The 121,386-nt window shown below is 49.6% G+C and overlaps 3 protein-coding genes and 5 long non-coding RNA genes across 12 annotated transcripts; 5 read left to right on the forward strand and 3 right to left on the reverse strand.

Moving 5' to 3' along the window:
- Positions 1-2,815: 2,815 nt before the first annotated feature.
- Positions 2,816-26,055, forward strand: CR1 (complement C3b/C4b receptor 1 (Knops blood group)). Its single transcript, XM_075115970.1, has 39 exons — positions 2,816-2,963; positions 3,091-3,273; positions 4,372-4,554; positions 4,726-4,905; positions 5,094-5,276; positions 5,560-5,784; positions 6,083-6,274; positions 6,530-6,629; positions 7,892-7,977; positions 8,526-8,720; positions 9,114-9,293; positions 9,400-9,591; positions 9,745-9,844; positions 10,021-10,106; positions 11,125-11,307; positions 11,655-11,834; positions 12,270-12,452; positions 12,604-12,786; positions 12,976-13,158; positions 13,777-13,968; positions 14,145-14,244; positions 14,943-15,034; positions 15,266-15,460; positions 15,876-16,058; positions 16,252-16,434; positions 16,586-16,768; positions 17,404-17,586; positions 17,809-18,000; positions 18,252-18,351; positions 18,921-19,006; positions 19,759-19,938; positions 20,345-20,392; positions 20,556-20,738; positions 21,687-21,869; positions 22,160-22,342; positions 23,699-23,878; positions 24,132-24,161; positions 24,328-24,403; positions 24,676-26,055. Exons 1-39 carry the CDS (start codon positions 2,816-2,818, stop codon positions 24,755-24,757), a joined length of 5,979 nt encoding a protein of 1,992 aa, XP_074972071.1. The 3' UTR covers positions 24,758-26,055.
- Positions 26,056-26,405: 350 nt separating this feature from the next.
- On the forward strand, positions 26,406-39,601 carry LOC142067317 (membrane cofactor protein-like). 2 transcript variants are annotated; one of them, XM_075115841.1, is made up of 12 exons: positions 26,406-26,727; positions 27,893-28,084; positions 28,283-28,379; positions 29,098-29,183; positions 29,584-29,790; positions 30,558-30,740; positions 31,736-31,924; positions 32,543-32,734; positions 33,067-33,093; positions 33,746-33,812; positions 35,634-35,739; positions 37,664-39,601. In XM_075115841.1, exons 1-11 carry the CDS (start codon positions 26,457-26,459, stop codon positions 35,722-35,724), a joined length of 1,602 nt encoding a protein of 533 aa, XP_074971942.1. In that variant the 5' UTR covers positions 26,406-26,456; the 3' UTR covers positions 35,725-35,739; positions 37,664-39,601. The 2 variants fall into 2 exon arrangements, with proteins under 2 accessions (XP_074971942.1, XP_074971943.1); XM_075115842.1 differs by lacking the exon at positions 35,634-35,739 and having other exon boundaries at positions 26,408-26,727.
- A 7,151-nt stretch (positions 39,602-46,752) lies between these two features.
- LOC142067323 (uncharacterized) lies at positions 46,753-55,323 on the forward strand. The gene is made up of 4 exons (XR_012663989.1): positions 46,753-49,294; positions 50,237-50,343; positions 50,673-50,796; positions 54,188-55,323. It is a non-coding gene; the product is annotated as an uncharacterized LOC142067323 (long non-coding RNA).
- Positions 55,324-55,430: 107 nt separating this feature from the next.
- Positions 55,431-61,516, reverse strand: LOC142067326 (uncharacterized). Of its 2 annotated transcripts, none has more exons than XR_012663993.1 (3): positions 61,418-61,516; positions 61,047-61,214; positions 55,431-57,437 (listed from the first exon to the last, which is right to left on the reverse strand). It is a non-coding gene; the product is annotated as an uncharacterized LOC142067326 (long non-coding RNA). The 2 variants fall into 2 exon arrangements; XR_012663992.1 differs by having other exon boundaries at positions 61,321-61,425.
- Positions 58,498-61,260, forward strand: LOC142067324 (uncharacterized). The gene is made up of 2 exons (XR_012663990.1): positions 58,498-58,795; positions 59,616-61,260. It is a non-coding gene; the product is annotated as an uncharacterized LOC142067324 (long non-coding RNA).
- A 1,896-nt stretch (positions 61,517-63,412) lies between the features above and the next one.
- Positions 63,413-70,395, reverse strand: LOC142067325 (uncharacterized). The gene is made up of 3 exons (XR_012663991.1): positions 70,062-70,395; positions 68,551-68,721; positions 63,413-64,395 (listed from the first exon to the last, which is right to left on the reverse strand). It is a non-coding gene; the product is annotated as an uncharacterized LOC142067325 (long non-coding RNA).
- On the forward strand, positions 66,911-69,437 carry LOC142067322 (uncharacterized). Of its 2 annotated transcripts, none has more exons than XR_012663987.1 (4): positions 66,911-67,040; positions 67,285-67,571; positions 67,725-68,254; positions 68,999-69,437. It is a non-coding gene; the product is annotated as an uncharacterized LOC142067322 (long non-coding RNA). The 2 variants fall into 2 exon arrangements; XR_012663988.1 differs by having other exon boundaries at positions 66,948-67,040; positions 67,318-67,571.
- A 6,686-nt stretch (positions 70,396-77,081) lies between the features above and the next one.
- CD34 (CD34 molecule) lies at positions 77,082-91,095 on the reverse strand. Of its 2 annotated transcripts, none has more exons than XM_075115846.1 (8): positions 90,809-91,095; positions 85,617-85,775; positions 84,618-84,901; positions 84,431-84,508; positions 81,831-81,978; positions 81,499-81,539; positions 80,583-80,747; positions 77,082-78,865 (listed from the first exon to the last, which is right to left on the reverse strand). In XM_075115846.1, exons 1-8 carry the CDS (start codon positions 90,885-90,887, stop codon positions 78,674-78,676), a joined length of 1,146 nt encoding a protein of 381 aa, XP_074971947.1. In that variant the 5' UTR covers positions 90,888-91,095; the 3' UTR covers positions 77,082-78,673. The 2 variants fall into 2 exon arrangements, with proteins under 2 accessions (XP_074971947.1, XP_074971948.1); XM_075115847.1 differs by lacking the exon at positions 77,082-78,865 and adding an exon at positions 80,158-80,238 and having other exon boundaries at positions 90,809-91,062.
- Positions 91,096-121,386: the final 30,291 nt, after the last annotated feature.

Raw genomic sequence — 121,386 nt, forward strand, 5'->3', positions numbered from 1 at the left:
GCCTGCCTCTCCACATGTCTGCCACTCCATCTCTCTCCTCCTCTCTCCAGGGGTTTGATGCAAACAACCCCCAGGTGCCCCTGGAAGCACACCAGCAGCTTCACAGGCCGGTCCCTTGTAAGGTGCCGCAGAGGCTTTGCCCTCGCTGGCGCGGGTCCGTCCTTGCACCGTCACAGTGGTGCCGTGGCAGCGTGGCATGGCACCCCCAGCCCACGCCATGCACCCCGTGCCCGGCGCTCTCTGCATGCCCCTGGTAGGACAGACCCCTGGATGGTCCTGCCAGCATTTCCCTGGGTCAGATTGGACCCATGGGGTGCGCTTCCCAGCCTGTGGGTTAGAAATATACAGAAAAGCCATGAAAGGCTTCGACCTCACCAGGTGATTGACGTGAAATCCTGGACACCCAGTTCTTGCCGGCTAAGCAAACAGGGAGGAGCCCCGCAGCCCTGGGGGCGCTTGCCCTGGCTGCAGCCTCTGCTGCGTCCCATCACTCGGGGATCAACAGGCTGCACGGACACTATCGACGCGGCAGCCATCACAGGTTGAGAGTTGTGCAAGCAAACAATATGTTATTTCTCTTCCTTTTCCAGCTACCCAGTGCCCATTGCCACGCATCCAGAATGGGAAGAGAGAACACATTACTCGCTATTCCTACAGACCCGGGGACACCGTAAGCTTTGTGTGTAACACAGGATATATGTTGCAGGGCTCCCGCACAAGCATGTGCCGAGCTGACTTCAGATGGAGCCCACCTCTGCCAGTGTGCAAAAAGGGCAAGTGTCCCAGCGTGCGATGCGAGTGGTGACGGCCACGGGGGAAAGCTCCCTCTTGTGTCCTCACAAATTCACTGAGAAAGTAAAGCCAGGTTGCGTCTGTCCTCCTTGCTTCGCTTCTCAAACCAAAGCGCTGCCAGCTTGGCTCTGAGACAGACAGAAACAGCTCAGAAGAAAGGAGCTGGGGTGGGACAAGGGGCTGGCTGCAGCCTCCCCTGTCTTGGGCTCTGAGAGGGATGGGAAGGAGTCAACCCTGGGGCCGAGCTGCTGTAACCTCCCCAGCAGGCTGAGGAGCCATAGGAGAGCTGTGGGGGCGCCAGTATCTGCTGCCCCGGGGGGATTTCTGTGATGCTGTTTCTGGTCAGATGTGGGATGTTTTTATCTTCCTCCTGGAAAGGGAAGTAATCAGAACTTCCCGCTGCTCTTGCTGCTTCCAAGTCCACGTGCATCTTCTGCCACATCCCATGAAACGCCTGTGAGTTCTCCTGTCAGGACTGTTATTATCAGTACTAATTTCTTCCAGCTGCAATGCAATTGTAATCTTGGTGCTGCTATATCTTTTGTTAACTAATACCTTCGTCCAGCAAATGGCATAAAGACTGGGCAGAATTCAGGATACTAACCTGATATTACCCAAAAATTCCTAAGAGGCACAAAATGGCAAACAGCTGACCCTCAGGGCGATTTCTTTTTCCGCTGAGAGGTGATGTGCCCTCGGCGACCAAACATCTCTCGTTGACTTAGACTTTGTCTGCCTCTTGCAGTCCGACCATGTCCCATGCCTCCAAAGGTCCACAATGGAAATCACGATGGCCAGGGCAAAGGATATTTTACCATGGGAACGCCTGTAACATACACCTGCGATCCCGGCTACTACCTGGTTGGAAATCCTGTTGTGACTTGCAGAGCATCGGGGAACTGGAGCCAGCCCAGCCCTCGCTGTGAAGGTGCGTCTGTGGTCTGTCCCTTTGGGCAAGAAGCTCGTAGTGGGGCTCTGAGCACAGGGCAGACCCTGCCTGTTGTCACTGAGACCTTCACTGAAGGATTCAATTCCCCTTTACGGAAATATACAGCTTTACAACATGTAAAGAGCAAGGTTACACCCCTGAGTCTGGAGCTCGGTACTTCCATAACCGAGGCTGCACGTGCCGTCCCTCTCGCGCTGGGGCTGGGGGCTGGTGACCCCGCAGTGTATGTCCAGGAACTGGCATATCACTTAATGGGAGACCAAGTGCAAGGGGGTCTCCAGAGCCAGCACCCTCCTCCCGGTGCTCCTGCTGCAACACACCCACGGAGAGCCGGCTGGCGACGGTGCTGGGGGCCAGGCATGGGTGTGGGGCACAGCACAGCCTTTGGGGGGGAGCAGATGGATTTTTATGAATCAAGTCCACCTTCTTTGTCCAGAAAAGGCAGAAGAGAGACAGGGCACGCAAGGGCTCACTGTCAGGACAGATCTGGCAGCACTTGGAGTGGGAGCTATCTCCTATCTCCCTTCTCCTTCCCCTGTGTCTGCTGGGCTGGAGGTTTGAGCTGAGCTGTCTCTAAGGCCTGGCCTCTCCCAGACGCTCTCACGGGCTTCTCCCCTCCCTCTCCAGAGGTGATGTGTCCTCAGCCACCAAACATCGCCAACGGGCTGCACAGCGGACAGTCCTTGGACAAGTTTTCCCGGGGAGTGACCGTGTACTACGGCTGCAAGGACGGCTACGAGCTGGTCGGGAACCTGTCCATCAACTGCACCGAGGCCGGGCTGTGGAGCAGGCCCCTGCCCCGCTGCAAAGGTGGGTGGAAGCTTCACTGCTAGGTGTGGGCTGGCAGAAAGCATGCTGGCTGTGCTGGTTGGGGGAGCAGTGCAGACGGGCTTATGGCAGTGCTGGGAAGGGAGGGGGCTGTGCGTGCAGGATCTGGCCCACGCACTGAAGTTTAAAGGATGCCGTCCATGTTCCCTGCAGCAATCGGCTGCAATACACCCGAGGTGCAGAACGGGAAGGTCCATGAGCTGCAAAGGACCTTCGCAGCTGGAGAGACCATTCACTTCGACTGCGATGCCGGTTATGCCGCAGAGGACGCCTACGAGAGTCAGTGCCAGCCGGGGGGCACCTGGGATCCGCCGACGCTCACCTGCGAGAGGGGTGAGTGCGGGTGCCCGCTGCTTCCCCGAGGGCAGCCCTGCCCAGCGGCTGCTCCCTGCAGGTGAACAGCATGTGCCGGCTGAGCTGTTCCTGCGACGGGCTTTAACCCACCAGCGCAGCGTCATGCCGACCCCCTTCCCCTTGCATGCTGACCTCTCGCTGACTTAGACTTTGTCTGCCTCTTGCAGTCCGACCATGTCCCATGCCTCCAAAGGTCCACAATGGAAATCACGATGGCCAGGGCAAAGGATATTTTACCATGGGAACGCCTGTAACATACACCTGCGATCCCGGCTACTACCTGGTTGGAAATCCTGTTGTGACTTGCAGAGCATCGGGGAACTGGAGCCAGCCCAGCCCTCGCTGTGAAGGTGCGTCTGTGGTCTGTCCCTTTGGGCAAGAAGCTCGTAGTGGGGCTCTGAGCACAGGGCAGACCCTGCCTGTTGTCACTGAGACCTTCACTGAAGGATTAAATTCCCCTTTACGGAAATATACAGCTTTACAACATGTAAAGAGCAAGGTTACACCCCTGAGTCTGGAGCTCGGTACTTCCATAACCGAGGCTGCACGTGCCGTCCCTCTCGCGCTGGGGCTGGGGGCTGGTGACCCCGCAGTGTATGTCCAGGAACTGGCACATCACTTAATGGGAGACCAAGTGCAAAGGGGTCTCCAGAGCCAGCACCCTCCTCCCGGTGCTCCTGCTGCAACACACCCACGGAGAGCCGGCTGGCGACGGTGCTGGGGGCCAGGCATGGGTGTGGGGCACAGCACAGCCTTTGGGGGGGAGCAGATGGATTTTTATGAATCAAGTCCACCTTCTTTGTCCAGAAAAGGCAGAAGAGAGACAGGGCATGCAAGGGCTCACTGTCAGGACAGATCTGGCAGCACTTGGAGTAGGAGCTATCTCCTATCTCCCTTCTCATGTGGCCAGGCTGGAAGGGGTCCAGAGAAGGGCCACCAAGGACTGGGAAGCTGCCGTACGAGGATAGGCTGGGAGAGCTGGGTTTGTTCAGCCTTGAGAAAAGGAGGCTCAGAGGGGATCTCATCACCATGTACCAGGACTTAAGGGGCAGCTACAAAGAAGATGGAGGTTCCCTTTTTATACGGAGTCCCATGGAGAGGACAAGGGGGGCTGGACACAAGTTGCCCTTGGGGAGATTCCCATTGGACACGAGAGGGAAGTGTTTCACAGCGAGGACAGTCACCACTGGAATAATCTCCCCAGGGAAGGGGTTGACTTGGCCACGTTGGACACCTTCAAGAGTCGTCTGGACAGGGTGCTGGGCCATCTTGTCTAGCCTGTGCTCTTCCCAGAAAGGTTGGACTAGATGATTCCTGAGGTCCCTTCTAAGCTGACATTCTTTAATTCTCCTTCCCCTGTGTCTGCTGGGCTGGAGGTTTGAGCTGAGCTGTCTCTAAGGCCTGGCCTCTCCCAGACGCTCTCACGGGCTTCTCCCCTCCCTCTCCAGAGGTGATGTGTCCTCAGCCACCAAACATCGCCAACGGGCTGCACAGCGGACAGTCCTTGGACAAGTTTTCCCGGGGAGTGACCGTGTACTACGGCTGCAAGGACGGCTACGAGCTGGTCGGGAACCTGTCCATCAACTGCACCGAGGCCGGGCTGTGGAGCAGGCCCCTGCCCCGCTGCAAAGGTGGGTGGAAGCTTCACTGCTAGGTGTAGGCTGGCAGAAAGCATGCTGGCTGTGCTGGTTGGGGGAGCAGTGCAGACGGGCTTATGGCAGTGCTGGGAAGGGAGGGGGCTGTGCGTGCAGGATCTGGCCCACGCACTGAAGTTTAAAGGATGCCGTCCATGTTCCCTGCAGCAATCGGCTGCAATACACCCGAGGTGCAGAACGGGAAGGTCCATGAGCTGCAAAGGACCTTCGCAGCTGGAGAGACCATTCACTTTGACTGCGATGCCGGTTATGCCGCAGAGGACGCCTACGAGAGTCAGTGCCAGCCGGGGGGCACCTGGGATCCGCCGACGCTCACCTGCGAGAGGGGTGAGTGCGGGTGCCCGCTGCTTCCCCGAGGGCAGCCCTGCCCGGCGGCTGCTCCCTGCAGGTGAACAGCATGTGCCGGCTGAGCTGTTCCTGCGACGGGCTTTAACCCACCAGCGCAGCGTCATGCCGACCCCCTTCCCCTTGCATGCTGACCTCTCGCTGACTTAGACTTTGTCTGCCTCTTGCAGTCCGACCATGTCCCATGCCTCCAAAGGTCCACAATGGAAATCACGATGGCCAGGGCACAGGATTTTTTACCATGGGAACGCCTGTAACATACACCTGCGATCCCGGCTACTACCTGGTTGGAAATCCTGTTGTGACTTGCAGAGCATCGGGGAACTGGAGCCAGCCCAGCCCTCGCTGTGAAGGTGCGTCTGTGGTCTGTCCCTTTGGACGAGAAGCTCGTAGTGGGGCTCTGCACACAGGGCAGACCCTGACCATTGCAACCAGATTGTCAGAGAAGGTTGATCCCATGTGAAGTGTTGCATGGTAAAAATTAATTTCAAGCTCTTCTATGGTGAAGGTGGGGCTGGGTAGTTTATGTAGGTGTCACAGAGGTTTTGTTGTTGCAATATTAACAGCCTGTGTGTGTTTTGTTTTGTTTTGTTCCAACTCCTTTTGCATATCACTTCCGTATATCACCATTTCCAGTGACTGTCTGCATAAATCCAGATATAGACAACGGAGGGCAAGTTGGTGGTCAAGGCCTTATCTCTGCACCTGGGCAAATCTTGACATTTCAGTGTCACTATGGTTACAGACTGCAAGGCACTGCTAAAATCTTTTGCCAGGAGGATGGCAGCTGGCACCCTTCTGTTCCTGTCTGTGAGAGACTTTACCATAACCAGGAGGTCTCAAACAGGCCTCACCTTCCAGGTAAATGATGACACAGCTGCCTTGGGGTACACTATTGTTTCATGTCCCCTAGTCCCGTTAAAAAAATGTGGTTAAATACTGTGAGTGGAAGTTTTCTGTATATCCTAGGAATAAGAACCTGATCCTCTGGAATCCATTGGGAAAATATGTTGTGTTGGTTTAATAATGGCTATATTAATCAAAATAAACAATTTTGCAAGGCAAACCAAACTCCTTTCCTCAAAACAGTGTTCTTTCTGTGCTTGTACCCTGCATACCCGTCCTGCCCCATTCTCATGTCTGTTTTCTTTCTCAATAGGTGGTTGTGGTGCTCCTACGAGGTTACGCTTTGCTGAGCTAAATGAGGAGCATAAAAATGAGATTGATTTTTCTGTTGGGAAGACTGTGCAATACACTTGCCGACCTGGATATGCTAAACAGCCAGGAATGTCACCTACTATTACATGCCTTGAGAGCGGAGTGTGGTCAGAAGCACTAGAGTTCTGTAAAAGTGAATAGCTCCTTGATTTGGTGTTCGTTGTTGAAGAAGGAATAGGTGCTAGGTTCTGTCCATGCTGCAAAAACCTTTGTTATTCTGGTGTTCAAATAGTATGTGACTAGTAAAGCCATGTAACTTTATGCTATTCGAAACCCGTTTTGGGGTAACTGGAAATGTGGACAGATTACTAGATTAATAGTTGCATCTGTTGTACCCTGGAATAGATAGACAGAAGCCTAAAATGAGTGTTTTTTTTCTCCCCCCCAGGGAAACAATGCGGTCATCCTGGTGAACCTGTAAATGGGAAAATTATTTTCCTAACAGATCTCCTGTATGGGTCAACAGTGCTCTACAGCTGTGAAGAAGGGTAAGCCCTGGTTTTGGCTACTGCTTAAAATAGCAATGAGAGATGTATTAGGTAAGTCTCCCCTTTTTCCTCCTATTCATTAATTCTCAATAAATGGGTTGTATAAAGGAGCCACTCTATAGAGTTCTGCACCTATATGAACACATGTGGTGTTCCCTATCTTATACATGTATAATACTGTGAAATCAGTAAGGTGGTGCTAAGCGAGGAATCATAGCATCATAGAAACATTAAGGTTGGAAAAGACATCTAAGACCAAGTCCAACTGCCAACCCAACACCCCCAGGCCTCCTAAACCATGTCCCCACGTGCCAGGTCTGCATGGTTTGAACCCCCCCAGGGATGGTGACTCCCCCACCTCTCCGGGCAGCCTCTTCCAATGCCTGACCACTCTGTCAGTAATGACGTTTTCCCTAATCTCCAACCTAAACCTCCCCTGACACAGCTTGAGGCGGTTTCCCCTCGTCCCATCACCAGTTACTTGACAGAAGAGGCCAACCCCCCCCTCACTCCAGCCCCTCTCAGGCAGCTGCAGAGAGCGAGAAGGGCTCCCCTCAGCCCCCTCTTCTCCAGGCTAGACCCCCCCAACCCCACCAGCCGCCCCCAGCACACTTGTGCTCCAGACCCTGCCCCAGCCCCGCTGCCCTTCTCTGGACACGCTCCAGCCCCTCAAGGCCCTTCTTGTCCCGAGGGGCCCAAACCTGAGCCCAGCATTCGAGGTGGGGCCTCCCCAGGGCCGAGCACAGGGGCCCCATCCCTGCCCGGCTCCTGCTGGCCACACCAGTGCTGACACAAGCCCGGGGGCTGGTGGCCTCCTTGGCCACCCGGGCACTGCTGGCTCATGCCCAGCCGTCTGTCAGCCAGCAGCCCCAGGGCCTTCTCCGCCGGGCACTTCCCAGCCCCTCTGCCCCAGGCCTGGGGCGCTGCCTGGGGTTGGTGCGACCCAAGGGCAGGACCCGGCACTTGGCCTTGTTAAACCTCACGCAATTGGCCTCGGCCAATCGATCCAGCCTGTCCAGGTCCCTCTGCAGAGCCTTCCTGCCCTTGAGCAGATCAACACTCCTGCCCAATTTGGTGTCATCTCTAAACTTACTGAGGGTGCCCTCAATTCCCTCATCCAGGTCGTTGATAAAAGGAACTTCTCCTTCAGGGCCACAGCTTTGCTGTCAGTGGGGCTGATCATGCCTTCCAGCGTGGTGAGGAAGAGGTAGTAACTTACACTGAAATGACTTGGGATGAATGTTCAATCCTTTTAACACCAGGCACAGGTTAATTGGACAATCCAGCAGACGATGTGAGGTTTCCGGTGGACGTGTTGAATGGAGTGGCGCCGTTCCCACTTGTCAGCGTAAGTAGCTTACAGCTCCGGGGGCGTCGCAGGGATCTGGTAAATATTTTCCAGCAGAGATTGCCAAATCTTTCCAATCAAAGCTTTCACAGGGAATTTCTCTCCTCTGTGAGCATGAAAAGTGTTGGAAGGTTTTAAATGTCATAAGAAAATGTTCTGGGAAAAGGTACACGATCTCAAAGCTATAGAAAGCAATGCCTCAGCTGGAGCTTTTGCAGCAGTACTTGGATATACTGGCTCTGACTAACATCACAAGCCCGTTACAAGAGAGGAAGAGAAGATATTATCTTAAGGTGAAGGGTTGTTATTGTTAGACACAGAGGGGCAAGGCACAACCCTAAGAAGAGGCAGAGTGCTGTGGGAGGGCCACAAGTGGAATCCCAAAGTCCCAAACCGCAGGCTCTCTCTTTCACTGCGTCTCAACTAGAAGGTCACTTCACTGCAGTTACTCCATCTCTCGGACGAGTGTTTATGCCCCACAGACTGAGGGATTTAAAGTACTTTGGTGCTGCTGTTGAATTTAGAAGCCTTGTTCTGCACCTCTGCAGGTATCCCTTGTGAGCCACCTCCGGACATTCCCAATGGGAAGCACACGGGCAAGCTGCTGGATGAATTCCACTTCGGCATATCTGTAACATACACCTGCGATCGCGGGTACCCACTCCACGGAGAGCCCTCCATCTACTGCACCACTCGGGATGGGAAAAACGGCGTGTGGAGCGGGCCCCCACCGTGGTGCGGAGGTAGGGTTGTGTGCGCATGTCCTAATACTCGGGTGCAAACCTCCCGGCTTCATATTCTGAAAGCCTAGGAAACCTCCGGACAATTGCACTTCTTCCCGAGTGCCTGCTAGGGCAGGATTTGCACGGTCAGGATTTGCACAGGCCGATTTGCAGCCGTGGCCAGGCAGAGGGGAGGAGGCTGGAGGACCACCCCACTGTCCAGCATCCCCAGCCTCGCCTTTCGGTCTGGGTGTCTCCCTCAATGTTTGACACCACTGGATGCAGGCAGTACATCACCTATGGGAAAATTATTTTCAGAATTAAAAGAGATTGCGCTTCTTGAGTGGCTTTGGAGCTGCACAGCTCTGCACACTGCGGATGTGCCTGTTCTGAGGACCTGCACTTCTTTTCTAGAGGCAAGTTGTCCTGTCCCGCGGGTCCAGAATGGGAGAATAGTGTCTCCTAAGGCTGCCTACACACAGAAGGACACCATTGCCTTTGAGTGTGAGCCAGGCTATGTTCTACGTGGCCACAAAGTGGTACAATGCCAACTAAATAACACCTGGGAGCCACCCGTGCCAGCCTGCGAGCAGGGCAAGTGTTCAAACAGTGCTCTGAATGTTACCCTCCCCCCTGCTCTCCCAAATCTGCTGTTTCTTGACTCTCTTTGACAACTGGGCTGGCTTATCTTTCTTTGTAGCTGGCTGTAATGCACCTACCAGACTGGTGTTTGCGGAGCTGAAGGAGCCGCACAGGAACCAGACTGTCTTTCCCGTGGGGGGGACAGTGGAATACGTGTGCCGGCCTGGGTACACCCAGCACCTGGGGATGCCGACAGCCATCAAATGCCTCAGGAATTCGACGTGGTCTGTGGCGCTGGAGTTCTGTAAAAGTATGTCCTGCAAGTGCTGAAAGGCCTAAAGGGTCAGGCTTGGCTGGATTTTCACATTTTTCTGGCTTTATGGGTCTGCTCTCTGTGTCAGCACCCCTGGGTGGGATGGGAGTGAGCAGCTGAGGGCTAACGGTGGCTGATGTTCGCTTCCAGGGAAACAATGTGCTGACCCAGGGGATCCGGAAAATGGCAGAGCTGTTGTCCTGACGGACCTCCTCTTTGGGTCCAAAGTGAATTACACTTGTGACGAAGGGTGAGTCTTGTGACTAGCTGAATTCAGCTGCCAAGTGAGAGTAAAGCAGATTTTTTTAGCTTTACGTGAAGGAACATAGTTCCCAAGTCAAAAGTCTTGGCTGCCACTTTACAAGGGTTGTAAAGAAATCTCAAGTCTCCTAATGTAAATTAATAAATCCTTCTCTGTGACTCCAGGTACAAGTTGGTTGGAGGCTCTCAGAGAACGTGCGAGGTCTCTGGCACACATGTCTCATGGAGTGGAGATGCTCCTGTCTGCCAGCGTAAGTACGGCACAACAAAAGGCCCTTGGAGATGGCTTGCAAGAGACAGTGGCACATCTTTCAAGACAAAGATTTTTTTGCAAAAGATTTCTCAAGTCACTGCATGTGTAAAATCTTTCATTTTTCTTTTTATTTTGTTTTGGTTTGGATGTTTCTGGAAATGTTTCCAAAGGGCTTTTTTTTATCCTGGTCCAAACTGGGAAAACCATTAATACTTTAAACTCCCTGTTACTGGGGTAAGTATTTCTCACTGGTCATGTGTAGGAGTGGTGTGGCCGGTCTCTCTCTGCATGTATCAGTGGTTTTGGAAAGGGAAGTAAGAATTGTCCCACCACCTCCGGACATAAGCAGCAAGGAAGCGACTCAGAGGAGGGCACAGGTTTTCCTCCTCACATGTGATTTTTTTTCCATGCAAAGTTTGTCTCTGGATAATTTGGGTCATTGTATCCAGAGAGCATCACCGCTGAGACGGGCTCATCCCCAGCGGCTCCCCTCCTGGCGAGCGTGTCTGCCCTGCAGCCCCCGGGCGCTGCTGCAGCACTGACGATAAAGGCACCTTGTACACGCCCGCAGGTATCACCTGCGATCCGCCGCCGGACATCCCCCACGGCAGACACAGCGGGCACTCGACGGGGACCTTCTCCTATGCCGACGTGGTCACCTACACCTGTGACCCCGGCCACCCGCTGGCGGGAGAGCCCTCCATCTTCTGCACCACGGCGGACGGGGAGCACGGCGTGTGGAGCGGGCCGCCGCCACAGTGCGGAGGTAGGGCTCTGCGGTGCGCCAGCGTCCGTCCCCGCCAGCGAGGGTCGGTTATGGGTGGCAGAAGGAATGACAGTGGCTGTGGTGGGGGCTGCACCCCCTGACAGGAAGACAGCTAACATGACAGATATTTGTTCAAAGGAGTTAACGGGATGAATTTTCTTCCTCTTTTTGGTTTTTGAAGGTTGGATTTTAAAATTTTTTTTCCTTGTCTTGTCCATATTTCTTATCTGCCTTTCCTTCTCCTCCACAGAGGTGAAGTGTCCTCCCCCTCCAGGCATTGCCAACGGGAAGCACAGCGGCCAGCCCTCGGACACCCACCTCCCAGGCTCGGCTGTGCAGTACACCTGCAGGGATGGCTACTCCCTCATCGGGGATGCCTCCATCACCTGTACTGCTGGGGGAACGTGGAGCCGGCCCCGGCCCCGATGTGAAGGTGTGCTTGTGTTGGCTTCTTTTACCTTTCCCCAGGCCCTTTCTTCCTCCTTGGCTCTCAGTCTAATCACTGCAGACCAAATCGCTAGTGAGAGGCAGAGGCCAAAGCTCCCACAGGCAGGAGCAGCTCCACCTGCCTCTGTGGATTTCCCTTTCTGCCCCCCAGTAAGGACAGACTACAAGTGCGGTTGAATAGTGATATTTTGTGTAAGAATGAGAGTCAGTAACGTTGACGCGCCCATGACAGGGAGGGCAATGTTCAGCAGGAGGCTCTGCCCTGGTCAGTGCCCCTTCACACCTGGGATAAGCTTCACATCCCCAGTGGTGACTCGTGCTCTTCACTTCCAGCAATCGGCTGCAAAAGACCCGAGATTGAGAATGGAAGAACGATTGGGCTGGAGACCATGTACAGACTCGCAGACATCGTTGTCTTCGAATGCGATTTTGGTTATGCTTTGAAGGGCTCCCAGGAGTCTCAATGCCATTTTGGGGGAATATGGGACCCTCCTCTACCCATCTGTGAAAAGAGTAAGTGTAAATGAGGACTGGAAAGAAAAAACATGCAAATATCTGTCCTCCCATCTTCACAATCCCCATTCAGACACTTGTTACATACAGCTGTAATCTCCTTAAATGACTCCAGAATGAGAGTGAGCCAGGCTGGTGTCTGATTTGTTCCCAGCCAAGGAAAGGCCAGACCAAGCTGTTGAGGCCACAAATAGAAACTACCAACTGCAAACGCCTAAATAGTGAGAAAAGATAGTTCTTGATGCCAATAAACTAAAAAAACATGAAGGGTGGAAAATAGGTGAGGGTAGGATGGAAACATAATTCATACACTGACGCTCCTAAAATTTGGGAAAAGTTAATGGGACAGAAAGAAGTGAAAAGGCTGTCTTACACTACAGTGGGTGTTGCTGGTTCCTGCTCTTCATCAGTTACGATTATTTCCCCTCCTTGTAGTGCTACAGTGTCCTCCCCCTCCAACTATCAAAAATGGCCAGCATGAGAGCAAGACCCTGAAATTGTTCATACCTGGCATTTCAGTGAAGTACTACTGTGACCCAGGTTATGTCCTCACCGGGAGAACAACAGTTTCTTGTTTGACAACTGGAACCTGGAGCATCCCTTACCCCCGCTGTGAAGGTGAGCTGTGAATGCTCTTCCCCGTAGCGAAATGGGAGCCCCTCGCGGTCGCACGGCCTCCCCTGCGTTCTGACCTCGCAAAACCAAAGCAGGATCCCTCAGCTCCGGCAGCCGCTTCCCCAGCCCATGCTCTGCTGCTTTTCCCTTCCAGTGATCACCTGCACGAGCCCCAGCGTCCACAATGGAGAGGTGGCTGAAGGACAGAGCGCCGTGTACCATCCCGGGGCCAACGTCACCTTCCAGTGCCGCCCGGGCTACGTGCTGTGGGGCAGCCGTGAAGCCAAGTGCCGGCCCGATGGCCGCTGGGCGCCTGCTGTCCCCACCTGCGAGCCAGGTGAGCGCGGCCACACGGGGGGTTGCAGAGAGGGTGCTCAGGGCCAGCCCTGTGCTGGAGGATGAGCGCCCCGGGTCGTGCTGCCTGCCTCGCTCCATCGCTTCGGCTCTGACGCGGTTGGCCGTGTTACGTGTGCTCCTCCGTCAGGCAAAATCACTGAAACGCCTCTCTCTGCTCCTGCCCCCTTAGCGCTGCCTTGTCCTCCACCTCCCGTCGTCGCCAACGCCACGCACAGCGCACAGCTCGGGGCAAACTTCACCAGCGGCATGTCCGTGAGCTACAGCTGCCAGCCCGGCTTCTCCCTCCTCGGAGACCCCACCATCCTGTGCACGGCCTCGGGGAACTGGAGCCTCCCGTACCCGCGCTGCGCAGGTGGGGCCGGCTGCTGCCGCGGCTCCCCGTGCACCCGCGCCTGGCTGAGCATCCGCCCCGTGCTCGGCTGATCCTGGAGCAGGCAAACCTGCCCCCCCGGCAGAGCTGGCGTGGGGAGGGGGGAACTGCATGGCCAGTGACACCCGCGGGTCTAGGCGTGCTTCCAGCACCTGCAGGACTCTCTCTTTGTTGTGGGGCCCTGGCAACAGGCTGGTGGCACTGCCAAAGCCCAAGGCTTCCACAGGGACACAGTCTTGGCCGGTCTAGTTTCTGAAATTGCCGATCCTGGCACCCTGTGGCCCAAGGACAACACGCTCTCTGGTGGCAATGCTGCCCTGCAGGCTGTGCAGAGTGTGGGAACGCCAAGCTGGCCAAACTGCTGGGGTGGTTTTGCGGGGGTGGAGGCTCTTTTGATTCATTTTTTTGAGAACATATAAATCGGGTGCATGCGTCCTTCCATGCTAAGTAAGCGTTGATTTAGGCGGATAAACGTCGGAATACACAGAGGAGGTACCAATACCTTGGGGTTTGTAACAGCGCCTCCCAATGCGCTTGATGCTCCTTAGCTGCGTTCCACACCCCGCGCGTGTTCCTCACATGCATTTTGTTTCCTGGCAGCTGGCTGTGGCACACCAACCACCTTACTGTTTGCTGAGCTAAACAAGGAGTATAAAAATCAGAGCGACTATCCCGTTGGGAAGACTGTGAAGTACACTTGTCGGCCTGGATACGCAAAACATCCACAGATAGCACCAACGATTACGTGTCTAGAAAATCAAACGTGGTCTGAAGCCCCGGAGTTTTGCAAACGTATGTTTTGCAGATGCTTCTAGTTTGTTGAAAGCGCAGCCTAACGACTGGAGCCTTGTCGTTTCTCCCTTTCAGCTTCCTCCTCCGTGGGGTCTGGGCAGACGCCCACCATTAGCGACCCTTTTCCTGCGGCACCGAGTTAAAGCACCTTTAAAACCAGGTCTTCTTCTGCCCAGGGAGAAAGTGCGATCATCCCAGAGAACCGGAGAACGGCAGAGTCATCGTTACAACAGATGTCTTCTTTGGGTCCACGGTGAATTACACCTGCAACGAAGGGTGAGTCCCAGCCAGGCTCCTTCCCCACATCGAGATGAAACCAGCAATGCTTCTGCTCTCCCGGCCGCTCGCAGGCACCGCGTGTCCTCCCACAAGAGACCACTGCTGTGTCTCTGAGCTCAGAGCACCCCGCTGTTGCCTGCTCAAGGCGATGCTGGAGCAGAAAGCGGAGCTCTCAGCTGCCGAGAGAACAGAAATCCTCCACACGGTCAGGGAAAACCTCAGAATCTCCTGCGTGGCTTAAAACAGTTTTGGCACTAAAGCAATTCTGGTCCTCGCAACGGTCTGGTTCTAGTCTCGATTCTAGTCCAAACGGCAACAGGAATTGGAGAAGGGGATTTACTGATCGATTGTTAAGCGCCCGTTAGCAGGCACGACCGCCTGAGTCTGGTTGTGCAGAGCATACGAGGGGAAAAGGGGGTTTTATTTTGGAAGCCTTGCCTTAAAGCAGAAGTCCTTAGCGTGGACTTCTCTAGAGGACAGAAGGAAGAGGAGAGGGCATGGCAGCTCCCTCAGCCCCCGGGATGTCCTGCCTGTGCTGACCGAGGGGACCTGGGGGGCGGACCCCAGACAAGCCGAGGTTCATTCCTTTAGACTGGCAGGATTAGATGGCAACGAAGGCAATACTTGTTGCCCATGGGAGACGCGACCTCCAAAGACAGTCCCGTAGTGACAGGAGTGCCTTTGTCTGACCCCAGGCACAGGCTGGTTGGAGCGGCCCAGCGACACTGTGTGCTTTCCAGCTCTGGGACGCGGGTGAGGTGGAGCGGTGATGTTCCCGCCTGCCAGAGTAAGTACGCTGCGGCCGGAGCTGAGCAGAGGCCGATGAGAGCCAAACGCAGCACAAAGAGGTTCAGATCGGTGCTTTCCTTGGGAAAGATCTTCCAAGGCAAAGACAGGGAGCATCACCGCTGAGACGGGCTCATCCCCAGCGGCTCCCCTCCTGGCGAGCGTGTCTGTCCTGCAGCCCCCGGGCGCTGCTGCAGCACTGACGCTAAAGGCACCTTGTACATGCCCGCAGGTATCACCTGCGATCCGCCGCCGGACATCCCCCACGGCAGACACAGCGGGCACTCGACGGGCACCTTCTCCTACGCCGACGTGGTCACCTACGCCTGCGACCCCGGCCACCCGCTGGCGGGAGAGCCCTCCATCTTCTGCACCACGGCGGACGGGGAGCACGGCGTGTGGAGCGGGCCGCCGCCACAGTGCGGAGGTAGGGCTCTGTGGTGCACCAGCATCTGTCCACGCTGGCGAGGCTGCGGGCAGGGCAGGCCGTGCATGGGGATGTGTGGTGGAGCTGTGGCTGTTCTCGGGACACGAGGGGCCGGGGGAGGATGGCGGGCTGGGATCTGTTAGTGCCCACACTGCCCCTGCTCCACTCACTGACAGCCCTTTGGCACTCACCGGGGACAGGGGCACAGAAATACGTCCCAGGTGGTCCAGAGAGCTGAAGCATCTCAATGGACTCTGGCCACGAGCAGCAGCCAAGAGATACCTGTCCGAGACAGCCCTGCCTCTTACAGCGTGGCAGCTCAGCGCAACGTTCCTCTGCACCAACGCACTCATTTTTCCATATTCCTCCTTTTTCTCACTGCGGACACCAATGCGGTTTTGCCCTCTCTCCCCAGCGTCGCAGTGCTCTCGCCCTCCAGCCATCGCCAACGGGGAGCACAGCGGCCAAGCCACGGCACTCTTCACCAGCGGCATGTCCGTGAGCTACGCCTGCGACCCTGGCTACGTCCTTGTTGGAGAGGCACAGCTCACTTGTACCGCTTCTGGAGCTTGGAGCGTCCCTGCCCCTCGGTGTGAAGGTGCGTTCACCTGCCTCTTTCACCTGTGGATATGCCAGCGCTACCAAGGGATCACGGGAGGAAAGAAGGGGACAAAAGTCCAAATCCACAAACTTGTACTTACCGAGACTCAGGTCTCTGGTGCTGAGCGGGAAGCCAAGACACAAAACCCAAAAGCCCATCCTGTTCTCACTGAAGATTCCCGTCCCCGCAGGGCGGCTGTGTCCCTCCCCGATGGCGATTGACCATGGCCAGCACGACGGCGAGGACGTGGAAGCCTTCGTCCCTGGCAGGTCTGTAAATTACAGCTGTGACCCCGGCTATTCCCTTGTTGGAAAGATGACTCTGTACTGTACGGTCAACGGAACCTGGAGCATCCCTTACCCCCGCTGTGAAGGTGAGCTGTGAATGCTCTTCCCCGTAGCGAAATGGGAGCCCCTCGCGGTCGCACGGCCTCCCCTGCGTTCTGACCTCGCAAAACCAAAGCAGGATCCCTCAGCTCCGGCAGCCGCTTCCCCAGCCCATGCTCTGCTGCTTTTCCCTTCCAGTGATCACCTGCACGAGCCCCAGCGTCCACAATGGAGAGGTGGCTGAAGGACAGAGCGCCGTGTACCATCCCGGGGCCAACGTCACCTTCCAGTGCCGCCCGGGCTACGTGCTGTGGGGCAGCCGTGAAGCCAAGTGCCGGCCCGATGGCCGCTGGGCGCCTGCTGTCCCCACCTGCGAGCCAGGTGAGCACGGCCACACGGGGGGTTGCAGAGAGGGTGCTCAGGGCCAGCCCTGTGCTGGAGGATGAGCGCCCCGGGTCGTGCTGCCTGCCTCGCTCCATCGCTTCGGCTCTGACGCGGTTGGCCGTGTTACGTGTGCTCCTCCGTCAGGCAAAATCACTGAAACGCCTCTCTCTGCTCCTGCCCCCTTAGCGCTGCCTTGTCCTCCACCTCCCGTCGTCGCCAACGCCACGCACAGCGCACAGCTCGGGGCAAACTTCACCAGCGGCATGTCCGTGAGCTACAGCTGCCAGCCCGGCTTCTCCCTCCTCGGAGACCCCACCATCCTGTGCACGGCCTCGGGGAACTGGAGCCTCCCGTACCCGCGCTGCGCAGGTGGGGCCGGCTGCTGCCGCGGCTCCCCGTGCACCCGCGCCTGGCTGAGCATCCGCCCCGTGCTCGGCTGATCCTGGAGCAGGCAAACCTGCCCCCCCGGCAGAGCTGGCGTGGGGAGGGGGGAACTGCATGGCCAGTGACACCCGCGGGTCTAGGCGTGCTTCCAGCACCTGCAGGACTCTCTCTTTGTTGTGGTGGCTTTGTCTTGCATCCTTCTTGCATGTTACCTTGGCCAAGGCTTTTTTTCTTTTTGTACTGTCTAGTGCTACAATGTCCTTCGCCTCCGAATATTGACAATGGAAATCACAACAGCCAGGACTTGGAAGTTTTCACTCTTGGGATGGTTGTAAAGTACAGCTGTGACCCTGGCTACAGCCTCCTGGGAGAGGCATTGATTTACTGCACCGACTCTGGGAACTGGAGCGACCCCCCTCCTCAGTGTGCAGGTACACAGTGGCTCGGAGATAACGGCTGGAGTAATGGGTAGTCTGGGAATTTCTGCCTTCGAAAGCCTGTAGGACTCTTGCCATAATGTTGAATCCTTCAGTCCTCCCTTTTTTTTCTCGGTTTTGCTTGTAAGCTTTTATCTATGCATGCTCAATATACATTTTAAAACAACTTTGTGTTGCTGATATCCTTTTTTTCCCCTGCGCTTTCTCTCCTCCTAGGTGGCTGTGGACCACCTCCAAACTTAACCTTTGCTGAGCTAACTGAGGAATACAAATATGTGACCGAATTTCCCGTTGGGGACAGCGTGCGATACAACTGCCAGCCAGGATACACGAGACACCCCAGAGTACCCTCAACTCTGACATGCCTCAAAAACCACACGTGGTCTGAAGCGCTAGCGTTCTGTAAAAGTGAATAGCTCAATCAGTTTGGTGTTTGTTGTTGAAAATTGTCTAAGCTACATTTGTGGGTTTCTTAAAGCAGTTCTTTAAAAATTGATTCATACATGGCTTCACTAGTCACATAGTTTGGGCAGCTATTGGCCTTTTACAAATCAAGTCTTTATTGGTGTCTGAACATGGACAGATCCTTAAGGAACCTTCACATAGCGCATTACAAAACTGCGAGAGAGGAGTTTAAACTCAGGCTTGTTCTTTCCCAGGGAAGCAATGTAAATACCCAGAAACACCAAAGAATGGCAGAGTTGTTGTTCTGACAGATCTCCTTTTTGGGTCAACCGTGAAGTACGCGTGTGAAGAAGGGTGAGTCCTGCGCTGCCTTTGCTGACTCCATTTCTGAGCTCGGTGTCGGGCAACTTACACTAAAGGCTCAGAGCCCACTCCTCTGCGCAGGCCGTTCTCCTGCAGCAAGCTAGAATTTGTGTTTTGGTTCCAGTTATGCCACAGTTGCCTGCTCAGGAAAGGGAGGAGTGTCTCTCAGTATTCCCTGCCCGTGCACAATAGATTACCTGGCAAACTTCAGTTTCAGTCTGCCTTCTCAGATGGCCACCCAGCAGGAGCTGAGAGTGCAAGCGAGCAGGCGCTGCAAGGAGGCTCCAGCGGTTTGGAACTCACTTGGGTCTGAGTCCTGATTTAGCACCCAACCAATCTAACCCAGAGTAATTTGGGATCATTGCTGCTCCTCTCCGATCTGGGAAGAAGGAACTTGGTGTCCTTCATTCCCATGGGTCAAACCAAGAGAAACATCTTGGTGACCAGCCAGAATCAGGATGCTGCAGAAGAAAACCTCTGGGGGCAGTGTCAGAGTGGGAACGCAAAATCCAAGCGGAATGACTTGGTATCAGCTGATATTTCTTCCTCTGTAACTGCAGGCACCAACTGGTTGGACAGTCTCATAGGCGATGTGAGATATTTGGACCAGATGTCGCATGGGGTGGTGTTCTTCCCCTCTGTCAGGGTAAGTACGACACCATTAGATATGGCCCAGAATTGCCAAACTAAGTCCTTAAAATTAAAAAGTGGCATTTACTTAAAATAAACACAGCTTTGAGGAATAAGACTTTTTAAGCACAATATTCCACTAGGAGTGTGTTTTCTATGTGTTTGCTTGTTTGGTTTCTTCTAAGAGTCTTCTGGATGCTAGCTTTTGATCTTTCAGGGTTATGTAGAATGAAGAGTTGTGAGATGCCAGCAGGGATTTGTCCCTTTTGTTTCACAAACATAAATAACAAATTAAGGAAGAAACATGCCTTGCAGTAACGAGTGGGATATTGAGTAAAACCAAACAAGGATCTTCCAAATACTGTACTGTTACCCAAACCACAGGCTGATTTGCCTTGTGGGGCTGATCACTGCAACTAGGCTTTCCTTCAGATGGAATTGCTTTGGAAGGCATGAGCTTGGTACAGGAAGGCAGTCATAAGAATGACTAACATTTATGGATTTCTACACCTTTTAACATATTTATTGGAATGTATTCGCGTTATTCTGCTCATAGGCACAAAGCTGTGATTATATGTATATGTGGTAAACTGAGGGTACCTAAAAGAACTAAAAAGCCCTCAATTGTTGAAATTATTCTTCTATGAGTCTCCAAGTGCTACCTGTGAAACTCCTCTGAGCTGCGGCACGTTAAGGATGGACTTTATATATGCATCAATCACAGCACACACACAGCTCCCTCTTTGAGATACTGAATTTATTTTTCAGAGGTGGTATGTCCAGTCCCACAAATCCAGAATGGGGGAGTAGCTGTTCTTAAATATCACTACACATACAAAGATACTGTTACCTTTAAGTGCCATAAAGGTTTCACCTTGCGAGGCCATCGCACAGCCCAGTGCCAAGCTGATAAAACGTGGAATCCACCCGTACCAGTCTGTGAGCAGGGTAAGTATCAGCATTGCAGGTTCCTCCCCCGCTGCTCCTACCCCCTCACCGAAGCCAAAGTTGGCTTCGTCTTTCCCGTTTGCTCCAACTACTTTAAGGAGAAACCAGAAATTTTTCTTTTTATTTATGCCTCTCTTCTCACACAGGAGGTAAGCCAGGTTTTGGGTAATGTTGTAAGTATGAGCATGATTTGCACTTCTCTCACCCTGCTTGTTGCAATCCATAATCTGTGTTCTCCTTGCTTCCTGAAAGCAAGAAATTTGGTAGCTTCATGGCAGGACACTATCAGAGGGGCGTGTAACTTTTGCTGGAAAAATAAAGGCAGGATGATGGAAAATGAAAGTAAATTTGTGCTTTGTATTTGCTCAACCAAATGTGTATTTTAAACTCTTAATCCTGCGTCTAGATGGAGTGGCAGAGCACTATCATCATCCTGATACCACAACAAAGCCAGGTAGGTCTATTATAAGAAGAGGCAAGATTTACTAAATGCTAACTCCTCCTCCCAACCTCTCCTGCTTTTTGCAGTGAAGAGGGTTAATTGCACTTTTTCACCCTCTTGTTATCACTTTTTTTACAATTTCATGTCACCTTCTCACCTCCCTCCCCTCTTTCAGTAGTGAAGTGTCTGCCTCCTCCAAGGATTGATAATGGGGAACACAGCAGTCAGTTCTCAGACACTTTTGATGTGGGAGCACTTGTGCACTACCGCTGCAAACACAGCTTCTCCCTCATTGGGAATAAGTCCATTCACTGTACAACAAACGGAGTCTGGAGCCGCCCCCTTCCTCGGTGCGAAGGTCTGTGTTTGTGCTCTTTCCACTGATTCTTCTCTCAACTTTCTAAATGTGTTAAACATGTAGCGATATTTGGCTAAGGACCTGCTGAAATGAGCTGTTGCTTCAATGAACTCCACCACTAAAGAAAGAATGAGGTCTCTGTGGCCAAGAATGGGGTCTCCGAGGACTCTGTGGTCTCTATTCCACCCAAGTTTCATAGTCTAAAGGGTTCTTTATAGCCTCGCTGTCCACAGTTGGCTGTGAGCCCGAGAGTTGGGAATGGAAAAGCAATCAGACTGGAGTCCTTCTACAGGCCTGGAGACATGATTACAGTTGAACGCAAACACTGTTAATGTCCCCAAAGACCTCCCCAAGTTCCAGTGCCCACCCTGGGGGCACATGGGATCCTCCACTCCCAATCTGTGAAAGAGGAAAGCATGTGTTATCTGTCCTTAGATGGCTATCCTTTCTGACCTTATCACTCTTGGTAGTGTGCTGCAACATGTTGAGGAGGCGAGAGGAATCCCGAGTCTAGTGTTCAGGGCTGAAGATCCATCTACCCTGATTTTTCCCATTCTTATTGCTGCAGTATCTGGTGCCTCAGTTTCTCAGTATGAACGGCTTAAAAATGAGCTTAAGCCAGCTTTGCCAGCTGTAAGGAACCTGTGTGGATGTTGTAATAAGATGGTCTTACAAGCATGGAATTCCCACTATATATATTAACTAATCATTCTTCTTATCTGATATACCAGGAAAGATGATGCTGGGCAATGCTCCTTTGTGTAAGTGTGTGTGTGATGCCATATGCTTTATAGATGATTTAGGGTGAAGCGAGTGCAGAGGGCTGGGCAGGGCTGGCTCTGTGCGTTGGATTCAGTGCTGTGGGAGTGAGTGTACAGCCCTCCAGAGGTGCTCAGAAGTTCTTGCCTGGCTGAGCTCTGTTTTGATCTGCACTTTCTCTCCTTTTAGCACTGCACTGTTCCAAGCCTGCAGATATTGCCCACGGGTCTCTAAGCGGCCCAGCAAACGTATTTTTCACTCCTGGAACGTCTATAAGATACATCTGCGAGTCAGGCTTCTCTCTCATTGGGACAGCATCCATTTATTGCACAGAGGCTGGAGCCTGGAGCCATCCTCCTCCAGTCTGCAAAGGTGTGTTTGTTGCAGAGAGCTAAGGAAGGACATGTAACATGATTTGCCTTAGGGAAAGGTTTGTATAAGGACTAAATCTGAGTCCTCCACTATAGAATGAGTGATAAGATCAAGTTTATACCCATTTCCAAAGCCTGATGGAGTTACAGGGTTACAGAATCAGTTTATTTAGCATAGGTGAAGAAAGTAAAAGGGAACAATCAAGGCTGCAAAGGTACCTCAGCTACTCTCTGGCAGTCCATCAAGATCCTCGAGTCAATGCTGTCGTTTGTCTCTCCCTGACTTTCCAGTTGTGAAGTGTCTCCATCCTCCAAACATCACCAACGGGAAGCTCAAAGGCAACATCTCTGACACTTTTTCCTATGGAGCATCTGTATCCTACGGCTGTGATCCTGGTTATTCACTTGTCGGGAACACTTTCATCAACTGCACAGCGTCAGGAACCTGGAGCCAGCCACTTCCTCAGTGCAAAGGTGTGTTAGTGCTTAGTTCACTCATGTTGGTTGGAATTCATGGTGGCAGAACCATGAGTTCTGGAAGGCGATTTCAATTCTTGCATGTTTTCCACCTCTGCTTTTGTTGCTATGAATGAGTTGTATAGTCACTTTCCTTCGTTAAAACCTTTTTACTTTTAGTAGAAGAGTAGAAACTTTTCTCCTTCCCTTTCCTTCCCTTTTTATGTCTGTCGCTGCCCAGTTATCACGAACAGGAAACAAAGGAAACTATTATGTCAGAGGATTTGTCTCTGATGGAGAGTCAGTAGATTACACGTGAGCCCGATTATTCCCTTCTTGGAAAATGCCTCTATACCTGTGACTTGGCACTTCAGTGTAGCTCACTGTGAAGGTCACTCATCGCACAAACTTGCCCACAGGCAATTTCATGAATGTCACACGATTCCTGATGTGGGTGTTCCTGCATGGAAAACTGCATGTGTATCAGAATGGAATCGTTGCCCACACAGGGTGCTTTCTTGGTGGAGCTGCACCCACCCCAATGACTCAAGAGTTGAAAAGTGCTTGGATAACAATGAGAGGAAATAACTTAAGTGCTTATACGTCAGAGGCTCTTTAAGGGAAGCAGTCTCACAGAAAAATTCTCCCTCCCGTTCCACATTCTTGTGGTTTTAAAGTGCCCTCAGTAACTAGTGTCTGTGAAAGTAAAAATAAATATAAAAAGATGTGAAAGAAAGGTTAAAAGTTACATGTTGGTGTTACCCCTTTGGTCTCCACCGACAACCTTCTTAGGCTCGGACTGCCAACGGCGGTTAGACACTTAAATTGAAGCAACTAACTCACTTCATGGAAATCAGTGCTATAAATAGCTTAGATGGATGGACTAAATAATAAATTATTGATAAATGGTACAGCTGGTGACATCTTTTAAGGGCAAGGGACTTCTACAGACTGGAAGTGGGTTACAGGCAGTTGGCTCTAAAGCTCCCACAGATCTCTTCCCTGCTACACCTTTCTTCTCCAAATGTTTTGGTAGCCCAATATCAGAAACACGTCTTTTTCTGGCCGGCTTCTCCCAGGGTGCCCCTACTGCACACGGCTTTCCACGTGCAGTATCAGTGTGGAATAGCTGATCTGTACAAACATTCATGTGTGGGCATGAGACACCTACCCTCTTCTGCAGCCACAAAGGAATTACCCTGTGGAATAAGAATTAATTCCTGGTTACGTTCAGAAAGAAATCAAAAACAATGTCTTCAATAACCCAGTTTTATTTCTGTATTTTACAAGATTTACAAGAATAACACAGTTTTATTTCTTGTGTTTTACGTTCCTTCTCATTAAACAGCCTTTTTTTGTTATTTCTAATTTCAGAGATCAGGTGCATATTCCCAGACGTTCAAGGCGTTAAGAAAGCCATAAAAGGAAATACTTATCGCTCTGGGATGAACATCACTCTGGAATGTGATGATGGTTACACGTTGGATGGCATCAGTCAGATTCAGTGCCAAGAGGACTTCAGCTGGGACCCTCCTGTACCAGCCTGCAAACTGAGTGAGTGAAACGTAAACAAAGCAAAGACCAAACAGAAATGTGCAAATGCATTGAAACAAGCAAATGTCTTTCTGTATAGAAAAAAAAAGTATATAATGGTGTGGTTTTTAAGAAATCCTGTGTTATAGGCCTTAGCAGGTCTATAATAAAAAAAGCAAGCCTCAGCTTTATTCATAAAGTGATTAACTAGAGTTGAGAAACACCTTATTTTGTTAGAATAATTAGCTGATTTTTCTTTTTCTCTTCCCCTCAGTATCACGCAAGTCTGGTTCAGTAGGCCTAGGTAAGCAGCTTAGAAACATTTCTGTGGCCAGATCTTTAGCTTTACGCGGTGGCCTCTGCAGCACCGGTGCCCCCTCTGCTTACTTGGACGATGTGCCTCGTTGCGTCTTTTGTGCCAACGTGCTTTAAAACATACAGTGAGAATAATATGCACTCTTCTCTCTCAGGGGTTGCAGCTGCAGGAGTCCTGCTTCTCCTGGGGGCAGGCATTGTCTGGAAAATTATTTCTAAGCAGAAGGAAGGGTAAGGCGGTCTTCTGGATGTTCACTCACGTCCTTTGTTGCCAAGTCCCAAGTTTTATACACTTTATGCACTTGAAATATTTGCCTGAGTGTGCCTGGGCCTTGTAATTTTGCGCCTTTGGCTCACGCTTGCGAACTGTACAAGGCATGGCAACCTGGAATCGATGGTGTGGTTATGTTGTTTTATTTCAAGACTCTTTCCCTAAGTGGAAACCAACCCGAGTGTTCTTTCACAAACCAATACAGTTCACTGTTTTCTTCTTTTTCACTTAGCTATTATCATACATATGAAAACTACAGTTACCAAACCCCTCTGAACCATATAACTGAACAGAAGTGTTCATGTGTTCCATAGAAGGTAAGGATTTATATTCCTCAACATAAAATACCAGCTATAGCTACAAAGTTGAGTTGTTCCCAAATAGTCATTCAAGTTGAAAACTCTTTCCCCTCAATCCTCTGGTAAGATGCTTCCTTTTGCTGAATAAGAGAGACTATTTCAAACATACTGGGTTTTTTTTAAACATCCTATTTTTCTTTCTGACACCACCCTTGATACATGTGTTTCCTTTTCCTGAATCTGAATTAATGGGGCAGACTTTCAGGCTATGCCTTGCTTCTGCCATAAACCTGCTTTTGTTTGCAAGGATTACCCATAATTTTAAAGGGCTTGCTCTCTAAAAAACTACCTTAACAGCACTCCATCAGAGAAGGACACTGAAGTGGGCCTTTGGGGGTTTTTGCTTGCTTCTTACACTTTTTGTAATGCCATTTTTACTTACAGATGAATCTACTTTCTATGATGAATCTATTGCAGATAACAATTATTTTTTAGCTAGCAGCACTCTGAACATGATCAGCTTTCACTACAAAATGGCACCTGTTAACATTAGCTCTTGTATTTTCTTTTTAAGGCTAATTTGAGATAATTCCACAGTTGAAACAATGCATTTCCCAGAAATTCTCTCCTCGCTCATGAGCTATGATGTAATCTCTAGGCATCAGTGTGAAAATAGGAAAAGTCTAATTTTAACAGCAGAATGTAATCTTTTTCCTAGGCTGGGCATCCATGCTGCCGCTAAGCAGGCATTGGACTCGTTCTCCGTACAGAGAGCGGCTGTAGGTAGCGTAGAAGCGTCGCTCATGTTGCGACTGAAATTCTGTAGCAAAAAAAGGCACTTTACCGTACACTCGGTTAACGCTCCTTCTGCTCCCATTAATTACTGTAAGGATCTAACAAAGTTCAAACGGCACACAGCACAGCTGCTGTTTCAGAGGAACTCGTGCGTCCTGCTGCCGCCCGATAAACGTTTCTCCATTCGCAAACCCTGTGATAAGCACGATCCACACAAGCGCTCCTGGGTCTGTCTCAAAGTCACAACTTCAAAATCAGAACCCGCCTGGACGTGGCCGCGTGCCCCCTGCTCTCCGTGCGCCTGCTCAGGCAGGGGGCTTGGGTGACACGATGCCCAGAGGTCCCTTCCAGCCCCCACCGCTCAGAGATTCTGTGATTTGTTACACCAAAGACTGTCTTAATCGCAACTGTATTCATGTCTGTTGCAGTACTGGACGCTGCTCTGTGTTTTCTTCCAGGAATGCTTATTTGCAGTGTTCCTCATAAATGCTTAACCTAATAAAAGCTGAACGTGGGACAACAATTGCTTTCGGTTTTGTCTCTCCTTTGACTTCTAGCTAGAGTTTTAAGCCTTCATTATTTTCTTTCTAATACCGCTCCGCAGCACGCACGGTTTGCCTTTCACAGGAGAAGCAGCCCTACGCAGGGTTGCTCATTCTGGGCTGGCACACAGGCGCCTTTAGTTTAAACTGGGCTTTGCTGGCGTTCAAAGCGCAGGAACCGCACAGCTAAACACGACTTTCAGCTCTTCCTCTGGGCCGCAGGCGCGGGCGGCTCTGTGGGGACCCCGCCGGGGGAAGGGCGCGGCCTCCTCAGGCCGGGGGCGGCGTGGGGTCTCACCACACGCCGCTTCCTCAGGCCGGGGTGAGGTAAGCCAAGCCCGGCTCGGGCCGGCGAGAGGCAGCGGCCTGTCCCCGCCATGTCGCTGGCCGCTCTCCTGCCCTCCCCCAGGCGCTGGGAGGCCGCGCCATGGCGACGGCCGCCGCTGAGGGAGGGGGCGGGCCGCGCCTGCGCCCCAGCGCCGCGCTGCGTCGGGGCCGTGGCCGGAGCGAGGGACGCGGAGCGGCCGCTGCCGCCGCGGGGGATGAGGCCGCCGTGGAGTGTGGGGCCGCCGCGCCGCCCGCCCCTTCGCCGCCCGGGCCTGCTGCTGGCGCTGGCGCTGTCGTGGCTCGGTGGAACGCGGGCTCAGGGTGAGCAGCGGGCGGTCTCGCTCCGCCCCGGCCCGCCATGGTGGGGGAGCGGAGCTGAGGGGTCGGGGGGGGGTTGGCACGCCGGGCCCTGCGGCCTCCCGGCTCGGAGAGGGGCCGGGAGCTCGTCCTCCGCTCCCCGAGGGTGCCGGCGGGCTGAGGGGGGGCTCCCGGGGCCTGCTGGGCCGCTCGGAGGCGGTGGGGGAAGGAGGAGGGAAGGGCTCCAGGCGATGGCGGGGACGGGGAGCTCCGGGCGGCTTCGGCGGGGTCTGGGGCGGGAGGGTGAAGGGAAGCTGGTCTTGCAGAACCGGGCGTGCAGGCTTTGATGCTCGTGGATGCTGATTCTGAGCCTGAGTTAGAGGTTTAAATTTCTTTCATGGTTTGGTAACGCTCTAAACCATATTATAAACAGGTTGGGAAAGAAATCAATAGGTATCGTCAGAGAGGTGATGGCCTCTGTCGTGTCCTGCAGAGATTGGGTGGGTCTGACATTTGTGGCTGGGTTGCAGGGTCTTGAATGTGTTTTTCTGAGTCCTCTAGCATGGAGGAGTTTTATGTCTAGAGCATTAACCGCACCTTAAAATGTCCCTGGGTCTGTAGGTTGGACTGGATGATCCCTGAGGTCCCTTCCAACCTGTGATTCTGTCTCTGTTGGATTGGGTTTTAAACTCCCCTGACCTGCCTGGCCTTTTGCCTTAGGGAAGGAGATGAAGTGTGTGGGTACGGTTGGTTGGCTGTTTCTCCTGCAGCAAGCTAAACAGGCATTTTACTGCTGATGGGTATACAGTGAATTAAGCCACGTATTTAACTACAAGAATAAGGCAAACAGACCCCCCCCCCCCCCCCCCCCCAAAAAAAAAAAAAAAAGGCCGGGAAGGAAATGCATTGTCTGGGACAAATGCTAGAGAAGAAGCTGAGGAAACAAAGAAGTAAGGAACCTGTACTAGTGTAGAGTTGGGCATTGGATGCAATTAAATTATAAGTTAAAAAATTAGACCCTAGTTCAATATACAGATAGCTCTGGCACTTAAGAATGTCACCTCTTTGATTTACCGGAGTCCTTAAAACCTCCTGAAGTAGCCTGGCTTCTATGCCTTTATGTCTCAGCTTGTGTCTCTTCTTGTTGACAAGATTGTGTATTGATTTTTCCTTCCTCTTACTCTGCCAGACGCGTGTGAGCCTCCAGATAGGCTGCAGTATGCAGAGCTCGAGGACAGTTTCAAAACAACAAAGAGCTTTCCTGTCGGAACCACAGTTTCGTACAAGTGCCGGCCGGGGTATATGGCGATCCCTGGAAAATCACTTACTCGCACGTGTGATAAAGACTTGCAGTGGTCATCCACAGAGCAGTTCTGTAGGGGTAATGTGTGCTTTTTCCCTTTGATATTTAACAGTTGTAGTTGTTTTTCAAGTGGGAATTCATGTTCTGTAATATTTTAAACAAAGCTTGAAAAATGCTAATGATGGTAAGCACGGTATTTGCCAAGGACTTAGTCTTTGTGTAGGACTACAAAAGATTTAGATTTTTTTTTTTTCTTTTCTTTCCAACTCCCCCTAGAGAGAACATGTAACCATCCGGGAGAATTAGAACATGGTTTTGTTGATGTGACAGATCTTACATTTGGTTCAAAAGCTACTTTTTCTTGTGCAAGTGGGTAAGTATTTTGGTGAAGTTAATGAATGTTTTTTGTTTTTTTTTTTTTCTTTAGACCAATTTGACCAAATCCAAATTTTCTTATGCAGGTTCCATTCCAATTCTCCCTTGAAATGACTCCTAAATTCTACCTGGAGCAAATCAAATTGCAGTTAAATTTGATTTGATCCCCTGGTATTACTTGCTGTTTGCATCAACCAACACTTAAGCTTTTTAGTGAGATTCTGCAGAGTGAATACTAGAGTGTTACCTCTAATGACTTCTTTTAATACTCCTGTGGCAGAGGGAATATAATAATATGTATAAAAATATATTTTTTTTTTGTATCGAATAACGGCCCTTTTGTCTGTGTATAGCAAATGAAGTCAAAAGCACTAACCTCTTGCAAGGTTTTTTTTTCTTCCCTTTCCTTTTAACAGCTTATTTCTTTAGTATTGGTAACTTTAGGGCATTAGTATTAGAGGGTGCGCATCTTAAAATGGCAAGGGTTCCATTGGTTCCTTTAGTGATGTCTCATTTGCTTCTCTGCTGTGGTCAAAGTTGAGGCGGTTAGCAAAATTAGAAAAAAATTAGGATGCCATTCTCATGACAACAAAAACTTGGTACTTTATGTTCTCATAATCACAGAACAGCATTATATAAATAAAGTTTCTAGGTGCTTGTCAGAGAAATGAGAGATTTCTTGCGTTCAACCTCTTTAAAAATTTTTACGTGTGTAGATATAGATTACGTGGTTCTGCTGAAATTTCCTGTACAATTGCGGGTGCAAGTGTTGCCTGGAGTGGGCCTCTTCCTCTCTGTGAAGGTAAGTAAATTACTGCTGTGTTTAAGCTTGTATTCAGATGGTGGTAGTTCATTTAAAAACAGCTGTGCCATAAACTTCCCAGGATAAGAAATGATGGTAAAAAAGGACGAGTTTTTTTTTTTTTATTTTAAACTACTTGGGTTGTGCCTGAGGAATGACCACTGAAAAACTTCAGTTGTCATGGTAATTAGCTCAGATTAGTTGAAGTCAACCTCTTCTTGAAATTGAGACTCCCTATAATAAATGACCATCAGTAACCCTCAGTTATAACTGTGGCTTGTCTTAGAAATAGCTGTTTCAGATTTTAAATCGAATTACATTCAAATCAAGGCTCACTATTTCTGAGATGAACAAGGTAACGGCAAAATTCTGTTGACTAATTTGTGTGATTTATTTCTAGCGATCCCTTGTGAACCACCTCCAAGCATAGCCAACGGGCACCACACGGAAGCAGACAGCTATGTTTATGAAACAGCAGTAACCTATAAGTGTGACAATGTACCGAAAGGCGCGGATCCCTTCTCGCTGATCGGGGAAGCTACTATTGTCTGCACATACGATGCACAGTCCAATGGAGTTTGGAGTGGACCACCTCCAGAATGTAGAGGTTGTTGGGGTTTTTGATATACTTATTTATTATAGCCTGTGTGACTCCAAAACTTCAGTATCTGTCCCTCTTTTTTTGGCGGGGGGACAGGCTTCCCTATAGAAAAGAAGAAACAGATCCTCTGGTACTAGATTTCATGCGGTTCTGGTGGAGATCATATTGGTATTGATTGATTATGACACAGAATCTGACTAAAATTTGACTTAAACTTTAAAAATATATGTGTGAGCATCCTGTTGGTAGAAGTGACAAGGACAAAGTGAAGGAACTGAGAGACTGTAAAGCCTGGGTGGCTAAAGAAAAATTGTGTAAGGAGTAAGAATGTGGAAGCTAGATTATGAGCAGTAAAAAGGAAAAAAAGAGTTCTTTGTTATCTAAACACAGCTACTGTGCAAGTGCAGACACAAATGCAAAGCCCAGCATGCAGTCTTGCTTTGCAGACGTAGGGAGAAATACCAGATGGTTGTGTGTTGTCATTTCAACCCTAATCAATACCACTTTGTTTTCTGAAATTCTGCCCCTATACAGGAGTATGTCTTTTAGAAGTGGAACGTGATTATATCAATTATTACAATTTCTTACTTGACTCGGTACTGCTACAACCCAACAGCCTAAAACAAGGACCTTCTCTAGTTTTTTACAAAGCCCCTCCAAAACAATTTGAGGAGTTAGATAAGGAAACCTAGAAGTAGTAAAAAAACGCTGCCTCTGCTGCAAAGATACTGTTAACAAATGTTTCAGAGGTGTTTTTCTTCTACCTGTTTCAGTGGTCAAATGTGAAAACCCGAAAGTTGAAAACGGAAGGAAAAAATCTGGATTTGCATCTTCCTACAGCTATAAGGACTCAGTCATGTTTGAGTGTGATCCAGGCTATTACATGACCGGAGCAAACATAATTACCTGTGAAGCAAATAGCGTCTGGTCTCCTCCAAAACCAACTTGTGAAAAAAGTAAGTCTCTAAATAAGAATCCAGCTTCTCCTGTATGTTGAGAATGTTGTATGTCTGTCTCAACTAAAATTTAAAATCGTAACGCTGCAGTTGGAAATCAGAAGCTGAGGAGGTTGACATGGAGCCTCATCTATGGGCAGCCATTTTGGGTGTTGAGTGACTCTTAACTGAAGAGTTTTTGGATGAGAGTGAGTTGAGTTGCAGACACGCCTATAGAAGTCATGGCGTGATGCTGCTGCATTGTAATAGCACCACAGTGTTTGTTCTGGTGGTTTCCTGTGTAAATACAGGAGAAAAGATGTGTTTCTGAATACTGATAGAAAGAACTAGGAGTATGAGTAACCTAGTAACCTAATGAGGAAGCCTATAGTGTCCTTGTAGAGTAATCAGAATCATTACGTGTCTCTGATCTCTTCTGCAGCTCTTCAACTCTTACTTTCCAGGAATCTTGTATGGTGTGTAGTATGTTGTTAGATTTTGACCAGGCAAATTGCCAAGTCAGGACTAATTTGCAGGGCTGGGGACATTGCAGAGGTCTTTCTGTAGGCATTCTCCATCCTCTTTGTGCTAGAGGAAAAGGGAATGTTGTTGTAGAGTACAGGGAGAGAATTCCTTACAGGCATACTCTAATAACGAGTTCCCAGGAATGAGAACCGCTTCTGCAAAGGGTACGTTTGGGTGTTCCATAACAAATGAGTCTGATAAAGAACCTGGAAATTCATCTGGAGCTTACAAAAATAATTAACCAACAAATAGGAATTTCTTAGCTAGCACATCATAAGATCATATTACCTTAATGAATACCTATGGTGATGTTTCTTTTAAGTCTTCTAAGGGAAACATTTGTACTTAAAATTGTGGTAAAGCTAAACTATTCAGATACGCTGATCTGTTTTTCTCACGCAAAGGCAATGTATGTTTGTGGAGTGAGTTAATGAATTATGAAATATTTAAAGTTTATTATCACTAAACTTACTTTTAAATTCATGTATTAGTTACTCAAGCTGTATGTGGTGCCCCAAAGATTGCACATGGAGTAGCGATTCCAGCGAAATCTACATATCAAATAGAGGAGTCTGTTCGGCTGAAGTGCAATGCTGGCTGTACTTTTCCTGATGGCACTGAAGAGATGACAGTAACTTGTCAAGGCCAGGATACATGGAGTTCTTCACAAAACTGTGCATGTGAGTAAAACTCATAACTGGTAGCATCAAGGGCAGAGTGGCAAGTTCCAAACATCTGACGTAGTAATGTCCGGATCCTGAAGTCAGAGGTCTGTCAGCTGGCCACCAGCAGGTTACGTTGGTAGGGCTGAGTGTTGTGGGGTGGAGTTTCAGCAGCTGAGGAAAGTTTTGAGCAGACTTGCGAGTCCCTGTTTGGTCTTATTTTTGTTCATGGAGATTGGTAAAGTTCAAAAACCAGTGTGAAAGATCTGGTCTGGGAGTGTTTTCTGAAGATGCTTCCTTTGATGACGGCAGACTTTATTCTTGCCTCATTTGCACCATATGATCACTTATTATAATATAAACAGAGGTGGTCATTTCTGTGATGCAACAGTTTGTCCTAATGAAGCCAAGATGTGTATTTCCCTTAATGTGTCTGAAGCATGTCCATCAGCAGGAGTATCTCAGCCTCTAGGAAGCAGAAGTCTTTGCATGTAACATGTCCTGAGGATTGACTGAGCTGCTGATATTTACACGAATGTCGGGCCTTTTTGATGGCAATTTCTTGAATCTGCTTTATGCATCAGCTCTATTCTTGGACTTTATTTCATTTTCTCTCCCCTCGCCTCCTCTTTCCAGGTGAGCCTGAAAGTTCTGGTTTTGCTCCATACATAAAATATGGTAGAGTAATTGATGGCCAGAACCGTTCATATTCTGTCGGGGATTTTATTACAATTGAATGTTATGCAGGCTACACATTACATGGTGAAGCTCGTATTCAGTATATTGGACACAACCAATGGAATCCTGGAGTGCCAACTTGCCAGTTAAGTAAGTGTGAACTGCAAGAATTTCCACTAGAATGAAAATACATGTGACAAAAGCTTTACTACTTGGGGACGTTCTTTGGTATTCAGGAAAAATAATTTAATGCAAACTTCCTGCTTTATTTTGCCATAAGAAAACCAGGTTTTGGTAAAAGCCATTTAAAAATAGGAATATTTTAAATTAAGTAACTGTTGCAATATAAACTGTCCTGCCACAAGGACTGTGTTGGCAGAAGTGCTTGATCTATTTGAAATAACTTTGTGGATATTTTTATAATAATGTTTGAATAAGAAGCCACGGATTCCTCTTGTGATACTGATTTACTCTGTTTTTAGGTCCGTATATTACAGCCATCATCTGTGGTAAGTATCTTATAAAACCTGAACAAGATATGTTGCGGATTGTATTTTTTTATGTGGGACTGATACTCTGGTCATCACCTGTAGTAATACAACGTGATTTTGGAGGTTTGGTTATTTTAAAAATGCTTGCCTACTCTTAAAGTTCAAGAAGAGTTAAGACTGCTCAGCAGTTTACAGATTAATTTCATGTGTGTGAGGTATCAGGTTCCAAAGGCAGTCTGTCACAACATAACCATCTTCATAAACTCTTCAGAGCTTGGGTTTGCTGGAAGCATGAATAAATAACTGTGCCGGTGAACAAAAGTGCTTTGTCCCTCTTCTGTCCTGGCATTTGTTACCCGCCTCTGTAAGCCTACCACTTGCTTACAAACTTGTAAAAAGTAATGTTAGGATGTGTGTTATTGTTACTGAGCCGGTGGGGTTTGGCCACCTTGGTGGTCGCTGTTCTTGGAGAGTCTTGAGTAAAGCATCAAATACGTATTTGTGAAAGAAGCCATGCAAATTTTAAGGGGTGGTTTTTTGGGTGGGGGGAGGTTGTCTAAGACTGTGGGATGAAGACAGTGCTATTTCTGCTAAAAACTTCTGAGTTTTTTTTTGTGAGCTAGAGATGATCTTTATCGCTCTAAGGCTTTTTTTTTAATTCTTCCTAAAGTGAGTGTGATAATTGTGGTGTTCCTGGCAGCCTTCTGGGTCTATAAGAAATTCTTTTCACAAAATGGGTGAGTAAGCCTACTTTTTTTTATTGCTGTCGTTGCAAATTTCTAAATGACTGAGCAAAAGCAGTGCTAACGCATCCGTAAGTTTCTTGAGCTTTATCTGCCCTTTCTTTTCAAATGCCTGATGATTATTTGTGAGCTTACCACAGCAGCTGATGGGAAGCTAAAGTGCCTACCAATATATTTCACTTTGGTTTTGTATCTGCTATTCAGATAAGCTGCTAATTAACACTTGCACTATTTTCAAGGAAGGAAAAACCCAGTTCTTAAGCTTGTATTTGGCATCGGTATGCTTGCCGAGGAAAGTACTGTTCACATCTGCTCTAAAAGGTGCCAGTTTACTTCTTAAAACCAGTGGCAGTATTGGCTTGTGTGGGCTTGTGTTATTTTATTGCTTGGATACCCTCTGGCATCACTAGATCTCATGGGCTTTAAGAGCCAGAGTGGTTTTTATGAACTGGAAGCCTTGGAGGTGAACTAAGGAGCTTCCTCTCTCCTACATAAGGTATACCAGTGGTAGTGCAGAGTAACTGGAGGACCACTGTGTTTTGTCTTTTGGACCAGAAGTGCCTCGAATAAAATAATACAGGCTTAGTTACAAGGAAAACGCAAAACCAACAAAAGAAGACCTGAACTGGTGCTCCTCTGCTGTTTGAAAAAGCAAATAGGTAGCTCTGCTGCTAGAACGTTTAGTGTGTGGATCCACTTCAGTCTTTTCTCCTGCACCAGCAGGGATTGGTGTCCCTATGTTAAAGACTTGCAAAATCAACTGTAAAATATTACATGAATAAGTAGTAGTGTTCTTCTGTTTTTAATGAGACATATAGGGCCTTTTGAACTTTATCTTCTGAACAACTGGTTATTAGGTATGCTTTTTCGTGGAGGGGTGGCAGGAGATTTAAATGCCTCTTCATGCATTTCCTCTTGCAGTGGTGTCTTAGTTTCTTGAAAAAGGCCTGTTTTGGTGGAGAAGTAGTTTGTAACATGCAAAATACTGCAAATTCAGAGCAAGTTAGGTGGTACACGTAGAGCATTATGATAAGCATCTCATCAACACTGACTTGCCTTTCAACAAAATCTGTTGGAATTTATCTGGGGTACGCGATGCAAAGGAAGGGATGCTAGAAATAAAGCAAACCAGAGGAAATAGTCCTGCGGTTCGTACTTGTAATGAAGTACACACAGCACTACTTTGGAGAACCCTGAAACTAGCTTATATCCAGTGAGCATTCAGCCGTAGTATCTTCCACACAGGCAGTACAGTATCATTACAAGGGCCAGAGTGGCTGTCTACCTGCATGCTGCTAAGGAGTTCAGTGCTTTTGAGCAACTGCTTTCATCCATGCCTTGGATAATCTACAATCTGGATGGCCCAAATAAGTTAATAGTATTAGGGCAGCACTTTCTGCCTTCGTCTCTGGAGAGACTTCTGAGGGCGTAGGAAGGAAGAGGGCAGGATCTAAAGCAAGACCATAAAAAATAAAGAATGTTATATTCCTGAAAGTTTTACAAGATGAAAAGTGTTATTGCACCCAGTGCTTTCCTTAAGCTTCCTTGCTGTCAACATCTGACTATTAAACCTCTTTCTTGTCTGAAAACCCTGATCTAATCTGCTTTTATCAAGGCCTAGATCTCTCTATTTAGTTTGCTGGGTTCCTGATGTAGCTAAGCCTTTGTGAACTGTTGTGCTTCCAATACTTCATACTTGCTGAGTTGTCATCTTCAGATTGCAGCAAAAATCTTTTCTTGCCCTCTTTCTTGTGTGTTTAATCTGTCAGTTTTATAGGACGTTCAATTAGACTTTTTTCCCCTTCTGCTGTTCAGCTCGTATGCAGTTGATGAGAGCTGCAAGCAAGCATGTATTTTAAAAACTAATGTAGCAGCTGAGATGGAAGAAACTGCACAAATAAATTAATTGAATCTGAAAAAGGTATCCACTTTCCACTTAATTTAGACTCTTGCAATGAAGCTTAAGTGTTCTTTTTTTATTAAGGTTTACTTAGAATTTCAGGAGTGTAGAATCTGGCTAGCTGTGAACCTCAGTTTCCTATAGGAAAGACTATAATAACCATTTCTTCATTTGGGGAGAGCAGGCTATATTCCATAAAGAATTATCATTCCGTGTCGTAAATGATAGCTTCCATGGTTGCATATCACATACCTTGGGTTTGGGTTGTCTTTAAAGAACAAGTAACGTATTTTTCGGTAAGATAGAAACCATATACATACTCAGTAGAATGCTGCATCTGTTTCAGTAGCGTGAAATGGATTTCAGGGGCGTGTTACTTTCGTTAGCTAATAGTATAATAGTATAATTCCCTAATAATTAGAAGGCTGTTGGAGTTGGAAACCACCTTTGCTGCATTACACCAACACTAGTATTACAAAGGTAGTGTGCATCCCTGGAGAGAAAACCAGATAATGTGTGCCTCAGAATTGCTGATTCATCTGCGTTTTCAGCTTTCTACAACAAAAATTAAATAAATGAAGGTGCAAACAAGGTCATCTTTTTAAACCTTTTTATGGAAAGACTTCTTTTTCAGATTCTGAGTTCTCTAGCCCTTGAAAGGGTCAGAATACAGTTGCTTGTTTGGAACAGATTTCCCCTCCTATAATTTAAACTAGTGCTTAGTCCAGTAGTCAGATGCATGTGATGATAGTTAACAATTGCTCCTGCACTTGTGTCATGTCAAATTAGCTCTTTCAAAAACCTGACTCTTCAAATCTTGTTACAACAGGACAGATTTAAGATAGGATGGCTTAGTTTGACTCTTCCTTGTCAGTATTTGTCATTACTACCTTAACGGTTAGAGTTTACACTACAAATACTTTTGTAGACTACTGTCTTCATTGGTGTTGCTTTTCTGCATTTTGCAGATTCCAAGAAGGTAACGATCAAAACATTGTCTCTTATTCTAATGTAACACAAAGGTCTCTTCAAATGCAGAGTCTTGATTTCATTTACTTTTAAAGAACAAGTGACTTAGTACTTTTTGATAAGTTTGAGATGGCATATATGAAAATTAATCTTGGAGTTTCCTCCAAAATAATGTGTGGTTTAAGGAATATCATCTCTACCTCTGAATAAAGATGTTTCTAATTGAGATAGGATTAGTTTTCTGGGTTAGTTGGACTAATATTTGGAGAGAGGGAAAAAAGGAATCACAAGTTCTTATGTCCAGTTTTGCCTTTCACACATGATAATGATAAGAGAAATTCATGGTCTGGTATGTGTAGGTGCTATTAACCCCTGAGTTAATCTTACAGTATCTAGAACTCTGTAGAGACCCAGAGTAATAGTGCAGAGGTTTGGTCTGGCTTTTTTTTTTCTGTAAAGCAAAATGACTTGTTCAAGAACTTGAAAATGCATATATATGGATATAATTATAAATTTTAATCCGTGTATGTTTAAGTATTTTAAATTTGCTGAGCAGACTACAAAATCAAAATTCTTACAAACTAATATTCAGGTTATAAATATGGTATGTTGTTTAGTACGTATTTTAAAATAAATTATAAGGGATGCTCCTGATGTAGACTCCAGAGGAGTTGGGAATCCTGTAGCTGTTTTCGGGTTTTGATAATACTTGGGCACGGTCTGTTCATCACTTGAAATGATCCATTTGGATCAAATGCTCTTGCACCCTGTGGGTCACTCTTAGAAGTCTAGTGGATGAAGCGAAGCAAAAATCTCCTCAGTCTAGCAGTTGCTTAGTAAGAAGAGGACAAATAATTACTTAGTTTCATGACTTTACCTGTTGATTTAATGGTAAAACTAAGGATGTGCTTTCAGAATAAATGTAAAAACTATTTAAATGTAAAATCTCTGATTTGACTTGTTTTTTTGTTTGTAGGAAACGTGACAGCACTCCATGTACTGCCGAATATAAGATCTGTAAAGCATGAATGACATTTTTGGGGGTGGGAGGGAATTTGCAGTTGAACATACCTATCAGAAATGGAAAATGATTGCACTTGCATTGAGTTTCTGTAGATTAATATCTTGTACTATGTTTTATATTACTGGTTAACTATAGTATGAGATCACTGATAGGGTAAAAAGAATATATATATATATATGCTTTTCCTTATGGGCCACTCATTGTCTTTTCTGTGCGTGTGAAATGGTCTTAAAGGCACATACCTGTAGCGTGCAAGAGTGTCAGTGTCGGCGGGAGTACTGGACGTATCACTGTCGTAGTACCAGCTGCTGCCGCCTGCTGCCTTCAGTGCTACCTGTTTTCTTACAGAAGACTATCCAGTATTAGCTCTGCTCACTAAAATCCAAATGTGCTTCTCGTGCATTTTTGTGGTTGAGGCGGTATAAATGATTATGTTGTCTCTTGTATTCTGAAATGTTTTATTATTGATTTCCTTAAGAGATTGGTGCCTTTTAAGGCTATGTCTTTTTTAAACTATCAGAGTTTAGATCTTCCATACGCTACCTCTTTGTTTGCCAAGGCTGGTTTCTGTATATATCTAATTAATTAAAAAGTGCCTTTAAATAAGATTTTTATAGCTTTTCTGTTGCTTTTAAGAAGGAAAAAAGCCATATATTTCTGGCTCTTTGGTATGGTCCCAGAAAGACTGCAGTGGATTTGTTGGAATGGAAAACGGCAGGTTTCTATAGCAAAGGTATCCCCTGCCTTTGAATTTGTTGGCCTGTTGACAGAAGTTACCTAATTAAAGGAACTGCTGAGAAATCGAGGGTAGCCGTCTCCATCAGGAGCATGGTATAAGTTCCTTAGGCCACTTGATTTTTCTTGAGCCTTGATGTCAGTTTCAGAGATAATCTGGTTGCTTTTCAGGATAGAAAGTGTGCTATAAAGATCTGGCTTCCTTGCTTTTTCTACTTGAAATCATATATTCCACATAGAGCATTTCAAATCTCTGTATACAGACTACGATGCTAAATCTAGCTCTGTAACGCTAGATGTAGCATCAGCTCTCTGTTGAGAAACAGAAGTCTTTCCCTGTCTGACTCCCTTCTCTTCTCATGTGAAAGGAAGATCAAACCAGCTTAGCTGGGGGGATGAAGGAATGGGTGTGCTGGCAGAGGCAGTAGATGCGGTCTCTCTTTAGATAGCTGCACGTTTCATGAAGTGTTTCAGTCAAGACTGTCTCCAGGAGCTCCCGTCGCAGCACTTGCCACCAGTTGACTCGGATGTGCATTGGTAGCTGTTACTTTAAATGCATACTTGCTATTTCTAATTTCCTTATTAAAACTAAAAGCTTAATTAGGACAGGTTTTGGCTTTGTGAATCTGAGTTTGCTGTCAACATATAGGCAGCTTACACGAACCAATTTTCCCAGAAAAACCAAATCGCCTCACTTCAGGTGGCTGAGGCAGCATTTAACTAGTCTTGCTTGTCGCTGGTAGATAGGCACTGCTCCATGGTCGTGAACAGGTTGCTTGAATAACACAGAACTATTTAGGGCTTTATAGGGCTTTTTGGGACAATCACAGCAGTTGTACTGTCAGAGTTCGTAATAGTCTCTGGTTATTGAAAAGGGGTTTTGGCTACACAGAACTACTTGCTGTTCATTGCCTAGCTGATACCTAGTTGGATAATTGTTTGTAAATGCTATGATACTGTACTGGGAGTAGAGTGTGTTGGTCACTAGCTAGCTTGATTATGGCTTCTTCAATGTTTTAAACTATTCTGAAATGCACTAAATGCTGAAGTGAAATAACTGTAAAAAAAAATGGCCTCATATTTACACTTTTTTCCAGATGTAAAGATTAGTGATGACTTGTAATATTACAAATAAAAATGTTAAATTATTTAGCAGTAAGTGTTTGTCTTTCATTCGTCATGGGGTAAGCAGCTATTTTCCAATTATTCTGAAGATGATTTTTCATGTACCAAACTTGCATTAGGTGGTAACTGTCGAGATTGAAGTTTGTGGTTTGTGCACAGAATTACTTAATGGTCGGGTAGAGAATATGTTTTAATTTGCTGAGCAGTCTCAGAGCCTTTTGGTTTTCTTTTGGAAGTGCAGAGAATTTCCCAGAACCTCCAAAACCTTACAGTGTTCACTTCTGAAAAACCTAGTTAAAAACTTGATGGAGAAAAGGCAGATTATTATCATGGGGCTGTTCTGCTGTAACACCAAGTCCAGAGCAGAGTCCAGAGAGTGTTCTGGCACTTTTGTCCAGTGTGTGACAGATGTAATCCTTAGGGGATATAGCTTAGCCGTTTTTAAGTAAAATGTTAACTAGAATGTGATTATTTTTAATTGTATGAGGTTCACACTCAAAATGTACCTGACTTTCTTTGCAAAGAAATGTGTGGGGTTGGCTGCCTTATAGAGTGAAGCCTTTCAGAGGAGGGTGGAGTCGAAAAATAATGAATATGCCATACTCTTTTAAATTCGTGGTTGCAATACTCAAAATCAGTTGGCGTGGACCGCAAATGAGGACAGTACGTAGACTACACATCTTCACAGTCCACGAAGGTTTGGGATTGCAGTCAGCATTGATGGGATAGGCAGCTACTAGGCAATTTGACTTAAACGCTACAAATTAACTTGTCCTAATTGTCACGAATTCTGCACCATTTTTCTAGAACTCAGTCCCACGTGAATTATTTCGTTTTAGAATCTGGAGCTGATAATTAAGAGATGTGAACACATGAACTTTGTGCTGAGAGAAAGGCTGCATGTAATAAAAATGCATTGTTGCCATCTACTGGTAAAACAAGCTATTGTCTCGCAGTGGGAGTAGCAAAACCTAGGTCCAGTATTACCGGGTTTAATGTTCAGTAGCGTGAAGTGTTAGTGGTGGGTAGGCTTCTCGGTGGTACACTTAAAATGAGTGTAAATGCTCACTTTTGAGCGTGGTTCAGATGGGGTGGTGAAAATGGAGCTGGGGACTGAAATGAAGAGACTTGCAGTAATTAGATATTGTCCAGCAGGGAAACATGTAATCTGTCTACCTGAGACAGAGCCCAATACCAAGTAGCACACAATTTTATTTAAAAGGAAAAAAAATATCTGAGTAAATAACAGGTTAAGGCAAACAAATAGCACATGGAGTATAAGTGGCCGGAAGGTTAGGTGGCTGTGCTCTCACACATGGGCCCTGGCTTGCTTGAGCTGAAGAATCTTTAGTTAGGTGTTTGAAGAGATGCTTCGCTCTCTCTGTAAGCATCCCTCCTAGTTGAACGTGATGCTGACTGTCCTCCTTTTGTGCAGGATGTTCAGCCTGTAGGTGTAACTTCAGGTCGGAGAACAGAAGAGCATACCATACGTGTTTGTGAAGCAAGATCATGCTTTGATGGTGTTTATTTATAAGGACTTTGGGGGGCGGGGGAATGAAGTTTTCCTTTACTGTTGCTTTTCCCCCTACATCATAACCGATTTCAAATGGTGCTAGACAAAAACTGAGACTCTGAACACCAAGAGAAATCGGTCAGCCTGTGTAAGAGACATTTTCCTGGCTCAGAGAAGAATCCTCTTGTAGATGACAGCTAGGCACTCTTTAAAGACGACTATTCAGTGGTCTGATCAAATGCTTCATCCACACAGCCATCGCCTTTTCTGTGTATAACATGTTTGACAACAGCGAGGTCAAGCAAAAATAGTTTAGCTTCATTTTAGTGGTTTGGATGCAAGGGTATAGAAGTCGTTGGAAACATTACTAGAAGTTACCAGCAATAAACTTAAGAAATAATTCTAGAAAAAGGAGCGGATTCTGTGTGCCCCAGCGTGACATCATCACAATTGCTGAAGGCACTTTTGTGTTTAACTGCTGAGATCAAATTGTTAGAGGGAATTTCTGTGTTTGCAGAGCAAGTCTCTGGGAGCTATGGAGTGATAATTCTGTGGCGCTAGAGTCCCCGAGCACAGAGCGGAAACACGTTTGCTCTAAGTTAGTAAATTAAACGTTAGGGTTCTAGTGGTTGTATAAGAAAGGAAATGTACTCTGCCTGTCAAGATGCAAGAAGTACTATGTTGGTTTTCATGCAGCTTTCGGATCACTTTACTCTGGACAACTTTAACTCAATATCCATTGTTTATTAAGTAGAAATACATTTGAAGGAAGCTGTTCCTGTTGTGGCCCTAGCTTGAGAGGGTGTATACAGTGGTTGCATAAGTGTCTAGAAATCAGATGATGTTACAAAGTGGATGGCTGGCAAAAAATAACCATTGGAAAAAGCGCTGTTTTAAGGAGTAGAGGCCGTCGCTCAAGTTAGCTGCTTGATCTCCTCCCACGCTGTAATTCTTGCTCCTAGAACACTGATTTCAAATGGTGCTAGATACAAAGTGGGAAAATCTAAGCCACCATGTGAAACCAGCTTCCAGAGGAAGACACATCTTGTGCATGGCTGCAGGCTGAGAGGGAAAATCCTTCATCTCCACCGTACCTAGAGAAAAATTCATTTATTTAATTTTATTAGAAAGTAAGACAGTGAACTGTGGGATAGTTATTTTATTGACACTTTTGTTTTGGCATCTTGTGAATAACTGAGGCTGATGCAGGAGAAATTAAATAATGTGACAAAGAAACCACCACTCTGGCAATGACTGTGATTTCCTTTCATAGCCAGGTGCAATATACCAAACCTCTTACCAGCAAGTAGTGAAAAAGGTCTGACTTCTTTGCAGCGCAGAGTGCGCTGCTGATGGGGGGAGTTTGCATTGTACAGGAACACTTTTTTCATGCCTTTGCAGAGAGAACCAGGCTATAAACCTCATTCTGTCCAAGGCGGAGAGTGTTCTGCCTTGCTGCCACTTACTGACCTCAGCATCAGCACAGAGGACAGATCAGGTGCTTTTTGTGACGGGGGAAATGAAATGTGACTATCGTGATGGAACTTCCTTTGTCAGCTGTATCCCAGGGCCTGCAAGCTCTTCATAAGCAAGGAGTTGCGGAGTTTTGTAAGACAAGTTTTAAATTCTGTAGGGACAATGAAAATAAATTGCATGGAAACTACTCTGAGTGTGGGTCAGAACGAAACCTAAAAAGGGAGCGTTTGCAAATCTAACTGTAAATGGTTCAACGAAAGTTGTCAAGGAAGTAGGAGAGTGTGAAAATGAGTGGCTGACGGTTACTGGAAATGGAATAGGCCTGAGCCGTGCTGTAGCACAGCACAGCCGTGGTAGTTAACCTGCAGCGTACGTGTCTCGGTACAGCAGGAATAGATGGGGCGTCCTGAAGCCTGTGAACGACTACACACATGTGTAATTCAGGAACTGTCAAACTGGCCACTGTGGCCAGCCTGTGCCGACACAGAAGCTGATGTACAATGGAATAAAGTGCGGCAGAAGTGGAGTTGGGAGTTTCACGTATTGATGCCCGGGGTTTTTGGCAACTCTTTGCATTAGTTTTGTAACCAGATCCAAGAATCTGCTTCAGTGCCTACATCCTAATGCACACCCACAGGCAGCAGAGGAAAAACTCAGAGAAAAGAGCACGTCCTTCCAAGAAAGGGGAGTGGAGGAAGGGGAAAGAACTGTACTAGATTGCTGTATCTGGATATTTACTGTAGTTTCTAAATCCATTAACTGGGGCAACAGGGTGAAAGACAAGTGGAAAGCAGGTTCCCTCCCCAGCGTCTGTCTTGCTGGCACAGTTATTTATGAGGCACCCTGTATTATCGGCATGAAGATTTACTACTGAAAAGCTGGACCGAGAGTTACTGCTGACTGGAGGTCAGCTGCAGCTCAGATGAAGTACCACTGCAGCACCTTTCAGAAACAGGCTCAAAGTGAGGGTCGCTTTGGTGTTTTTCTTGTCTCGGTAGGAAGCATGTGCCTTAACAGTAAAAAGAAGTCTTTATTAGGGTTTTCAAAAACGGTGGAAATGTCACTTACATTTGTGCTGCTGAAAATGAGAGCTTCTGTAGAGGTAGGAGACTTCCAGGGTCTGAGCACCTATGCATACCTTCCCCTCCCCTCTCCAAAGCTCCCTAAGCCTTCCACAATATCATGCAGCAGTTGAAGACCAATGACTCCTTCATTATTTGTAGTTTGATAAAACCAGGTTTCACTTCAGCATAATTAAGATGCTGCTGCCCCTCGTCCAGGCTACCTGAAGATTGTTCTATTGCCTTAACAAGCTCCCCTTCCCTCCAAGCAGCCAGAAGGTGTCAGCCCTTTCTGCCAAACTGTAGGTACACCTTTTATGAAGGATATGTCTGTGACGGTGTATGCTGATCTTTCCAAACCTAACAGCATGCTTGGGCAGGCAGCATGCAGAGGGGAGGAGGAAAAAAGGGAGCCGTTCACGATGCTGTGATACACAGCCCTCAACTACTAATATCCACACGTGCAGACAAATAAACCAGTGCTTGTCTCAAGCATTTGCTGGGTGTGCGTTGAATGTGTGCGTATGGACACACATGTAGACACACGTGTGGAGACAAGCAAGTACTATCAGCTATAGCTGGCTTTGTCAAAGTGTTCTGGAGGCTTCAGTAAATAATAGCAGGGAAAGTACAACATTATCATTCTGGTTTTCTCCTTTTTCAGATGTGTTTTAGTAGCAGTACAGTTCTGTGGCTTCTTTCAGAGGAACATCTCAAACCCTTTCACGGGCTTCATGCTGATTTATACTTTCTACATGAGACAGAGGCAAAAAGGGAAGAAATCCCTGCCTCCCCCATGAAAGGGAACTTCCTCCCTAGCTGAAGACCTTTAATCTAGTCTGCAGGAACAAGGCAAACCTGGATGTCACAGACCTGACTTTTCGCAACCTCCAGCTCATAAATTAAGGCCCTTCTGGGGCTTCCACAGTAAGCAAAACAGATCTGTGCATGACCCCGTGTGCGTGGTAATTTTTTTTCCCTCCATTTTCAAATCATGGAGTGAAACTCATGGTTCGTCACACTCGGGTCTCCCCTGGAGAAAACATGGAGAAAATCTGAGCTTGATGCATCATCCCCACAGTGAAGGAATGAGTCAGACCAGCGCCAGGTGCAGGACAGAGGGGTGTGACAGTACAAGTGGTGACCTGTACGGGGAATTGAAATGAGTGAACTTCTAAGGTTTCAAAAAAGCTTCTTCAGCCCGGCGGAGCGTGAAACTGCATCTGTTTGTTGTGCGGTTCTGTTACTGTGTGGTGTTGTGTGGGTCAGGTACGGACAAATGTGCCCTAACTTGCAGCCTGAGCCAGTCGTCAGTGTGTAACGCTCTGTGTCAGCAGTAGCACTGACCTAGGCTGCGTGAGGGTAGGGTAGGTGCTGCATTGCTTAGTGGAGTTGATGCTTGTGACTACAAGATGGCTCTAGAGAGGCTACTGCTATTATGGGCAGCAAAACCATGTACCTCCCTCATGAGCTTAAAGCACAACGGAGATTTTTTTTTTTTTCCCCTTGATTAGGACCAGAATAAAACCTCCAGATCACATTCCTGAGTGAACACGGTCGATTCCATTAGTCCTACTGCTGTGGCCTCACAATGGCAGTAGAAATAGTGAAGTTAAAAGCCAGGCGCTCTGGGTCTGCAAACCTTGTGCTATCTGCCCCCCCACCCCCAAAACCCAAAGGCAGCCTGAACGCGGGACTGTGGCATGCTGTGGGTAAAAGCCTGTAGAGCCTTTTGTCCCATTTAGCTCTATTTAAGCAATGGGACAGTCAGGCCTGCTTGACGTTTGAGTCACTAATTTCAATTCCTATTAAGGGTAATCTGTCAGAGCACTCACTAGCATTTGTCTAACTGTGCTGAACTGTCAACAAGCTGCCGATCACGCTAATCCGTTTTTTTAAAATGGTCCAAGGGTTTGGGGGTGAGAGGAAGGCCGGGTTTTTGTTCGCTCGTTTGCTGAACGTAGGGAGAAGCAGCTCTTTTCCAGATAATTTAGGGCAGGCCAGGTGATAGGCAGTGTCAGCGATGACCGAAATTTGGCTTGTGATGAGGTCTGAGGTGTGCATCTTAGCCTTTTCTCCTTGCGTGGTGGCCTCAGGGAAGGCACACCAGTGTGTGGTTAACTCTTGCTGCTTTGAGTGAATTTTGATAGAGCTCGTTCCCAGCACGGGTTTGGTGCCAGCTGGGATTCTCCTGCACAGTGCTGCACCACGGTCTGGCAGTCAGCACTGGCAAACAGGTATTGATGGTTTGGATGCGGCAAACCTAATTTTGAGGGCAAGATAGTTCAACACTAGCGTTGACCCAGGCACGCTGGGCGACGTGATGGGCCATACCAGCCTTCGTTTTATGGGTCTGCCATACTGATCTACATTTGCTGTGGTGTTTGGCTCTAACAAAGTAGGCTAAAAAAAAAAGTGCAAGAGACCTTTAATTTGCAGATTACAGATTGTTTGGAGAAACTTGGAGGTAGTTCATAACAGCACAACATCACTAAAATAATTAGGATTTATTCAGAAAACCTGTTCTTTTTAAATCCAGATTTTTGTTTCAGACTGTTAAGTAAAATATAACATTTATTTGCTGTTGCTTGCCCCAAAGCTATTTTGAGCTGAAGGGAGCTATTTTAGCACAGTGACCATTAGAGGAGTGCTAGATATTAGGGCTACAATTTCTAATCTTCTGCTTCCCGTCTGCTCATCTGAAATTGCTTTGCCTTGCCTGGAGTCATACAGTTTTCTTCCACCTTTGCTTTCATGAGCGTTCCTAGGCAAAACCACAGCCTGTTTGGAGGGCACAGGAACTACTCAACCACTGAATCCTATTGAGGATTTCAGATTTCACAAGGAACGATGAGGTGAAAGCAGGCAAACGTACACAGGGGAAGAAAAGCATCGCACTTACATGACCCAGGTCATGGAAGAGCAGTCGGAAGGTGCAGCACTGAAAACTCATGAAATTTAGCCATGCGCGGCTTGACTGAACAGCGCATTACAGAACTAACTATGCTAAAAAAAACTGTATCCACAAAAGTGGCTGAAACCAGAAAAGTAATTTTCTGTTCCTAGCTTCTGCACCTAAGCATCACCTTAGAATATGAAGTATTGATTGCAGGTCTTGAAGGCAGTCACAGGGAGATTATTGTTGTGATTTGTATAGTCAGTTCAGGAACATGGTGTTCCCCCAACACCACCGTTCCCGATACTTAGGTAACGTCAAGGGAAGTCGTATTTTTCTTTGTGTCATTCAGGAGACAAAAGACTATCCTGTGCTGGTGAAGAGCATAAGGAAACAAATACTGCCAGATGTTCACTGAAGTATAACCTGCCCTTAAACCGGACAGCTGAAAGTATGCCTTCAGTACCCTGCGTATCCTAACGCTATCCGCAGTGGAAGGACCTGGCAAAAAAGCTGGAGAAAAGCACTGACCAAACTCCTGGCTGAGTCCCCTGAGCACATGAGCTGTTTGGTTTGTACCTGTTCCCAGGATTTCCATCGTTCTGTCTATCACTGGAACTTCACTGTGTGTTTGAGAGCCATCGTCAATGTTTAAGAAGCATTTGAGCTGTATATCCAAATAAAAAACCAGCGGCTGCTGTTGGACAACTACTATGCACCATTTGCACTGGATAAAGAGTGTTTGTGTGGGGAGCTGAAGAGATGCACTTAACTCAGAAATAGCTCTCTTCCTTGGAAAGCTTAAGGTCTGAATCACACTGTGTTGGCTCAGTTTTTAGCAGACAAGCTATCACATAGGCCTCCCTGTAGGCGAAGAGTCGTCACTGGCATCAGGATTAGCAGCCAGGTTCTTTCCCTTTGAAAAGTAGGGAATAATGATACTGAAGGCTAAGGCTGACTTTAAGCACGGTCAAGACAGGAGGATGCCCAGGGCTGGAGGCCTGGGGAGGTGGGCTAGCAAAACTGGGAGCAGGAAGGGTCCACGCGCATCCATGCTTGGCCTACGCTGGCCCAGCGTTCCTCACTGTTCAAAAGGAGCCAGATAACAGGTCCCCAAATTGAACTTTGTTATTGCAAAGATGGGGACAAAAGTTATTTTGCTCAAGATCCTTGAGGCATTAACCACTCCACTGCTGCCTATGAAGAGGAGAAGCCAGCCCTAACACATCCATGGTCGATGCTGCCCTGAGTCAACTGAAAATACTAGTGATGTGGGCAAATAGGAATACCGGAGGGAAATGTGGAAACCTGGGAGGGGACAAGACAGCTACGGAGCTGAGGTTCCTGAAACAGCAAGCTCGTGACAGACAACACTAGCTTCACAGACACTGGGGAACGTAGAGCAGCCTCTGGAGCCCACCTGATAACAACCACAGGAACAGAAATGCAAATATATGCAGATGCTTTTTTTTTTCTTTCCTGGAACACAGTGTAAGTTGATGCCTAGTCCTTAAATACCTGCCACTTCTGATTCCCAGCAGCCCCGAGGAAGTCTTGAGGGGAAAAAGGGGATGAGGGAACTAGTGCAAAGTTTTTGTAGTTAGCTCAAGATACAAATTACAGATAGGGATTTGAAAACACTTCAGAGATGTAGGATTTTTTGGATCTACACTTTTGGTCTCAGTGGCCTGCCACTGCAGTAGCGTTAATTTTCAAGGCTCGCCTCTAGGTTCAGGACGCAGGCACCACCACAGTGGTAAGAAATGTGGATTGGGAGCTCCTGAACCAACTGGTCGCTGACTATGAGTCAGGGGAATGACCTTGCAGCAGGCAGCTCACGGTACCTTTCTCGGAGCCATGCCAGTATAAACGGCGCTGGCATCTCTGAATGCTGTTGAAACCATTTTGTGAGATTCCTGTGTTGGCCACTTCTACTGCTGCCTTTGCACCAAAACTTTTGGGTGGGTGGGAACAGAAAGAGACTACTCCCTTCTTGTCCCATAGCAAGGGCATCTTTGCAACCTACTCTTGGGACTGTCTATATCTATATACAGATATACAGAGGATATGGACAACTCATATCTCTTGCCTACATCTCTGTCCATTAGCATCAACGATACACATACTTAACCGACTTAAATCTCACCCTTCCCTCCCAGCCCCACCCATACTGAACTGTAAGAAAACACCGTGAACAAGTTTTAGAAAAAATACGTGGCAGCGGTGAATTTTCTGGATAGGTCTGGAAGTGATTTGTAAGAGGAGTGAGGGTAGAATACTTGGCATTTGGACATTTTAATGAATCTTCCCAAATAAGAAAAGAAAAACATTTACTTATAGACTTTAAGCTTCTCAGAGCATCAGTAAAGCTCCTGACACAGAGCCCAATGCTGTATTTATATGACATGGAAATTAACAGCAGCAGAAGCAGCGCTGCAGGCTTGGAGCCTACTCTGAGAGCAACAAAATGGCTAGGGGTGCTCTTGTGTTCATTCGAATTCCTTCACCGTTCCTGGGTGGTGAAATAGGTGGATGCCGACACCTGCCACTTCAGGTATGGTTGCGAACTTTAACATCAATATGAAATCAGCGTTTCTAACCGTATTCAAGCTTGTGCCCTCATCAGCTCAACTCCGTGCAGCACAGACAGGAACCAAGAGCAAAATCGGACTGCGTCACAGATGTAACATGACCATCGGCAAAACAAGTGCAGAAAGAGATCATGGCTGTCTCGTCAGTCAGAGAGCCTTCCTTCGATATCAAAGGAGAATAAGATGGTAATGCTTTTAAATTTACGTCCTGAGCATTTGCAATCCTTAACTTCCTTTACCAAATTTTGTGGTCCTTAAACAGTCAGAACTCCCAAGAAAATTGCACGTATTTTGCCAACAGACCCAAAGCATTAATGAACACTGCGTCATAATGCCGCACCAAGGCTGAGAGATATAATAAACCCCACTTTACAAAGGAAGGAAACCAAAATACAGAAAAATGAATCAGCTTACACAATGTCACACACACTAGTGTCAGAGGGAGGAAGAAATCACAGCTTTCCCAAGCCCTTTTGCGGCAATACGCAGAAAACCATTATGGAACAGTTAGCCATGTACAGCTAACGTATGGTAACGATACCATCCCTATGCGCAAAATCGCTGCCGCCCTACAGAAATACGCCGTGTCCCCTTCTTAGCCTTGTTTCTTGCCAGTCCCACAGATTTACCTGCTGCCAGTAACCTCAATTCCTGAGTAATGAGATTTACGGCCAAAGTTTCACATGGAAATAACTCCTCTCTTATCTCTGCCTCCTTACCCTCCCTGCATTTAGTCACAATTCACCTCTCACTGTGGCAAAAAGATGGTAGCAAAAGGAATAAAAACTAACGGGTCCCTACACTGAACGTAGATACCAAAACCTCAGGCGTATGCCTGAGGAAGTATACTGGCTGCCAGTTACACCTCCTTCAACAGACTGAGAAATGCCATTAAGAAGCACTAGCTTTGGAAATTAATGGGGTCCTCCACCCCACAACTGCGGTGGGGAAAGATGCAAAGGGTTGTCCGTTCAGACAGCACTCAGTAAAACAGACTCAACCCACCCATCTCCCACGCAACCAAGCATCGCTCCTTAGTCCAGCTCCTGGCTGTACAGGTTTACCTCTGCGGCTGCCTTGTACTGTTCCTATATGTGTGTGTATTTACACCTGTCTGTCTTGCTGCAGGGACCACCGTTGTTGCTGCTATTCCTGTTGTTCCCCTGCTCTGCGGAACTGGCGCTGCAGGAGGCAAGGATGCTCCAAGGGAGCCAGCTACAGCCAGCGAAGGCTCAGTGAGTCAGGAGGGGTTGTGACGACTGCAGTAAGACTCTGAAATTCCCTACGGAATCTGGCAGGAAAGGAGGGGAGGCAAGAAAGGTGGAGATGGGAAAGAGGATAAAAAAGTGGGGAGTGGCACGTACTGTCTGTTTACTTCTTCCCTCCCCGTTCTTACCACCGCACTGCCGTTGGAAACGGCATCCTCCCCTCTACGGTACTGCGCAAAATAATGGAGTCGGATAAAACCGCAGTGCGTACGGCCTTTGTAACCGAACAACCGAAATTCAGTCGGGGTGGGTGTATGCGTGTAAATACAGCCCTTCTCTCTCTCCCTCTCTCTCAGACTGCCGTTCAGAGGACAGGCTGCTGCTGAAGTAATGGAGACGGCGGACGCAGTATGTTTGAGGCGGTTCTGAACCCAGCGGTTGTTGCTAAACAACCGGACCTGACGCTTGAGATGTCAGCGAGTGAGTAATATAGATTAAATGCTTATGCTACCGTATCCTTAAACTTGTTTAAGCCTCGATATGATGAAAAGCTATGGAATAATGTTCCCTGCCATATGAGAAAGCAAAGTTACCACTCCACTGCATAATCAGGAGACTTCCTCGGCCAGAAGGACCAAGCCCAAAGCCGGTTGTGTCCTCAGCACTTCCAGGCAGAGTTGCCATCTTCTTTGCTGGTTGCTTTAAGAAGAGAGGTGAAAAAATAGTATAGTAAATGGTTAAGAGAGAAAAATGCTCTCCCCTTCATTTCCTCATCCTCTCTCTGGAGCTGCTTTCTGCCCTCAGTCTCCCATTCATCCTTACCCAGCCCTTCCCAATCCTCCTGCAATCCCTGCTTTCTAATGCTGCTATTTCCTTTGCAAACCTTTACAGTGCCGTCACTTAGGGCTGCCTTCAGCTCTCTCTGGTGTTGCCGAGCCCATGGCAAACTCACACTTATGCAAATGAAAGCTGAGTTTGGGCAAGAGTCTTTTTCACTTCTTTAATTATTCCCACAACCTAATTTCCAGGTCCAATCCCTGCCCCGAGCAGTTTACAGTCCTGCTAACACTTAATCACCTTATAAGGGAGAAGGAGGACAGCAAGCGAGCGAGGAGAAAAGCCCCAAACCCCATTACTTTCCCCTTCCCCGCGGTTTGCAGCTCTGACACGTCATCGTCGCAACTGCACGGCGAAACGAAACCTCCCCGGCCCCCGCGCGGGGCACCCACGGGTGCGGGGATCAGGCTCCCGCTGCAGCGAGGAGTTAACTGCTGCCTTCCTGCCCGCCGCCCCTGCCCGAGGGGCGCCCAGCAGCCCCGGGAGCCGCGGCGGGCAGGGAGCGGGCAGGGAGCGGGCAGGGAGCTGCCGGCACTTTGAAGCAAGTGAAATCAACGTTGAGATTTGACACCCAGTCCTCGACCAATCCGGGAGGGCTTTTCACCTGCCATCACCTCCTCCGCCAATCGGACGGCGCCTTTGGGCTGAGAGCCCTCCCCGGCCAATGGGGAGCCAGCTCTGCCACTTAGTTAATGATGCAGCAGTACAGGGAAGACTATCACATGTGAGCTGGAAGGCTGCCAACATGGAGACACGGAGAGAGCAAGGTAAACAACTTTCCAACGCCAAAATGATGACATTTAATCCCTAAATGCTAGCTTCCCGTCTCGACTCATCCTTAACCCCTTTCAGCTGGTGTGGAAGCGTCTGGAAGGCACCGTCTACCTGTCCCCAGTGCTTTTAAAAACTGGACGACATGCCCTGCAATGATCACTGCGTCACCGTTTACCACTTTCCGAACTACGCAGTGACAAACCTCCAAGCACTGAAACGCAGAGCGCCTGTTAACCCCTCCACCGAACCCTCGCCAACATGCCAGCCTTTAGAGAGACCGGGGGGGAATAAAAAGCCCAAACAAAACATGAAAACAGCAGTCTTTGCAAAGTTGTCATCTCTCCCCCACGACTACTACCCTCCTCTGCAGTACAGCAATGCCGGCAAGAGTGACATTAGTACAACCTGTGCCGTCGTTCCATTGAGAAAACAGCTCTGACGCAGAACAGAGCAATCATACCCAGCCAAAATAATAATAAAGGCACTCTGGGATCCGAACTTAGGGACGCCGGGGGAAAGGGATGCCCTGCAAATAATTAAAATACGTAGATGCAGCTCAAGCCCCATCCTGATCAAAGGGTACGTACGTGGGAAAGACGAACTGGACCGAAGAGCTCTGCCCGTGCACCATCTGCGCAGTCCTCAGCCCTCCGCTCGCTGTGTAGCGCCGCAGAATAGAAGGTTCCAGAAATTTCCTTTCCGTTAACCCTTTCGGTGTCTGCCCACTCTCCCTCCCCGCGGGATTAAGCGCGCCGGGTCTCCAGCATCGTCAATGGGCGAAGCCTCCTACGCCAACCGAGCCCAAATCCGATCTTTAAATGACACTGGATGGTGGCAGGAGCCCAGTCCCTGGTGTTGGTGTTACTTCTCTTTCTGGAGCCCTCTCTGCCTCTCTTGCTGCCTCTCTCCCCTCTTGCTGCAGCAGGGCTGTTGCTGGTAGACCTATCGACGGAGCTTGCTCTCTCACTCTCTCGCTGAGCTCTGTGACGCAGCTCTAAATTCTCCAGCCTGCTCCCTGTGTTATAAGAGCGGAACTGCAGCTTTCCAGGGAGCCCGTGCCAGCGGTGCCAGGGCCAGGCAAACCGAGGGGAACGTCGCTCCTGGACTCTGCACCTTTTTTTGGTAATTATTATGTTCCTCACCTCTGTTTCTGTGCTTCCTCCGAGGCTCTCAGCCTCACATCTCCTTCGCTGCTTCTGAGTCATACTTACTAGGTTAACTCTTTTAGGATTGGTAGTCAGCAATACAAATCTCGAACAAGCGCAGCTGAAACCACAGCCAACTTTGTGGTGGTTTCTGCTTTAAAAAAACCAAAGCAAATCTTCTTGGCTCTAAAAAACAAAAACACACACGCACACACACACACGTTCCAGTAGAGAGTTAGTGCTTTTTGATTAACTGTTTCGGTGACAGGAACCACTGCTTGACTTCCTAAAATAAAATATTTTAGGCCCACATCTTGCAAATACTTCGCAGGCAGCTACCCTGAAGCACAAGGCAACTTAAAAGGAACTGCTCCTGTGAACGAACGCAGGTCTCCTGGGCATAAAAGCAGGAGGCTACTGCTGGGCCCACAAGACCCTGCTATGCTGGCCACAAGACATTGATCCGACTGTGGTTCAGCCGCTGGGCAGATGCACGGTGTAAGGTGACGTACTGAAAGTGCTAGAAAGCTACAGGCTCTTCTTAATCTGAACGGCATTAATAAGTGTTATCACACACACAGATTCAGAATGCTCAGCGTAGGCAGGGGAACTAATAACTGCGTTCCTGGAGTCACCAGGCTCCAATAATCTCTGTCAAAGAAAGTCCACAAACAGCTATGGATTTCAGCACAGCAGGCATCAGCAGGCAAGGGAAATTTTGCAGGCAGACGCTGTCTCCTTGCCCCTGCCCCCTTGCACGAACTCTGGTGCCTTCAGCCGACTTCAGCACCGGGCAGGGGAAGCACTGCTCTCCTGTCTTGGAGCCTTAAAACCGGAAAATGTGGAGGAGGATCAGTGGTAGATGCAGCATCTGGGAATCAAAGGGAAGCTAATGGAAAGCCAGCACTGTATGAGGGAGTTCATGCGTCAGGCTGCATATACAAAAGAGTGAGCGAGAGAGCCAGCAGTCCATTTGAAAAACACAGAATCAAGAGGGAGATCACTACTACACAGCTACATCTGCCATTTTAATTCCGGACTTCAGAGCTGGCTGCAAGCTTTGGGTTTTTCACTACAACCAAAGCTGAAGTAACCACTATTTTTTCTCTTCACAGCGTCTGAAGAGCCTGAGCTATTTTGGGATTTGTCTGTACTACACTGAAAATGACACCTGTTACGCACAGGCACAAATGAGAAGAATTGCAAGCTCCCGGTTTCTCAGATATGATTCTACAAAAAAAGGAAAAGGATCCTGTCAGCTAGGGACCTGGGAGAGCAGGGCAGGCTCTCGGCAGGGGGATGAAGGGGATGACCCTCGCGATTTGAACAGTCAGGCACCAGGACAGAAAATGTAAAAGGTCTGTTGTAGCTGATGCAAGCGGAAATCAAACCTCCGTGTGACCAAAAGAAGTAGTGCTTGATCAACTAAATGCCACAAGACATGGTTTTTTATGCAATCAAACCCCTGGGACTTCAAGCCTTACATATACGCCTTGTGGCCAAAGCTGCAAGCATTAACTGCTTCAGTTAATGAAGGTAAAATTGTAAGAGCGCTGCGGCTACTTAAATGAGTCACCCAGCAGTGATACTCGCTAAAGTAGGCCAGTGTTGTATGCGATGTTCAGCTGTCTGTGCTGGTTTTAGTTACCCCTGAGTTATCTCAGCAGCTCCACCAACACGCAGGGTCAGAGCGGATTTTCCGCATTCCCCGTTTTCCCCGTCAGCGTGTGGCTGATTTACAACGCACCGCTTCTGTGCAGACGAGACAGAGGCCATCTCGCTGGACCTGCGAGACCCAGCGAAGCTCTGAACGTGATTGCGTACGGCACTGGAGCAAGATAAAAGACTCGGAGGCTCAGAAATGGAACAGTTGACTAGTGCTTTTAGCTCACAGCGATTTTGTCAGTCTCGTGGTACATTAAGAAAGTAAAATGGAGCTTTGATTTATTTCAAATTATATCTTTTTGGCTGCTTTTAGGGGAAAGGCAGCATTTATTTTATGGTTTACTTTCATTTGAAAATGACCAGCCATGGAACATTTCTACCTTTACTGGACTGTAAGTATTTACTTTACGGTGGTACTGACTCCCAAGAAGACTCAAAGCCACGCCGCACTGCGAAACACTCAAGTGCGCAACTAATAAAACATGGCACGATGGAAAGTTTCAGCACTTGGAACTGAATAATGAGGCCCCAAAAAATAGTGTCTTCTCGCACAGTTGAGTCAGTTAAATGTTGGACAGGCTTTGGCATTTTCTGTGAGCTGAAGCAAGGAAACAGAGGCCGTGATTCCATGGTAGAAATCTGTGCTGCTTTTCTGGTTTAAGTGGAGCCCACGAACATGTTTTGTTACTACTATTTTTATTTTTTTTTTACCCCCTCCAAACTCTTGTCTAAAAGCAGGAAGCAGAACCTTGGTTTTGTAAAAACTGACTATGAGGAAGCAAAGTCCCAGCCTAGAAAGCAAGCTTGGTAAATGGAACTAATCCACGGCCGCGGTGGGAGGCAGGGGAGATCAGTCTCACCGAGCAAACGTAGTGTAAGTATCCGTTCCGAAGCGAGGGGTGACCTAATGGCTGACTACAGCTGTGCCTTGGGTGCTTGCAATGCTGATTAAAACCCAAAAAAGTTTCGATAGTGCTAGACGATGTAATAAGGTGTCAGGACTTACAGCTTGACTGGTTCAGGCTGGGTGTTAGGGGACAAATAAATCTCTTCAGGAGGGTGGGAGGGATTGAACCCCCAAGACTACTGTCAATTGACAGTTTCCCTCGGCATCATGAAAGGATCAGGGAACAGAGGAAGCGTGGCCTTGCTACAGCTTGTGTTCCAAAGTGTATGTAAAGGTGCATCCTCGGTTCTCTGGCATCTCCCACGCTATTTTCTGCTGTCATGCTACAATGACCTTAATAGCAATACCATATGGAGGCTGACGTTACAAAACTCTAACCCTCATGCACGTCATCTAATACCTTATCGGTGCTGTGGGTGATAAAATAGCCTCGGCCATCCACGGAGGAAGGTCCTCGGTCTTTTTAATGAGGAATGAAACCCTCGTGGTACCACCCGCACTTTCAGCTTCCTGGTGGTGAAGCCTTGGCTCAGGTTTCAGTTTAAATGCCATCGGCCACACCTTCCTCCGACTACAGGAAACTGTGATTGTTAAAATCAGGGCATGTTCCTATTTAACTAAAAGGCTGAGCTCAAATAATCCAAAGGCCTCGAATATGCCAAACAAATTCCTGCCCAAGACACAGCAAGTCTGTGCAGCTGTAAATTTATAACCCCTCGACCTCAATATCCATGTAAATGACATCTCGGCACATCACCTCGGGGAGCGGTTGGTAATAAAGAGAAGGAGCAAAGAATCAGGCAAGGGCCACAGGGGAAGGTAAAAGTTAACAGTAATAATGCTTAGCAGCGTGTTCTTCAGTTTACCACCCAAAAGTCCTGAAAGTTCCTTTAAAATGCAAAATAGTACATTTTTCAAACGATGACGTGGGATAGCTCTTTTGCAGAAGGTGGGATTTGTCAGCGCTACCTCTTCCTCTCCGAACACTCACAACCCCAGCGAAACAGTGTTTTCCAACAACAGTCTGTCCCAGCCAGCTCCGTTCAAGGAGTATCAGCAGAAACACTAAGATGATGGCCCATCCGTCAGGACTGTTTCCCCTAACCCTGACCAGGCAGAGGGTGACTAATTTTTAAAATTGTCTTTTAATCTGAATTTTGTACTAGTAAATGGTCCTTAAAAAAGAATCCTTACTTAATTCTTTGCTAAAGTAAAACAATTGTCTACATTGACTGCAAATAAAGATGTAGTGTTAGTTGTAACCTTCGGGAACTGGTAAGTTTTTAATGTTTGCTTATTTAAAATTAATACAATTTTGCATAGAGGAAGACTGAATTAAAAAAGGGTTAAATAATTTGACCCACATTGTATGTGGAATCAGCATCAGTGCTGCTATGGAAGTTTGGGAGTTCCTTGCTCCCAGATTTTACTTAAGTTGGGCCTCTTGCTTAATTATAGACCTTATTGCCCAGACGGCCCCCAGTCATTAGTGAGCCGTAAGCGACATCTCGAACAGAAGCTGCCGAAACAGTGTGGCTTTTAGAGGAAATTGATAGGAAATTACTTCGAGGAGGTACTTTCATTTTTCAGAGAAAAGCAGAAATAAGACTTCGAAGCCTTCCATCTGTTTTCACATGTGCAGGGACAATCCGTGGTTTTACAGGGCCATCCTAACAGTCGCCAGGACGTGCAGGTTTCCAGGAAACTGGAGACTGGCAACTCCAGAATAGGAGTATTTGCTAACACGGCTTCCAAAGTCCATGACGGTGTGCCACGCATCAGGCTTTGTTCCACTGTGACAATAGAAAAGTTACAGATTCACAACAAACATTTAGGTTTAAGGGTTTTTTTTTCCCGAAAGGTTTATTGTTTTCCAGCCGAGTTTCATTAGTGAATGCCAGAGAAATGGCTTTGCAATATTTTCAGCACTGCCTGTTCATTGCTAGCCCAGTGCATATGCATGCTATTAAACTCACTGGGGTCCCAACCAACAGGAGGAAGAGCAGGCAGGTGTATAGCAAAAAAAACCAAAACCCTTCTGAAACAGTTTTAAAGTTGATTCTGTGCACCTGCTTGGGCTTGCACAGCTGACTGCGCAAAGGTCGGGCTGGGGATTTTCATAGTGCTCTTTGCGGGGTGGTTCAAGGGAATTAGATGGAATAGCTGGTGCTGAGATCAAAAGGCTGCAAAGCCAGAGGTGTGGGTTCGTTCCCAAGAGCTGCCGGGGTTGTGCTGGCATTGGGTAGTGGCATTTGCATAAAGCACTTGCATTCTTTGTGCAAGCCTAGCCCACGCAATACAGCAAGTACTGAAATGGAAACCTGCAGGTGAAAACCTGGCCCTCCCTTTGAAAAGATGGAGTCCTGGAATTTACCCTGTGAAGTCTAAGAAAATCCCAGCTGGAATTGCTGAGCTCCTTCCCAAAGGGGTGGCACCGCATCAACATATGAGCTGCTTCAAAGCAGAGCTTACGCCCTGGGTTGAAGCTGGGTTCGAGGTATTTAGCACCCTCGACCGACAGCTCTGCTCGCTCTGCCTGCTGGCTCGCAGCGTTCCTGGTCAGCACGGTGACAGAAGCGCTGCCCGGAGGTCGGCGTGGCGGCTCCGCAGACCCCGGCCGCTCTGCCCGCCGTGGGAGAGGGAGCAGGGGCAGCCAGGCTCCCCCAGCTGCAGGTCTTGCTCGGTTCCAAATCTAAGGAGCCAACAGCGCTGAGACAAAAGTAATTATTTCAGCTATTAGCTGCTAAGAATAGAGCCGGCGGGGGTGCTGTGCATGGCTGAGGTGCACTGACAGCACAGTCGGAGGTAGCAGGGATTGCAGTGGAAGCACAGAAATAGCCGTTCTCCGCGCTCAGCACTTTGAAGCTTCATGAGTCACCAAAATACACGGTGGGGGGGGGAGAACGGGGACAGGTGGGGTGTAGCAGAAAATACACCCTGCCCCTACATGTAAAGCAGAACATGCCCCGGGGCCGATTGCTGTATTTCTGGGAGAGACCAGCATTTTGCTGAAGAGCCTTTTTTTTTCCCTAAGGAGAGCATCTTCCCAGTCACGAGGCAGCGGACCACCCTCACACTTCCCACCCGTCAGAGAGCACGGCTGTCACAAGGAAAACTTCAGCTAGACCCGGTGCCCCTACGCTGCTCAAAGGTACTGTTCCTTTGCCCGGGAAGGGACGCGGCCCTCGGGGAGGCACCGAGCCCGCTCCTGCCTCCCAGCGCCCTGCTTGCCGGCCCTCCGGCCGGGCTCACGCGGGGCACGAGTATTTGCAAAAGCCAAACATTACCAGGGGTGGGGGGGGGGAGCAGGACGGAGGAATCGATTGATCTCCAGCCAACTGTGTGTCGCGGTGTTTTCCTAACTGCTAATCTTACTTGAAGTTCCCTTTACAAATACATTATAAGGTTACGCATGAACAGCGGGTATTTAAATATGGGATCGGTAAATGACCAGGTGCTCAGCTGGCCGTTCGTCGACATCTTTAACATCTTCCCCTGATGCTATTTAGCAAAAATCATACTGGTATCCCTGCGTGTTTTCACTCCCTGTAGCTTGGAAGAGGCAATTTTCTTTCCGTGCTGTTTGTGCAGCCCAGGGTACAACACATTCCTGATCTATGACTAGGTTTCCAAACTACATAGTAAAATGAATAATAATGATAGTAAAAGTTGTACAACTTCTTTTATACGGCAACCTTTCTGTTACTTTAGTAATGGAAATTCCAGCTGTTGTTCATGGAGGAAAAAAAGGTTTGTTTTTTGTGAAAACCACCTACACCCAACTGAAACAAAACCAAAAAACCAACAGATTGAAGGTGTAAAAGAAAAATTTTATATCAATCCTGGGTGCAACTGCAGAAAGAGTTCAGCTAGATAGAATTAAACATCTCAGCTGGAGCACGGACAGGGCACCAGACAGCTTGCTAAAAATAGATTAATCCTAATTACAGCCACACTTCTGCTTTTTCAAGGCTTCCCGTTTCACGTGGGGACGCAGAGGCTGTGAACGGCGAGGGGGATCGGTGCCCGGCGCGGCAGCAGAGGGGACGGGGGGTACATGCCGCCGGTATTGCATAACCCCGGGAACACGCCGTCCTCCGGCAGGAGCGACAGCAGCGTCCAGCCTTCGGCTGCAGGCTTAGCCCAGCGCCCGGCCCTGCGAATCCCCTCTCCCCGGTTAGCAAAACCAGACTAAACCCCTGGAAAACAGGGTTTCAGGTAACGTGTGCTTTGGTGGTTGAAGATTTAAACATCTCCACCTTCTGTGAGCTCCCCGAACCACCGGCAGCCCCGGGGGAGCTCGGTCCTGTGCCTGAGCTGCCGGTGCGGGTAAAACCCCCCCGGAGCGGTCCCGTGCGCCGGTATGTCCCGTAGGAGCTGCCATAAACCCCTCTTGGATTTATTTCCTCCTGGACAACACTGACACAGAGAGCTGACTTAGTATCTCGTAAGCAGAATTACAAAACGTTTAGTATGAAAAAAAGGTATATAAGCCTCTGCTTTCCAAATTATGGTAGCTTATTTCTCCCGTAAAGCCTATGAAACTATGGAAAACAACTATTTTCCCACCTTAAAGAATGTGTATTAATCGCCGACTTAAATATTTAACCAGCAAAATATACTGCTTCAGCTAGAATAACTTAGCTTTGTTTTATCAGAAGTAGGAGCTTCTGATGTCAGAAGCAGGAGTCACTGCTATGGTTTTCTCGTTTCTGTACCAGTAATAGCCAGGTAAGCACGAGGGCCCCTCTGCTTGAGGTGGGTCTCGCCCTGCACACATCGCTGCTGCTGCGAACAACAGCCAGCGACTGAAAGACCTTCTAGCCGGTAAAACAAAGGAAAAATTCATCAACCGCTCCTTCAGTATCTTGGATTCAAGTAACTGAGGAATAACTCTCCCACAAAAACAGGGGGAACAGCGTTGAGTTTCATTTAAAGTGTCCAACTGAGCCTGTTTGGATGTTTTGGAAAAAAATAAGTCCTGCCACCTCTAGGACCATCGCAGCCATCACCAAGGGCAGGATCTGAAATGCCGGCAGCCCTGCGTGCAGGGCTGTCAGCCCTGGACTGGGACTTGGACTCGGTGGCACGGTGCTGGTCGGCTGCCTCCCCCGCAGGAACAGCGGCGCTTACGGCCCGGCCGGGCGGCTCTCGGAGGAAAGGGGAGCTACAAAGAGGGTGTCTGGAACATCCCCTGTCAGTTTTGAGCAGGACTGTCACTTCAGGAAATGGTACTTTTGCTTACAGCTCATCAGAAAAGATTTCATTTTGCACTTTTGAGATCCACTTGCCCTCTGCACTGAAACGCAGATCCAGGATTTGGGGCTTGCTCTTTGTGTTTTTAATTAAATAAGAAAGATGTGCTGCAGAACAGCCGTACCTTTGGGCTGATGGGTGCTCACCTGGGCTGGGAGAAATCCGCCTGCACATCCCTGCTTTGATCTCCACGGAAGTTGGTCTTGCAGCTCCAGTCTCCGGTATCCCAGCTGAGTTTGTAGCAGGGTTCTTGGCTGTCCCGCAGTCCGGGATGTCAGTCCTGCTGTCACCTCCCAGCTCCCTGGAGTTACACCCTGGGGACAAGAAAAATCTCCCATTAAGAAGTTTTGCCAACCTTAATATGACAAAGCAATATTTTCCAATCGGGAAATGAATAAACAGGGAAAAATGTGTTTAGACATTCCTAAGCAGCTTCCTTAGCGTCACTGTGCCGCCAGCAGACTGTGTCTGCCAGCAGACCTCCTCCTGTCCCCGCTGCTTTACGGGATGCACCTACCGAAGGGCGGTGGTGCTGTGTGTGTGCAGAGAGGCTTGGCCGTGACTTGGAAGCACCTATGGGTACGAGGGCACATCTCGCTGAACGCCTGTGTCTGCCACCCCTGCCTGGAGTGACTGCTTTCATAAGCATAGCGAGAGATTGGGAAATCTGCTGTGATTCATGCGAATCGCTCCAGTCCCCGCGCCCACCCCCGGCACAGCACCCACGAGCGCCCAGGAGCTGCCAGACGCACGCAGAGCGAGCACCACGCCTGCCTGCAGCTCGTCAGCAACCACCGGCTGCCAAGTCACTCCCAGAGTATTTAAAACTCGATGCCACAAATTATTTGTCCTTATCTGAAAAATTCCTGAAATGCTTTTTATTTTTGTTACTGAAAATTATCATATTCCGAGCTCAGCTGAATAAACCGACCCTGTCGCCAGCTGCGGGGCTTTGCTGTCCGTGCTGGGTTTGGTGCTGGCAGGTACTGCCTGAATTTTATCTCTGTCTCTTGTTTCAGCCTTGAAACTGGGATTGTAAATTATTTTGGCCAAGGATAAACTGTCTTTGCTTGTACAGCACTGAGCCACACCGGCCTCTGGGTCTCAGCTGAGGCTTCTAGACGGTTCTAAAAATAAGTAATTATGAGGTATTATCTTTTAAAAATACTTGTAAAAAAGAGGGAACAGAAAGAGACTCCTTTCCCAGCTGTTTTCTCCTCAAACTGCCAAGATTATTTTTTTTTTAAACTGTGTCTTTTTGGTCAGTTCTCTTCTGCAGCCGTTCATAAAACAAGGGTACACGACAGTTTAGATGTTAGGACAGGTATTCTGCACTTGCATAGCAGTAATCATTTGAAAACCACCAGTAAGTTCTAAAATCCAAGCAATTAACAAAATAAAAATTAATTAAACTCAAAAAATTCTTTTATGCACAAGTTGATTACTCTTCCCAGCAAGAAATTATTTTGCTAATAAATCTCAATTAGAGGTTGAGGTTTTCCTTTCTTTTTTTTTTTTAAGAAAAAATAGATATTGTCATTTTTCAAGGTATTTTGGATTATTTTTCTTACGTGGCCAATTCTGAATAGTCACATTAGTTGCACTGCAGATTTTTTTTTCTCTTTCCAGAATGGGAGACCTTTGGAGTGATTCCTTTGTATAATTCGTAAGTAGAAAACAAAACATTAAACATTACAAAACAAAACAGATGAAAACACTTTCAGCTTTGCTCATGTTCCTGCCAACTATTTTCCTTTTAAAAAAAAAAACCCACACAAACCAGCTCTTCTCAGCCCGTACGTGACTGTATCGGTTTACTCCTTTAAAGGGGAAGGGAGAGCTGAGGATTAGTGCTCAGTCTGCTGGGAGGGCCAGCGCCTAAGAAATGGCAAGGACTGGTTTTAAGCCTCCAAGCCAGCTTCTATTCTCCTATATACTATTTCTCCTCCAGAAAACCAAGGCAATAAGAATACATTGTGATGAAGGTGCAAACTTATAAGACGACTTTGAATACATACTTTGAACACCAAAGGTCAGCCGTATTATTAAGAGATTCACAGTGTGAATGCCATTCATCTGCCCACCGACACGAGCCTTGCTCTTCCGATCTGTTCCCACGCATCACTTTTCCTTCCTTAGAGCTGGACCAACAAAACGACGGGTGCAATACTTCAAAAGCCAAGAGTGTATTGTGTTTCCAGTATTAGGATGGAATATCTATATGAAAATATATTTCCAAGTATTTCCAGCAGGCCCTTTACCTCCTCTTCGTCGATACCTGCAGTTTCTTTCTTTGGGAGACAGCAACAGCTTGTGCTGGGCAGCGCGCAGAAATGAGCCTGGCAGAACTGTCCTCCCCAGGCTTCGGTACGGCCGTCCCGTGCTGCAGGTTACTGCGGAAGAGAAATAGCAGCATCCCAAAGCGGTTTCGTGGAGCTTCCAAACCCACCTGTGAGTAACGGCTGTGCTCGGGGTAGAAGCTTCTTTTTTTTTTTTTCCCTCTTTTTTTTTTCCACTCCAGGCTTCACTTGTCCCTTGTTGGCCTGGGAGGTTTTCACCTAGTCCTGAAGATGATCGTGCTCTGGGGACACTCAGAACTGCCAGAAATGTTGCATCAGAGTCTGTATCAGCTCCAGCCCTCCGGTCCAGCTGAAGGCATCTGCTTCGCCTCCGAGATGCAACCATGGTCGAGAGGTGAGGTGTGTGCCAGCCTCTGGGAATTCCTCTTACGTATTCAGTGCGTGAAAATGAAAACTCAGAAAATCAGAGCTTACGTAAGGCCTTAAAATTTGGGGCGCAGCAGTAAGTAATAAATAACAGGTCACAGGGCTGAGGCGGGCTCCTTCTGCCGCAGCCTTGCAGGAGGCTGCTTTACCCCCACCCCAGTTCCATCCGTGAGGCTGTTGCGCACAGTGATTTCTCTTTGGGAAGTTTTGGGAAGTTTAACCTACGCAGTCGGGGCTGGGTGGGGATGCGGGGGGTTTGTGGTGGCCGCCACTCCGGCCGTCGCTCCCTCAGGTGTGTGCAAAGTGACGTGGGATGTTGTGCTTCATGTGACAGTGGCCCGAGTTAACCCGAAGCCCTATTTTCCATCCGTAACCATGGCAACCTGAGTTATCTTGCAGAGGTGCCTGTCACCCCGTGCTAGTAACACCCTGCTTGTCACAGCCGAACCTACAGTCCCGCTGCTGGGCTTGTCCACGTGCACATCCCAGTTGCCTGAAACGGCAAAAAAAGCCCTGCTGAGCTCAGGGTGGTGTTTGCAGGACCACTGTTTCCAACGCAGTTCTGGCGGAGGCTGAGTGGGAGGTGGGGAGAAGGCAGAGGAAGAGCAGGATACCGGAGCAGTTCAGGCACAATCCCGGCTCTCAGCAGCACGATCAGCTCCTTGGCAACAGGAGGAAGGTGTGTCAGGGTGGGTTCCGGCTCCAGCACCAGCTCCAGGAGAGAGGAGCATCACCGCTAACGGGGCTTGTCTAATTTTGCCGTGGAGCACTTGAAAAGAGAGAATAAAGTAACAGCCTCTTACTGAGTGCATTACGCGGCAGCATGAGGTCCTTTGCTGTCCGTTTTTATGAAACAGCTTTCATACAACAGCACTGAGTTTAATTGTGTTCAAGAGAAAGTAAGTTGCCTTTACCGACCCTGAGCCTGCACAGGAATTTCTCGTGTGGAGAGGGAAGATGGCCGGTACCATGAACGGAGAGAACAGATTTGGGGTTGGGCTAGATGATCTTTGAAGGCCCCTTCCAACCCAAACCATTCTCTGATTCCTTGATTCGAAATGCCTCGGCCTTTTAGACTATCTCGTGGTATTTCGCAGTTGTCACTCTTTAGGAGGTACTGTCCATCTACTTGATCAGAGCAACTGTTATTCCTCAAAAGAGGAGTAGGCCTTGAAACCTCCCAAAACCTAAATCATTAGAAAGGTTTTACAAGACTTTGCCGTCTTTTATACAAGACTTTGCTGCACTTGTACACTAAACTATCGGTAATGAGAAGCTAAAGAGTTAAATCAAAATCGGAGCGATCCAACAGAGTCTCATAAAGTCTTTAAAACCAAGGTAAAGGGAAGAGATTAATGTATCTTAAATAATGAAAAATACATGGATTCTAAAATTATTATTGAATGGATTCTTAGTAGTAATATTAGAAGAAAAGTCATTTCTAAGCAGTCAAAGACTGCTGATCTGGCAGTCCTACGCTGTAACTATGATAATCCTGGTTGCATGGAGGCTCCAAGACACTAATTCCAGTTAGTTCTACATTGGGTGTGTCACCTCACACACAGAGGAGGACAGAGAACACATCTATATCATTTCGTAAACAGACAAACATGGTTTCCACACTCCTTTTGGTGTTGCACAATAGTACCGAAGGGGTTAGGTTCATCTCTGAAGTGAAGAATTGCACAAAAAAGTAAAGGCTGCTGTAAATGAGCCATCAAGAATCATCCCCACATGAACAGAGTTGCCCAGGAGATGTGATGGGCACCCAGCGACGGGCTGTGAACTGTCAGGGACCAGCAGCCAAAGCAGAGCATGGGGGAACAGTGTGCATGAGGAACAAAACTGTGAGATGTCGGCAGACGGTGGTAATTCTGCGTCCCCATGCAAAGACACAAAGAATTGCTGCGTGGCTCGGGGCGGGAAGGGAAGCTGTGATCCCAACTGCAGCACATGCGCCGACCTTGCTGCTCTGGGCTGATCCGTTTGCCTACAGTCCCCAACCGATGATAACCCAGTAATAGAGCTTTTCTCCTTTTGAAAACGCTGTCCGGCGTGTCTGCCCGCATCTGTAGGACGTTCAGCTTTCGAAGAGGTATATCTATGGCAGGGTAAAAAGTCCAGGGTATTCATCAGAATTCAGGAGTCTCTGAAATGGGAGCTTGTGCAAGGAAGTGTCTTCTGGCATTTAGGGTACCCCATTTCGGTCATCAACAGGGCGAGAAGAGAGGTGCTTGAGGGGGAATATAAGGAAGCAGACCGGCTATGACAGGTGAAAATAAGGCCATCATAAGTGCCCGTCAATGAGCCAAGAATGACTGAGCCCTAAATCCCAGTCTTCCCTCTAACACATACTCTTTCATCAGGGCTACCTCCCGGGAGCTCCAGCATCCCCAAGGGGTTCGCTTTTCAGCCTCTCTCGTTAGCATCTCCCTTGTGAGATGTAACAGACGCATTCTGTAACGTCGTCCTGGAGTTCTGCAGCTCCTTTGCTGGAGACGGAGCATTTCTTCACCTCTCAACTGCAGCTAAAGGTGAAATGTGGAGGAGGTCACTGGCAGGAGAGCCCAGGACGCCCCAGCTTTTGCAGGTGAGCATTTGGTTCTGCACAGCCTCGACACCAATCCCGCCACCCCCGGGATATGAAATCTGGGTTATATAAAGCCATTCCTGCCTCAAAACGGTGAGGTTAAAATAAGGTTGTCCAAGATGAGAGCTGCCTCGGGAGGACGATTCACTGCCTGCGCCAAACGTTGGATACAGGTGGAAACTCAGTGCCCAGTGCTCCAAAGTACAGAAACACACAGGCCGGAACGATGGGAGCTTCTTGAGCGTTCAGGGTGTTTGCAGATGTTCTGGAAAGTGAGTATGTAGTGAGCTGGCAACAGCTGGAGATGATACAAAATCAGCAAGGTGCATCCATGGTAAACTAATGAGGAGTAAAGGAAGGATCTCATGATGTGTACTGGCTGGGGAAAAAAATTGATTAAATTCAGAATTTGTAGGTTCAGAGTGATAGATTAAAGAGAAAAAAAAACGCAAACCGTTACTGAACATGATTCAAGTTTCTCAGAAGTTCACGGAGAGCTGGCTGCAGGGTGTGGGAAGGAGCGCGGCTACCTGCCACAACCGTGTGCTCCTTCCCTGGGTGCTCCCTACCAGGCGCCGTGAAAGGCAGGCTCCTGGTGTGATGGATTTGCGCAGTCCCAGCAGGGCAGGGCTAATTCTTATATTTGCATCATTCCATTTAAGTGGCAAACTGTACCGAGCAGGCAGCGTGACAGTCCCCAGTCACAGAGCACTGCGAAGCCGGAGAATGCCAGATAAACACACCAGAGAGAGTTTTATACTGTATCTAACCACGGTTCCTACTCATCTCACAGCCCAGGAGAGCCAGCGCTGAAAACTGCACAGGTAAAACATTTTTAAAGGGTGCAAAGCCCACATTATTCCTCCTGTCAGTGCTTTATGACAACAGCCAGCTGACAGGTGTGCCGTGGAAGGCCCACCACGTGAAAGTGGACCCAGGTAAGAAAGTATAGGACTGTAAGAGAAATGCTAAATTGTACTTTAAAGGCAGATATTTCTTTCCCAGAACACTGATGTAATTCCTACAGCCCAAAGAACAAAAGCTTCCCTCTGTAAATCCATTTCACAGAGAGCACTAGATGGGGAAATCTGTCACGCTTAGGTAACCGGCATTGGAAGGGAGCTGCTCTGAGTGGCCCAGGGTTAATGTATCAGCAAGTTTCGATGCTGGAGATGTAGTAGTTCAGTGACTGGAGAGAATGGCAGTGATGGAAACCACTGAAACCAACACGCAGACGCCTTGCAAAGACAGACAGACGGAAGTCGTGTTATCAAGACCACACGAGTTTGTTTGAGAAGGACCTACTGCCTTCTAATAGCATGGAAAAAAAACCCGCCTGACTTTCCATCTCCATGGTAACTCCTTCCTCCAAAGCACTGTGAATGCAGTTTGTTTCCTGTTCCTCTAACTTCTTTGATGGCTCTAGAACAGAGCAGTCAAGGCTGAAGTGCTGGTAACGCACCTGCAGCAGGCCAGTAGATGAAGAACCATGTCTTTGCCTTTGACAGCAAGCAGCGAGTTGAGCTTCTGTCCCCCGCAGGGAGATACCTGTGTTACCATCACTCGGCTGAATACGTGCGGAACGATGATGGACTGCAGAAAAAAGCCACAGGCAAACTCTCCGCCGAAGAGGATCCACACTGCTCCAGCCTCTCCTCTTGCAGGAGTTAGTACACGAGTTGCACGAGTTGCTTCTAGCAGAGGTCCCATCTCGGGAGGGATCCCTCTGTCTGTATCCCAAAGGGCCTTTGGAGGGGTTAGTGACGGTACAATAACAGTATTACTGTAGGTAACTACCCACGCTGGCCTTCGCTGCCCTGAGCATCCGCACGCCCTTTCGTGTCACTTGTCTCCCCTGTTCACCTTAGAGGACAGCCACGGTGAGGCCTCAGAAGGGCCAGGCAGGGCGATGCTGCCGTACAGAACCCTGCGCCAGTCTGACAGAGCGAGACAACGAAAGGGAATGATCCTGACTACCAATACACAAACGGACCGCGAACACGGCTGCAGGACGCTTTGTCAGCAACCGATAATGTAGGTAAGAAGCATTTTGTCCCGTGGGCAGTGTACGAGAACATGTCTGAGTGAAAGAAACTTCAGCGTCTTAGATATTAAAGTTCCAAAATTAAACCCTTGTTTATATAACGACGGGGTCACTGCTGCAGAACACGGGAGTTTGCAGCATGGTACCAAAAAAGGCCCTGCGAAGCGCAGACCTTCCTACGGGGCACCGAGCCTCCTGCAGAAGCAGGCTCCGGGCTGTGCTGCCGCTTGCCCGGGGGGCTTTCTGCTCGCCGCTGTGTCTCCCAGGCCTCCCCCCACTCATGGCCCTACCTGATCCACCCGCTCAGCCGGCACCGCTCCATCTTGTGCGGCAACCGGGCGAGCTCCCGTCCTCCGGCCGGGCTCTGCGCAGGCAGTGGGGCCGCACCGGGAGCCCCGGGAAGCGAAGATGCTTGCGGGTCACTGGTGTCATTTGCTTCTGGAGGGAGAGGGATCCTGGACCTGAAAGCAAAGGGCTGCTTTAGACTTAACCCCGGTGTTCAGATCCTCATCCTTGCTGCTCAGTAAACCTCCCCGGGGGTGGCTGGGGTGGAAGAGCAGGGGTGCTGCTGCTGGCTCCTCGCTAAGCATGTTACATGAAGTCATCTCAGCATGTTTTCGAAACCTGTCCTTCCTTTGCCCTGTCCTCTTACACTGAACAGAGTCAATTTGCAGGCCACGAGCTGGATATTGTGGATTTAAACAAAGATGCAAACTGTATTTTTTTTTTTCTCCCCAGAATAAGAAATGAAACTGGTAACGAAGACGTCTGCAGTCACTCCAGAAAACAGTCAAATATCCTGGCTGCTTTGGGTTGGCTAATTACAAATACCAGCACAGCAAACTACAAGTAAGAAGATTTACACACAAAATATAGAAAACAACTTTATGGAGCTTCCCTACTGCAGAGTATCTTTAGAAAGCCTTCTAGAAAGCCTTTTACCACATTACTAAACACACCTTTATTTATTATTTTTTAAGAAAAGAGCAGAAAAGAACTTAATCCAAACTAAATATTTAACCAATTATTAACTAACAGTGATGGATGGTAAACAGTCCTAGTCCCACGCTAAACCAGGACTTTAAAGCCCATTTATCTAAGCTAAAGCTGCTCAAGGGGAAAGGCAAGTTTATTGAGTAAACTTTGTCTCGGCCACCTCGCTATTAAAACAGTCTACAAACAGAAACTACATCGTATATTCCGTGAGAGAAAGAAACAAAAGGAGCAAGAACCCAACAAACCGTCGCGTGGAGGTGACGGTGCCGCATGGAGCAATTATCCGGCAGTATAAAAGCAGGGGAAGCACGAAGCTGCAAAGCAGCCACTTTCAGCCCCTCGTGGCCTTGTGTGAAAACAGGAACGAGGGAGGGACCCCCCTCAATTGCACCCGTTGTTCCCTTTTGGCCTGGGACAGTCAGTCCCACTTGGCCACGAGGAAGGCGTGAGCCTGGGCAGAGTTCGCCAAGGTTTTATGCATGTGGAGCCCTCGCTAAGTGCAGCAGAATTAGCCGCTGCTGCTGCTGGTGATGATTATTATTATCATGATCACTCTGAGGAAGCAGAGCAGCCCTCAGCTCCCACCCCCGCACCCCCCAGCGTGGGACCCCCCCCCAAGCCCAGGGTGCCTTTGGCGGGGTGGGGGGGGGGGCTGCTGGAGCCTGGCTTGCCTCCCCCCATCGCGGTGGAGTGCAGCACCCCAAGGTGGGGGTCAGCCTCCCCCACCACCACCCCTGGAGTGGGCAGGTGGGCAGCGGCAGGCGAAGGGTGCAGGCAGGGACGAAGATTTGCATGGGATACTCACGGAGTGTGTTTGGGGTCCTCCCGGGGTGCGGCTGGGGTGCTCCTGGAATGAGGCTGGGGTGCTCCCGGACTGTGGCTGGGGTACTCCGGGGAGGCTGGGGTGCTCCCGGGACGAGGCTGGGGTGCTCCGGGGACGAGGCTGAGGTGCTTCCGCGGAGGCTGGGGTACTCCGGGGAGGCTGGGGTGCTCCCGGGACGAGGCTGGGGTGCAACCGGGGTGCGGCTGGGGGGCTCCGGGGACGAGGCTGGGTGCAACCGGGGTGCGGCTGGGGTGCTCCCGGGACGAGGCTGGGGTGCTCCCGGGGACGAGGCTGGGGTGCTCCGGGGACGAGGCTGGGGTGCTCCCGGGGACGAGGCTGGGGTGCTCCGGGGACGAGGCTGGGGGGCTCCCGGGGTACGGCTGGGGTGCTCCCGGGACGAGGCTGGGGGGCTCCGGGGACGAGGCTGGGGGGCTCCCGGGGAGGCTGGGGTGCTCCGGGGACGAGGCTGGGTGCAACCGGGGTGCGGCTGGGGTGCTCCCGGGACGAGGCTGGGGTGCTCCGGGGACGTGCCCGGCCCCGCTGGCCCCAGCCCCGGGCGGCCCCGCCCGCAGCGCCGCATCCCCGCGGCTCCCGGGACCCGCACGGGGGGGGCCGCAGCTGCTGCCATCGGCTGGGGCGGAGCGGGAGCGGCGGCGGGGGGGTCCCCGGCCCCCTCCCCGGGCCGTCCCCACCCCCGAACCCCCCGGCCCCCCCCGCCGCAGCGCCGCGGAGCCGAGGCCCCCCCGCGCCGACTACAACTCCCAGAAGGCAGCGAACGTCCCCAAGGTGGGGGCCCGGCGGGGGCGGGGGGGCCGGCTGAGGGGTTCCCTCGGGGGGGACTCCCCCGAAGTGCCTTCTCCGGCACATCCCAGCGTTTCCTTCCTTCCTCCCACCGGCCCTGGGGAACGGGCAGAGAAATCTTTTAAAAATCCTGCACGGGAGAGACAAATCTATTTCGGGATTTTCTTCAATAAAAAAGCAGCAGGAGGAGAAATTAATTTCTAAAGCTTGGTTTTAAAGTGCTGCGGGTTCCTTCCAGGTCTGCAGCTGCTACGTGTGTCACTGCGCATCTCCGTGGCCACCTTCCAGTACCTCCACAATCATTAGCGGGTATTATTCTCGCTCCCTCTTAGGAAGTAGGGGGATAATCATTCCCCATTTAACGGATGGGAAACTTGGCACAGCACAGATTAAGTGATTTGCTGACAGGCGCATAAGAAAATTGCGCCAGTCAAGCATTCTCTCAATTATGCCATCCTTGTAACTGCATAATTTCCCTGGGTGATTCCAAACACGGCGCATACTCCCTGCGCAGGGCTTCGGCGCTGCAAAGCGTGCGGCCAGCACCCACCCGCACCCACACGTGGGTTACACCGGTCCGTGCCCTTGGCATGGGGGTCCGCAGGGCACAGAACAGCTCTGGTCCCACAGACACGTACCACCCAAGGGCTGCCGGATCCAAGCGAACAGGAGCCCGGGATGTGCAGGTATGAACTGGGGGACACGAGAGGTTTGGGAGCCCGAGGGGTGCTCAGCTGCACGCGGGTGCTGCACCGACACCCGCTCCAGCATGCAGCGCTGCAGCCAAACGCTGCTTCGTCCTTGCAGCCCGCCCAGAGGCCAGCGGCTCCTTCTGCAGCCCAGTGGAAATTCCCCAGCAGCACCAGCACCGGGGCCTCCAGAGACCAGCAAACCTCCCTGGAGTTTGCTCCCGGCAGGAGTTGGGGCGCTGCCACGCCGGTGCAGCATTCCCACCGCAGCGAGCCTCCCCGGACGGATGATGCGGAGCAGAGAGGCTGGTGGGGAGCTGAGCTGGGGCTGCACCTGCCCGCTCGCAGCTCGCTGCCCTCGCCTCCCTGCCTGCGTCATCCCTCGCGTGGTTTTTCAGGCTCCCCTGCCCTCATTTGAATGGGCCCTGCCTGCCCAGCCTCCTAATCTGCCACTAAGTGGGACTGCCGATGAACGCCGTGATAAATTTAGAAAGAAATCTTTGTGTGGGTCAGAGGAAAAACACGGCGGCCTGGGGAATCCGAGCTGCAGCGAAGTGGTTTGATTTCCCGGCGCCGGCTCTGCTCTCTGCCTGCGCAGCAGGATTTAACGCTGAGATTCTTAGTGGTAAAAGCAAGAGGGATCCACAGGGTTTCTAGGTGGTCCTTACTCTGCTGGAGTTTATAAGATGAGGATGCCTTCATATAAAAATGACCGGTTCTAACCAATATTAGTGAAAAAGGAGCGGGGAGGGTTGTAGCCCGCGAGCGGCTGAGCTGCTCCAGCTCGGAGCGTGACCTGACATTTCAGCTGGAGCCTCTTAAAGAGCAAGTTTACCTTCCCCCAGGATTTGTTTATATGCACAAGTAGGGAAGGCGCTTTTAATTCCACTTTCAGGCTCCCGCCTGCCACACCACAGCGACATTGTTCCTTCGCGATTGCTTTTGTTAATCTGTTAAATTGTTTTTAAACAACAACAAAAATATAATAGTGTTAGCGGTGCAAAATCCCCCCGTGAAATCGCGAATCGAGCGCCATTTTCCTTACTAAAAGTCTGAACGCTGTTCAAAACTGGTTTATCATTTGCTGGTAAATTATATTGTACCAATGCAATACGAGGAAAAGAATTTTCTGAATGTGTTTCCTTTAATAAGCTATTAAGACCTTGTACTGCTAATTATACTATTAATTAGACGTCTTATCGTTCCTAAACACGTTAGCATGTTGCCGAAGCAGCAATAAGCCTCTGGGGCAGGCAGAAGATAAGAAAAGAAGGAAGATGCAAACGTCAAGATTACAAAAATGAAGGACAAAAAAAATCTCAAGTATAAGTACCAGAAATGGCAAATAAATAACCAAAGGCTGGCGGCATAATGCATTGTTTAATTTACAGGAATAAAAAAAATACGTATGCTGAAAGTGAACTTTCTAGGTGGAGGCCCTGGGACTCTGTCGTATGCAAGACAAAAAGAGATGTAACTCATTTCAAACCTTTTTTTTCTACAGTTGAGGTGGGAACCTGGAGCTAGTTGCCTTCTTCCCCCAACAAAATAACCTTCCGTTAGAAAACTAACAGAAAAACTGTTCAAAAATGTATTTTTTTTTCCTCCAGAAGCAAAACATGGACGATTTGCAATAGGAAAACCTTAACCCGACGCAATTCCCACACCTGATTCCACAGCCGCCCCCCCCAACCCCGCCCTCCTCTCCAGAAACAGCATCCCAGGCTTACCCATTCTCGCCTGGTTGCTTTAAGGTTAAAAAAGTAAACCTCGAAGCCTCGCAGCACTCGGCGCGCTTTCCTCGCACGCTGCGGAGGTGTTTCCTCCAGCCCTCGCGGGTCCGTCAGAAGCGACAAGAGGGGGCTGAGCCTGCGAGCACGGGACCGGCTCCGCGCACCAGCCCGAAGGCCCTTCTCACGCGGCGTGTTGTGCCTGAGACCTGGGTCCCGGCTCACGCTGTCCTACGTTCATCTCTGGCTCCATCCCAGGGTCTGCAACACAAGCATATTAAAATATTTTTAGAGCCCAGTTCTTCAGCATTTGCAGCTTTTCTCAGGAGAGCGATAATCTCATTTACATCTGTTACTACAAATCAAAAAACCCAGCAAATTAAATGGCTCTGAAGGCTAAGATTAGAGACTTAGATTTAAGACTCCTGTGAAGTGCCCGTGATGCAAATAGTTGTAAATATCATTTTTTTCTAGGGGGATGGAAAAGCCCTGCACAGATGCTGTTCCCTTTACCTTGAAGGCAAAGGCAGAAACACCGCATTGATGCAGCCGGACTGTGTTACGTGATGCCGGTTTCTCTTCTATGCTTAGAAAAGGAGAGAAAAGGAAATGAGCTTGAACATCACCCTTCACCAGCGCTGGGAGACGCCTTTACGGCCATCAGATGACGACCGAGCTTTTGGCTGACTCCAGACCGGTACAACACACGAATGCAGCGGGACTGGCTGGAGGAAGCCGAGGGCGCTGCCGGGTCCCCGGCGGCAGGGATGTGCCCTGGCTCCACCGGCGCTGCTTCGCCTCCTTCCTCTCCCTCAGGCATCCGAAGCGTAGCACACGGCGGTATCGAAGCCCGCCTGAGTTTCTGCGTTCCCCGTGCTTGGATCGAAAAGCCTGCCGTGGCCTCGCAGCAGATGGTGCCGCAAATATTGTAGAACTCCCACACGAGTTTTGCAGGATCAGGCGTCGAACAAGGAGGTGGGAAGTGGATTGATGGTAAATTTGTTTTAGAAATTTCATTTTAGATGTTCCCCGTTTCTGAAATATGAGCTTCAAAACCCACTGTATGTATTACTGCTTTCATAATGTCATAATGTTAATTAATTTGCCAGCCTCTTGGCTTTATTGCCGCCACCCTGGGGTGCCGCAGGGGGTTGTGGCAGAAGCAGGACTCTTCTTCAGGTGCTGCTTCTGACTGGGCACCGTTACCTAAGTACCAGCTTCCCTCTAGAGCAAAGGATTAAATGTTTTAGCAAAGCACAGCCAGCAGATAGCAGCATTGTTATATATAATATACCCTAGACTATTTCTGCTGTGGTTTCAAAGTCGTGCAGAAACCTTGGTGCATTTAAGCCTGAGGCCGTGACCCCCCGTTTCTGGGCAGCGGGGCGGTGGGTACGCCGGGCACCCCTCAGCTGGGCAGCAGCCTGGGCCGCCCAGGTAAATGCTTACGCTTGAAGAGAAGTAGTATTTCTGTAGCCTCTAAACTAAATTGCATTGATCAAAATTTCACGGCGCAACAAGGCCGTGTAAACTGGAATTTTAGCAAAATACTCAAGGAAATCTGTCCTGGCAGACCTGGAGCGTGGAGAGCACCAGGAGAGCTCATCTTTTTCCAGGGGCCTCCAAGGCACAACACGAGGCAAAACCCTGGTATCTTTGAGGGGCCATGAGTAGGACTGGGGCATCTTGCTGCTTGTGCAAGACTGATGCCACTGCTGAGGGGTCTCGGGCAGGGGGGCAGCTCTTCCCAGCGCTACACCAACGAAATGGGAATTAACACGCAGCAAACAGAGAAAGGAGCTGCTTTTCTCTGATCTGGGATGTCCTGGCCTACTGTGAAGGGCCTGTGATATTGAAGGGCAGGAGTTTTCTTAGCTAGGAGGGTTGTGCTGGTTTTGTTACGAAAGGGATGGAAGATCCACTGAGGGACAGAGTTAATAAGACTTAATTAAAACTTGTTTGCTCTGATAAATTTGATCCGTTTCAGCAATACACAGAGCAAGCCACCTTAAACTCACAGTAGCATTTTATGGCAGTTCAGATAGGAAGGTATTTCTTCATTTCTGAAAAAGTATTTGATTTCAACCTGCAGAAGGACTCGGGGGCTGCCTGGACGGGTGTCAGAGCTCCTGCTTCTGTTTCAGGCTGGGACATTAGGGACAGAGGTTGGACTTGATGATCCATGTAGGTCCCTTCCAACTCAGGACATTCTACGACATGAGCATGTCCTTTAATGGCTGTGTCACATTTATATTCATATTTAACACCTTGTATTTGTATCTCCCACCATTGCTCCCCAGAGAGTCCTTTCATGCTGATTATTCTCATCAGGGCATTTCACACCAATATAAGAATCCCCACCAGCCAAACAGCCTATACATGCACTGTCTGCGAGCAGGACGTGAGAGCATGAACGAGGCAAGAGCCCTTGCATCAGCCTTGAACCATGTTTATGGGAAAGCAGGTTGCTGGTGGAAGCTGAGACGGATTTAGCCTCCCAAAAGTCCCCCAAAGCGGCCCAAAAGCAGCTGCGAGCCTGTGGGCAGTGTGGGATGGTGAGAGGAGGAGGCTGCCCTGCAGATGGTGGGACCAGCGAGGAAGGAATGCAAGGGGTTTGATAAGGAAGGAATAATAATAATAACCTTTTCGGCAGGGCCAGAGCTGAGCCTGCCAGTGTTTACACACAGGCAAAAAACTTCCTGAGCTGGAAGCGCAGCTTTTTCCGCTGGCTCGGCTCCGTCCCTGCTCAGCCACCGCCGCGCTCGGCCTTTCCCTCAATCTGGATGTTTTAGAGAAAGCTTTTGTTTTGCCAAAGCAATTGACTGTAACTTTATTGTCTCAGCTTGGCTCTAGGACATACCCTGAGCTGTGAAAAATGCACCTGACTTTTGATTAGATCTCCCCCTTTCGATACAGCGAGTAGTGCTGATTAGATAAACGATTGCCAAAAAAGAAGCCAAGCCAACCCCAGCTCCCTAGCCCACCCCGCAGAGCAAGCCACGCTTCCACCAGCGCTTCCCCCGCGCCCTGCGGCAGCCAGGCCTCTCAGGAGAGAAAGTAAATTCGTTTTCCTTCATCTGTTCCCCTTGCAGCCGGGCTGTGGAGGTCAGAGCACCCTGAACTATAACCAAAACTGTCAGCGGTGGTGCCTAGCCATAGTCAGTACCCCCAGGAAGTACCCGGCGTGCCTCTGTCCGTGAGCCCCTGCTTAGGAGAAAAGCACTAGGAAGGCTCGGGCATCCCAGAGGGGAGAAGGCCGGGTCAGTAAAGATACCCAGCCCCAAACCTCCTGCTTTTATGGAGCTCGAGCATCTCTGCAAGAGCAGGCGCTAAGGGACTGCTGTGCATCGCCCTGCAAATTCTTTGAGGCAGAAACCATTGCTGGTTATTGCAGAGTGAGGAAGCCTTCATCTCCATCTTCATCCATGCACACACGCGTGTGCACACACCCCCCGCCCCGATGTCAGGTCAGACCCCAGCCCTGCAGATCACTCCATGAGACTGGAGTCTCATTTATTTATCCAGGAATTAGCTGGGTTTCTTAAACATCAGCAAATCAAACAACCGAGGCTTAATAAAGTGCTGCATGTCACTTGTCCTGCAAATGTGTTTGTTGAAAGACAGGGAAAATGTGCACAGAACAAGCCACAGCCTTTAGTCATAGTATTTCTGCTGGGAAACAACCCCTCCGCAAGGCGTTGTCCTCCCATCGCGCTGGCGCACGGCGCAGCCAGAGCCGCATCCCATCCCGGTGGGATAAAGAAACTGTTGTTCCAAGGACACAACGGAATAGCTGATTTTTAATACTCCATTTTTTTTTTTCAACTGGGATTATTTACAATGAGATTTGGGAGAAGCGATTCACACCCAAACAAACAAAACCTGAAACATTTTAAACCATGTTTAAATGACTCTTGCACCCACGCAAACAGCCCCAGATAATGATCGACGTTGCTGTCATTCCTTTAAGCGCTGTACCAAAAAAAAAAAAAAGCCTTCCTCTCAGGTGCTCAGCATTGAGAAAAATTGCGATAAATTCAGTATCAAGGGAGTAGCTCAGCTTCAAGGGCCATTCGTGTCCTTATTTTGGACGTGGCCGTCACTGCCGGTGCCAGCAGAGATTCTGCTCTGAACTGCAGCCTCTCGCGGGCTCGCACCAACACGGGGCTTGCACGACGACACCTGCGGCTCCCTGCAAATGAGCTGCCCTTGCTTGGGACCGAGCTCAAACCTGCCCCTGGTCCCTGGCTCTCCCCGAGCTGCGCATAGCTCAGCCCTGGGATGCGGCGTGCAGCACCGCTTGCCTCGGGAGCGGGATCAGTGCAGAGCTAGGTAGGACCTGCTCCCGCTGCTGGGGTTTTGGTGTTGGCCTTCCCTTACCAAAGCGAAAATACTTCTTTTTTGTCCATGTACCCCCTGCTGATGCAGAGGGAGAAACACCCACCATGGAGCCACGTTTCTGTCTAGCGCTCGTCCCACTGGGAGCCCTTTGGCATCTCTCGTTCCCCAAGTCCTACCCTCGGCACAATCGCCGCGTGTCGGGGGGCTGTGACGGGGCTGCCAGCCCCAGGGGTGCGCAGCGCCCTCCGCGCCCGTACCCAGTGTCCTCCACCGCACTTGAGAGAGATGGCCTCGTCGAACGCCGTCTCCAGTCCCTGGCATGAAGAGACCGGGGAAAATTTTACTCTACAACAACTACCTGCGTACTGGTAGGGTTAAAAAAGAAACAAGTTTGAGGTCTGTTCACATTTAAACCTTCAGTTCCACATGGAAAGTTTTACACAGGGCTTCAGCAAATTCTGCTGTAGTAGGAAACGCTAAAGAAGACATAAAGCACAAGAAGGGGGATTAAATGCCTGATGTTCTTAAAGGAGGAAGAAATCCTGCACTTAAACATAAAGATGAGATAAAAAACAACTCTGTTAACCAAAATGATCTGAAACCTGAGAGGTTTTTGTCACTGAAATCCCAATTTAACTATTTTAATCAGCCTAACACTCTGCCACCAGAAATTCTGCCTGTTTGGGGTCTGGCTCAAGGCTTCTGTAGCTTCAATCTGCCTCTGCTTAAAAGCTGTTTCAGGGCTAAGGGCACTTGCATTTCTCATTATGTTCTTCTAACCACAAAAGCAGAAAACAGCTGTGAAAAAGTGGCTTGTGTGGTCAGCGGGAGCAATAGGAGGAGGCAGAGAAGCAGGTCTTTGGCAGCTCTGGTGCTTGACGTGCTTTAGGCTGATTTCGAAGTTTTTCACAGAAATAATAATTAAAAAAAAAAAAGTTCTGCAATTCCCTAACTGTCCGTAGACAACTCTCGCTCGCTCGCTCCTTTCCGCTCCCCTCTTAGCGCACGCTAAGGATGCACTTCTCTGCCCGGTTCACATTTCCGTGTCGGCGGGGCTGTGCTGCCTGGCTGAGTGGCCGTTTTTGGAGGACACTTGGCCAGTGCCATTCTCCTGAGTCCCACCGTTGAGGTTTGGCTTCTCCTGCAGCTCAGGTTGCTCTTGGGGGGGCATCATCAACATCGTGTTCCCTTGGCTACCGTTTTCCGTGTAATATGGGTCTTCAGCCTAAACACGTACATAAATAACAAAGGCAGAGTTAGGAAAGGGAAAGGGCTGACACCAACCGGCTTTGATTGCAGGCAGCGGCTTGGCTGCCTGCCTGCGCTTCCTGGACAGGAGGTACAAACAACTGCAGGCATGGGAACCTGCTCTGGCTGACGAGAAGGGGAACAGAGGGCCTGAACCGTGCTGTGGCAAGATGAAGCAAGAACACCAGCCAGGAACTGCATTTTATTTTTTTATTCTCCTGGACCTGAAAAGAGAAGCTGGCAGGTTTTGTTGTTTTCTCATAACCAGGTTTTGGAGCTGACCCTGCCTTGGGTTTGCAAAGCTACCCTGTGACAGACCACCTCTGCCTTCCACTTTGGCCAAGTAAGAAGCAGCATTGAACGAAAGCTATGGAAATTGCCTCTTTTTTTCCCCTGTCCTTCTTTCTCTCAGCCTGTAAATAGATGCACAGCTCGTGGCAAGGTGCTAGCAGAAGGGCTCCTGCACTCCAGCAAACGGAAAGACACACTGTGTGGCTTGTGACTATAAGGAGCAGCTGCCTCTGGAGGATCCAGAGCAGTACCAGAGCGGCCTCAGGCCCCCACCAGTAAATCCCCATGTGTCGGACCGTGGCAGGTCCTCAGCAATGCAAGGGGTGCTGGTGGTCCCGGGCGGCGGGTGGCGATTGCCGGCTGGTAGCAGGCAGCCCCGCTCCTGGTTTGCTCCGTGGCACCCAGCACGCGCGGCAGGCTGCCGAGCCCCCGGGCCACCCTGCCGGTTCGCTCGGTCCCTTCGACGCCCTTCTGCGCGGCAGCGAGCTGGGTGTGCTGGACACGGAGCACCTAGAAATTGCATTGACACTGCCACGCATTTACACGGGCAGCTCCCAGCCACGCATTTATGTTGCCTTTCACTTGCTGCCAGCATCCAGGAGGCGGTACCCAAAGGCTCAAGAGTCCAAGCTGCAGTGTCCCTGCCTCTGACAGATGCGCATGTTTCGAGAGCATCCTTTCTGGCAATGAAATAACCTGATGGCTTCCCAGGACATGACTGTTCATGTGCCCACGAGCAGCGATGGGGGAAAAGCATGGCCTGTCCTCACTTTACAGAGGGCTCACGTCCCCGACAGTCACTCGTAGGGAAGAGTCCTCAGTGGTCAGCCTGCCTGGAAAGGGGAAAATGGAAATAGGAAATTTCTTTCTCTTTCTTTCTTGATATATTTTATTGCCGTCGCTTGTTAAGTGAGGGGAGAAAGAGCCTTTATTACAGCATCGGTACAAGACAGACATATAACTCAAACAGAGCAAATGGAAAGTTAAAGTGTGTCACTTTTAATGACAAATTCATAAGGTTTCGGTGTCTCTGGAGGGGTCTTGCTGGATGAGTTCTTACTGCTGAGCAAAAATAAATGTTAGACCTAGAAGTATGAGCGAGAAAGGGGAGGTTTTCCCACAGGAGCAATCAGCTAAGAGTTAATTTTAGAAGGCAAGAGAGGTTTCCCTTCACCCTGTACAGACTGGTCTCCCCACTCCTGCCCTTCGCCTTGCCCAGGCTGACCCAGCCCCGGGTCACAATGTCCCGCCGACCTGGGGACACACAGACAGGCTGAGGGTACCGAGCCGCAGGGTGCGGAGCAGCCCCCTCCTCTCCCACCCAGGCACCCCCCTGCCGCTCCGGGCTGCCTGCGCCGCCGGGCTCCTCTCTACCTGCTGTTCTGCCATCTATAAGCACTAACCAGCCTCTCTCCCGCGGGGCTCCAGCTCCGCCGCTTCATCAGGTAATATCCAGCCAAGCCCAGGAACGCCAGCAGGAGTCCAGATGTGACCAAGGCGATCAGGGTCTTCTGAGAAAAGTCCTGGTGGTTCCTCACATTCCCCCGTTTAAGGGATTTTATTCCCAACTGGAAAAAACACCAGAGATGGAAGTCGGACAAACAGGAAACGTGTGCATCTGCTGAACAGGCACCGGGCTTAAAAGAATGCTGCTCTTCACCTCCTGGTTAAACTTCACATAAACAAAGCTGGGCTTTGCTGCCCAAGCTCCTGAGCTTTGCACTTGCCCTGTGAGCTCTCACATCATCATGGTCTCGTCTCCATCCTAATGCCTTCTGTGGCACGGGGAAATTTTCTCCCTTGGACAAGAGCGTTCAGGCCCTGAGATTTACAGCATGCATCTGCATGGATGAAATATCTCTTGTGGGCTGCTGTTGCGGCTCTGTTTGGTGCCATTTATACAGGCACCTGGAGCTCAGCTTCACAAGCCAATGGCAGCCTCACTGGAGCATTGAGAGGAGGAATTAATTAATATCAGCGTGGTACTTTGAAGAAGCAGCGTGCCAATTACATCCTAAGAGTTATTGTTGGGGTCTAGGCCTTTTATAAGAAAATACTACCAAATTTTACAGTAACTATTTCAAGCACTTCTGCCTTCAGTGGTTGTATTAGTGCTCTTACGCGCACTGCTGCCTCGCTGCGTGCCTGGTGCTTGGCTCCAACCCTCTCGTGCCAGTGCCCCACAAGCACCTCTGAGATGGAGGCAGGTTCGGCCTCAGCCATCTGCCCCAGCCTCAACAGACTGTCTAAAAAAGAAATCTTTTCTCCAGCCACTCAGGCCAACCATTTTTCTCAGCTGAATTTGCTCAAGGAATTTACCTTTTCCCAGTGAGACTCCTGGAGTATATCTGTAGCAGGATCTGCAAGGTTTAAAACAGGAGAGGCACGTTATGCTGCAGCTAATGCCAGCACCGAAGAGCCTGGCCAACGCTGAGCCCCTTCGCTGCTCTGGAGGCAACGCCGTGGCTCTGGGGATCTGGCCAGACCCCAGAAGGAAGAGCAGTGGTCGCAGAGAGACGCCTCCTCCCAGGCTGCAACTGAGGATGTGTGTTCCACAGCCTCTCCCCACGAGCAGCCCCCTCTCTCGGTGCCCGCACCGAGGCCATTATCCAGCGGCATCAACGGCAGCCAAAGGGATGAGCTCAACTGACCTCTCTCACCGACGAGGACGAGCAGCATGCAGTCACGGTCCACCTCGGATTTAGCGAGCTTAATCTGGCAGGGGGAGGGGACGCGGTGGGCGCTGTCTTCGCATATTGCACTCCATAAGTCCGATCCCTTCCCCTCTAAAAAGTGTTTCTGCAAAATTTTCAAACAAATGGCCATTGAACCAACCAAACCGACAAATTCTCTGCCTCAGCTGTGCTGAAGATGTACCTGCTACCGGTAACGCTGTGCAGGCACCCTTTGTGTTTTGGTGGCTTATCTGTGCTCTGCAAAGCTGAGCAGAAGCAACTACAAGTGACAAACAGCTCTGGGCTGGGTGTCAGAGCTTCACCTCCCACTTCACCCCTGCTTTGAGCCCTAGTACCAACACCTAGAAAATGGAGATGCTTATTTCTTGTTTCTTAACTTAATGAGATTAAATTAAATGAAGATATTATTAGCAACTCTTGTAAATGGCACTTAAACCAGGCTAAATTTAGGCTCTGTATCACATGGCAAGTCCCTCCGATTTTTGGACTGAAACAGCCGCCTGAAGAGCCCTATTGTTTCAGAGTCCCAGGCAGGGGCTGGGAAAGGAGGGAAATAACAAAGAAGCATTGAGCCTTCCTGTTTAGGAAATGTCTTCAATGTTTTTGCTAGGTTGCTGATCAAAAGCTAGGCAGAAAAATACAAATTTCTCACATTTTAGAGCTGAACCAACTCTTGGGTGGAAGAGGAAGAGGAGTGAGGAGCTGCAGCCTTTCCCTTCTAGGGGCCAATTTCTGTATCAGACAGGATAGGCTTTCTCCTCGGGTCTATTTTCAGCCACAGTCAGGCTTGGAGACAGAGCCCACAGTTGCTAAAAGACCTTATCAGCTTCCCTAACATCCTCCCAGCTGGGGACATCATCTGAACTATGGCCATGTCCACCCCCTCAAGACAGAGACCGGCTCCAGCTGAATCCCCCGCCCTGCCCCTGCCCTCCCCTCGCTCCCCGGGAGGCACCCGCCAACGTGGGGCTACGAAAGAGGAGAAAACCCTCTTGTCTTGCAGCGTTGTGCAGAGCCAGGGGGCTCAGTGCCTTCCTCTCTGTGCCTTAGGATTGCCTCAGTGGTGAGCTGGGATCGCCACATCCTCTTAGTGTACAAAAACGCAGAGACTTCTCCAGGGGAGAATAACAAACAAATCACTTTCAGCTGCTTCTATAGAGCTTGGCTTGGGGTGTGAAAGGCCAAGATGGAACGAGAGACCCAAGTGTGTATTTTCCTTTCTCTGCTGTGGAAAGAACTCATCGGCTTGTCAGAATTTCCCTTCGCAATTAGCAGCGCTGGGTGCCAGCTTATTGCTCATTTGCTTTGGGAAAGGCCAGCAGGAAAGTGAGACACGGCACGGTCCCTCCTATCTGCTCTCCTTGCAGATGCTCTTATCTGGTTCCCAGGTTCAGCGGCTGCTGAGCCTGAGCTGGTTTTTCCCACTCGATTGGTTGAGGTGGAAGCATGGGAGAGGTCTGCTGTGGGGCGCAAGCTCCCAGAAAAGCACGGTTGGAAGCGGGGCAGTTTGACTCGTTTCTCATGGAGCGAGGCTTAAGAGTACATGCAATTAGATACAACTCTGTAGGGTACGTTATATATGCACCCATTCATGTATGTGCAGGCACGTGATGCATGCAGGATGTGCCCAGGAGGTGCCGTTGCCCACTAGATGGCATCTGTGATCAGAATCACTTGCTCCCGGAGGAGTTTCCATGTGAATTCTTGCTAAAGAGCAGTCCCTTTAAACAGGAACAAGTTTAAATGCCATTTAATCGCCAATTTGCAGAGAAAAGCCAAGTAAGAATTCACTCATCCTAAGTGGTGGCAGTATGGCTGACCAGCAGAAGTAAAATTAATCATCATCATTTTATACCCAGGGCATTGCCAAACCTGCTGTCCCACAAGCTCCAGCACCATCTGGCCTCTGTTGCAGGTTGTTTCCTGCGTGAAAAGGTTTCTTTCCTCCCACCCACAACGGTGTCTCAGCTGGACCCTCTTCTGCTTTTACAGATGCTTGGGTTTTGGTGCGCAAGGGCCAAGGACAGTTACAGAGAGCCTGGGATTCCCTTAGGAGTCGGGGCAGCTGGGGACGCTGATCTACCACCCGCGCTCCTTCAGAAGCCCTGTTTTCTTTCCTAGGGCAGTTGGCAAGACAAAGAAAGGCAGTCGCCTTCCCAACAGGGAAGAGGAAGAAGAAGAACAAAGGCAATTTCCCGTTAAACACGGTGGGAGATACTTTGAAAACTAAACTGACCCCAGGGCTTAATCATGAAAAAGGAGGTTTTATGCAACCAGGAGGTCGCATTTATCCTGGGACTGCTGGGATCGTCCCTCTGGGATCCTCCTGGGACTGCTGCGACCGTCCCCACCTCCGCCAGTTTGGCACAGCTCAAATGCGGTGCCCCAGGGATGACGGCGTGAGCTCCCAGCCCAAACCAACCCCCCAGGTCCGGTGGGTGACCCCATCGCTGCAAGCCTGAGAGCGCTGCAGGAACCTGCCCGCGGCTGTTTGCTTGCAGCCCCCCCTCCTGCATTGCCCAACCCCCAGAGACGTGGGGCTACTTGCAACTCACGCAAGTGTTGAACTCTTTGAGCTGCAAGCAGATGGCTCCAGTGTCGCTCACTTCTTTGACGTTGTGGCACGTAATGGGCTGGAAGGCAAAAACCACAGTGGTGGTGTCAGTGAACTGTCGGGGGGTTGTGAGACAAGTCCAGCCTCCCCGCGGTCCCACAGCCCGCGGTGCCCACCTGCACCCTCACCTTCGGGCTGTCCCCGCTCGTGTGCACTGGCGTGGTGGTAGCCAAGACAGGAGGCTGCTCCGAGGTGGCAGCAAAGCTCGTCGGAGCCAACGTGGTCCCGGGGGTTTCTGCCGTCATGCTGAGTTCAATCGCTGGGCTCTTGGTTGTGGGGATCCCTTGGCTCGCGTGGCCTGCCTCCGAGGGGGTGCCCAGCAGCTGCGTGGGGGCTTGGCTGGGCTGCGGGCTCGTCCGCTTGCTGCTGAGCCCCGGGGAGGTGCGGCTGGTTGCCAGGAACGTGGTCGCAGCTTCGGTTTTGAAGAAATGCAATGAAAAGGATACATGAGAAAGCGTAAGTCCTCTAAAAAATCAATGCGTGGCATTGCGATGACTGAAGTACAATATTGATTTGTCATAGTCAGCGGTACCAGAACGTGTCATTGGCCGTATAAGAAAAGCACATTAGACTTGCTTCAGTTACCTAATTGTTACATGTGCTTCATAATCTGTTTACAATAGGCTAATTTCCTGGGCATACGCTGCACCGCAGCAAAGATGCCATTGCCTGACCTCGCCTGCATTGCCCTCGCCTCCCCCTTGACCTGGCGTCTTCAAGAAGATGTACTGATTTCAAACAGCATAAGAGAAAGGCACCGTACATCCGTGCAAGGGTCCCAGCTTCACAGCCCTTCAGAGCCTTGGCCTCTTACCAGAAAGGCTGGCAGACCTCTTACGGGTGCCATTTGCTGAGCAAAGAACAGGTACGCTGAGATAAAAGACTGATGAGCATTTTGTCCCATCATCTCTTGGCTGTTTTGAAAAGGAAGGGTCTAAGCTGCCCGTCCTGAAGACGGCAGTGTTAGGTTGCCTCGGGTGGGGTTTTTTGGACAGGATTAAATCTTTTGACAATACTGCCAGGCTCTTTTTTGAGAGCACAACCCATGCTTTGACTGTGCAGTTTCTTGGGGCAAGCCTATGCACTTAATAAATCCGATTATTAATGCAAATGCTACCAGGACTCACAGAGCGAGGGAGGGGAGTGACTACCGGGCGTCTCTGCCGTCGGCTTGGCGCTGCTGGGGGCTCCGGGGGCTCCAGTGGCCGCCGTGCTGCTGCCGTCTTTCATTTCCATGGCTGGGGCCGTGGGTGTGGGGTTGCTTGTTGTGCTCCCAGAAGTTTTGCCTGGGGACAGAGGAAGGTATTAAGGGCTGCCGCCCCCCCCGCCCCGAGCCCCTGCACGCCCCCGAGGGTCCCTGCGGGCAGGGCAGAGGGGCGTTAGCTGCTTTCACAAATTCGCTTTCTTCTTGCCCCAAAATGGCAGGCTGCCTTAGAGGTCATATGGGAGAGGATCAGAGACTAAACATTTCAGCTGGGCCGGTACCAAACTTCAGTGCAGCCCTCACAGAGGGTCCTGGGCTCTTGGGGCGGCGCTGGAGGAGACCAGGCTCGTTTCTGCCCTCATCCTGCCCGATCCTCAGGCTTACCGAGGGATGCACAAAGCTCTGCACAAAGCCGGATTTCATAGTAGTTTGGGTTTATAATCCTTGGAGGAAAGACTCAGGCCTTGGAAGAGATCACTTGTGCGCCTCAGGAAAAATAAGTTGGATTTGCAGTTGCAGGCACAATCTCAAAGTAAATAGAAACATTCCCATTGGCTTGGGACCAGCTCTGACTCATGAGCAAAAACATCTTTGGAGGTAAAACACAATGTTTGGAGAATGGTTTGCTGCTCTAACTTAAAGTTTATATATTGCTTCCTGGTATGTTACAAAGATGACACTTGCAGCTTTTCCTACCGAAACGAACTGTGAGTCAGTGAAAATGCATTTCTTCCCTTTTTTATTCTTAAGATCTATTTCCACTTTTTACAAACAGCATCAGTCTCTACTCCAGGGCTGTTGCTGTTTAAGGTTCTCATCCAGCCACTAAAGAGAAAATCACAGAAAATACGTTGTTTCATTTGTATTTCTGCCCAGGGGAGCCTGAGCTCCAAGAGGAGTTACTTCATCCTTCCAAACAACCGTTCGAGATGGAGCATCCGCTGCCAGTTAAACATCCATTGATGTATTGTGCGCTGCACTAGTGTCCTGGCAGGCATTCCCCTGAGCTGGGGGTGTTCGTACCTCGCTGGATCAGGTCTACAGTCCCTGGATGGTTTATGAGAAGCAAAGACCGACACACCGCAGTTCATTCTGGCAGCGGGTGACGGCAGGCAGAGCTGCTCGGCTGTTCCTGCAGCCGGTGGGTGGTTGTGGAGGGTGCCGGGGTGGCCGGGGGGGATCCCCGCAGGGCCACCCGTGCTGGTGCATCCCATCCGGCCCCATTCCCTCCCATCCCGGCTGGGCCCCGGCGGGCTGCAGCTGCTCTGGGCGCGGGAGCACCGGCGGGGGGAGGCGGGGGCCCTGCCGAGGGCTCGGTGCAGGTGTCTGGAGCTGGGATTTAGGTTCTGGCATGGCTTTTATTTAAGGGAGAAGTTACTTCTCTCCAAGACAATTCAGTTCCAACTGGTTAAATCACCGAGTTTTTCTGATGAATTTTAACAAATCAAAAGCAGGAGGCATGACTGTGTGCCCAGAATAATGAGTAGCACGAAGTTAAATCCGCGCTTGGCATGCAGCTTTGTGTTTGCACGGCCGTTAGCAGGGAACTTTACATCACTACAACAATGTAGCGCCTGGACTTGACCTCCCCAAGTGCCACAGCCACCCAAGCACCTTTGAACTGTTCCAGATGTTTGTAAAGCACCAGAGGTATTTCTAATCAAAGTCTTTTCACCACTGAATATCATAAATTGAAGCCTGGATTATTGCTCAGTGTAATCTGTAGAAGGCTTGTCACATAGTATTTCTTTTTCTTCCCTTTACTGCGCTGTGTGCAGGCACTTTTATAGAAAACACGGCTAAGTTTTTTGAAACCTTAGGACTCATGAGATAAATAATGATCCAGATGTGAACTGGATAATCCACATGGTGCTCAGCTAAAGTGGGTCATTTATTGCACCATACATTTTTACTAGCTTTGCTAAACTTTGTCAATTTGTTAGTACTAAGGGTTTAAGAGTTTAAGCCAAGCCATTTATTAACCTCACAGAAATCTTCACCTAGTAGTGATAGCACATGCAGGAGCAAAAGCAGGCAGATACACGAAAGAAAACTGTACTTCACGGTACTGGTTGCATTTATGTCTCTAGCTTTTAAAAAGTAAATGCCTCTGATTTTTATAAATATTTTAATTATGGTGCTTAGGATGTATCTCAGCTCAAATCAAATTAAAAAAAAAAAGCAACAATATAAATGTCAAAGTAGTTGATTTGGTCCAAAACTCATCCCTGACCACAGAAGGCAATGGCAAAGGCTCAGGAAACAGGACAAAAATTTCCATAATTTTCCCCTACTCTGCACCCACAGCAAATTAAAGACAGGGGTTTCTCCCCTGCACCCCCATCCCTCCAAGGAGGAAGGTGCAACCCCTAGGGGGTTCCCAGCCCGTAACTGCACCTCCTACGCCGATACAGGAACCTCTTGGCAAACCTTTCGGTAAACCTTTCGCTAACTGGGCGCCTGCTGCAGTGCTGGGACACAGAAAGCCAGCGCCAGGATGGTTTCTCCAACTCTTCTGCATGTTTAACACAGTGTTTTTCCAAGCTCAGCCGGAGCACGAGGAGGGCTGCGGGGAAGCGCCGCCGGTGAGCCGGCACCACGGTGCCGCTGGTGCCAGCGCTGCAGGGGCGGAGGGTGAGGGCACCGGGGCGAGCAGGGAGCGCTGGAGCCGCCGCCAGCCCAGGCTTCCCGCGGCAGCTCCTCCGAGCGCTCCAGCCTGCATCACTCACGCCTTCCCACTTTTACTGCTCTCAGCCATGTGGCAGGAATTCAAGCGGGTGGAGCCCTCTTCCCTCTGGAAATATCTGATAAAAATCCCTTCCCTCCCCCTTTTCCGTCTCCCAGACAGGATATGGGTGTGGGGCCGCAGTCACGCAGGGCGCACAGGGCAGGGGGCTGCGGGAGCCCCCCCCAGGCCGCCGCGCCAAACCCCAGCTGCCGGACCAAGGGTTTCCTCGGGCTCGGGGCCCCTGCGGCAGCGGGGCGCTGCTCGGGAGCCCGGCACCTTCCTGCAGACCGAGGTTGCTCCTGGCTTGCACAGTTACAATGTGCAGCCCTCTAAAGGACATTAAACTCAAGTTGCTGTGCGTTTTAAAGCTTCTTGTTCCTTAACTGATTTTTAGAGCTTTTCTAGATGTTGCGAAAGACGTGAAGGCAAGAAAGAATGCTTCAAAATGACAAGAAAAGAGATTTTTTAAAAAATTAAGTTTGGCAGAGATGAATAAAAATATATAAAACAGAAAGACAAAAACAAATTTTAAAAAGGGTTTTAGTAGGTACTAATATAATACGTGCACGCTTTTCCATGTAAGTCTTGGGACAAGCTCAGGCCAGCTCTGCACGTGGTTTATCGATACCTGGTTTTGCCACCACGAGCCGCTCGCGGCATCACGCCGCCGCGCGGGCGGAGGGCTCTCGGGCAGCCCCGCCGCATCGGCCCGCTCCGCGGACCAGGGCCGAGCGTAAAGTTCTCCCCCACCCAATGCAGTTCAGCAGTTCCCCAAAGGATCGGGCAAACCCCAGAACTGCGTGTTTCTCCCTGCGAGGCTGGACGAGGCTGCTCGTTGCTCGGGAGTCAGACTGCAGCTGGCAGCTGGTCCGGACCCGGCCTCCAGCCTCCCCACGCCGCAACCACCCGTGGCACTTGTAGAAGACCCTCACCTGGCCCAGCGTGGCACGGGGGGTGTTTTTCCCCCCGTAAAACACGTGGCTTTAGCTGAAGCTGTCCCGGGGGGCAGGTGGAGGCTGGTCGTCCCACCCTCGTCAGCGCTGCCAGGAGCCAACCCGAGCACAAACGCCCCAGAATTGGGATTTCCACTGGGGGATGCACGGCTGAAACCTTCGCTTGAGTCACTCGGGCTCCCCAAAGCGATGAAGAGCATGCAGAGCCCCAGGGAAGGGCTCCCTAGTTTTGCCCTCCTCTGCACGGCAGCTACATTGAACAGAAATAAACCTCCACTTTCCAACAAGTAGCCAATAAAGCACCATAATATCCTGCAGAAACATGGAGCGTTGGCTGCTCTGGCAAAAGGAACAACATTTTGCAGCATTAAACCCCCTGTCACCCAGTAGCTTTGTCTTTACAAAGACAAAGCTTTTTATCACTTTTGGATCACTTCTGCATCACTTTTGCTCTGTGCTACAAGGAACTCGGGTTTTGCAGTTCAGGTAAACACTTTTGGCTTACACCCTCGCGCGCTGCTCACTTCAGCCCAACCAGACAGTCCTCAATTTTATTTCTTTCAAATAAAATCATGGGTTTTTTCCTTCCTGTAAAAATTAACATAGGCTGGAGGGTCGGGGACAACGGCTCGGGTGAGCAATATACCTTGGCAGCAAAGGGAACATGAAAGGAGCACCGTGAAACAGAAGAAGAAAATGCAGCAAATTCTTCCAATAGATCTAGTCGCTCACATTCATGTGAGTAAGGAAAAATTACATGTGAGGAGACACCCGCGGGCTCCTGGCTCCTGGCCCAGCACACTAGGCAGCACACGGAGTGCTGCTTCACTGGTTTAGTCCCTTTTTATTACTTTATGGTTGTTGGTTTTGGGACAAAAATGGTAATATTTCCCTAAAATATAACCCTTCAGAAAGTACTACCTAGAGAAAACCTCTGTATTATTATTCACTTTTTCATATGATGAATATTTGAAGAGCTAGAATAGGCAATTTTAATATTTATGGAGATTCCTTTGATTTTCAGAAAATGTTTAGTTCCTACCACAAAACAAAAGTAAGGCTGATTTACACCAATGCAGACTGAGGAACGACTTGACCTGTGGCTGCACGTCACAGCTTTGCACGCTGCATTTGCCTCCCCTTGCGTTATCTGTAATGTTACAGGGAGCTCTTGTACCCAGATTGCTCTCCTTTCCAAACCAGCAGCATTTTCGGTTTGCAGCGCATCGCTGTGCATGTGCTGGCCAGGATGCCTGATGCAGTGCTGCTCCGTAAAATGTCACTGCAGTGTTCTTTACGTGAAATTCCAATCTCCACCGACCACTCAGTACCATGCATCCCCCCGGGCTGCTGTTTCAGAAGGAGTTGCCCCATGCATGAGTCTGGCGCTGCTCAGCGCTTGTAACCCTGGGATTTGCTGCGGTCACTACTCACCCGACAGCTCCACGACACAGAATGCGATCCAGAAAAGCTGTCTCCACTTCATTATTTTTAAACTTCCCAAGAACAGCATTCCTGCTTGCAGCTCCCACTAAAACTGGATCTGGCTGTGACAGCTCCTGGATTTTCAGTCCTGCAGCAGCTCTGAGCTCATGTAGCTTGGTTTTGGTTCAAGCCTTTGAGATCACTCGGTTGTGGGGTGGGTTTCTCTTCAGGGGTTGTGCTTATGGTTCAAGACTGCGAGGTGGAGTTTCTCTGATTTGATTTCACAGTTTTATATAGTTCATGGCAACCTCACTATCACTTAGGTAATTTTCTCCTCCCCACTTTCCTGCCAGAGCTTCAAAACAAACAAAAGGACAACCCTCTCCCCAGCAAAGGAGCCCAAAGCCTCGCTGGGCTTAACTCTTTCCTGAGAGCTGCTTGCTTTCCTCTTCAAGTGAAGGCTCCAGCTGGAACGAAGGATTACAGCAGAGCCTCCCGCTAAACTTCCCTCAAAGCAAAGTAAACACAGTCTGATGGGAGCAGAGACGCGGAGGAACCGCAGGTCCAGCTACCGCCGGCGAGCCCCGCGCGCGGTCCCCGGGCTGTGCTGTGGCCAGCGCTGTGGAAAGGGGGGAGCTCTGAAACCCGGCTTTGGAACCTGACATTTTCTCAGCAAATTAAGCAGGGAACTCAAGGATGTGAAATCATCACTGACCTGAAGAGAAGCAACTCCATTAGCTTCACTAAATTGACTTCGGTCAAACAGAGAGCATGAATGAAATGGTTTAGAGAAGGTCTGGGGGAGAGAAAAACCCACTGGCAAAAACTTCTGCATAAAACCTGGAGCAGAGGAGGGACTTGAGACTAATAAATAACTTCCTGGAGCTCGTTCCCATTAATAACACATTATAGAAGCATTAAAAACAGTACAGAAATACTGACTGCAGCTTTATTACCAGGCTGAACTTTACCCAGTGGAAACGGTTGGCCCTGGCTGGCCGGTTTTCCAGTGGCTGCGCCGCAGGCACATGTGGGACCAGCTCAGGAGCCGGCAGGACGAGGGATGCTCTGCAGCGGGCAGCAAACGGGGCTGAGTCACGGCATCCTAACGCAGCCTTAAAGAAACATGTGGATCTCCAAAAGCATTGATTTAAAAAAAAAAACAAAAACAAACTTTGATATTTCCATTTCTTGCTTTTTACGTCTGGGGACACCAAAGGCAACAGAAATGACTTAGCAATCATTTTGGCCTTTGGGGATTAAAGAAAAAAAAAAAAATATATGCCCATTTGGGAAACTAAACTCTAGCTGAGTCTGAATTCTTCCTTTTCTTTTACAGCTCAAAGTGATGTGGTCACCAAAGGAGCCATTGCTGACAGGAAATCAGAAGTGAGGTGGCCAGGAAAACAGCTATGGAAGGAGGACAACGAAGCACTTGCTCAATGTAGTATCTTTTCGTGGGAGCCCCCGTTACGCTCAGTCACACGGCTGTGGTCAGCAAAGGGATTGAAAGACAGGAAAAAAAGATAGGGTAATATTATGTGCAAAGAAATCCCCAAATAACATTTCCAGCATACACATTTATTGCTACGACAAAATTCCAGTAGCTTTTGGTTTTAGCTTAGGACAGGGGTTGGATGAGATGATGTTTAAAGGTCCTTCCAACCCAAACCATTCTGCAGTTCTGTGATAGGAAAATGTCTCTAGGAAGGAAACATCTGTAGCTATGAAGTGTGCTCCAGCATCTATATAAAGATTTCTATTATGTCCAGTAATCTAATACTGAGTGACAGAGCTATACAGCTCCATTAAAGACCAGAATATCCCGGTAAAATATGGTCTACAACACAGTATGAAACCTGAGTGTGGACACGGCCCAGCTGTCTCCAACTGTTCCCACCAAACATTTTCTCTTTTTTTCCTCTCTCAGACACACACGCACTGGGAAACGCGTGACTTGGTACAAGCACAGGATCGCATGCATATCCGTTTAGAAAATATATTCAAAAGATCACAGAATCCCAGAATCCCAGCTTGGAAGGGACCTCAGGGACCATCTAGTCCAACCTTTCTGGGAAGAGCACAGGCTAGACAAGATGGCCCAGCACCCTGTCCAGACGACTTTTAAAGGTGTCCGACGTGGCCGAGTCAACCCCTTCCCTGGGGAGATTATTCCAGTGGTGACTGTCCTCGCTGTGAAACACTTCCCTCTCGTGTCCAATGGGAATCTCCCCAAGGGCAACTTCTGTCCAGCCCCCCTTGTCCTCTCCATGGGACTCCGTGTAAAAAGGGAACCTCCATCTTCTTTGTAGCTGCCCCTTAAGTCCTGGTACGTGGGGATGAGATCCCCTCTGAGCCTCCTTTTCTCAAGGCTGAACAAACCCAGCTCTCCCAGCCTAGCCTCATACGGCAGCTTCCCAGTCCTTGGTGGCCCTTCTCTGGGCCCCTTCCAGCCTGGCCACATCCTTTTTGTACAGTGGGGACCAGAACTGGACACAGCGCTCCAGGTGTGGCCTGACAAGCCACAAGATGAAATGAGAAAAGTAGAGTGAGACAAAGGTCCTGTTTAAATAGCAGATTTTTTTTTTTTATATTAAAGTGAGAATTTTGGTTGAATAATACAGCTAAAAATAAAAAGTTGAAATTTCAAACTATCAGCCACCAGGAAGACAGAAGACCATCTGGTGAGGACCAACATCCCGTCACACTGAAAAACATCAAGAAAAGCTGCCAGGCTACCTCTGGCAGGATGGCTCGGGACCACTCTTGGAATCATAGAATCACGGAATCATTAAGGCTGGAAAAGACCTCTGGGATCACCAAGTCCAACCCCCAACCCAACACCCCCAACCTCCTAAACCATGGCCCCAGGTGCCATATCTACACAGTTTTTGAACCCCCCAGGGACGGTGACTCCCCCACCTCTGGGCAGCCTGTGCCAGGGCCTGGCCGCTCTGGCAGTGGAGACATTTTCCCTAATATCCAACCTAACCCTCCCCGACGCAGCTTGACCCGTGTACAGGGAAGGCAAAAAGCTTGGAAACAATTAGAACTACAAATAGCTGAACTGTAGGTAAAGAATAAAACAAACCAGCTCGTGCCGAGCCCCCCGTTTGCACGGGAGTCGCAGGGGAGCTCTGGGCCATGAACTGGTGCAGCCCCATGGAGGGTCCCCGGCGGCGGCTGGTCCCCCTGCGCCCCCCGGCCCTTCCTGCCGGCCCTGCCTGCACGGGGGGCTCTCCCCTCCGCCCTGCCACGTTTCCTGCCATTCTCCTCCAGCGCTGCTCCAGGCTCCTGAATGAAAGAAACCAACAGAATCATCCGGGTTTGGCTGCCCGTTTTATTTTACCTTTCAAAAACAGACTAAAAATAGAGAGTTGGGCTAAAAATAAATGATGACCAGGTCTGCCAGACACCGAGCACGGGAAGCTCGTGGGTTTGGTTTCCAGTGGAAGTCGGGCTGCATTTAAATGACATTCCCTGTGTCAAAGACGTAGGGTTTCAGTAATACTTATGTGCACTGAGTATGTCAGACCATGCCTTAGCACTCACTTTAGGATAGTGACTCAACAGGTAAATCACAGAATCACATCTAACGCTCCTCAAAGGAAGAACCAAAATCAGTTACTTAACGGTACGTTACGTTAATTACGATACATAAGTAATGGGTTATTAAGATTGAACGCACTTCTTTCAAAGAGAGACCTAGAGGTGCTTCCACCCATCCGACCACCCTGCTTTTTGAGCCTCAGCCGCTCCTCTGGCACAGGCGTTGCCGTGCTCCCCGTCGGGGGACGCGTGGCAGAGGGTGGTGGCAGCGGGACCCTGCCTGCCTCCGGCACGGCACTGCCAGCAGCCGGGCTTAAAGAGGGCTGACCCAGCCTAACCGGGGTAGGCTGAGCTTTGTGGTCTGATGCCCATTCGCGATCACACTTCAGAGGTGCTGTGAGGAGGGCAAGCTCTGTGGCTGGGGGGGTGTATGTGTGTAAGCACCTCCAAGCATATTCCAAATAATCAGAATACCCAGCTGTAAACAGGCTCTTCAGATATTTCCGTCTGTTTAGTCAATGAGCGGAAGACAACACCTTTTCTCATTGATACGACTCTCCATTTAAGCCTCTATTTGACATGACTTGGGCACATTGCAAACAAACAGTGCAGAATTATTTCCTCCTTTCAGACACCTTACAAAATTTTATAGCTAAAAGAGCAAAATAAGAAACATGCGCTTGAATCCTCTCGAAGCAGTCTGTATCAGCTGTATAAGGGTAACAACAGCTGAGCCAATTTTAACTAAAAATTTCAGGAACAAGTGTCCAAATTTCAAACGGCACGGTGATGAGGGCTTGTTCACATAGACTGGGAATTTGTCCAAGCATTTAAGGGTGATTTAATTTAATTGTGAGTGATGCAACAGACATATGGCTAGGAAGTTATATGCCAGGAAACATGTTTTCTATAAGTATTTTAGCAGGCAGATGGCATACAATAGTTTTGGTATAGTCATTTCCTCGCCTCTGAAAAGTTGCTATTTTGGACAGATGAAATAATTAGATTCCCACCATCCTCCCAAGACACCGACTCTGCTGACCCAGAGGATGTGCAACATCAGAGGACTATTTCTGTACAAAATCCCATCAAATAAATCAAACCTCACACTCACCTATCCGTTGCCATTCAAGAGTTTCGAAGTCTAGTAATAACTATCCCACTTAAATCGAAAGGGAGTATGAATGCTTTACAGCACTCCCACCGCACGCGCGAGACCAGAGGCACGTGGAAGCGCTTGGAGCAGCGCCACGCCACAACTAAACCTCCTAACTAAGCCAAAAGTTTTCCCTCTCGATCCTCAGCCTTAGCAACCAAACACACTTCCCAGACAGGCCAACGCTTTGGAGAAATTGCACCCGCTCTCCTACATGCCCACCGCACTCAAGCCTCCGACGAACTGCTGCGGGAGACCCGGCTTTCGGGAGCGGTCCGAGCATCCCGACGTCTGTACAGGGCGGGACAGCCGGAGCAGAGCATGACGCTGCAGATAAAACAGTATTTGGGTGAAGCTTGGCTTATTTCTCCTAGTAAAGCTTCTAAGATGCTGTTGGGACAACATGGCCTTTGTGTTAACAGGCAGCACCGGGACCAAATCCTGACCAGGCTGAGCAAGGGGAGCTCCTGCCCACTGCTAACGCAGGCGAAGCTCTCTGCTCCAAGCAGATGGCTCCCGAGGAATGCGATTCATCCAAGAAAGGGCAAAGAGCTCAAAAGCTTCCCTAACGTTATCATCCTTATTGCGGTTTCCTTAAGAACTTGTCATCTATTTCTTTTATTGTGATTGGTTTTGCACATTATTACATTTGTATTGTAACTCTCGGGGCAGGAAATGCTTCCTTTATTAGTGTTTCAGCAACTACATCCTGAGACGCCGATCAAGGCATCCTTTGTGCAAAGGCTGTTCTGGAGACATTAACGCCTCAATTTCTACATCAGAGCTTCTCCGGAGCCATCTGCTGCTCCCAGCCCTGGAAGAGCAACTCACCCTTGAAGAAACATCCCGGCGCGTGCCATGGGTGCGCTGCCCTCTGTTACGGGAGGATGCTGGACCAGAGCCTCCCGCCCCTTCACCTGCAACTTTAAATGACTGTTCCCCCTCTCCTCCCTTCTTCGGAACCTCGAAGGAAAACCTGCTTCAGCAAGAAGTACTCAACTTGCCTGGGCTCCTAAATTCACTTCCAAACTGAGCGCACAGAGCCTTTAACAGCCACCATCTATGAAAGAACGCTGCCTCTCTGCACCACTATTTATTTAGGTGTTTGTATTCTTTGCCTAAATCCTATTTAAATATAGTTCTGAGAATTAAAGACCAAAGGTATACATATTTTTACATTGGGCGAAGTCTTGCCTCTGTAATCCAGGCCCCTCGCTATTTATTACTCCCTTGCACAGCTACTGCTTATTCTTTTCCACTCATCAGAGAGATACGGCTGAAAAAAACCCCAAGAACATCAGACTTCTGGAGATCATATATTTTAAAAAGATGCATGGTTGTTGCAACTATAACGTAGTGTTAATAAAAATGGTATATTAAAACAAATTGTTTAGTATGATTATTCCACTAAAATCAATATCTTCAAATAATAAAGCAAATATGAACACTACATTCAAGCAAACCATATGGCGGATAGATTGCTCAACAGTTTTATGCCTGAAACTTTTACTTCAAGATTGTTGGTTCAAATCTAATCAAGGCTTTGCTCATTTACTACCTTCTGTCTGTTCAGCGCTTTGTAGGATATTACTAGGTCTTTAATCTAGTTTTAAGGGGCAGGCTACGATGTAAATCAAGGCACTTAAGCATTTTTCCATGAAACTGTTCCCCAGATGCATATTTTCTGCAGCGATACCGGAGGTTGAACGAGTCAGAAGGAATTGCCTTGAAAAACAAAGCAAGACTCAGCAAAACCAGAAAGCCTACAAAAAGCAGTAGCTTTTCTGAGCTGCAAGAACAGGGGCCTAAATGTGCAGAAAGAAACTCTGGCCCAGGACGGGGAAAGAGCCAGAAGACGCTCGGCCGGAGCTGCTGGTGTGACCTGGAAACAGTTTGCGGCACATGGAACACCGCAGGCAGGAAACCGCTCCAACTGCCCCAGCGCAAGCGCTAAATAAAACCCTTTGTTGCCTGTGAAAGCAATTCCTCCTGGCTTTGTGACGGAAAGAACGGCATCCGTGGAGATGCGATCTCCGCACCGGCCGGACAGCGGCAGCGATGTCGGAGCGCTCGGCAGCACCAGCGCATCACACCGTCCCTTCACGGGAGGAGGTCCAGCGGGTCACAGAATCCCAGAATCCCAGACTGGTGGGGGCTGGAAGCGCCCTCTGGAGATCACCTTGTCAAATCCCCCTGCTTGAGCAGGCACCCCCAGAGCAGGGTCCCACCAGCTCGTGCTGGAGCGAACAAGAAAAGCCAGCAACAGCAATGAAACCTTGCTGAAAACTCTTTCAAACGGCACTTCTGTCAGCGTGAGAGAACTGGCTCACACTAAAGTCATGATAATGCCTCAGAAAGAGCAAATAAGCTGATCACAGACCTCTCTAGGATGCGGCCACATCGCTTCCCTCTGCACTAGGCAGTCGGACACACAGAAGTCCCGTTTTAGGTGGCTGCTGGTGGTGTGTTGAAGTGATGAGATAGCCTCAAGATCTGCTTTTTATTGTTTTTTGTTTGTTTGTTTGTTTGCTTTGTTTTTTTTCTTTTTTTTTTTTTTCCTGGAAATATGCACATGTGTTTGGGTATCCAAAGACTGACAAATAGCTGGAGCAATATAAGAAAACCAACAGGAGAGGACAGCGATGAACTAGTCATGTATCTGTTACTATCCATCACCTCTTTCGGACCGTATCAGAGTCTCATTAACCTGGCTGATTTCATTGACTGCTTTTCATTGCTGCACTGTCCAAAGTACTTAATTATAATAAACAGCAGCCCCACAAAACACCAATAAAAATCATTAAAGCATAAGTCTCGTAATTTAGTACAAAGATTAGCTTCTCCATCCAGATCTGCAGACTGCTGACTGCAATTTATTTCTCCCATTTATGGATGTCATATGAACGCGCAAGCTGGATTCACCGCTGGGGCTTTCCATCCATCACCAGCCCTGCAGCAAGGCCATCTTTTTGATACACCAAGCGAATGGTACCTGAGATATATGAGACGCTTAATTTAAGCTTAAATTCCAAAGAACTGCTATTTGCAACACCGCTCATTTTAAATGTGAGGAAATTATAGAATCATAGAATCATTTAGTTTGGAAAGGAGCTTTAAGACCATCGCGTCCAACCATTAACCCAGCACCGCCAAGTCCACCACCAAACCATGTCCCCAAGCACCACGTCTACGCGTCTTTTAAATACCTCCAAGGATGGAGACTCAACGGCTTCCCTGGGCAGCCTGTTCCAGTACTTGACAAACTTTTAGGTGAAGAAGTTTTTTCCTTTTGGCTGTTTTTCTATTTTTCGTTTGTTGTATTTGCAACTGTACATTAAATACAGCCGCTGGCTGGGTTGCCTTGTTTATTCCAAGTTAATACAGGCTGTGCTCGCACGGTATGGGATTGCTAGAAACACGCCTGGCTCCTGCTGAGCGTTGCCTCTGCTCAGCTGAGCTGCAGGACCGGCCCAGCAGCCGGGGGGTTTTGGAGGGTGGGGGGGGCGTCACTCGGGGTCCCCCAGCCAGGCCCAAGCAGTGGGGTGGCGTGGGGGGGGCACTCGGGGTCCTCCAGCCAGTCCCGAGCCAGGCTGGGGGGGTTGAGCGGGGGGTCACTCAGAGTCCCGCAGCCGCGCCCGAGCAGCAGCTGGGGGCCGGGGCGCTGCGGGAGCAGGATGCGGAGCAGCAGTGCGGGGCAGTGAAGGGGTGCAGGGGGGAACGCGGAGCAGCAGCGCGGGGGATGAGCGCGGGAGATGAGCGCGGGGGATGAGCGCGGGGGATGAGCGCGGGAGATGAGCGCGGGGGATGAGCGCAGGAGATGAGCGCGGGGGATGAGCGCGGGAGATGAGCGCGGAGCAGCAGCGCGGGAGATGAGCGCGGGAGATGAGCGCGGGAGATGAGCGCGGAGCGGCGCGGGGGATGAGCGCGGGAGATGAGCGCGGGAGATGAGCGCGGAGCGGCGCGGGAGATGAGCGCGGGAGATGATCGCGGGAGATGAGCGCGGAGCGGCGCGGGGGATGAGCGCGGGAGATGAGCGCGGAGCAGCGCGGGGGATGAGCGCGGGAGATGAGCGCGGAGCGGCGCGGGAGATGAGCGCGGAGCAGCGCGGGGGATGAGCGCGGGAGATGAGCGCGGAGCAGCGCGGGAGATGGGCGCAGGAGATGAGCGCGGGAGATGAGCGCGGAGCAGCAGCGCCGCTCGGCGGCCCCGCTCGCTCTCGCAGCCCCCCTAAGGCCGAGCAGCCGCGGAGGCAACAGCTGCTCTCAGGGGGCGCAAACGAGCCTTGGTGGGGGAACACGGAGCAGGATTTTGGGGAGGGGGAGTTTAGGTTGCCTTTATTTCCAGGGAAAGCCGCTCCCCCCAGATGTAATTTATGTGCAGCAAGTACAGCCTAAAAACTACAGTGGTAAGAAACCAAAACTGTAATTAGGAAAGAAAGGAATGGCTTTTACTCTGAGTAAATATCAGTTGGTGCCAGGTGTTACTGAAGCATCAGATGAGATGTAAAACTCGTCCCTGCCAGCAGTGAAAGGCATCTTTAAAAGCACCAGGGGAAAAGGACTGGGAAGGGCTCTCATCTCCACCCTGGCAATTGCTGATAATAAAGTGCTGCTGTTTTCTACCTGGGAAATGAGGTCCCAGAGGTACCAGCCTTTCCATTTTTCAAAGGAGGGTTTGTTCAAATACAGAGACAGGAGCATCCTAAGTCATTACCAGCTCCTGCTGCCGCTGACCCTCCGCGCTGGAAACCCGTGTTCAAAATACCCTTTTGTTTTGATTTTCAAGTCGTGTCCTTGGTCTTGGAGGGATAAATAAAATGAAATAGAAATCTAAGAGCTACTTCTTTGGTCGTCTCCTGAAGAGGAGGATGCAACAGCAAAACTATTTCAACTTCAACACGAGATGACCTGAAAAAATGACAGGGCTCTGCTAACAGTCATGAGCAGACGGCTAAATTCAGACACCGTTTATTTATTGATGTGTTTGTACAATAGGAGTGGCTGGGAAGGCTGCAGACTCCCAGGTACCTTCTGATGGCACATAATAAGCACAGACAACGCAGACCTACAGTGAATAATAGAACAAAAAGCTTCCAGTATCACTGAAAATCAAAGTGCATATGCAATTAGATGCTATCCGGTTAAACCTCCTGGGAAGAGGCGCGAGGGGCATTTTACGAGCCTAGCTCTCGCCATGAAGGAGCTGGGTGTTACAGGACAGTTACATTAAAGTATAAACATCCAGTAGTATTAGCGTTTAAAATTATAGTGCTATTCTGCCATACAGATTACGGTGTATCTCGTGTAATGCTATTGATAAGGTCCAACTAAAGAAGCAGTGTAGAAAAGACAGCCGAATTGTGGATGCAATCCCAAACCTATATTCTCAGTACTAAGATGCTCGGGGCGGGGGGAATCTATTTATGAGATAATAAAAGCTGCATTAGATATGACCAAGGTGACCACACTCCCCACCATACCAGAGTGAGTGACTCTGGCTTTTGCCAGCGCTGCAGGAAGGGTTTCGGGCCTGAGCAGAGCTTCCCAGGCACAGCACCTTTGTCCCCTCCATGCTCAGGATGGCACCTCCCCACCCACCGCGGGGTCCCGGGAAGCCCACGTGCCCAGGCGCAGCGGGGATGGTCCCAACGCTGCTGGGCCTCTCTGCCCTGCCGAGGGATGCGGCCAGACCAGCCACGGGGCTGTGGCTAAATCTGCCTCTCTCTGATTTGGAAACACAAGCAATTTCACACACAGGGAATCTAAATCTGATGAGGAAAAAAAAAAATAAGGCTTGTCGCTTCCAGTCCCTCTGCGGGCCCCAGACACGTCGCCCTCTCTCCATTTTCACGTATGACGGGTATTAGAGCAGGTTCACGCGCTCGCGGCACGGCCGGCTGCGCTGCGACCCGGTGCAGCCGCTGTGAGCCCCCCCCGCGCGGGCTGCCTGCCTCCCAGCCGCCCGGAGACCCCGCCACCGTTCCACCGCTCCCCTCTGCCCACTGTTAATAAACACTGCGGTTTCTCCAATTACATTTTTCTTTCGGACATTTTTTTCTTCTTACCTCCATCAAACACGTTTCCCCCCGCGGTACCACGCCAGAATTACTGCTGCTGAAGGTCCTGACACGAGACGTGCAGCCTCCGTCAGCTGTTTTGTGAAGAGCAGAACTCTCCGTTACAGGAATATTTCTGTTTCATGCATTTAGAAAAATCTTTTTCTGCAAGGATCTCAAGCAATTATGATGAACAAAGAGCACCTTAATTTTATACAGATGGAACCCGGGGATCCGTTAAGAGGGGAATAAGGGGAAGCGCTGGGGGTGCTGCGGAGCGGAGCGGGGGAGGCGCCGCAATGGGGATTGAGGGGAGCAGGCCAGTGCTTGCGGGAGTGTGGATGCACAAGAGCAAAGAGCAGCCTCATGAGGCGGCCAGCAGTGCACGGCCTCCACTGTAACAGGAATTGGGTTTTCCCGTGCTCTCCCACGCAGCAGAATTGCCACAGGCATGGCTTTTAGTGCTGCTCAGCGTGACTTTGGCTGGGGCGGTTGGACGATTGAGGCAATTTGCGCCTTAAGTTCAGGATGACGAATGCTATGAATTGACTCTTTTTTCCACCTCCAAGAACTTTTCCTCTGACCCTTTGGGACGCGGCCCCTCTCAGCAGCATTTGTAATCTTAGGGAGAGCATCGGTGATGAGAAGTGATGCCGCATCATTTAGCTAAAGCGCTCCGGTGACACAGGGCACACGATCGATAAGTGGAGGCTGAGGCTCCATTACTTACAAGAAGTGCTTCAGAGAGCGCTTTGGAGCCGCAAGGCCCCTCTTGGGACCTCTCCTAGATGGTTTCAGATTAATTGTTACAGGTTTGTTGGTTTGTTTTTATGGAAGAAAGAAGATTTGTTTGCTCTTTTTCCCCCTGGAGTTTTACCATCATCTTTTCTCATTAGGATGGTGGCAGGAGGTCAATAGAGTCCCCTGTCTGAGCGAGATCCCTCCATAATTCGGAAGAGAAACTTTCAGAGCTGCAGCGTTCGGGGCACTTTCCCCAGTGTGTTGCTCTGTGTTTCAGAGCAAACCATGGGACACACGACTACCTCCCCGCTACCAGCTTCCTGGTAAAACGCAAAAGCTTGGTAATTACTACCAAGGCATCAGAATCAAATTGTGGCTGAGCTCCAGGCTCAGACCTGCTGGCTCAGTGCTCTCCCAGCCAGGTTTCTGGTGGCATCTTATTACCACGCAGAGGAACAAAGCAGAGCAGAAAACTTCCGCAGCTCAGGCTGCTGTGCCGATGTTAGTCCTTCCAACCCAGAGGACAGGTCGAGAGCTGCCTCCCCTCCCTCTGCCCGTCCTCCTCATTACCATTCTCTCTGGTTTTTGGTTTTCTTAATTATTTTGGAATCTAGAGAATAATCTGTCGTCAAATCCTGCAGAACAAATTGAACGTCAGGTTTTCAGGCCATTCTAATAAAGCAGATGGTATCACAAGCCTGTAAATCTCCTCCCAACTTCAATGCATCTAAACGCTGACAGATTATCCATTAATGGGCAGATTAATCCTGAACAGTAAAAACAGTGGGAAGGAAAATACATGCTTTTGTCTCCATAACAGGGAAAACAAATGCGCTAATACGTACAACTCGCGGGAGAGGGGCAGTTACATCCATGGCGAGCGCACGGAGCGGCTGGCGGAGCCCGGAGGCGCGGGGAGATGCGCGCAGCCGCTGAGCACAAGTGCCCGGTGCCTCGCTGGGACCAGTGAAAGACAAATAACTTTATGACGGAAGTATTAGGGCTGACTGTCCTGGTGTTGGAGTCTACTTCCCAAACAGGCCAAGTTATCATCCGTGTTCCTGATTATTTCCCTTCCCTTGCCTCTCCTGCCGGGCCGGGGTGGGACGCCCCCTTCCCGCAGCCCCTCTCCCTTACAAGAGCTGTTTTGCTGATGCCTGTTTTGGCCAACTCCTCTTCGTCAGCCTCAACAGCAGCGAGTGCTACTTCACTGGCAATTGTACAGTCAAGCAAAGGATTTTTGGCCTTCTGTGTCGCAAGTGGCGGCCCCCGCAGCGCAGCATCCCCTCCTCAATGCCATCCCCTCCTCTCCCCGCTGCTGATTTGCTTGGCAGGTGTGAAATATTAATTGCCTCACATGGGAGCTCGGCTCACTGTCTGTCGCATTTGACTGAAATATCATTCTTTGCTGCAAATATAATTACCGGGGGTCTGGATTTTAAAAATAGCCTCTCGCCTGTCTGTTAATTAGGAGCCATGCTTTGCTACACAATGAGATATTTTGGTTAATTATAAAAGAGAAAAGGACAAATTTGTCACGTCTTTTGTTTTCGTTCCACCGTGTCTCCCGGTGACAGCAGTGCCGAGCCGTGATGGACTGCTCAGCCGACAGCACCAGATGCTCCCTCCCAAAATGGGGAGGGGGTCAGCGCTGGCTGGGATCTCACCGCCGAGGGGGGCCGTGCTCCCGCCTCCCCTCACCGCAGAGACGTTTAAACAAAGGAAAGAAAATTTTCAGGCAAAACCTACATCTTCACTCAAATGCTCCCCAATCAAATGTTTAAAGACTCCCTGATTCGAAGCACTGATATATTCTTATGAAATTGGCCAAAAGTGCTGACTTGAGGCATTCTGGGCTGCAGCGCCAGCATCCAGTAGACCCTGCCCTGTCTGTCCCCTGCTTGGGCTGGCGACATGGCAGAGGTGGCACTCGTGCATCCTTCCCCCACCATTCCCAAATTAAGAATACCTACCTTCTCAGGCTTGCTGAATGCTCACACCAACACTCACACGTGTTTCTGGTTTGTGCCTTAAAAAGAAGAAGAGAGAAAAAAAGCCATTTCATTGGTGCCGGTGCAAATACAGGAGAGTGATGACAGGTTTGGAAATGGCAGGTGAAAGTGCTAACAAACCTCCCCTTGGCCTGATGTGCTAATTAATAATGTGTTAATAAACCACCAGAATAATAAGGATCAATAGAGCTGTTGCGTTCCCGGGCCCTGCTTGAAACCCGCCAAGCAGCAGATGCAGCCCAGGGGAGGGAAGGGCCAAGCGCGGCTTTATCGGCCATGAAATCCCTGGTTACAGAAAGCAGCACCTGCCCTTGGCACCCGCCAGATACAAGACACCGTTCTGGTTAAGCAAACTCGTGTTAACAGCAGTCATGGAAATAAGCAGCTGAGCCGGTGGTTTTAAGGACGTGCCGTGCCATCGGGGCACGAGGAGGAGGCGGAGGAGCCGACCGGTGCCGGAGCACCCCAGCCTGCGGACGGGGACCCCGTTGGGTGCCCGGCCGTCGCTAGCAGAGGTGTCTATGCTGCAGTAAAGGTTTTCATACACTGCTCTGAGTCACCGTCCTAACAGCCAACTTCAGGGAAAAGCACCGGCTCGCCCGGATTAACGGTTCCATTCAAAGCCCAAGAACCTCCACAGCAGAACAGAAATCTTCTGCGGGTGAAGGAGCCTCAGCCAGCTCTTGTCCGTGCACCAGGCAGCAGCGATGAGCAAAGCGAAAGGCGAGAGAAGGGAAGCAACAGGGGTGGTGACAGTGTATTTCTTGATCTGACGCGTGAGTTGCCTGGCAGGGACGGGCATAAGGGAAACAACCTATTCCTGGTGCCATGGATTCCCTCTCCCTTTCACAAATGCAGTTTTTAGTTCTGTGTTTATAAAAGATCAGCAGCGATACTTTGCACTAAGCTGCATTGATAGAATGTTTCGTAATTATTTATATAATTATCCAGCATTTCAAAGAACCCATGATAACAGCTTAAATTGATGTATTAAACGAGCGTAATAATTATTCCAGCAATATTGAATGCTGTTCTGTCAAATAACCATTTCATATATATGAAGAAAGCTTTCAGAAATAGCACCATAATTCAAGACGCTATGAGACTAATGACACAAGAATTCCATAGCCTTTTCCTGAAGACAGACAGAACTTTGTGCAGGGAAAAGTAAATATGCACATACAGAGCACACATGGCAGTATCACACATCAAAACCAGTAAGAAAGAGTAGAAAAGGGAGAAAAAACCAAAAAGGCACTTCTTTAGCCTAGAATAATTGGACAAGGATTACACTGCTTCAGAAACTTCTCCAGGTAACAAAGTAATCTGGAATAGAAAATGTTGTCTCTAAACCAACAGCGTGGCTGGTATCTTTGTGGCCCAAATTCCACCCCAAGCCAGGTCCATATCGTCGTCCCAGTCTTAGCCTTCCCCCAGTAGGAGCTACTGGGGAAAATAACAATAATAATAGGTTCCAGGAGAGCACAGGAAAACCCCACTAACTGAACTGCAGGAAATCTGCGCTTGCCTTCTCCTTCTGCCGACACTTCAGTAACGCTTAGAAGGTGGCACAAATTTTATAACCTTGTGATGAAGATTAAAAAAATAAAGCCCAGTAAAAATTCTTGTGAATTATTGAAACTGTAGCTCATTATAATGGAAGGAGTGCGCCTTTATTTTCAGTAAGTGACACGGGAGCAGAAAAACGGCAGGATAATAATGCTCAGGCAGAACAATTATTTAATTGTGATACAGAACCATAAAGTTTATCACTTTGATTACTACCCTGATATTTTTTGTGTGTGCGCACCAGTTTAAAGGCCAATAAATCTCTGCTGCTGGACCCTGCTCAGACACAGAAAGGGGACCTGCTGGGGCGGGGGCTTGGCGCTCCGTCGCGGCGCTGCAGCCCCAGCCCCGCCGTCCTGCGCCCTTCCCTGCCCGATAGCAGCGCTGAATCTGTAGCAGCCCCTCTTCCTCGTTTCGCAACACAGAGCTTTGAGACTAAACTTCTGAGCTTGGACAAAAGACGAGCTCAGGATTTACAAGGGTCCCACCCTTGGACATGACCAAGCTGAGGGTGTGATGCTGTTGATTATTATCAAAACCAGCTGCTTAAGGCAGCACAGAAAGGTGAATTTGTTTTTTCTTGGTTGTAGGAAAATGAACAACAGAAAAGAATGCTGCAGAAGGCACAATCCTTCTGCCCAGACCGGTGAGGAGCACACCTTTCAGAGGGAAACTAGAGCAATGGCCACAACCCGAGAAGCAGGAGAGGCTTCCACCGGAGAGAGCCGCAAGCCTTGACCAGGGAGCTGGTTACCACCCACCTGCTGCTCCTGCAGCGCTGCTGCTTATGCTGGCATTTCTGCTTGCCTTTGGGTATGTTTGCGTGACACTTTCCCCATAAAACATGTCAGCGCGCTGCGCTGTGGAAGCATGACTTAGCTTTTATCAAGGGGAAATTTAAGGCTTAAGTGCCTTTAAAATGCTGGCATCACTCACCATATGTGCTAGCTCTTTTTGAATATTACACCCATTATATGTAATTCTTTTTCCTCTTGGAGAAATATTAGCATGTACTTTTTGCCTTGTCAATCTATTTTTTTTTGACCTTTGCATCATCAGCTGTCTTTAAAAGGGTCACATTATTCTGATGTGCCTTCCAGAGTCCGCTAACACCACCACGAAGCCAGACTGGAAAGAGGATTCTTGTACATTTATAAGGCACGGTCCCTTCAGGGAATTCAAGCTGTTTCAAACAGCACGGAGGCTCCTGTCACTCACTAGAGAAAAACAGCCATTACCAGGGCAGAGATGAGCTGAACGATCGCTGTGGCCATGCGTGCACAGGCCAGCCCACCGGGAGCCTCTTGCTGAAACACGCTTTACCCCACTCATTTAACAAGCTTCACTTCTGCTGCGGCAGCAGTCGGTCCTGGCGGAGTCGTGGCTACAGCCCTGTGCTCCCGAGGGGGCTCCCGGCCCGCCCGGAGCGGGGTCACCTCTCACAGCACCCAGATATCCGCACCGGTGGCTGCCCCTTGCAGGCTGCATGCTCTGCTCCCGATACCGCGGGGTGCTGGGGTGCCGAGATCTGGGCGACTGAAAGGACTCATCCAAAGTCTCTAGAGCATTTTGGGGTAAGGACCACACCACAGGGCATCAAGTTTGTCAGTTCTCACCTCTTTTTGCTCTTCTTTTTTAAATGAAGGAATAACCCTAAAGCTCAGAAACAGAAAAATACAGAGCTCTAACCCAGCCAGTTTTGATATCCTGGAGAAAGTGGAAGTGGGTAGCTTGGCATTTTGCACACCGGGCGAATAAACTGGCTTTTCGGGATAACAGTTTGGATTTATAAACAGGACAAGCTTTTCAGATCATTCTGAAGCCAGGCCATTTACAACTCACTGCCTTCACATATAGATTTGGATTTGTTGTTGTCGTTCACCATTTGTCCTGCTGCGTAGCTACAGACCTGCACACTAGGTCACAACTGTCTCGCAAAGACAGGCCATCTCAGCTAAGTCAGGCTCGACCCCTTGTTCCCGAGTCCATCGCCAACATCTCAACTGGAGAGAAAGGATTGCATTTCATTGTCTGTGTGCTCGGTGTCAGAAACACGTTCAAGGCATAAACAGTGAAAAGCTGAACCAGGCGAGATACAGAAAAGCGCTTTACAAATCAAGGTCCGGTTTCACTCCCCGCCCCGTGCTAATCCTGTGCAATCTGCTCTCGCCTTATGTCCCTCTGATCCCTCCAAAGCCTGGCCAGCACTTCACTCCTACCCCACCTCGGAGGTGATGTGCAGCGCAGTAGGGGCTGCTCCGGGAGCTGCGAATACAGGAAAAAAAAAAAAGAAAAACCCACCAAAAAAACCCCAAAACCCCAAAAAGCCACTAGATGGCAGCGAGACCGCCGGGCGCCGGCGCATCCCCCGCAGCCTCGCACCTCTCCCGCCCTGCCCTGCTCCCACCTTCTCCCGGTGGTGGTGCCACGGAGGGTCTCCCCCGCCTTCCTCCGGTGGGGGGACACCCGTGGGGCGGGGGGACACCGTGGGGCGGGGGGGACACCCGTGGGGCGGGGGTGGGTGGGTGGGTGGGGGGCGCTGGAGCCCCGGGGCCAGCAGCGAGCCAGCTCCGCTACCATCAACCGCGTACATAAATTATCCCCGTAATTACACCATATGCACAAATTGTGCCGTATTAATCACTAGAGAATGCTAATTACTCTGCCCGCTGCCCCGGGGGGAGCCCCCCCGCCGAGCCCCCCCGCCGAGCCCCCCCGAGGTTTGGTTGCAGAATGAGCCGGAGCTGCCGCATCCCCGGGTCTGCCTCGGAGATGGGGCGGGGTTGGAGGTAATTAACCCAGCTGCAGGGCGCTGCTCGCTGAGAAATCCCCAGCGTTTCCCTGAATGGGAGGCGTTGGGGAGAGCCATTTGTTTTAATAAGGCTCTTTTGTGCGTGCGTGGGAGCCTGTGTGTGAGTTCGGTGGCTCTTCTGTGGTTTTGGGGGTTGTAATTGGGATAACAGCTGCTGGAGGAGAGAAGTTGCAGTCCTGGACCTCTTGTCCTGCTTGTTACTGCCTCTGTGAGCTGCACCCTAAAGCTGCTGTTAAATGAGCCCCGCTCAGCAGCAAGAATCAATTAGTACCCAAGCACCTCGGCTCAGTCTTGGTAAATGCAAAGCCACTGAGTTAAGGCAAAAATCAGTGGAGAGCAAACCCTCGCGCAATGCCCCACCACAAGGCAACCACAGCAAAGCCGGGCTCTGCCGTTAGGCAAAACGTGTGTTATCCGCGTCGCAGGCCCGGCTCCCTTCTCCTCCCAGTATCCCACACCCCACTCCCCGTCCCAGCCATCTGTAATATTTCAGATGGTTTATTCGTGAAACATGCGGTGCGGAGGAAATTAAAAGCCCTACTGTATGTAAATGGGAACCTGTGCAAATGTGCTCAGGAGCTCTGGGGAAGGAGCAGCTGTGATTTGCCAAGCCAACCGGAAAATTAAAAAGATTGTTTTACAGACACGTAGAGGGCATGTGTGTGTGTGGACATGCGTGGGCAGGGCTGGCCCCAGCTTCGGGCAGCCCCACGGGCCCCCCACTCCTTGCAGGGTGGGAGCCTGCGCCGGAGCAAGGGCAGCGGAGGCACGGAAGGCTTTGCAAGCCCTTGGTTCTCAAATCCCCTCTGCCAAAGACCACTTTCATCCTGAGAGCAATGAAAGGCAATTGAGGGGGACGTGATCTGTAGCTTTGAGCTGCAGGGTAGGTAATAAGGCAGTTGAAAGTCTCCTTCACTCCTAGGTCAGTGCTTTGCAGACAGGTCAGGATCCAGCTGTATGTTTAACCCCCTTTTGAAGAGAGGAGGACCCCCTCGGTTTCAGGGCTCAGCAGAGACGGGAAAACTCAATCCACTTCAGAACACCTCGAGCACCCCGTGCCTGAGGTGCACAGTAGATGCTTTTGCTCAAACCTTGTCCTGCAGCTGACCTGAGCTCACTGACGGTAACACAGCTGCAGAGACGTGCCTCACGTCTGTGTGTCCGCAGCCAGAAGCTGTGCCAGAGGGTGGCAGCTCCCCAGAGCGGGGAGAAGGCGATGGCAGCGAAACGCCTGGGTGCAGGGTTACGTGCCAGGCTGGGCTGCCCCGCAGCAGCTGCAAGACACGTTCCCAGAGCCTCTCCAGGGATCTCCTTGCGTTCTTCACCCACCAGGCCTGAATATATTTCTTGCTGCGGGTTATAAGAATTCAATCTTACACTGTAATTTAATGAGGTGTCTTAAATGTGGATTTAATCACAGCATTAAGGTAACGGTCACTGCATTCAAACTGGTGACTGCAAACATCTTTCCTGCGCAGACAGCACTGCTGCATCCTTATTAATCCAAAAATCATCTCCATACTAATCACGCCACAGATTATTATTAACCCATATCCATTACCAACCTGCTAATCCTGCAGCCCGTGCACTGAGGTATTAGCCTCCCCACCAGCCGGCTCCTCGCTGCTCCTCTGCAGATGGAGGAAGAGATTCTGCCGTATTTCCGAGGTGCATCCTCGGGACTGAGCTCCCTGCAGAGCTCCCCGCTTAACACCTCCCTATCAAAAGGCAGTCAATTTATGAGTGTGTGTGTAAATGAGGTATTTGTCTGAGACCTGCAATTAGCCCAGTGCCGAGACACTGCGGATGCGTTTCCTACAGCCTCATCGTGCCAGTACGCGCCGAGCCCCGGCAGCGTGCTGCCGCTCCGGCAGGAGGAATACTGCTCTTGTGTGCCAGACGGGGAATTATAGCCTCTCCAGAGGGTGACTTAGCTCAGCTGGGGTGACTTACCGTCTAGAAGCACTGATCTCTTTTATATATCTGTAGCAGGAGAGGTGAATCCCACCCATTAGCATGATAGGAGCTGCTGGCCAGGGCTATTATTTTGCTGCTGGCTTCGCAGCCAGCAGAGCTTATGATCCTTCTGGAAGCACCAGGCCATCCTCCTGCTTCTACCTGTAGAGGCAAAAAGGCCAGACCATGCACAGAGCAGTTTCTTTGAGTTCTCTCCCAAAGTGGATTTGAGCATTTCTGGGCCTTGATCTGTTTGTTCTGTGTGAGCCCCTTCCCTCCAGGGCAGGGTGCTGGCACCCTGACCTGTGCTTGTCAAAGGCTAAACCACTATTTGAGCACATATAAAATATGCATGAGGTCTGTGACCTAGTCTATAACTTCCTGTACAGCCTGAGGCAATGCCTTTGTGGTAAGCTCAGAGAGATTGCAGGTTCCCACTGCAAAAATCAAATGAACGCCAAAAGAATGCTTAAAAACTCATGCAAGAGCAACTCACCGCCCCCCCGAGATCATCCCAACACTTCCCTTTGTGAAACCTGAACATGGGGAAAAAAAAAAAAAAGAAAAAAAGAAAAAAAGAACTTTTAAGCATTTACATATTTTCCTCAAAGCTCAGCCGAATTGGGTGCTAATAAAAGAGAAAGTGTCTTCTCCTCTCCGGGCAGCCAGCAGCAGCTGGAGCAGAATGACAAAGCAGCCCTGCCCCGCATCCCGGCGGCTCCCAGGCCACCCACCACCGCCGCAGCACGAAGGGTGCGTGTGTCCAGAGCCAGCCCCGGCACCCGGCGGGAACTCGGCTAATGAATGCATTAGTCTCCAGTGCTTCTGCGGTACCTTTCATCTGAGGCTCTCAAAATACAATGAAATCTCCCAACACCTCGTAGGGGATGGGAAGGCGCTCTGTTATATTTTTCAGAGGCAGGCAGGTTGCTCACGTGGCAAGGCAGCAGCAAAGCTGGGAGTGAACAACGGGGGAGGATAATTCTCTCCACTGCAGGAGTAAATGGAGGCTATTTATTGCTTTGAACCCCCAGGAGGCCGTGGTACCTCCAGCCTTTGTGTCTATGGAGCTGGAGGTGCCGGTGCTGGGCTCTGCTTTAGCCAGTAGCTGGCTGTCAGCGGCTCTTCGGAGGGGCTGGGGAGGCGGGGGGCGGGGGGGGGCTGGAGGGGCTCTGCAGCCGCAGAACAAACCCCTTTTCCCCTCCCCGAGGGGCTGATGCTGCGGGGGACTTGGCTCTGTGCCCCAGGGACTGGAGGAGGGTGCCTGGTCACCACAGCACATCCTTGTAGCTCTTCGTGAGTGCTGAGCAAAGCAAAGCAACCATGGAAAAGAATAATTTTGAAATTATAATGCTCATTGCTGATTTTGTTTTCAACGGGCTACAAAGGAAAAAACCCCATCTTCTGTACTTCATCCTGCTGAGGGAGCCTCCTGCTCCCTTCCCAGCCTGCGCCGAAACAGAGGTGCTGTGAGAGAGGCTTGAAGCACCGAGCAAGGACCCAGTTACAGAGCTCCAAGATTTGCCTTGAAGTAAGTCTGGATGAAAAAAAAAAAAGAGAGAGTTTTACTAGGGGAAGGACGGGATCTGGTTATAAACGCCCAAGCGTTAGTCCTGGTGCTCAGGCCGTAGACAAGGAGCAATAAGGGCGAAATGGCAGTCATAAAGCTCCAGTAATCAAATGCGAAAAGAACAGCCCAATTCATTAAAACTCAGACAAGATGATAGAGACATCCTTAGTTATCAAATATTACCATGGAGTTAATTTTTACCTGAGTTGTTTAAGCCTGACCATCCTCCTTCCCTTTTCTTAGACATTTTGCCATAGGGCAGCATTGAACATTTGTAATTAGATTCCTTTGCTGGAGTTAATTATGAACCGACAATAAAGCCTGAGTGGTTTCCATTTTCGTGTTACTTTGAACGAAAAACAAATCCTTTGTTTTGACACCGATATTTATAGTTTTAAGTTTAACATGAACCCTCGGGTATACTTTTGATATAAATAGATATAGACACATTCACGTTGCATTATGCTGTACATCTATTTTATATTGTGTTAAAATGCTTTCGCATTATTTTATATACACTTGTCTGCACAAACATAGCTCTACACTGGAGCAGATACAAGATTTCTCTTCTGGAAGATCTCTAAATTAATTAGCTACTCTTCATCCCATCGATGTCAGCTCAGAAGCCCCCCCAGCAACGTCGGTACTTGGCAGGTTCCAGATTGACCCAGTACCTGGGGAAATGCGTCACCAGGACAGGCGGGGGGAGGGGTCGTGAGCATCCCATGAAACCACCCGGGATTAGGGAGGAGGGGGTTTGGCATGGCTGTTAGTGAGGGGCTCCAGTTTAAGCAGTGACATGTCCAGTAAAGGCGAAGGTAAATTTCCATTACGAATATTTAAGTTAGCCACTTAAATATAACAAGACCACGCAGGCTTATTGGAATAAAAAGCAATAGATTTTTGTGGTTATCATTGCCAGTTTAAAATAACTGTCTGATTACATACAATTGTATGTCACCCTCTAGCTAAGTGTTCGCAGAGAAGAAAAGATGCTGGAATTCAAACAGGTCAATATTAATGCCACGACTGTATTCGATAATTGAAAGTGTCACCTCCATTAGCTCGCCCTGATAACCGGGCTTGAAAAGACAGCACCAGGATGTCCAAAATCCTTTCCACTATTTACAGCGTGATGGCGATGAGTCTGGCGATACCAGACAATCTCATATACTCAGAAGGTGAAATAAAAGCTGGCCTAGGGGATGCAGAGGGTGAGCACAAAGCTGGAGTGGGGCAATGGAGGACAAACTCAGAGCTGCTTTGCTGCTGTTTCAGAGAGAAAACCTGCCCCGGGCAGCCGGCAGCGCTGCGGTGCCCCAGCTCAATGCTGTAACAGCAGCCTTTCGGAGGAACGTTTGCTCCAACCCACAGCCTTACCCAAGTACGGTCCAAACCTGCTGTAGCAGCCATCCTTCCGAGGTGTGTCTTTGTGGCTCTTCACCCTCCTGCGCTGGACATGGGAAATGATGGAGGGATCTAAGCCAGCTGCATTTTATATAACCTTTATTAAGCATCACTTGACCTTGTCAGTGCCGATAAAGCCCTGTGAAGTGCATGCCAGATAAAATTTAATTTTTAATTGAGTGTACTTATTGTATTAAATGTATTAACAAGGTGCAGATGAATACAAATGACCCCATGGTCAATGCTGTCGATTTGCATTGAATTTTCTTTCGCCTTTGCTGAGCTGAAGGAGTCAATAACCTCTCAAAGGTCACACATGGAGTGGAAACGCCTCCCGCCAGCAGCGGTCCTGCTGCCTGCTTCCAGTGTCTCTACTACAATGCAAAGGCCATCAGCAAGCCAGCACAGAGCTCACCATCTCCAGAGGTCCCCTGTAAAACACCACGTCCCGCTCCTCCAGCCTTTAGGAAAGCTCTGGGAACCTCAGCTCAGTTCATATTTTAGTCTTGGTATAAATTCAGACAAACCCAAGGCACAAGTGAAAAACAACCATCTCCTCTTTTATTCCCTGACTTCACAAATCACGTAAAAATTCACTCAGTGTTGGCTTGGCACAGCACTGGAACGGTTGTGGGATGGCCAGCGTCAGAGCTGAGAGAGCCCATGGGATTGATCTGTGGAGGTTAAAACCTACTGGTTTAAAGTGGGAGACGGCAGGGTCTGGCCTCGCTGCCTTGCTTTGCTCTCAGTCTGAGGACCGTAAGCTAAGAGAACCTGCCTGAGGAGCCGGCTGCCACGCTGACAAATGTGCCTTAGCTTCCACTAGGAGTAGCTTCCCATCACCCCGTTAGCGCTACGCTAAAACAAGTGGACTCAGTGTCAAACGTCCGTAGAAAAACTACATCTTGGGGCAGCACTGAACTCCCTGCTGTGATCCCAAGTGTGCCATGCCTTCCCCTTCTGGGTTATATTTATCCTTTTTAGTACCTAATTTAGAAGGAAAAAACCCTAAGATCCTTCAGAAAAAGCAGTAAGACCTCTTGTTCCAGATCCCCATGTTTCTTTTTTAATGCTTCCTTAAGGGTCTCCATTTTTCTGTCGCTTATCATCATCCAGAGTAATTTTGGGCTGTTAGAGAAAGTTCATTGCTGTAATTGCAACCATATTGGTCATTAGAGTTGACAGACAGCTGCTGAAGAAGTCACTTGCTGATTCCTGCTACTCAGCAGATGCCTCTCAGTGTTTGCTAAAACATTAGCTTGGCTTCATGAAATGGAAGCAAATGAATTTTACCTTGAGGACTGATACTTTCAAGGAGGGGAAAACACAAAAAACTCATCCAGGCACTTTATTTGTAAGCAGCGTTTGCCTGCTCCTCCCCTAACCAGGGGTGCAGGTGCCACTATTTCCCGCAGCCCGACAGGCCGCCTGCCCGCAAGGATCGGTGCTCCCCGGAGAGACAGCTCAGCCTGAGCGAGCACGTCTCATGGGACATTCCTGAGCTTGAGGCCATTTAGCAAAGATGCTCAAACTCTGCACCGAAGGCTCTCGGAGGGCAGAGGCCAGCAAGGGCGGCGACAGCCTCACCCGCCCTGCGCCGCAGGAAAGGTAGCCGTGAAGCAGCGCCGCTCCGTCCCGCAGAGCCTCCCTGCCTCTACCGCACTTTGCTTTTCATTCACTACTGGAAAATTTTTCCCTGCTGCGAAGGTGGAAGTTGCTTTTCAAAGGCTGGAGGACCGGAGGTGACCCCAGCCCAGCCCAGCCGCACCCCCGGCTTCGCTGGACGGGGGTTCCTTCCAGCTTTCCAGTTACCCATTTATTGCTGGTGTGACTCAGTAAGTAAATGTTTCTCACCAATATACTCAGCTTATACAATAAATGCCACACGCCACACGTTAGAAAATAGGGACCACTCAAGAAGACCTTTTTTTAACCAGTAAACTTTATTTATATATAACAACAGTACAAAGTGAGTCCTTGGCTTGCAAAATAGGAGTGTTTCATATTTACAATAGGTACACAATAATATATTAGAATAATAACAAAACCCCCTTTTTTTTCCTTGGAACATTTTTAAATACTTAAACTTTCTTACATTTTTTTTCCACAACACTTGTAAAAACAACAGAAAAACCCAGACAATCATCTTAAAAAAAATATAATACAGAACTCCAGTGTGTCAAGTATAACGGGGAGGGGAGGAGCCAGAGAACGACATGGTGGAATGGGTACGGATACGAATCAATTCATTATTCCTGCCAATACACGAATCCCCTAAAACTGGCTTCTGTTTATTGGGGGGGGGGGGGGGCAGAAGAAATCAGAATCTGTTCCATGACCCATACCTTTACATTCTGTGACACTTTTGGGGACTCCAGAAGTTTTAGTACCTGTATATTCCCTTCCCCTTGCTGCTTCCCACCGCTTCTCGTAGCGGCCCCCAAGGTGCCGTTAACACAGAAACACTCGTCAGTGTGAGAAGGGCATTTTACTGCAGTATCTTCTGAAGCTATGAAATAACGTGGCAAAGTCAGCTCATCAGCTCGATTACTTTCCATCGGCTCCTCCTGCAGGCGCACCTTTCTGCTGCCCAGTCCATGAGACGGGAACACCTGATGGAGAAGCTGTTGCATAAAATTCCAAGCTTGTTCGAAATAGAGGTATCAACAACAAAAAAAAAACTTAAAGGAAAGGCCATACAGGAGATCTCGTATGTGATTTGGCAGCCTCAGGTGGTCCAGAGAGTTTGGGGTATTGTCCGTGCAACTGGATGGACCCCGCAGGTTTTTCGAGCAAGTTCTTACGCGCTGCAGGAACGTCTATTTTTTTTCAGTATTATATTCCACTTTTACAAAGAAAGGAGGGGAATGGGTAACACAGGGGCAAACAGGGATCTGAAAGAACAAGCACGCAGACACTGCCGTGCTCGCAGCACGGCCAAAACACCTGCTGCTGCGTTCGAGCTGCTCCCGGTGCAACCGCAGCAGCAACGTCGGTGCAGACGCCCAGGCGAGACGAGGAGCTGCTTTTCCAGCAAGGGAGCAGTCGGTCTCTGCTGTCCCGCGCTGCCCCGCCGCCTTCGCCTCCCCACCTCCCACCACCCCCCGGCGCAGCCCCCAGCCCGTGCTGCCGCGGGCAGGGAGCGATGCGCCCCGGGCTGCGGGCTGCGGACCCAGAGCTTTCGGCCGCACGCATGCCCGTGGAGGGCCCGCAGCCGGGACGCCAGCCTCTGAGCCCAGAACGGGACCACCACAAGAGGCTGAGGATTCTTCATCGCAAATAGAGGCTCGGCACACAGCCTTCCAGGAGGCGAAAATCGGTTCGAAGGCTGCCATCCTCTTCCCCTCCAAAACTAATCCGACCGACCCACATTGAAATTGCACATTCAGGGTTGCTCAGCTCAGCAGATCCCGAACAGCGCCTTCTTCACAGTGCACGCGGGCATCTTTTACTCCAATTATTTCCCCACTGCGTGTCTGATTAGAAAAAAAAAAGGCATCCTGTCCACGCGGGTGCTGGGCGGCCTCTTAGCTGTCACCATTGCTTTGCCTTCAGCCTCTGACCCACTGGTGTGGGTGGCCTCGGGCAAAGGCTGGGGCGATGCAGGAGTTTTCACCGAAGACACACTCACTACACGGACGGGACTGCTCACCTAGCTCTACCTAGTACGCAACTATATACAACGTCGCAGCTCCCTGCGTTATTGGCTTGCGGTTTATGGTACAAATGCAATTCTTAAATAGGATGGCTGAAGCTTTGTGGCATTTTAATGCATCTTTGATGTCAGTCATTTATCCTTCTCTGAACATTTTTTACTTCTCTCCAGGGTACAGTCACTCGTGAGCCTTCCCTGATGTCCCAGCTTATTCAGTCAGTTTATTTTAGTTTCATGTAGTTTGGTGAGCTGAGTCCCCGTGACAGGTGAGCTCTGACAGCCCTGGAAACGGGATGGAGAAGAGCCAGCGACAGGCGAGCATGTGGCTGAGCTGCTGCCAGGGAACAGGCTTGGACAGGAGCATCACGGGGACCGTGCCAGGAGCTGCCCTTTGCCAACCGGCCGCCCTGGGGACAGGAGAGGGCAGCGGGCAGGTCGGCGCTCCTCGGCCCTGCTGGCTGCTTGGGACTTCTGGAAATAAGACCTTGTTTGCAGGTCATGCCCACCGGAGGAGGGAAGCTCTCCAACCCTTTCCACGCAGACTTAAACGCCTCGCACTGAGGCGCTTGGAGCCAGCAGCGTGCGGGAATGCAACCCCAGAGCTTTAAGTCCTCTTGCTTTTGTCCTTCACATGCCCACCCAAATTGTTGCCTACATTATGATGTTTTTGGTGAAGTCCGGTTGAAGGTAGGAGAGAGAACTTACGCGGGGGCGGGCCGGTAGGATCTTAAGACAGTGTGTTGAAGGCACTGCTGTGATGAAGGTCTCTGTTGCCGCTGCGTCGAGCGGCTGCACTCGCCATCCCCACTGTGTCACAGCACCCAGACCCTGCGGGAAGGTGCTGCCATCCGGCACGGCCACGTCCAGCCTCCTTAGGGACAAACCTCCCCGACACGCGCTGCCCGGGACGCTGCCCACCAGCAGCGAGGCCGTGGCAGCCGTTTTATTTCTCAACGCTGGTTCCCGTGACGGGTCTTCACGCAACTGCAGGCTGGTCCACGCTGGATCCCACAGGGGCTCCAGCACTTTGGCCGTGACGATCTCTCCTGCCTCCCTTTAAACATAAATCCATCCTTTATGGCAAAGCGTGGACCACTCGACGTCCACATCCTCTGTACTTTGGTGGGCTGCAGTGTGGTGCTCCACAGCGGGGCTCGTGCGGAGACAAGCTTGCCTATAAGTTAGACTCTTGTATATGGGTTTTTAATAAAGGCTTTCAAGGTGGAGAAGCGTTTGATTAGCACCTTGCTCCCCCTTGGAGTGGGTGCTTTGACAGCTCATGAGCAGAAGATTAAATGGAATTATTTAAGCAGTGACACCAGGCAGAGAGATTCCAGAAAATGACATCTCCCGCTTTGATGTCGGAATACCTGAAACGAAGTGAACTGGAGGATCAAAACACCAACCGGCCTTGCAGGAGGAAGGGGGCAATGAGAGGGATGTGAAATCGTTTCATCTAAGGCAAAGCCACTGCCCCCTCCTGACCAAACCTCCAGTCCAGTTTGCTGCAAGTGCGAAGAAAATGCCAATTTGAGATCTGAGGCTTCCTCTTCCCAAAGGAGTAACAGAAAAGTCTGATGCAAACAGGGCAATAGATTACGAGAGCTTTGCCCCGAGGGGATATGTTGGTTCATTCCATATAATTGTCTGTAAAGATCCATAATTCATGTCAACCACCACGAGTAGACACTTGGCAGATTATTTATAGGCCGCCCCTTCCAGGCAGCACCGTGCTGTTCCCTACGCCATCCTCCTAAGGCCTTTACAGATGATGGAAGAAGAGATGTTTCTGCTGCTTCCCTCAGAAATCAGTCAAAAGCGTAATAGCTTACTGGTTTGCAAAGTGATCCTGCTCTTTACCTTTCCTCCTCTGCTCAACTTACTTCCACAGCACAGAAAATAAACCCAGTTGTTCCCTTCTCTCCTTAGTGCTCTGGTGTATTCATGGAATACAGACCTGTTCAGCCAGCTCAGACAAGTTGGATTCTTTTAATCCATGCTTACAAACCAATCTCTCTGCGCTCTGCAATTTCTTTACCTTCCAGGATAATCCCAGTTTACGGGCCCTTTCCCAGGCTCCTGCCAGCGGAGGGGGAGAGGCTGCTAAGGGGCAAACCGGCCGGGCAGGGCTGGCAGCTCATCGCGCCGCACGTGGAGCATCTCGAGCAGGGAGACCCGCGTGCCGCCTCTCCTGCCGCCTGCCCGTGGGGGAAGAGAGTCACCGGCGTTGCTGCGGCGCCCACCCTGAGCGCTGCCCTGGCCAGAGAACCCAGGGGATGGTCGGCGACCTCTGCCTTTGCTGAGGAAACACAGGGGAAGGGGGAACGACAAAATGTTTGCTTATGGGGCGCTCCTGGCCAGGAGGCAGAGAGCAGGAGGAGGAAAGTAGGCTTAAAAGCGGCTACGTGAAAGCCTCTCAAATACACGTGAAGAAAAGCCCGTGAGGGCCTGACGCGGGCTGTAGGGCAAGCACACGTTCACCAGCACCCGGGTGATGAAAAGCCAGGTCTTTGCTTTGGGCATTATTCCTGTTTTGTGAATCCTGCAAAAATAACTCTTCAGACTAATATTTAAAAGCGTTTGGAAACAATCTGGAGTCCTTTTGTTGGGTTTCAGAGTACCGTAGGAATGTGGGGAATGACCTGGATAGGAATGCCCAAAACAATGACTGTAACTAGAATATAGATCTGGAAATCACGCACATAAACTGCACGCCTGACCGCTGCGAGTAGCAGTAACAGAAACCGGTTAAGAAAATGAGACCTGGATGATTTCAAAACCTGACACTCCACAATCCCCTGCAATGCCCCAGCAAAGAGCAGGGTGGGCTGGCGGCCGCTGCAACGATGGCCCGTTCACCAGGCTCTAATCGGGCAACCTGGACATTTGCACATTTTCTGTCTTTAAAATAAGATTCACTGCGCAGGAGGAAGATCCCTGGGACGGGAACTCTCCTGATAAAGGGCAGTACGAATCCTGCTCTGCTTCTCAGCCTCGCTCTTTCTGCCAGCTCTCTCCGTAAAGCTGAGCCCTCCGGTTACAAAGCTCAGGCTCTTGTAAATGTCAAGAACTTATTGCACAAGGTCGATCATTAGTATTTTCTTCCAGAGTATTAATAGGGCCCAGAGAAACTCACAAAAGTGGATTACCAAAAGAAAGTGGACGTGGCATGGCTTTTACTGAACGGTAATTAAAACAAGTTTCCTGAGTATTTCTCTACGTGCTTCTCCCCTCCCCTGTTGCTGGCTCCCCTTACGACCATGGCTCGAGACCAAAGGCCAGCAGCTCTCCCTGTGCACGGGGAGCCCGCGGTGACCCTCTGGGCTCCTCTGGGCAGCAACGGTGGAGGAGGGGGGATGGATATGAAAATGGCTCTCCCTTTGACACACACTGGCTGCAAACCAAGGTCCCGATCCGGCACAGCGCTGCCCAGGCAGGGCTGAGGAGACGCCGGGAGCTATTTTGCTGCCACTGCCAAGCTCATGCAGTCAATACTTGTATTTCCATTAGACCTAATGACCCTGTCCTCCCCACTGCAGCCTGCACAAGTATCAGCATTTATTACAGAGAGAAATATTTACAGCATTCCTTCCCCTCCTGGCACTCTACAAAGGGACACATATAAGCTTTGGTGTCTTTGAAAGAAAAAAACCACTCACAAACATTTGCCTGTCACTGGCCACAAGAACACGTGCCATCGGGGCCAGCAAGGAACCGAGTATCACAACGAGACGCCGAGACAGAGACAAGACAGCAGCGCTAGCTGGCCCGTGGAGTGCTGGTTAAGGTTTCCCCTTGCCTAGAGCAAAGATTTCTCTCCCCTCCCCAGGAAATACAAGTCCCGCGCCTGACCCCGGGCGACACCGCCAACGCTGGCAGGGGAACTCAAAGGGAGCCTGTGCTGATCGACTCGGCAAGTCCAACAGAAAAGCAACAAATATCTCATCTTGCTGCGTCGAGTCTTTTCAAGTATCGCTCACTGTAAACATTGGGGGTTTGTTGGGTTGTACTGCAAGGAATCGGAGGCGGCTGCCAGAAACCACCACCAAAACGCAACCGAGGTGGCGTCAGCCCAGCTCTGCCCGACGGGGAGAGGGCAGCCGCC

Source organism: Phalacrocorax aristotelis, chromosome 21 (genome assembly GCF_949628215.1).
Source record: "Phalacrocorax aristotelis chromosome 21, bGulAri2.1, whole genome shotgun sequence".
NCBI lineage: Eukaryota > Metazoa > Chordata > Aves > Suliformes > Phalacrocoracidae > Phalacrocorax > Phalacrocorax aristotelis.

Excerpts from the sequence above, each read along its gene's own strand:
- CD34 (XM_075115846.1), bottom strand. The coding sequence starts at position 90,887 with ATGCTGTTCTTGGGAAGTTTAAAAATAATGAAGTGGAGACAGCTTTTC. Across the intron at positions 85,776-90,808 it reads CTGTGTCGTGGAGCTGTCGG|GCAAAACTTCTGGGAGCACA; the intron begins GTGAGTAGTGAC and ends CTCTGTCCCCAG. Across the intron at positions 81,540-81,830 it reads CGTCCTCGTCGGTGAGAGAG|ATCCTGCTACAGATATACTC; the intron begins GTCAGTTGAGCT and ends TAAACCTTGCAG.
- CR1 (XM_075115970.1), top strand. The coding sequence starts at position 2,816 with ATGCCGGTTATGCCGCAGAGGACGCCTACGAGAGTCAGTGCCAGCCGG. Across the intron at positions 4,906-5,093 it reads GACGCTCACCTGCGAGAGGG|TCCGACCATGTCCCATGCCT; the intron begins GTGAGTGCGGGT and ends TGCCTCTTGCAG. Across the intron at positions 10,107-11,124 it reads AGATGCTCCTGTCTGCCAGC|AGGTGAAGTGTCCTCCCCCT; the intron begins GTAAGTACGGCA and ends TCTCCTCCACAG.
- LOC142067317 (XM_075115841.1), top strand. The coding sequence starts at position 26,457 with ATGTCGCTGGCCGCTCTCCTGCCCTCCCCCAGGCGCTGGGAGGCCGCG. Across the intron at positions 26,728-27,892 it reads CGGTGGAACGCGGGCTCAGG|ACGCGTGTGAGCCTCCAGAT; the intron begins GTGAGCAGCGGG and ends TTACTCTGCCAG. Across the intron at positions 31,925-32,542 it reads TTCTTCACAAAACTGTGCAT|GTGAGCCTGAAAGTTCTGGT; the intron begins GTGAGTAAAACT and ends TCCTCTTTCCAG.